Source organism: Euwallacea similis, chromosome 15, assembly GCF_039881205.1.
Source record: "Euwallacea similis isolate ESF13 chromosome 15, ESF131.1, whole genome shotgun sequence".
Classification (NCBI taxonomy): domain Eukaryota; kingdom Metazoa; phylum Arthropoda; class Insecta; order Coleoptera; family Curculionidae; genus Euwallacea; species Euwallacea similis.
The window spans coordinates 1,467,848-1,570,985 of NC_089623.1; the positions used below are offsets into that span (position 1 = coordinate 1,467,848).

Here is a 103,138-nt window from a genome sequence, read left to right on the forward strand (position 1 = left end):
TTCTTAAACAAAAACACATTCAAAACTGAAAATCCAATTTTTAAAACTTTTAGTTTATTGGATGTTCGAAATGTTCTTCATTATTTTCCAAACAATAATAAAGCCTAGTTTAAAACTCTTCCCTAACATTTTCAAATATCGCTTCTGGAATAGCCCTGCTTGCCTCTGTAATTCTTTTTTAAAATCCTCAATTTTGTCAGGCTGGGTTTTGTAAACAGCCGATTTTATATGTCCTCATAAAAAATTATCTAATGACGTTAAGTCTGGTGATCTTGCAGGCCATTCTACCGATCCCCTTCTCCCAATCCATTGGTCGGGAAATCTATCATCCAACAATTTTCGTACTAAGCGAAAATAAGGCGGCGCAGCTCAATCTTGCTGAAAATGTATTGGGTTTTCTTGCAAGGCGTTTTCACCAATTTGATTTTCCAACTGACTTGTTATTAACAGATCCACTACGTTTCAAGTAAGTTTAAATACAGCTCTCCAGTTCAGTTTTCCTTTCATTAACAAAGGTCCTATAACGCATATCCCAGAATACCAGCCAAACATGAATTTCTTCTGTCCACTATGTAGCACCCTATTTAAAAACGTGGAAATGTTCGTCACTCCAATATCGGCAGTTATATTTATTAAGCCTACCATTAAGAAAAAAAGTACACTCATCCCCGAAGCCAATGTTTGTTGAACAAATTTGATTATTATTAAGTTGGGCATAATTTCGCAAAACTCGATTATTCTATCAAAATCGTCGTTATAAAGTTCCTGCAGAATTTGCATTTTGTAGGGATGAAATTTATTTAATTTCAGTGCTTTTCGTATAGTTCCATGTAATATTCCAGTTTGACTTGCGACCGTACGCAATGAATTGCTGGATTCTGCAACGACGTTTTCCAGAATCTATTTGAGCAGCTTCGTTAAAAAGACACCTCATAGCACTTTTTTTTGTTTGCGATTGAACCCGCTTTAGAATTTTTTTTTTAATTAAGTTCGAAACGTCTGTGTGATTCACATTAAAACTAGAATTTCTAGTAATAAAAACTTCCGCTGTTCTTGCGCACCTTCACCGTGAATTAAAAAATTTCAGTTCTTTGCTGGATTGTATTTTTTCCTTTGATGGTCGTCTCCGCACACAATAAGTCAGTAGGTTGGTAAATTAATTTATTACAATAATTACCTAATCATAAGACACGTTTGAATGAAAAAAATCTTAGTTTAACGCTATCAAAACACTAATAAGCAGAATTAATTTAGAATGATCAAAGACGTCTAACTTGTTAACGCAACAGTCAAATGTAACAAATGAGGTACCAAAGTGTAGAGAGTGAAGAGCCCTTTAAAATGGTGTAGCACTTAACCCCCTTTACTATTTAGGATATTTGAGAAGGTGGATCTGCGGAGTAGAGGGTTGAAAGGGGCGCGGTGAATTCTACATAAAAATGATTCCTCTTCGATGACGAAATCGACGTGTTCGGGCGATTTTTCAAAAATCTGTCTCGTTTCGAGATAAGTGGGAAGTTTTCAAATGGACGCCCTGTAAATGTTTTGTCGTATCGATCTTTTCCTTGAGCAATTTACTCATAATGAGAGTAAGCTAAATTAGTTCCATCCAGTCCACTGAGTTTCAAAGTCCCTTTTTTACACATGAAAAGTTTTTTTTTCAAATTGCCTATAATTCATCGTTAAAGTTTCTGCTTTAGCGAGAAATGATGCATTGACTCAGTATCCTAAGTCAAACAAATAGAAACGTGGGACAAACTATATTAGTTACGTAACTATGCTAATAGTCTACACTTAAGTGCCGTAATGCGGTATAAATATTTTGATTGAATATCTGCGCGTTACATCACTTAGGAGTAAGCGAAAACAAACATTGCTAACGACGAAATTCCAGGCATCGGCATCTTGAATCCGTTATGGAATAACTGAATTTGCGCTATTATGGCATAAAAATTAGTTTATTTGCGAGAAGAGGGAAAACACAACGAGATTCCTGGAATTCGAATAAACTATCCAGACTTGGATGTATGTTTGCCGTAACTGGAAAAAATTTGGGGCAATATGATCTATCTGCGTATTTCTCGAAGGATTTCGTAAATTTCTTCGACTGATACAAGCAGGGACCCAGATAGAGCCTCTCTGGATGGGCCAGAACCAAGGACGCCTCAAGGGGGTCGCGGAAAGGGGTGGCGACACCACAAATCGATGGTCGACGTCGCTTTAGTCCGGGCAAGGTCTGCGAAATATATTCCACACTGATATTATCTCTGCTTGAGACAAATCAATAAAACGTGAAAAAAGTTGGCAGCTTCCGTGACGCCATTCTTTTATTAAACGTGTGAGCTCGGACTCAACATAATTGAAACCTTCAAGGGAACAAAGTTCTTGCCCGTTCTAATAATATGGGGGAAAACAAAAACTTTCCGACTACTTCGCGCTGGTGTAGCGTCGACGACGTTTGCCGGGATTTTTGCCTGATCCTGTGGGTCGCCCTATCAGAATGTGCAGATAACCTGGAGAAGTTTCCAGTTTGGACTTTATGACGGCCGATTTACGTAAATGATATTGAGCGCTCGGCCTGATGGGTTCGGACTGTGATCGATACTTTTAGGTTGGGCTTAAGGCTCGTTTCGTTTGGAATAATTTTATGGGATCAATGTCGTACGAACTTATTAGGCTACCGAATAAAATGTAGTCGCATGTAGGAAATTCCACCAGTATTTCGCACATTTCTGCTCAACTAGGACCCTTCGAATTGTTGCGTTTGAGACATCGATTTGCTTTCTACACATAGCTCAAAAGTTTCGCTTCACCTGATTGTCCTGCGTTAAAATCATTTTCCAGAAGAATTTTTTGTTACCTTCACATTCGTGGTTTATCACCAACAATGTCTTTTTGTGTCGATAAACAATTTTTTACATTTTCTTTTCTTAAATTAAAAAATTGAGGTTTATTTCAATGGCATGGGCTAATGCTATTTTAGGGTTCAAAGCAAAGCCATGATTCGTCAATTGATGCCATAAACTGATCGTGCAAGAATAGCGGCTCTAGTGGAAGAAGGGCATTCGCAGAGGTTTATAGCTGAGCAAATAAGCATTTCTCAAAGCCACGTCTCCCGCATATGGAATCGCTATTTAAAAACTAACTCTATATAGGATAAACCCAGAAACGGCCGTAGGCGTGTTACTTACCAAAGACAGAATCACTATTTACACTTAACAATTCGGCAAAATCCTACTATGACAATACCAGAGCTTCGAAGGGAAATTAGACATGCACTTGGAGTTACTATTTCTTATTAGACGCTAAGAAAAAGAATCATTCAATCTGGTTGGGACTAATAAGAGTTTCTCGGCTACAATGTCAACACAGACTTCGTTGATTGCAGTGGGCCGAACAGCCTCTTACGCGAAGGATTTTGTCCTTGATTCTGATGAGACCAGAATTTGTCTAGTAAATGATAACCGTCAAATTTGAGTTTGAAGAGAGCCAACAAGAACTGCTCCATTTATCCACGTTCGCCCCATGCCTCCTTTAGTGAGAAGTACCATATTTTGGGCTGATATAATGTCCGACGGGCGTACGGACTTAGTTCCCGTTCAAGGGACAATGACGGGATATAAATACATTACAAACATTCTGAATCCATGTTTTAGACTATGGCGAGGAGCTGTTGGTGACAAATTTGGTTTCATGAACCAGAACACCGGTCCTCCTCATTCTATAGTAGTAAATGACTACTTTGAAAGTGACGGAATTAACCGTTTAGATAGGCCTGCTTTGTCGCCTGACAAGAACCCTATAGAACATGTTTGGAATATACTTTCCAGAGCTGTGAACTTTCAAAGAAATCCTGCTAGAACCATCCAGGAGCTTGTTATTGCTGAGGCAGAAGAATTGGAGCATATTCCTCAAGATCTTATAACTAACCTTGTTCAATAGGACGTTTTCAAGCTTGCATTCATGCTAGGGGTGAAAATATACATTATTAATTTTTTTTTATTTGAAAATTTTGAATTACAATCTTTGATTTTTAGTCTGTAAGAATTCTTTTTTTTAAATTAAAATTTAATAGTAAAGTGATTATAGTAAAAACTAATTGATTTTTAATAAAAATTCATTAATAAACATTTTATAAATATTTTGCACCACATAATAAAATAGTTAAAAATCAAGGTGATGCAAAACTGTTGAAGCTATGTGTATTTGAACTTAGTGCTTCCTAAGTTGGCAAATTTGGCCCCTGCAAAAAAAGCTGGCCAACTCTGAAGTCTAAGAATGAATCCAAACGTAAAACAAAGTCAATTTGCATCGAGAGCTTTTAGAAGGGCAAGTTCAAAAATTTATCTTGTTAAACCTCAACCTTTATTTGATTCCCGGCATCCACTCTTCCTAATATTAGAAAACCATTCTGGCCACAGAACCAAGACTCTTTGTGAGCACAAAATCGAAAACAAATCAATTTTCTATCATCACACATGTTTTTTCATTGTTTGCGTGCTATTTAATTGAGTTTTATTGAATTTTTTTGTAAAATTTATGGCTATTTTTTTAGTTTTTAAAGATCTTCAATTTGAAGTGTCACATGACCCTGTGTGCTATTTAAATTTCTGGAAAAGGTTATTATAGCGCGCATAAAGGTGAAATTTGGAGGTTGAATTTTATATAAAAATTCATAAAAATATATATAAAAAGTCCTTATTTTTCAAGATTAAGGGAGGATGAAGTTTTCGCTGGATGACGATGTATAACTTGCTATGAAATGAAATCCTTTAGTTACTCATTTTGATAAAGAAAACTGTTGTGTTATGAAAATTAGAAAGTAACTATGTATGTAACCGGTTAGGAAATAAATTGTTTTGTGTAACGAGTGGGATTCTTCTTTCGCAATATGACTCGAATTAAACAACATAGTATTTCCTAACGTACTTTACACCTAATTTTTTCCAATTTTCTTCTCCAAGTATTTTTACGTAAAACGCTGTAAGGTACAATTTATTAATATACTTTCTTAAAGCTATTTTTATCGGTTTCCGCGTAATAAGACCATTCACGAGAGATTTTCAAAATGTTGTGTTTCCTCTACCAAAATAACTCAGGTACACCTAAGTGAAAGAAAGGGAACTTCAACCCAAAACATGTATTATATGTATGTATTTTCGCTATGTTTCAGACGCTGAAACTTTTTCATATAGAACAAATAATATTTTATATTATTTGCGACAAATTAGGTAATATTAATTATTTACCCATAGAGCTCTTAAAATCTGAGTCAACAAAAACATCAATTACTTACCTTAGCAAAGAAAAGCACTAGAAACTCATAAGGCAATAAGTCACCGATTCCAATTCTTGCATTTCGACTGTGGACAGGGATGTTGTGAATCGATTAAGCTACATGGTCATTTATCAAGATATGTCACGCACAGATCAACGTATACAAAACAGGAAAATTAACTGCATAATCTGTTCCGGGATGGACAGCCGCAAAAAGGACCTGTCAGCGGCTAATTACCGACGTCGTATTGTCTTTGACCGTTTTTTCCTGCTTCAGGACGATTTATCACCGCCTACCACTCAACCCCTACGCGGTCAGTTTAAAGAGGAAAAGTCAAATTTACCTTCAGATTTTAAAATAGAGTCTTCCTTACAATAATTTCCATTACAATAATTCTACATGTCTATACTCATCTCGACGCTTTCATTCTGGGTTTCGTTCCCTACCGGCGGCATATCTTGGCCGGATTCCAAGGAAGGCCCGCTTTGCTCCATTGAGACATTACGAGATATTGGTTCGAATTTAGGTAAACCCTCTGGACAATCTGTAAGTACAATGGGATTTATTTTGACAAAATATATAATATTCCAATAGAAACTTACCCGAAAAAGGCACTTTTTCTTCCGCCCATTGCTCCAACACATAACTGAGCATAGTGGTACTAAAAGTATCATCCCTCTTTAAACTTAAAGCTTTATGGAACCATTCCACGGCATCATCATAGTTTTCCATTAAAGAGTGCACATAAGCAATGGCAGAAATCGTGGGGACATGCTGAGACATCAACACCAAAGCCTCGTTGTGAAACTGAAGAGATTCCTTGTACTTTTTTAACTTTCTGCTTACATGACCTAAATTGTTCAACAAAGGAGCCCAAATTGTCGGGATAGAACCCAGTTGAATTCTCTTAATTTTGACCAATGCTTCCCTGAAATAATCTTCGGCTTTTTCATAACTGAAAACATTTAATCTTTAATGTTTGTTAAGTTTCTAATATTATAAAGGCAAATTTACTCTTGACTTTGGAAGGAAATTACTCCTCGTTCATGGAGGATAAATGGGTCTTCTGGAGCAATGCATTGGGCTTGAAGGAAGAATTTTTCAGCTAGCCATATGTTGTGAGTTAAACCGCATTCTAGGCCAATATAGAGATGAGGTAAATGACATCTGGAAATAATAAATGATACTCAATTAGTTTTCACGATTTGGAGACAATGCAATGGTAATTAATTGTCGTTTTATTGTTTCTAAATCGTGAAAAACGTTAGTAATTTTGAACGATACGTGACACAAACCATGGAGTAAATGAGTGAATATCCTTTTTGGATAAAAAAACATTCTTTCTGGCAAGAATCACTTCTAAGCCTATGAATTGATAGATGAGAAACCAAAATAGCTAGAAAAAACCTACTGAACAATGTTTCATTCTGATATTTTATATTTTACATCACTAATTTTATTAGGGTATTTAATGCGCCGTTTTATCCTGATTTCGCAGACATGAAGTTTTACAGTATTATCTCCACCTATTTTCATAGATGTAATTATTATCTGTTTCATATAAGTAATATAAGTTTTGTCATTGCATGCTTCAAATAGGTACATTCAGTACAGACAGTTGCCCTTAGGGCACAGAAAATCTTGAAATCCTAGAAAACGGTTAGATAATACGTACTACGAAACCTCATATATTTGAAAATAATATTTAATACCCTGCTGATAAAATATAGCATGTTTTACTGAACAAGAAGCGGGTTCAAGCAAACTCAGAAAAATACGAACTTTATTAAAAATATATAATTTGCTGTGGTTTTTGAAGGAAAAATTATTTTTAAACCACTTAATTCTCACTTACTTACCCCCTCATCAGTTGAGATGCCTTAAAATAAGCAGCCATTGCCTGATCATGTTCATTTTCACTTGCAAACGAATGTCCATAGGCCAACCATGCAGGACCAAACAATTTGTCTATACAGGTGGCTTTTGCTAAATAACCTCTAGCAGAATCGCTTTTTCCTGCGCACATCAAAAGCTATTTAATTACTCAACTCCTCCTGAAAGCCTCCCTCACCTGTCACATAATAATAACACCCCACTGCAAACCAGGAAATAGCCAAATTCGGGTATAAATCCACCAAAGCATGGGCCATTGAAAACAATTCTATAAAACAAAAAAACAACCATAATATGATTTTATTTCTACACAAATTCTGTCCTTACTGGTGCTTTGCTTTAATTCAACCATACATGATATGTAAATAGGCAAACAGCCTTCATGATATGGATCCTTTTTCAATACCTGTTCAGTTAACTTTAAGCAATTCTGATAGTCACAATTGTAATACAAGACTTCTGCTTGGGAAACCAACAATTCCAAGCTGCATTGCAATTTTGCTACAATTTGTGCATCTATTACTGTGTCCACTTGCATCTTGTTTTGATCATTCTTCCCAACATTGGATGGTATCATAGGAGTGCTGATGGAGGTGGGAAGTTGAATGTAAGGACTTGCAGGTAAGGAATTTACACTTCCAGGAGTATTTTCTACAGGTTGGTTCATTACAGTTACAGGAGGAGGTAAATGAGGGGTTGGAGTGTGGTATTTTTTTAATCTTAGTTCATAAAGGCTCTTCATAACCGCTGCTTCTTCTGGAGGACATTGATCTTGAATGGGTATTGATTGGAGAAGTTCTCTTTCTATAAAAATTTAATAAAAACCTTAAAGGGAATTTTTTAAATAAACTGTTGAACCTTCTTTTGCATCTAACATTTGGTACTTCACTAATCGGTCAAAGGCTTCAAAACAGTAAATATCATACCGCAGGGCTTGTTTATAGCAATCAGAGGCTAAACCTCGGTTATCCATTGCTTCTAATATTTTGCCCTTTAATAGCAAAAATGAAGATATTGCTTGCTAAAATTATGACAAAATCTTATTAGTTGCAACATTGAAACTATTTCTTTAAAGTTGCTTACAGATTTTGGAGTGTCATCAAATAATGTTAATTCGACTTCAGACATGCTAGGGTCGAATGTGCCATTACATAGAAGAGTATTTAATTCACTGTTATTTATTACTTTTAAGGCTTCATTGAGATCGTTTGCTTCATAATAACATTTGGCTGTCAAATAAGTACAGAGGAGGTATGACTAAAACATAGTTCATAATTCATCAGTTTAAAGAAATTTTGACTCAAATAACACAATTTTCCATAAAACAAATTACATTAAGACTAAGGTTAGTATAAAAACTTCCTATTCTCACATTCAGACTCAAACTCCAAGTGTTTAATGTTCATATAACCACTGCACAAATCTCCTGTCTGGTCACTCCACTGTATTAGCACAATAACAACAGTAGTGTATATAAGTGTAAATATCAATCTTTTTGTAATTTTTAATCATTAATACATTAGCCCTCTAGAGGTAAAGCTGTCCCCTGATTTTAAATGTTTCTGTGGAAATCATGATCTTCGAAAAATCATTGAAAAGGTCATAAATTGATTCAATAATAAAATAAAAACGCTGCAAATAAGTGCTTGAAAAAACTATTACCACACTCTCAACATTAACCATTCTTCCTTGAATTCTTGAAAGTGGTTGTATCTTGGAGATTCACAATGCTTTTCATTAGTTAATTTTCTCGTGGTAACTAATCAATCACTCTTTAAACTTACTTTATCTAGGCCTTTGGACTGTAACTGAAATGCAGCCCTTTGGTACTGCTTTTGCAAAAACATGCATTGCGCTAGCCAGAACACATCTTTGGGGTTATTTGTCAAAACTACAGCCTTGTCGGCCCAAAACAGAGCAGCACTATAAACGTGCTAAAAATTATTTGGTAAGAGATATATTGTTTTTAATAATAATTTATCATTTTTGATCCTGCTTACCAAGTTTATATATTGTTGTACCAATTTCCGATACTTCTCTGCTAATACAGATATTTTGTCCAAAGTTTTCATCTCAGGAGATCGGGGATTTTTTTGTTTAACAATAAACTAATTTTAATTTAATGTATAAAAATTAACTAATAATATTAATATTTAATTAATAGTTATTAAAATAGTAACATTTTCAAATATATAAAAAAAGTTAAGTAAACAAATCAAATGTTGATTGTGAACTTTTGACAGAAAACAGATGATGCACCACGTGACATGATTGGACTGACCAATATTAGTGCAGGAAATCATCGAAAACTTTTCGTCATAGTACAATACAATGTTCATTGGCTGATCGTATCCAATCAGATCGTCAGCTTTTTTCAAACATTTTCCCAAGCAGTGAATACACATAGTATACTGCTCCTTCTTTATTAACTTTTTTTTTTAAATGCCATATTTAAAAAGACTACGGACATACGTCCATTCAATACATATAGTAAGTAGTCTGTTACAGGGGATAAGTAGTAGTATCGACAACAACAGCGTCCCCATCCTTCCTTTTTGCAGCCCAAGATCACATGCAACATGCAACATGCAAACTGCTTATTAGGAGCAGTATAGGATGTAAGTATGTGACTGAAATATACAGAAAGTGAGGTTATATTTATGTAAATATCTATTCATGTTTTTCAAACTTTATCGGAGATTTTTTGCTAAATCCTTTTTATCGACGAAATCTTTTACCTTGAATAAAGTCAACCTTTTTGCCCATTTCCATCAGAGTGCAATTTTACATTTTAACATGACAAACAAGGAAAATATACAAAAAATTCCCTACAGCCACACTAACGAAAAGGAGCAAGATGAGGTATTTTATAAAATTATTACAGTAAAGATTATATTTAACTTTGACAGTTCAGAAGAATGTGCAAATCACATTTCTAATTAACATAGAAATCTTATTTTAATATTGGGCTTGTACTTTTCCATAAATCACCTAGATTAGTTTTAACATGAGAACATTGACTACATTTCTTACCTATTCAATTAAAGTTAGGAAAAAGTAAAATTGTTCAAACTTGGCATCGTGAAAAAAACTGAGTTAAAAGGCTTGTAATTGTTTCAATACATTCTTAGAAGTTTTCATCACCTCATATTCTCAGGTTTTTGTTAATGAAACTCAAAGTATGTTTTGTAATGAAGAGTTTGTCCATGTTTCTTTGAGTTATTGCCAATTGCATAACTATTTAAACTATCCAATTAGATATTACATAATCTACCTTGCATATCTGCTATTCCTCTTAGATAACAATACTTGTAAAATTAACTATGCAGACGTATTGGCTTTTTTCTTATTTTAACATAATTTCATAACCTGAATAAACCTGGAAAGCTAATAGTGTCTGGTTCAAACCTGAGAGAAGGTTGTGGACTTTTTCTCTAACTCATCATTGTGCCTTATCGAAATAAGAGTTCACACATAAATAAAAAATTTTGTATTCAGTATCTTTTTTTATTAATATGAAATAAATACCTATGCACTTTTAACAATTGCCCCACAAAACTTTGAATAAAATTAATAAATTTTTAAACATTTCGACTTAACTTTTTCCTGTGCATTAAATGTATAAAATGTGTCTGCAATTATTTTGGTCAATTACCATATGTTTTATGAAAAAATCACAAAGAGGCAAAACAATTGTAAACAAGTAAAAATTTCAAATGTAATGTTTAAAATAAAGGAATTTTCTTAGTTGAAAAGCTCGAATGAAAAAAGATAATAGGTTTTCCTCTTTTTGTGATGCAAGTAGGAGATTAAAAAAATCCTAGAAAATATACCTATATGAGTAAATTTCATTTCCCAAGTTTTGTCACATTCTTTTTTTAAATTTGTAAAGATAATTAAAATCCAGTTTTCAACCTCAATTCTTCGCATACATTAGAAAATGGCCTGCATAGTTATAATATATTTACCCCAGAAGAATTTCATGTAGAGCTAAATTATTAATGTGTTAAAATAAAGCTTGAGTATTGATGGTATTCTTGGTTTAAATTAAAATTAGCTTGATGTTAAAGATTAATAATTTGGCTCTTAATCAAACTTTTGCAATTAGCAACGTTTAAGAGATAGACATATTTTTTATTATCAATTTAAAAACAATCAACGAACGTTCAGGTGTGAAAATTGCATCTTTCAAATTCGTTAATCTCAATTTTTAGCAATTACTAGAGCCCTTCAACTACATGTTACAAGTTCCTGGCAAAAACATTCGAGCTAAACTAGCGAGGGCGTTTAATTTATGGCTTCAAATTCCTGAAGAAAAATTGACCATTATTACAGATATTGTACAAATTTTGCACAATTCTAGTCTTTTGTAAGTCTCCTTTAGTTAAGTTGTTACCATCTCTAACGATACTTTCCAGATTAGACGACATCCAGGATAACTCAATCCTTAGAAGGGGAATACCTGTTGCTCATTCGATTTATGGTATTGCTAGCACAATAAATGCTGCCAACTATGCTTCTTTTATTGCGATCGAGCGAGTTTTGCAACTCGACCATCCAGACGTAAGGCTAAATAGACCATTTTTTGATTGGTACACATATGGTTTTTTATATTTATATAGGCAGTTTCAATCGTTTTGGAACAAGTATTAGAGCTGTATCGCGGTCAGGGGATGGAAATATATTGGAGAGATAACTTTACATGTCCCTCAGAAGAAGAATATAAAAAAATGGTCATAAGAAGTAATTAGTGTTGGATTATTATTTTTTCTTATGATTGAGATTCTTTTTTTAGAGACTGGAGGTTTGTTTATGCTGGCCATAAGACTCATGCAACTGTTTAGTAATAATAAGGGCGACTTTACCAAAATAACCGCAATTTTGGGACTCTATTTTCAAATTAGGGACGACTTTATTAATTTAACTTCTAGAGATGTGAGTCACTCATAGACATTTATATATTCCCTATTAAATTAGTTTTTACAGTATATGCTGCACAAGAGTTATTGTGAAGACTTAACAGAAGGAAAGTTTAGTTTCCCAGTTCTACACGCCATTCACAGCCATCCAGAGGATAACCAAATAATGCGTATCCTTTGTAGTTAAGAGAAAAGAAATATTTTTTTGTGTATTGTTTTATTTGAATTATTTCTCATGTTTCTTTTACATTATTCATTTTATATTATGTTTTAAATTGCAGCGAATTTCTATGAAAATGTCGAAATAATAGTTTGTATGGGCACATTGGTATTTGCTTTAATTCAATGTTTTTTTAAACATTTTCCTTAACTCGAATGTAATAGATATTTTGAGACAACGCACCAAAGATGTTGAGGTTAAAAAATACTGTGTAGCTTTATTGGAGAAATATGGAAGTTTCGACTATACTCGAAAAGTCCTAAAAGACCTAGAAATGGATGCAAAACAAGAAATTGACAAACTGGGCCCTAATCATTTCATGGAAGAATTCATCAGTTCTCTGTCCAAGATAAACTAGGCCTCATATGAATAGATTACGGAATATTTTTTATACAACTTGTCACATATTTTTATATAGCAAAATAAGCAATAAGCGAAGAAAATTATCTTGTCAAATGCTTCGTTGAGTCTTATTTTAACATTTATAACCGTTTTCACACTTTTTTCAATATTCACTGGTCCTGTAATCGTCTAATATTGCTTTATCTTTATTTTTATGTTTCTACTGTATGTTGGTAATTCCGTATGTCTCCCTATTGATATACTTCAGAGCTATGTCTTATTTTGATGTGAATAAAAATCCACCAAAGCATTGTAGTGGGACACCAAATTCCTTGCTATCCAAATTCAATTATTTATCCGATTTAACTGAGTTGTGCTTACAGAAGATGTTTTTTTTTCTCGAAGTAACCAGGTTCCTTAAATATAAGTAATTTTTCTGATTTAGTTTTTTCTATAACGTTTGTCAATGTTTCTTTAAAAATGTTATTTGATATGTCAAAAATAGTCTTTATGGTAATTAAAGGAAAATCTCTGGTGATGTGGTTAACAACACCAATAATATGTATATTTTGAAAGTGTTATTTTATTATTTAATATAATTTTGACTTCTAACAATATACTTTTTTTTCAAGCATACAGCAAAAAATAATTTCCCATATGATGTTTTCCTGCTTAAACATTTAACCTTCTGTCTTTTTGAAGGAATACAGTATATAATTCTGAAAAAGTCCCTGTGAGATAAAATGATGGACAAATATACTTTTGTAGGAACTGCACCCGATAGACATTTCTTCATTTAGCATAGTATACAAATAGCTAAAGGCGTAGTACATAATTGATTACTGCATTTTTTAAATAAAACTTGTTTGTAGGTGCCATATTTAGTGTGTGAATGTACTGTTCACAAAAAGAACTAAGACTAGAGAAAACTCTATACACGTAAAACTTTATATCTAAGATTCTATGCCGGCCGTAAGTGTCTATTTTGAAAATTAAACAACCAATTTTCGAGTAAATAATATATTAAAACCTTAAATTCATCGGAAGACTTGCTAAATTTGTAATATCTGGGGAATTACATAACCAAATGATAATCTTCCCAATTAAAGATATCATGTGATAACTAAACAACCATAACGAGTGAGCATTTTCCAGTTAAAAAGTCGGTATAAACCTATAACTAAATAATTACCTACTTGCTAAAAACTAGTATTGCTTTAACCTACCTACTATCATACAAAATTACTTATATAATAATAAAGCCAGAAATAAATAATAATGGGTAATTTTGTGGTATGTCCCAGCAGGTTGTCTGAATTCATGGAGTTTTATGTGAAATTCTCACGATTAAGAATAATTATAGCACAGTAATAAAAAAATAATATTCTCATATAATTTGAGCTTTACTTATTCTCCTCTTGGAAAGTTTGATCTCACAAGGGGTTTTCGAACCTACCAAAAACATGCAATTCACATTACATCGACATGCAATTGAATGAATTCACATACCATCTGGGCTTGTCATATTTTAAATTATATTTTTGAGAAAAAAATTATAGCACTAATTTTAGAATTTTTACAATCATATTGATTGTATTGAAAAGTTAAAACAAACATGAATCATTCAATTTTCTTTGAATTACATCAATTACTGCTTTATACTGAACCCAGAAAACCAAAAAATCAACTCTTCCCTAAAGCCAAAAAACGTTTGGTTAGCTTTGGTTAAATCATAATTACGTTTGGTCCTCGCTCTTTGAACATTATCTTCTTTTGGTGAATGACAGATGAATTATATTACGAGAAAATCACAGTTTTTCACCACTCAAACTCATCACATTGTAGTAAGAGTGATCCGGAAACCGCTCCAATTCGATATAGTCAGTCTCAGTCATTATCAGATTCTCCAAAAGAGACACACACTCTGAAAATGAAGGCCTCATATTGGGGTCTTTGTCCCAACAATAGTACATGATATTGTAGATTTCCCTTCTACAGTGCTCTGGTTTGTCTAGTCTGTAACCATCTCTAACTTTTCTCATGACTTCAGCTGCTGATAATCCTGGATATGGAGTACTGCCCAAAGTGACCACTTCCCACATTAAGACTCCAAAACTCCATACGTCGGATTTGACTGAGAATATGTTGTCATATAGAGATTCTGGAGCCATCCACCTTATGGGCAGACGACCTATATTTAAATTTAAAGCTTTAACACAGGTTAATTTAGAATATTAACCATTACCTTCACTCTTTCGCTCATAAACATGTGAAGTGATAACATCGCGAGCGAATCCAAAGTCTGCAACTTTGCACACATGTTCATCTGTGATGAGGATGTTGCGGGCTGCCAAATCTCGATGAATTATCTACATATAGAAATGTTAAATATGTATAATATAACACTAGCTAAAAATGTTCAAAAATAATACTTTTGTACGTTAGAAATTGTTGGATGTGCAAAGTATGGATTAGATCAGGAAAAGTGGCCTTTTGTAGATTTCTTCATATGCAGATAGTATTATGCAAAATTACTCTTATTCCTTATCAAATACTCTAATATTTTTCATTAATTTTTAATTAGCTTCAAAATTGCACGAAATGAGTCTAAAAGTTTCAAAAGTGCGCATCAAAACGAAATAATTCCTGCCAGAAATCATCATTCAACAAAATTCTTTTTTTTATTCCAACTAAAAAAATTCAGTTTTTTAAAAACGATATCTCCAAGGCAAATATGGACACAGAACAGGTACATATAAATAACATCAAAACAAATCGATTTCTCATATAAAATGTTTATGGTTGCTGAGATATTGACCTTAAAAAATGTATTAAGAAATCAAAATATTTCTAAGTTTTTGTCTCTGTTTTTCAGGAATGGTTTAATGTGTACCTGTAATCAGAGGGTAAAGCCTACTTTTCAATAATTGTTTACACAATTTTAATAGACTTTAAATTTACAAATTTAAAGTGGCATAGAGAAAAAAACACAATTAATTTAAATGTGGTGATCCCTATTGTAGTATTCTTCCCCTTTTTAAAACCTCACTGATATTCAATGAAAAAATGATTAGTTTCAAAGTGCTCAACTGCTTGGTTAGGTTTGAACTTTTCCAAAACCTTGAATACAATAAGCAAATGTAAGACAAGTTTATAGTTTATAGGGAGGTCCAAATCTTGACCTTTAAAGACAGGATTTACCACTGCAACCTTAAGACTATCCAAATGATTTAATCCAATCTATCTTTTTAATCAAATTTGATCTGTTTCAAATGATCATGCGTTCAAATGAGTCATTCTAAAGTTGACTTATTGCCCTAGACCCATAAGTAAAATCTCATAGGAGTACATGACTTACTTATCATTCGAGGACAGTTAACTCTCGTAGTTTAACAACTGGAAAATACACCTTACTGTATTCAAAATGAATACCATAAATACTCAAAAACAACTAGGTGCTACAAAGAGGTTCGGATTGGATATATTCCTGGTCTGCCTACCGGCCAGGTGATTGACATCTGATGCCCACTTTAACCTGGGATCTGGATACACCCCAATTAACTGGACTGGTTCCAGATACACAAAATCAGTCTGCATCACAGTCAGAAGGGAGAACATTTTCTTAGATATCTTATGAGGGTCATATTAGAAATAACTTCAAAATAAGATCAATCTAGCTTCACATGGGGACATATAATGTGGAATATCACACGAGTCTAATGTTGTAAACTATTCTGGTTCTGGTCTTGGAAGGGTTTGCTTGAAGAGACATGATGACGCCTTAACAAGATCATTAACTTTGCTGATAGTTATTACCTCTCAAGTGTTTTAATTACATTCCAGTTTTAAAAAACTTAATAATAGCAATGTTCTAACTAAAATCAAAACAAATATTGTTGAGGTTATGGTAATAAAACCGACAGGAACAGCTGGGAAAGTTTCCATTTTTACCTAATTATCCTTCTCTCAGTTGTGCAACTTGCGAACTCCAGAGGAAGATAGATATATGATTTGATATATTTGGCTATATCTTGTATTACATGTATTGACATCCTTATCTGGCTTTCGTTTTAACGTTTTCGTACTCTGTCTTACTTACCGTGGTCGACTGACCCACATATCTTCAGAGCTATCTCTGTATTAACTAGAACATCCCCTTTAAGTAGCGCTAAAATACTCGGCAGTGGAATGCCTGGAATGCGGATATAACCGGTTCTTGGAAGCGCCGTTTCTTTTATTAAAGGGGAGCGACTCTTTAAATATTAAAGGGAGTTTAAAAATAGTTTAAAAGTAATTTTTCGGAGAACTAGAAAACATAAATATGTAAAACCTCATATCGTTGGAGTTGGTGTAAAGAGAGTTAACCGATGAGCATATACAGTCTGTTCCAGATAAGGATGAACAGCATGGGAATATCGGAAACGGTAATAGATACAAAATCGCTTAAATTGGGAAAAAGTTGCTCAATTTAAAGCGAATTAAACATCTGTTTTTAGACCAGCTAAATTCCGGGTAGTTACAAAGATATCCAAAAAGAATTTAGCGGTTTTCGTTTTTTGCAAATAACTCTTATACGGTTACAATTAAAGGAATAAAAGTTTTGCTTTAAGACACTTTTTTGAAAACTTCTTAGCAGTGTTACCAATTTTCTTGTTAAATTCTTACTTTTGGAGATACATTTTTAAGCTTATGATTTTCACACAGTCTCAATATCGAATATTTACATTTTTAAAGTCGTCATAAAATTCCCTTTTAGCCAAGTACTCTATTTGATTTTTTTAAAATTATTTAAAAGTATCCTTATCTGGGACAGACTGTATTCGTGTCTCATTGCAAGAACGTAAATTTGGATTTCTATATTAACACTGGAGAGTTGTGGGAAAATTATAATTATCCAGTGAATTTCCCTCAGAAATCTATATAAGAAAAATTTTTTTACTTTTCTCAAAAAGTTAATAACTATCAGAAAAATGACATGAGGCAGAGCACAAAACATATCTCTGAGGAAATATGGAAATTAAATAAAAATATGAAAAATATTTTAAAAAAATTCCTATATAGTATTTGGAAATATATAGGAAAAATCGCCGAGGAAAATGCATGTGCATGTGCAAGAATATTGCATAAATCTGACGTGGCATCCTTTCCTGTTATCCCTTTAAACCCTACCAGAATAGTGTCAGATTTATACGATATTTCATCCCGTTCTATTTTCCCATCCAAAAAAATGAGTCTAATTTCAACTTGATGAATTCGACAACTACAATTGTCTCAAATTGAAACTAAAATCCATGTCACTGATGGTAGATAAAACTCCTCTATTTGACTAAGATTACTAGTTTGCGTTAGTTTACCCATAAAAATTTAGAAAACTAGAGAAAGAGCTTTAAGAATCCTAAGGAGCTAGAAAATAATAAATATTTCTATGTTCATAATTGTTATGGTAATGTTTATAATACTTGCATATTAAATTTAAGCTTGCGTAATATTGGAAACGTAAGTATCCCGATGACCATAATAAACGTCTTAAAGCTTTTAAATAAGACATTTATAAAAGTTCTAATAACAGTTTTTGCAAGCAAGTTTATTTGCATCTGCTTGATAGAGATTAACTAAAGAAATACAGCTATAATGGGGCCATTGTGAACATGTTACACTCTTTAACTGTTCGTTTTTCGTTTCAACAAATAGCTCTATAATCTTCTTTGTAGGTCACACGCTCACTTTCAAGACCACTGAAATAGTTGAATTCTTCACCATCGGAAAGTGGAGAGACCTCATTCCTATTCATTTTTTTAGCTCTTTTCCTTTACCATATATTTGCTATTTGTTGTAATATCTTCTTGTTATATTTACTTATTTATTTATTTTTTGTTTCTTTTCTTTGATACATTGAGGCATTGTGATCACTACTTTTCTCTACTTATCCTCTCAGGTAACGAGAGATGGACCACCGAATTTCCTCCGTTTTGAGTATTTACGCGACTGGATTTTAATTTAGAATATCAAGATAAAAGTTTAGCAGTTCAAACCATTCAGATAAACGTAACTTTATCTAGTTAATTTACGTCTGACTCTCCGTTGAACTTATGGCCACAAAATTTCATATCGCCCGAAAATTTTAAATTGTTATTTACCACTTTAAACCGTGGTAAAACTTGCTAGTTAGAAATAGACAATATCGATATACGAGTAGACACGCACTGGCAAGAGGGTTACTGGTCCGGCTCTCATCCTTGTCCATCCCTCCCTTTACCCCAATAGACCCTGTACTTGATGTTAATTATATCGTTGTAAAGGTTAATTGCATATTCGCTTAATTTAATTTTTAAGTCCGTTGAATAATACAAATATAAACGCACTTCTCAAAAAAAATCACAAGGGTAATGTGGAAAAAATCCCAATTTTCAAAAATGTATTAATAGTTTATGATCCATACTATGCCTTTGAGACGGAGATGGGATATACAATATCATGATGACCATAAGGGTTATTTTACAAAAGTAGTTACTTTTGTGCGAGGGGCTTAAACTGAATTTTTATTCCCGCAGATGAAGCCTGAAAATTCCCGATGTTGCCGGAAATTTAACAAATATTTATTTGAAATCTTTGTCTAGATGAGACCATAAATAATCACTCAAATAACCATATTCCAACTCACCCCATTGGAGGATAGAAAATCCATCCCCTTCGCCACTTGATGACAAAATGACGTCAAGTCCCTTGAAGTCAAAGTCTTGCTTTTCCCATGCATGTTATTATAGTACCTTTCAGCCCTAGAATCCCTCAAATAGCTCTGCAACTTCCCCTGAGAAATATATTCCATAATAAGGAAAATGGGCTCTTTGTCTGTGCAGCAACCCAACAGTTTGACCACATTGGGATGAGGTTCTAGCATCTTCATCACATGTAACTCGGAAATGAGGTCGCTTTTCTCTTTCTCGTTGGCGTTTTCCTTGAGAGTTTTCACAGCTACTATTGTCAGACCAGACTCTTTGCCTTCCAAATCCATTGCTTCGCATTTCCAGACTTGGCCAAAAGCTCCCTCTCCGAGGATGCTGAAGAATTTAAGACGGTGCCTTGGAAACTCCCAGGAATCGTTTTTGTCCTCTGAGGACTGAATTTGGGAGTCGCTAGAGTTCTAGAACGCACTTTTGTTATTAAATTTTCAAAATGAGTGTTTTAGTCACCTCTGGAGGAGCCCCCTCTCTCTGCCAAGGCTCATATCTATTACTATACGCCCTAGGCCCTCTCCATTCGTGCAAGTTTATGCTGCTTTCCTCCCTCAAGGCTGGAGATTTTCTCTGAAAATTATAACAGTAATAATTTAATCTAGCGAAGTATCAGTGAAAACTTACAATATCATCGCTCTTCTCCTTCTTTTTAAAGTAAATTTTCTTCCTGAAAATCACAGCTATAATCGCCACTGTAAGGAACACTGCGCAAATTGATATGATTGAAACTATAGTACTGGCCACTTCCGGAGACTTCACAGGATAATCTAGAGCATCCAGCTCATTCCCATTAGTGACATCCAGCAAATGCTAAAATCAATAATTTTCAATCTCATCCATTATCAACAGTACAGACCTCAAACCTTCTTAGTTGCTACTTCAATCTTCTCATCAACTTGCTTCTTCTTCTCGTCCACGTTTTCTCTTCCAGTCTGATTTTTAACAGGTCTCAAAGCAGTGACCTCAAGACTGTTATTCCGAGGTCTGAAATGAGGTCTTGTGGGCATGGGAGGAGGGTTATTTGCTATGTTGGCAGGGGGATTATTGAAGCTTCCCAAGTTGGACGGCAGATTGTAAGGGGTTTTTGAAGGTGAGTCGGGAGGGCGAGGGTTGAATTTGCCGAATGGATTGAAAGGGCCTCCTGGAAAGGGAGGCCCGGATAGGGGGGGTTTGTAAGGAACGGAGGAGTTGAGGATGTTGACGTAGACTTCGTTTTTGGCTTCCAGTTGACCGTCGCTGAGAGTGACATAGAGGTGCAGGTCGGTGCCACCCTATTATGAATGGAGTATTCTAAGTCAGGATTGATGAAGAGATGTTTAATTGTGGATATTGGGCCTGATATTGTTTATTGATACTTTTATGCACCAACATTAAAGCATTAAGTCAAAATTGTCCTCTTCAGCTCATTTCTCATTCATACTTCTTATTCTTTGTCGCATACACTGATGTCCTCCAGATCCGTTATGATTTTTTTAAATTCAGAAAATCCCTCTAAGCCTACTCAGAAGAAAATGCTCTGAGGTTGAACTTAGAAAATATCTAATGATGATTGTTCTGAGTTCAACCTCATATTATCGTACTTATGCTCATAGGCTTGAGAACACTTTAAGTTTTTCTGTATCTTTCAATTTGCATGTTGGATAGTTTCACATTCTGGACGAAGAGGTCTTTTTGGATAAATACGTAGGAATCTATTTAGTGATATTTCTTATAAATGTCTTTCCTTCTCAAAAACACAATCAGGCCTCGTCAGTATTAACACTTTTAGACGATCAACAGTAAACTATTCCATACCTTTCCCTGTAAAGAATCGTTCAAATAAACAGTCCCCAAATGCGGATCTATTCTAAATGGTAGAGGATCAGGAGGTTTGTCTGATCCAAAGAACTGCATGGCTTGCAGTCCATACGTAAGATTATCATTATCATAATCGCTTCCATGGACTTGTACCACTTTGCTTCCAATGGGCTCGTTATCGGGTATCTGCCAGTTCCGATCCAGATACATTGATGGTGGGGTGTTTTCGGATATTTGGCAGCCACCTAAAACAAGTAATTTACATTTAAAGCAAATATTTCAACGCTCCTTAGACTTGCGAAATATCGGTGCCTTTCGACAGTGCATCTCGACCCAATAATTGAGCACTTTCACTTTACGAAGAATAATTACAGTGGCAAATCTTCAGAGAAGAAAGGTTCTTTCTTGTAACTGAATCATGTAATTGCAACTCAAATCCAAACAAACCGTTTATTTTTATTTGCTTCTTAATGTAATTCTTATGGACGTTGGGAAAAACGCGACTTAAAAAGAATGCGTTAATGTATGTTTGAATGGGTTCAATGATATTCGCAGCAATTATCAAGTTGAAATGAAATCATGATATTCGACCTTCCATATTAATGAAGGTGATAAATCAGTGGGGCATATATTGAATTGGCTTGTTCCTGGTAACACGTTGCTAATAGGATGTGTTAAGAAAAATTTCATTTTTATCAAGTACACTTAGGCATAGCATAGGCGAAATTGTATACTTTAGTAGGCCCAGACAGAGAGAAGGTCGTTTGAAATTTAGGTCAATTCGGTCAAAGCGGATGTGACGCTCCCTTTCACTTGGTTTTAGTTTGGAAGACCGTACAACACTTAATAAGTCCTCTTTGGCTCTCTGACATTTCACTTTTAATTTTATCCACACAAGTCTTTTAATTACTATTTTACGGTAGTGGTTCTTTTCCTTTTATCCTTCTATTCGAGGTTTCGAAAGTGATTAGCAATCGTTGCTTTACGCTGAATTTTGATTGTAATAATATCAATAATTAAGTAATTGCCTTTTATAAGCATTGGTATTGACTGGAACCATTTGCTACTTAGTCATATTCCCAAACAATGAGAACCAAGGTACAGCAAATACTAATCAAGTATGTTTTTTCTTCTTTTCTTGTCCTTCAAGTCCTTCCAACTCCAAAATTTAAGAAAAACGAGAACAGAAACGGAGACAATATCCAAATTCTCCCAGGAGAATCTGGATCAAACATGGCTTGGTAGTGAAGTTCCATAAATACACTGCTCAACATAAATTAGTCTTCAGAAGTCAGTCTCCAGATGAAAAGTCCTTAAAACTTCCACATCTAATTCAGTTTCAATCCAGAGAAATCAGTAATTAGAAAATTGAAATAACTTTGTCTTATTAAGACTTAGAGGTTATTCCGAAAACGCTTTGATTGCAAGACTTTTGAAGGGCAAATTTTTAATACATTGTGTCTGCAATACCTTGAGGAGCATATCCAAGAAGCTCAGATTACCAACAGAGGTTTCAAGTTCATAAACAACCATCTGCAGATAAAAAGTTTTCAACATATATATAGAGGGTGTCTTTAGCCTAGTGCCCATTAGAAGTATTTAGAGAACCGCGAAAGCTAGAAAATTACAATTTTGTATGCAGCCATTGGAGCCCAAGGTCTATTGATTGAAAATATTTTCAAACTGGAGGCACTTTCGGAAGTATCGGTAATTTAAAAAATTATAAATTTAAAACGTATTTTTGGAAATTTGTTTATACTGTAAAAGTTTTTGAGAAGGTGGACAGCTTTTAAAAAATCACTCTGTACAATAATAAAACCGTCCGGATATTTTTGGATTTATGTGTTGTAACTATTTTATTCATTTTTGAAGAAATTCTGCTGCTGTTCAATTTGGAATGAGCTATTACAAGTGGGGGGTTGCTATTTAAGATTACAAAGTTGGGGTGACTGGGGGTTAGAGGGTAGACGTGGGTAAGTAACATAAATTTTCATTTATTATTCAAACAGCTTCGCGGAATTGTTCAAATATTTTTTCACTCCTGAGATATAGCCATTGCAATTTTTAAAATGTCACCCTGTATACAGGGTGTTTCAGGTTTCAATGCACAAACTTTAATCGTGTATTCTACGCTCGAAAATAACCCTAGTCTGTTAGATAAACTATATTCCAGAAACGATTCGTTTAGGAAATACTGGGCGTTAAAGTTTAATTAAAATAACACCAAAAGTCTATTTTTTGCAGAATCCTTTGAGGTATTTCAATTAAATTTTAAGGGGGTTCATAGCTATGAAAGGTGCATAATTTGCCATACGAAATGGTTTTTTAGTCTTACCAGTGCCGCGCGTAACGGCACGTCACTAGCTATTTAAAAAAATGTACGCCACTGCGTTTTGGAAAAATTAAATTTATTTTTTGATTCCCCATCCAAGTCCGAAGAAGAAACTCTTCCCAAAAACGTCCAATTTTCGAGCAAAATGATTGTAACTTTTTGTGTGAATTCCTTTATTTGTGCTCATCCTATAATACTTAAGAACACTATTCAAAATTAAAATTAAATTATTTTCATCTCATTTTGATAGAACGCACCGTTTTGGCTCTAAAAAGTTAAGAGTGCAAGGCTGATTATGGTCAGTTTGACATTAGAATTTTTTTCAACACCCGGTATTTCCTAAACGAATCGCTTCTGGAATACAGTTTATCTAGCAAACTAGGGTTATTCTCGAACGTAGAATACCCAATTAAAGTTTGTGTATTAAAACCTGAAACACCCTGTATCCCCATGGAGTTTATTACCCTGAAACACCCATGGAGTCGGCTGAAGATTGTCTTATATCTTCAGTTACTTACATTAATTCTAATAACAACCTGTAGTAGGCAACAGAACGCGGCATTGAACCTCATACAACGAAACTTTCACATCTTTGGACTTTCAAATTGGACACTTACATCTGTTAAACATGCATATTATGATCACTACTAATTGCCCGGTGTATTTGTAATTAGGCAGTTTAACTTTTTTTCATAATAATTGAACCACCATGGTGATTTTTACCTTTCAGGCAAATTTACCAGAAGCGAGAATCCCTAAATGAATTTCGAAACGTCGCAGCTAATTAGCGAACGATTGGCTCCACTCAAATTTTCCATAACAACGTCGCTTGCTTGATCTACATTAAATCGGCGATCTTCCGACAAGTAATGCAATGGAAATTTCTCCATTACGCTTAATGCAATTCAAACCGCCACACTCCATAAAATTTCATGCCGGATCAAACAAAAGCAAAATACAAAAGTTATTCAACATTCAACAGGACTTGTCTCGGTTCCAAGAACCTTGAGGAAATAATTATGAATAATTTGCTCGAGCCAAAGGTATTTCCAACTGTCGAAATCAAGCCTCTAGATTTATATTATCAAGGCAATCGGCTTTATTATATTTCGCTTTATGCGAATTTAGATACTCTCGGTTCGGTTTTTGATTCATTTTCCAGTGCGTTATTCAATTTTAATGCCGTTTTAGTAGACTTTAATGATTATTGTATGCGTCTCATTAAGCATGTCTATGTGTGTTACTTAACGTGGGCTTGTAATGTCGGGGACTGCAGGAACTTTATAGTTAGATAACATCATCCATCGCTACGTCGGTTTGTTCGTACCTCGCGAAGATTTTAAGATTCATGGTGATTAAGCCGAAATCGAGTTGAGAACTGTTTAATTTTATGCCGTTTCCTTATTAGTTCTTGGCACTAATTAAAGAAATTAATCATTTAAGGCAGGATTTTCTGGTTTCGGTTTGTCTACAAGGAATTAATCTGTAGATTGAACGGCCAATTTTCCGATTTCCTCATCGTTGTCGAACACGTTCTCATGGCTAGATTTTCGCACTTTTCCACCTCGAGTAATTCCAATTAAGTCGACAGGATTTATGGGTGCTAAATAATCGCTTAAGTATCACTCACAAGGGAAGGGATCCAAGTGTGACCCCCCCCCCCCTCCCCCCTCCACTATTTTAATGAAATTTCGCAGAGAAGTAGCGTAGATCTATCTAATAATAGTGATGTATATTTTACATGCCATCTTCAGGGTTTAAAGGGTGAAAACTACCCCTAAAGTTTCGTTGATTTTACGTTTTTCGACGATAACTTTTGATCCAGATGAGTTAGAACAACAAAAAAAAAACAATTCTTTTTTCAATTCGACATAGGCCTGTAAAGGTCCGGATAAAATATCACTTTTATTTATTTTTTTTCGAAAATTTCACTTTTTTTTGTTCCTGTTTTTACACGTATCCAGCTGTCTCGTTCAATTTTTTGCCATTTTATAAAGAAAACATTTCTCAATAGAATAGTATAAAGCAAAGCTCGATACTATATTTTTATAAAAAGTTATAACTACACTGCGTGACATAGAAAAGAGAACACCCCGTAAAAATGGTTTAATTTAAATAATTTTTGGTATGCATGTTTGTTTATATGTATAGCAGAAACGATCAAAATTTCACTCATATTTATCTACGTATTTACGAGTTATTCGGAATTTTAGGTTTTTTTTAAATATAAAAATTGCAATAAAATATCAACAATACAACTGGAAAATAACATTTATTGGAGTGTAGTGTGCTTAGAAACTGCGTAGAGATATGCCTAGAACCAGAATAGAGCGAAATTTTCATCAATTGAGCGAGTTTGAGAGGGGTCGAATGGTGGGTCTACGAGAGGCTGGTCTGTCATTTAGGGAAATCGCCACTAGATTGAACCGTAGTGTAAACACTATAGTGAGATGCTGTCAGGGATGGTTCGAAGAAGGGCAAACAGGCAGAGGAACAGGTACTGAACGACCTCGAAGAACTACAGAACGCCAAGATCGCCGACTCCGAATTATGGCCCTAAGAGATAGGTTCGTCTCGTCGAGGACGCTGGCGGATCAGTGGTTCGCTGAGTATGGAAGGCCCATTGGGATACGAACCATTTATCGCCGCATAAGAAGTTTTGGATTGATTTCCTACCGTCCCTATCTCGTGTTACCCCTCACCTTAAATCATCGTCAAAATCGACTATAGTGGTGCCAAGAACGGATACATTGGACTCTGGAATGGGATAATATCGTGTTTAGTGACGAATCCAGATTCTGTTTCGGTATGCATGATGGTCGGGCAAGAATACGAAGGAGACGAGGTGAAAGATGGGATCCTCAGTTTGCAATACAGAGGCATGTCTATCAGACTGTTGGGGTAATGGTTTGGGGTGCCATTGCATATGGTAGCAGGTCACCTTTAGTTTTCGTCAGAGGCAGTATGACAGCCCAGCGATACATCCAAGAAGTCCTGGAACCTCATCTTGTGCCTTATCTGGAAACTCTTGTTGATCCAGTTTTCCAACAAGACAATGCACGACCACATGTGGCTAGAGTGACTATGGACTTCTTCCAACAAAATGCAGTCAATTTGCTACCTTGGCCACCTCGATCTCCAGACCTCTCGCCGATCGAACATGTATGGGATATTATAGGTAGAAGGTTGCATAATTTACCCCATCCCCCGCAAACCCTAGCGATGCTGTGTCATGCTGTCCAGTTAGCCTGGAATGAGATCTCCCAAGAGGACATCAATCACCTCATTAGATCCATGCCTAGACATGTACAGGAATGTATAAGACACCGCAGAGGACCGACAAATTATTAAATTTTTTTTAGTTTTTAACAATTAAATTTGTTCAACTTTTTAATGAAGTATTTGTTTTGGCGTAAACAACATGCATACCAAAAATTATTTAAATCAAATCATTTTTACGGGGTGTTCTCTTTTCTATGTCACGCAGTGTATTTATATAAAAGTGTGCACACATGTTCGACCGCTTATAACGTCAGAACCGCAGGTCGCAAATGAAAATTTCTAATAATAAAAAAAGGTTTATATGTATATATCGAATCGATATATCGAAGAAAGGCCTGCTGAACTTGAAAATCCTGTAGAATACAGCTTTCACACAATTTCTCCAAAATGTGATTTATGTGACCAAGTTGCCGTATTTAAATGTTCTTGATGTAAAAAAAATGTATGTTTTAAAGATTTTTTCGATGAATATCGTTACTGCAAAACATATAATTCATAAATACCAATGAAATATTCTCTCCTACTTGTATATTATTCATGTATGGAAAAATGCCCTACGCTGATGCATTACGCATAATTCTTGTTAACTACAGAGATAATGTTAATCTAATTTTCAATTGAAAATATATTTTTCAAGGTGCCATTCTTTAATGCTCATTAAATAAAGCCTTTTTTATTATGAGAAATTTTCTTCTGCGACTTGCGATTCTGACGTTATAAGCGGTCGAACATGCGTGCACACTTTTATATAAAAAATTATAACTTTTTATAAAAATATAGTATCGAGCTTTGCTTTGTACTATTCTATTGAGAAATGTTTTTTCTATAAAATGGCAAAAAATTGAACGAGACACCTGGACGCGTGTAAAAACGGCATAAAAAAGAAATTGAAATTTTCGAAAAAAAAAAAACGATAAGTGATATTTTTCCGGACCTTGACAAGTCGATGACGAATTGAAAAAGGAATATTTTACTTATTTTTGCTATTCTAACTCATCTGGATCAACGAAAAATTGGCGAAATTTTGGGGGTAGTTTTCACCCCTTAAACCTTGAAGACGGCACCTTGAACCTTGAAGACGGTAAAATATACATCACCATTCTTAGATAGGTCTAATTCTTTGCAAAATGTCATTAAATTCGAGAGGGGGGGAGACACTTCGGTCTTTTCCCTTGTTAGGCTTTTCTCTGATTACCTCTTGAGAAGAAAAAAAAACTATGTCCCAAATTTTCTAACTCATGTGACACCATTATCTTGGTAACGAAATCTTAGAAATTTGATACTATTAAACAAAAAGATTCTGGTTTTTCAGGATATCGTTGGAAGGTCTCTGCACCATCATTAGCATGTAATATTATGTGTGCTGACCTTCGAGCAACATTTCTTCCTTATACATCTGAAACTCGAACTTTACTGCACATGAAAGAAGAGAACATCAAAGTTAAGATTATCGGCGTTCATCTGAGTGTGAATACAAGAAATAAGATCTATAGGACATCAGAAAAAGATATCATTTTGAAAGTCTGTAAATACAGAGTTCAATGCTCTACCTCAACGAAATTTTGAAGAGTGATGCGTTTACTGTTGTGTAAAACATACTCAAATTTGCAGTTGAACTGATAATTATACAGTGGCGTACTTGGAATTGAATTATTTTAAGAGAACATTGATAAAATCTTACAAATATGAACAATTTTGAAAATGTACCACTTGCGCCAATGAATTTTGAACTAACCTATTTAACATACAGTGCGTATTAACAGTAAAATGTGTGGTTGGATTGGTAATAAAACAGTGCCGTAGTGGAGCTTTGAGAAAGAACATGTCATTGAAGAAAAAACATGTAGAACTAAAATGTTACAAAAATAATGTTAAATTTTGATTGATCGAAATAGATGGATTGCACCAATGAGTTTTGGATAGTGGAGTTTAGATCAATTATTGAGTAGATAAGGTAACTACTACATGGTATTTTTTTAAATATGTAACTACTGAAGCAGTCAATCGGCATCAATAAGTTTTAGATTCACTCATCTATTAAGTATTGCATAGAAAGAAAAAATTCAGCTAGATTGATGAAGAAACAGTGGAATGGAAGCGCTTTGACCATTTGAAATCAGAAGGAATAATATTTATAAGATCTAGAAGAAAGAACGCTTATCTTTTTAAAATCTTACATGGAAAATTTTGAAAATTTGAAAAGAACAATTAAGACGTTCGTGTACGTTGAAACTTGTAAAGAGACAGTGGCGTTGTGAAGCCGCTTGTAAAGGTGGAACCAAGAAGCAAAAACTTGAAAACCACGATTATACAAAGAGACGTTCTGCACCAATGAATCTAAGACCCAATATAATTCTTTAAAAATTATGAATTAACAATATAATTTGTTGCTTAATGACTGAACAATGCAACCTGCAAACTCCATTTTCTAAAATCCCAATAGGTACCTGCCCTGAGTTGCAGTAAGGTAAGTTCTTAAGGCCAACTAAAGGTGACGTAATAGACTGGAGGAAAATTAGGATTTCCTCCTATAAAATGATCCTCAAAACTGGAGCATTACTTTTTTGTAAGACCGAGTGTTTATGAACGAATTCACTGAAATTAGTTGATACCACGAAATAGAAATCGTTGTAAGAACCCGCTTCTGAGTAGTTACTTATCGTAGATCAGAAATGCCTACAACATTCGTCCTAATGAATAATAATGTGAAATTATCATTTTGCAAACCTAACATGTACGTGCGAAGGCTAATAAACCTCAAAACGAAAAAATGTTCTTAAGAGAACGAAGACACTTTCATTCCTTTTCCTGTTATAAGCATTCATTAACTCAAATGCGCCCACCTTTCCCCATTAGGTACCCAAAAGAAAGTAGCCCAATCCATAGTATCCAGTGCATGATGGTTCACGCAATTAATCCACTAATTGGCACCTAAACAACGCGTCGAAATTAAGGATTTCTCCCCGAGGTCGGTTCATATTTTTCCCCACTGTCGGTGTCTCTCAAACACGGAAAGCACTTCGCGCACTGGAGGTTGCTATGGAACGGAAGCCATGATGTGCGAGGAAATATCTCACTTAATTGTGATGTATAATTGGCGATCCGTGGCCATACTCGCGGTCATGAAGGCGAAGAACAGTACTAAAGTCCACGCACCGTCGACGCCGTCGTTGAACAGGTTTTAGAAAGCTAAATGTAAACACATGATTTCAGTTAGTGGTGCAACTAACCACGAAGAACTAACAGTACTTCTTTGGGAGCGGGAGATTCGAAGATCTGATCAGATTGGTCGTCCATTGAGAAAAACCATTATTGAGCTTCAAAGCTCCCATTCTAAAATCGGCTTAAATGGAGTAAATCAAAATTAACAGAACAGATCAAATAAACAGATTAAGAAATAAGTTCCATTCCTCGATTATTAAAAGCATCGTAACTTATGTTTTAAGAATTATAGACCTCTCTAACTTTCTTGAAATGAAGAGATAAGTCCAAATTAGCTGTCTAAAATATCTACAGATTATTTTCTGCATGGGAATATAATATAGTCAAAATTGCAAAACACTTAGTAGAAAGTACCTGATAATAAAATTTGAAAGAGAATCTGCTCTTTGGGAAGGCCTAATACTCAAAGTATTGTCTATATCTCCTTGTTAGAGGACTACTTAGGGCTATCATAGACAGAATAGTCTTAAATTTATGCTGCTTAAAAAGTAAACTCAAGTTATAGCTACATTTATAATTAAGGTACCTTAAAGCTGTACGTAAAATAAGCATTTATGAGAAATACCCGTATACATGACAGTTCAAACAGCCTATACACTGTTCAGCTCGTCGCTTTATTATTCATCTTTAATTGCTGTACTCTCTTAACTTGGACTTAATCGCAACACCCCCGTTATGAATCTACAGTTTTTTCTTCGAAAGAATAACTGGTTCGGATTATAACTCAACAAGTGATAAAACTCGTGGTGTACCGATAGCTGAAGAATGGTATAACAGAAGGGAAAATCTTTTTTAAATATTGAGGTCTCTAAAAATCGTTAATTACTCTTCAAAATCTTCAGTAGATACAGCTTTGATGCAATGCATTGTTCTCTTGTGGCATTCTCATTATTCGAACCAATAATCACCATTTCAATGTCATCTTCGGCCTTTCTTCTTTAATTGCCAAATTAGCATACAAATTGTAAATAATAATGAATTCAGAAGAAAGGATCTCTATAAGGAAATGAAACTCTTTGTAACAATAAAATGTTTATTTATTTACATATTTTTCTTTACTATAAAAGACACGAATGAAACTCAAAGCTGTATAACGAAATATAAGATTAAACAATCATTACTCTCAAGTAGGAATGAACATAAATACGACGAATACTATACTGAACTGACATTTTTTGCGAAGCATATCAGTCGCTAAGAAGATCATCATCAAGATTGATGTCCTGAAAAATAAAAATGATATAATGTTCTCAGTATTAAACTCAAAGAACTAACCGTGGTATCGATATTATCGTCCAAATTCACTCCATCTAAGTCCAAATCTTCATCGTCGATATCATCGTCATCGCTCAAAAGAAGAGCTGACGGCCTATATTAAAAATCTCTTCAAGAGTCAAAACTTTACCAAGAAGATAATTTTTCCATGAATTATGGTTGGAAACGAGCTCAAAACTTGATAAATAGTGAGTTTAAGTGTGCGTTAGTTAATTAACGTAAAACTGCAATAGACGTTTTATATTCTGTCTATTTTTGAATGGTTCCAAGTACATTGAACTTTCATTGACTATATTCATTGTACTCATTGTTTTTTTATATTTCCTATAGAGGTTAATGTTCTTAAAGGTTACTTTTATTCTAATCAGATGCATTAAAATTTAGTTCTTAGAACCCCAAGTGTATTACCTACCTACTCTGAGTTTGAAGTTCACTGGGAGCAATGGAAGCTTTAAATGTACTGCTCGAAGCAGTTAGACCCGAATCAGAGCTTTGACATTCTGCTATAATATTCCTTTCATGATTTGGAGTCGCAGTGGTAGCTTGAGCTGCTGGAATCAACGTGTTTCGCCTTTCAAATACCTTCTGAGCTGCCACAGCTTCAGCTAGGCCTGAACAATTAATAATCACTTTGACTTAAATTATCAAAGATCGTAAAAAAGTAAAATGAATAGGGATGTTCCCAGTTGTGGAGAGTGCGTTTAAAAAAAATTGAATTTATAACAAAAAGACACCAGTTATATACCTAATAAATATAGGTAGTGACATTTTATCACATGTTAACTAGATTTGACAAATTGACAACGGTGCAATATTTTAATGCAATTTAAGCAAAATTTCAGTTTTAGTCGCATCTTCGGAAGATTAACTAGAAACTTCCAGAAACTGACACTTTTAATAATAATGTTAAACCTTTATTAATGAGTAACTCTAACCTGGGAATAAGTTTTCATACTGTTTCGGATCCGCCAAACTTTGTGCTGCTTTTTCGTTGGTTTGTGCCAATTTTTCTTTCCACAAATCCACAACTTCTGAGATTTTGTCTGGTAAATACGACCTAAATATACGAAATATATATTATTTCAAAAGATTTTTATGAAGTGGAAAAATTCCGTTTTTATCCAAAATTTTGTCTTTCTGAACATGTAGTATAATAAACTAAAACCCGGATGTCTGAAAAACTTTTAAAGCAACCTACTCCTTTCCTCGTTTTTTTTTTAATTCTTTTTAAGAATAAAAAATTATATTAAACTATTTGATAAAACAAAACACAAATTTAAAAAATTCACTTACCGGGCGAAAAAGGCTGCTTCAGGCAAACGACCATTTTCTATTAAAATGTTCAAACATTTCTCCAAATCGCCGACTAACAAATAAGATAAAAATGATAAGTTGAATTTTTCTTCTTGTTGTGTAGTTTCCGCTAAATACTGTACTAAATTTTGGTCTCCGGAACTGGTGGCTAACAGGAGCAAATCTCCATAATTTTGGGCTTTTTGCATACACTCCTTGGCTACAAAAAATATTGGAGAATTTTTAAAATGTGATAAAATTTCTATCAATGTCTACGAATCAAAGATTTTACAAAGGTGTCACAAATACCTAGCATTTCATTCTTGAAATTCTCCGCCTAATATAACTCATGCATTGAAAATTCTATATGAAGACCGATATGCATTCCAAGTCCAGGGATTATTTGCGGTTGCTTGAAAGGATTAATTTTTTTTGCTATGAATCTAAAAACATATGTAAATGTCTTACAAAACTTCAAAGTATTTGGTTTATTTTATGTTATGGACTTCAAAGAGATTCTGTCGCATATTTTAAAGAATTTCATAGGGCATTTATGGATTTTTTGTAATTTTAAAAACACTTTTCACATTTTTCGTTCACTTTTTATCTTTGTGTTAAACTAATGCAACTGAAGCCAAATAACTGATTATAACGAAAACAGATTTCTTAACATTATCTCCACATCTAACAGACGAAGTGTCTGTATAATAGAGAAAGAAATGTCTGCAAATCCAATAAATCAGATACAAACTATTCCTCACCTAACTGCAGATTATTCGTGCTGGCGGCTAACTCTCCCAGCTGACTCCATTTCTGTGGGCTATTCGCCTCGATCGCCAAAGCTCTAGCAGTGTTCAAGTCCTCCAAAGCTATGGCCAGCTCGAATTTGTGTTCTGGATCGCTGGAAACGGCCAAAGCTTGCTGCTTGAAGCCCTGCTTCTCCAGGAAATGGGCCACTCTAGTCCGGTGCTCTTTAGGAATAGACGGCAACACTCGATCAGCTGTCGCAAAGTCTTTGCGCATAACAGCAGTTTGGTATTCAAGAACCTAATGATTCAATGACAAATGATTTTTTCTGTTGAATCTGGATAAATGCACATTTTTGCAGGAATAGCAATAGATTTTATGTAGATTTTTAACAGAGGAAACTCTTTTGTTAATACTTACCGAAAGCAACAACAGATAACTGACAACCCCCAATTCTTTATCTGCCAGGTATAAGCGATCATCTTTGGGAACGTAGCCCAAGACATAGAGCGGTCGGTCCAAGTGAGCAATGGTTACCAGTTCACCCCCCACGAAGTAGTTTATTCGATTTACAGCGTTCGTGTAGATGAAACAGTCGCCTACCCACAATCCCGTACGGACGCTTTCGTTTATCTAAATCAAAATTTTATATTACAGTGCCTATATAATGTTCAATAAATATTTATTTATTTTTTGTTTGTTCCTTTATTAATTTGGTTTTCATCACAACTTCATGGAAAATCTTTATTTCACAACTAAATAATGGACTCGAAGATTTGTTAAAAATTACATAAAAATCCAAATTTGGACTATTTTGACAAGAACTTTAGCACAACTTTTGTTTCACATTTGGCCATCATTTGCATCAGCTGAGAAAAACTAACCTTTGCAGCCTAAGAAATTAAACTCCAAAACTAGGACATTATGGCAACAAATTTTAAACAAGTAATCTGTTAAATAGGACGTAGATGATGCCTTATAAAGGGAGTATGAATTAGTATGTGAATAAGACAGGGTACTCCACCCAAATAGGATTGTTCCATATTTCTTTTAACATTACACTTAGGATAAAATGGGTAAGTACGAAGGTGGATCAAATATAAGCAAGATTTTTCGTTCTGAGCGTTTCACAGTCAAGGGACGGCGGGGTGGCTTCAGGTAACTTTACAGAGGAATGTCAAGAGAAGGGAGATCCGTTTTCCGAACTTCGCCAATCGCTTCAGTAGTCTGTTGTGCAATGTCGGAGAAAGAAGTACCGTCGTCCGCAGCGCAGCGCATAATAATTAAATTTCTTACTTGGAAAGACATCAAGCCTGCCGAAATCTTGCGTAGATTGACAGCATAGTTCGGTAATGAAACATTGTTAAGACCTCGTGCGTTTGCCTGGCATACAGAGATCAACAAAGGCCGTGGAAAAGTTGAGAAAAAGACTCACAATCGTCATCCTCGGACGAGCATCATGGAGGACTGTTTTTTGATCGGTATGACGTTTTACACATAAACTTTTTGCACGATCGTCGCACTATCAATGTAGCATACTACTGTAACCATCTGAGTAAGGTTAGACTTTGTTATCGTGAGAAAAGACGTGCAATGCCAATGAGAAAAGTCATTGTGCTTCAGGAAAATGCTCAACCCCATACTGCAATGCTCATTCGCAACAAATTGGAGAAATTGGGATGGGAAACTCTTGAACACCCTACATACAACCCTGACCATTCATCCTGCGATTTTGACCTCTTCGGACCACTCAAAGAGGCGTTGAGAGGCCACCGATTTGACGATGATACAGCAGTAGAAGTGTACGCGCGTAATTGGCTGTTGACACGACCCTCTTCTTTCTACGATAAAGGCATCACAAAAAGTCCAATACGGTGGGAAAAATGCATTAATAAAGGGGGGGCTTATGTAGAAAAATGATACATACAGCTTTCTTTGTTACTATGAATAAAAAACTTTGTATAAGCAACGTCTCGTTTATATTTAATCCACCCTCGTACTTAGCAGGTTGAAAACAATGAAAGTTTATATCTTCCAATCAGTTTTTCTAATCTGTTTATATCCTTGTCACTGTAGAGTGTTTCTTTATGCGGAATATTTATTTTAAAAAAATGAATTCTCACCTCTCCCAAAACATCAAAGGCGGACTCGACACCGTCCTCGGCAACTTCATTATTTTCTCGCGCTTTCTGAACTTGGTCCACATCAAAAGAAAGAATATAGTAGCTGTCTTCAGTAGCTAGACATACCAAACTGCCACTAAGGAAAAAACAATTAAGCTAAACACAACTGAAATGTTTTAGGAACAAAAGAGAAAAGATATAAAAAATACACAAAAAAACTTTTAAAAAGGTGATTAAAGTAAATAAACCATTTTAAAACTAGATTTTTTTTACCTGTCAGCCCAATAAACAGCCTTGGGTTGAATCTCGATTCTTCTCACCAACTCCAATGAATCCCAGTCATAGAAACTGAGCCCGGCCACCGACTTTACGCCTAAGAGATAACCACCGAAAATCCCGTCTGTCGATGATTCGGGCTTAAACTGTTTCTTTTCTTTGAAGTTTTTGAATATTCTTATTGTAGAGGCTAAAGAAATACACAATAATGTTTTTTTTATTCCAAAGAAAAATGAAATGATATGAAGTGAAGATGAAATGAAATGAAATTCGAAAATCATAAAAGCCAAAAGAGCCAAAAGAGCAAGAGCAGAAGAGAAGAGAAATTATACCTGACTCTCTTATTGCATATTCACTGGAATCTTGAGCCCAAACAAACTCCTGTGCACTTCCAAAGGCCTTGTTTCTCAGAGCCATGGCAGTGTAAATGATATATTCTCCATCTCCACATACAACTACAAACCTTCCATTTGGGTTGTGTTGGATAGATTGGGGATATATTTCGCACGCGCCCATATCTTTAACTGCTACAGGAAGTTTCTCTCCATCTCTAATTTCTGCACCTATAGAAGAAAATTACCACCAAGTGCTCACATTCAAAAAAATATATATTTTTTAACTTAAAGAATTAATTTACCCTCAGATAGGGCCTTAAGATTGGCCTGTTGAAGTTCGCAGTGACGAGCCCATATAATTTTTCCTCCATTAACGTCCATGCTGACTGCAGGCTCTTCCCTACCCACTTTTACCATAATGCTCCCTGAAAACGTAGGTTTTTATTCAAACAAGAAAATCAGAAAAATATATGTGTTAAAGTACACTTTACATGTTAAAATATTAATCTGAACAAAAAATATTAGATCCACTTTTGCATAAGCATATGCTGAAACTTGAGTTAGATCACAGTTAAAAAAATAACCACATTAATGGGCATTACCTTCATCATATCCTACTGCCACATTATTTGAACCTTTAAGGCAATTTATGGCCCACACTCTCTCAAATCCATAATTGAGACTGCTCTCCAGACGATGAGTATTTGCATGCCAAACTCTAACGGTTCCATCTTCACTTCCTGTATGAATAAAAATGTAAATTATATTAAAAACATTTATTTGCCATTATGAAAAAATTCTATGTAAATATGCAGGCTGTAAGATCCATTATTATTTTAAATACAGTATTAGAAACATGAATATTAAGGGTAGAGCTCATATGGCATAATTATAAAATTATGCACATTTTTTGACTGACCTGTTAACACAACTGGTAGTTCTGGATGGAAACACACAGCTGTAACATTATCCCCATGTCCCTCCAGTGTTTGCACACAAGTCTTATTCTGGTAATCCCATATTTTTACAAGTCTATCATCAGCTCCAGAAATCAGATATGGTTTATCACCACCATGGTAATAATCAACACAGTTGACACCTTTTTCATGCCCTTCCAACGTAAAATTGGCAGTTGGAGAGCCTAAATTTTCCAGATTCATTAACAATGCATTTTTAAGATTAATATTTATTACCTAATTGCCATACTTTCAATGTTCTATCTAAAGAAGCACTGGCAAATGTATTATTGTCCTTGGGGTTAATTGCAATTTGCATTATGTAGTGAGAGTGTCCTTCAAACACTTGTTGGCATACCCAGGCTTTGTCCCAGTTCCATAATTTGATGAACATATCATCTGGGAATTAAAAAATATGTAAATAATTCTTTAGTAATGGTTCTAATTTGAATTCTTAACATTTACATTTGAATGCTGTGTTTTTTTAATGATTTCTTTAAACAATTGAAATGAAAATTACTAATTATTTTTGGTAAGTTTCATATACTCAAACTACTGAAATACTTTTATTTTGAATTAACTTGATAAATAATGCTTACTAAATAACATCTTTTACTTACCACTGCTGGTTAAAACAAATGGTTGAGTAGGATGTATAACAATGCATCTCAAATAATCTGAATGAGCCTCAAATTTGTGCACCCTCTCTAACGTATTATAATTGAAAACTCTCAACTGCATATCATCAGAACCAGTTACAATCCAATTCTTTCTCGGAACAAATTTGGCAGCTCTAACAGGAAGATCACAGACTTCAAAAGTTTTAAGCAACTGCTGGTTTTCGAGGTTGAAAACATTTACTATCCCACTGTATAATGAGCAAAGCATCCAGGGCTCTGTGGGGTGCAAATCTACACATTTCACTCTGTCAGAGCGAGCGGTTAGCTTGCGCTTTATATCTAATCTGAGAGGCTGCAATAAAAGCAATTATAAGGGCCTTGTTGATTATGATTAAAGGGAAAAACTTACCATTTTTGGTTAATGAATGGGCCTTAGTTATAGTCAATATACCACTTTTCAAATGCTTTTTTCCTTCTGTAAAATCTTGTACACGAACTTATAAACACATCAGCAGAACATATGTCAAAAGTGACATTTGAGTCTTCTCAGTTTTTCTAACCTCACTTTTGAAGAATACCGCTATTGAAGTGAATTTCCACAACCTACCCTGCTCTACTTACTCTTTCGCAATTACCCACATTTGAACTAATTAAGTCTAAAGCTGAATAAAAAATCGTTCACTTCCAAAATATATGTGTAAGATAAATTGCTGAATGTAATAGCAGTCCTATTTTCTACGGTACGTCCAGATGTAATGGTAATACGTGGTTGACGTCATAGGAATGGAGTAATTAGAACAGTGCCCGGAATTTTTAATTCAAAGCACCTATTTATCTTCGCAAATAAGTGAGGTTTGGAAATGTAAAGTTGTTGACAATAACAACATAATTTTAAATTAATAATAATTAAATGTAACTTAAAAGAAGTACTCAAATTACAGAAGTACGAAGTAGGAACTTGCTAGATCACATTCGTTTTCAGAGCTATAGTAGGTAAGTACAAATAGGCACTTATATGCAATGACAAATTATAATAAATATTTAAATTTAATACACAATAGGACTCGCAAATATACAGAATGTTTCATCAATAAGTTAAAAAACATTTGAAGAAATAAATTTTGTTCATATATATACACGTAAAGTGCCCATTTTACAAGCCCTACTATTGGAATTTTGATTATCTTATGAGATATAAGATGGGTTAAATTAGAGCAAACTTTCGCAATTTAAAGTTTAATAAGAATACGTTTTCAAATCTGCGGTATTACTAAAAGTATCCTCAATATTCTCGTTTTGTTTTTCCTTCTAAATCAGAAATGATACGCTATAAAAAGAATTTAACAAAAATATTTTTAAACATCTTTTCAGAATACTTTTTGATGGTGTTTTCCATTTTTTTCCATTGTACCAAGTTTCCAGGGTGTGAAGTGCAACTTTAGTGTATATCTTATAGCCCCCATATTCAGTTGTTGGATATTTAGGTCACTCTTTTATTTCCAATTTCACTGATAAGAAACATGTCACAGTAAATGTTTTCAAATTGGTGAAAACAGTTTTTGTTTTTTCGGTAAAAGTGTTATAGATTTACAAGCAAAAACATGAAGTAACAAACTTTTAGTTTTTTATGTTTTATATATCCATACATACATACATGTATGCATATTATATATTGGAACCATTGCCCATTTGAAAACACATTGTTATTAAAATTTCAATTGCAAAACTACTTTAATTTAACTGGGGTTATATCTCTTTTGATAACTGAGATTCCACTGTATATTTAATTATGAATTGATTCCTTTTTTTATATTATATTTTTGCATAAATGCTAAAAAATTCAACCATAAATTATATCTGTCAAAAACCTTGTAATGCATGTTTTGTTTCTGAAATGCAGGATGTTGAATTTTAAATTTTTTAGGTCTAATAGTATTTTGAATATTTAGTTCTAAATTAGACATAAATATTACTTAGTATTCAGCTTTAGTCTGTATTCTTGTTCCAAATTGCTCCACCTCATCAATCAGAGCTGCTTGAAAAATTATTCATTTACGTCTCATCAAAGTAGGAAGCAACAGAGTTTATCAAATTTCATCACACTTTAAGTCTTCTACACATCTCTTTTTGTTGTATTGATTCAGTTAAATCAATAATAATTATTATCTGTAAAAGTAATAATATTTGATAGCAATTTAACAAAAAAGTTTGTTTTAGTTCTTTCTAAAATGTTTTAAAATAAATTTAACCAATGGTGTATTAACAAAGATGGAGAAAATTCACTGTCCTGAATACACTGGGGCCTCAGAACCCCTAGATTTTACCACTTATTTCAAGGAATATCAGTCATCAATTCAGCTTTGCCTCAATTCCTCAGATGACACTTTCGCTCAAAGATCCATAATCATGAATCAAGAGTTTGATCTTCAACTTAATGTAGATGATATCAAATCCTTGGAAAACTTATGCACGTAAGCTGGTATAGACTAAGTGAAAGGAGCTTAGCAATCCTAATATCAACTAATTTTAGAGTGAATAAACTTACAGTTCCTGATGAAAACTTGAGTTTACCTTTAACAGAAATTCCAGAAGTCCTTGCTATTAAAGAGGCTCACCCAATTACTGCTGCAGCTCAAAGCCTTGAGACAGTAGAATCATTACAGTACTTTCATGACTATATGCTCGGTAATATAATACCGCTCATACCTTCGTGCACTGGAAAAGCATATAATAAGGCAGGTTTAGAAACAAAAAATGTTTCACACAGCGGTCTTAATTTTGTTGGGAATGGGGGTATCCAAAGTAGATCTTATATACATATGTATGTACCTAACGCCCTAATGGAGATATGTGTAAAATTGAAATTATTCTCCCCCCATAATCTAAACATAATTTGAACCACCCTGTACATCATTTGGGTATAGTAATTTCGTCTTCCAGGAAAATGGTTTTGAGCCAGATATTGAACCGGGATCTGCCTTTACATATTCTGTTACCGTCTATAGACCTATTAACACTTTATTAAATGTACGTTGGACGAATCAAAGAGTTAGGGCTCAATATGATATTCAAGTTTTAAATACAACAACTTTAGTTGAATTGGCAAATAGAATTAAGTGTGTGTCAGATGTGTTTGTGACCAGAGAGGTTGAGAGTGTTGAAGAGGTTGTCGGCGTGGGCGATAATCCAAAGGTATTTATTATTGTGATTTGATTAGTTTGGAAGATAATTTCGTTTTAAGGTATGTTGTGTAGAGGCATCTTTTTTTTTAAGGAAAACTACCCTTCCAGATGTATTTTCATTGAGAATGTGTTTTATAATGATATGTCACATCCAAATGCCATAGATTATTCAGAAGTGGTTAGAAAGTGGGCAGCTGAAAAGGATATTAATGGTTTTAAAAACAAATCAATGGAAGGGGTGAGAATTTCATTTTAGCATAAAAATATAATAAAAAATAGGATTTTGTTTTGTGATAGGTTCAGATAGGATCTCTGAAATTTCGTCTAGGATATGGTTATGTCTATATTCATCAAGGTAACTGCGAGCATCTCATCAGTTTCTCAGATGCCAAACTTCTCCAATCATCAGATCTTCGAGTATCTAAATTGTAAGTTCTCAACCTACATTAAGTAAGTCTTTCTCAATTATCTGTTCCTTATTCTAGATATCCGCAAGTCAACTCAATTAAACGCCTTACATTTTTTCATTGTTACATCTGTCATATAAATCACGCCTCGTGGTTGGTGGTAGGGAGTGATAGATTGCCAATGAGACGCACATTTTTTTGCGAGAAATGCTGTAAATCCTACATGTTTATTGACGGCAAGAAGATTGGCAGGTTTCAACTGTATCCATACCATATTTATGACAATGATTCAGATCATGAAGAAGGATCATAGGCAATTGTTGTGTTTTAGTAATTGGTGCAAATGATATGGGACCGTGACTTATAAATAATTTTTGCGCAATATGAAAGAATTATCAATACAAATAATAACGAATAAAAGACGATATTTCTATTATTAGTCAATTGCTTTTTTCAGTAAGAACCCTTCACGCCTAAAAATAGTTACAAAACATACGTCAACATGCATAGCACACTTATTTCTATGTCGACACATACGAGTGCTAGCCACATAGAAAAATTTAATCTACTACTTGTTCAAAAACTGTTATTTTAAAGTTCAGGACAGGCCACAACTCTATTAACAATTTTCAAGTAAATTAAATGCATTTGATGTCAACCTTTTTTTTACCAGACGGGAAAGTTATTTTAATAGTTGTCATTTATAATTAACACTCCTTAGAAATAGTCCTTGAATTGCCCTCAATCAGTTTATATAGGTTACCTGTTTTGTAGTCTCCTCCATTGGAATCTCAGTTGTCTTAAGAAATACAAGATTTATTAAATTAGAGCAAAATCGCGTAGTTCAAAGCATAATAAGATTACGTTTCTAAATTGTCAATATTGATAATATTTTTCTTACTATACGCGAAACACTAAAATGTTGCTTTTTATCAAACTTGGTATTACTAATAACCTGCTCTAATAAGAGACAGTACTTCTTGTAGATATTTATAAATCGTTTGCATAGTATATAAATTTCGCTAAATAAAACCTTAAAGCTAGAGAAAGACAATACTATGTAGGAATATGTGATGTGTTCTAACACTTTTCTATAATTGAGCAATGTTGCAACTTAGATAAGTGGTTATATCTCTCCTCATGCAAAACGACTGTTTTTGGGACTTATTAGATCTAAAAGCTATGTATACCTTGCTTAGCATCAATTGAATCCATTTGGATTTGGGATAGGCTTATTAATAGAAAGGAAAGTTGGTTTGACAATTATTTAATTGTACTGAACGCCCTTATTTGAGGTATAAAACTTGATTCAAGAAGGTACAGTTAGTTATAATTAATTTAATCATCTGTACTTTCTTATTAAGTTATATATTAGTTAATATGGTAATACCGTATTAACTAATAATAAAATTAGTCGCGCTTATCTCTTTCCTCCAACCCTTGGAGCGGCCTTCTGAACAACCTTCGCGACTTTTTGCTTAGGGGCTGGCTTTGCTTTTCCAGCTGCAGGCTTCTTTGCAGCAATAGGTTTAGTAGATTTTTTTGCTTCTTTTGCAGCCCTAAAATACATTTGACTTAGATAACCTATAGAAAAACTACAATGAAAGCAAATTGAACTTTTGCTTCAAATGTAGTGATTTTTAATAGTTTACTACCTTATGAGCAAAACATAGCAACGGTAAGAAATCACCTTAATGTCTGCAGCATTAACACTACCAAATGATTATTATCAATCCACCATTTAATAGTATCTACTGCAAATCCAAAATACATTTAAACTAAAATTATTGATTCACATAACATATCATTAACATACTGTCAGGAAATTTAATGAAAATGAAAAGCACTTATTTTATACACAAATACTGAAGAAAACATCATTATATTACTGTTACCATTTTAAAATTTTTAAATGTACTTTTAACAAAATTCTTCATATCTTTATGAAAAGAAATCTTTTTTCAACTTTAATTGCATCTGGAAAGAGTTAGATGCAATATTGTAATTACAATAATGTCAAAACTCTCTTTAAAAATTTTTAAATTTACAAAAAATTTGTAAATCTAACCAATTACACACAAACTGATCTCCAGTCAAATCACTCGACTGAATTAGCATGCTTACATAGCACTATGGCACTGTGTAATTTAGATTGAAATCCTTACATTAACAATGCATTATATGAATCTGTAGTTTCAGTTTTAAGTTTGACAGTTTATAAGGAATTAAGAAACATAAAAACACAATGTATAAACTGCCCCACAATGAATTTAACCTCACTTAATTTTTTTACATTACCATAATCAGAAAATATAATCTGGGCTTTAAATGGTACTCCCCTTACAACTATAACATACCTAATTGCTTGCTCTCGTTGAGCTTCCCTAACCTCAGGCCTCTGATTCCTCTTGGCCAAAATATCATTTAAAGATGCCCCAACAATGGCACGCTGGAACTTTTGCGTCCTGCGGGTGCGCTTTTTGGCGGCTTCCTCTTCTTGACCTTTTTTGTGTTTACGCCTGTAAAGCACGGTCCACGTCACCTTACGAGGATTCCTCTTCATTAAATGGGCCCTCTCGCATTTTGAGTTCAAGAAGGTGAAGTTCTAAAAACAAATTAAGAGGTTATGTTTGACACAGTTTTTTGGTGGGTTGTTTAGAGGGAATTATTAGAATGAAGCTAAGTGCTGGGTGCATTAAAAGGGATATTTACTTTTCCGTCCACTTTGACCATGGTTTTTCCATGGCCGGGGTGTATTTTGTATCCACTGTAGGCACAGAGTCCGATCCTAAAAATTAAAACTATTATTGTAGAACTGAAGCGACAAGTGCTATTTTACTAGAAATATGTTTAAAATTGGTGTAAAATTTAAGATGATTTAACTTAAATAGGATTTTTCAAACTTACTTCATTTTGGCCAAAAATCTGAAAATGAAAGGAAAACAAACTTGCGCCTGCGCAAAATCTATTCAAGACTGTCAGTGTCTATGTCAAAGTTATCACTTTTGCAACTGCAGTTATGGCGGCGATGGTAACAAGGCCACTAATTCAACATGTCATCCATTATAATCCTAAACGATTGTAGAACGATTAGGAATCGCTGCAAGTGCGTAATCCTACATTCGCATTATTAAAGAAAAACGCACCCGACGACTACAAAAAATTTTTCGAAGAAGTAGAAGAAAAGAGCAGATTCTTCTGCACCGAGTTAAAAGAGCGCTTAGCAGTGGTCACCAGCTCCCCAAAAATTCTCAAAAACTGTCAGAAAAGGGCTAAAGCTGTGGCATGACGAGGTGAAAAATGCAACAGCATTAAAGGAAAAAATGTTCAAAAGCTGGCAAAATTGCATTTAAAACGGCAATTACGATCAACAATTTGAAATGCTGGTCAACGCTTTCTCAGAGTCAAATCCAGATTTGAAAGCAAAATAACTGCTACATTTACAATCGGTAGCACTTGGAAGCTAAGAATATGTACAATTTGGGAAATGTTGGAAATTTGAAATAGTGTAGAGTGTTTGGCGCCTCTGCAAGCTATTGTTAGTGAATGTAGTGCAATGAGAAGGATAATGAATGGGGAAAAATGAATAAAACGAAGAACTGATTGCTTATGTACATATATAACAACTATCATATACTTTTCCTTCAATCCTGCATTCCTAATTACCCAATTTGAAATTGAAATAAGTGGCTTTCTTATTTCTCCTGATTCCTATTGGTTAGTAAGTACTTACCGATTTAAACAATGTACAGGGTGTCCCAACTAAAATTTGCACCTCATGAAATCTCTGATTTCGTCCAAAAGTGGGAAAAATGCTAAAATATGTCAATTTTAACTTGAGGAAGGACCAAATTTGATCTTGGTTTTGAAGTAATTTCTGCACCCCTCTAGTGCCCAGTCACCTCTTCAAAAGCTTTAAATGGGAACAGGGACCGAGTGACATATTTTAAAGCTGCTTCCATTCTCTATGCAAAAGCTTTTTTTTCAAGATGGAGCGATTGGTTTTTTAGAACACTGCCTAGATGACTGAAAGGAAACAAAAAGTGGTTATTAAAAAACAATTTAATTTAATGAATGTATTGATCAAAATTTCCATCATCAACTTCCATGCATAACACAGGCGATTGGAAAATTTTTAACGTTTTGTAACATTTTTTGGCGTGATTAAACGGCACTCTACGACGATTCGTTTTCGAAGCATTTGTAGAGATGCAGGTGGTGTACCATCAACTTTAGACTTTAAGTGACCCCAGAAAAATAAATCTAGAAAAGCTAAAATTTCAATTATTACTGCAAAGAAGGTCATATTTCTTAGTCCGTTCCTACCAAAATAATTGTTTATAATTCGAATGAAAGTGTACTGTATTAACAATGTTGAAAATTTCAATGAGCCTACAACAATTTCGTGATTCTAAAAAACCAATTGCTCAAATTTGAAAAAAACACCTTGCCATTTCAAGCTTTCGAAGGAGTGGCTAGAGAGATGCAGACGTTACTTTGAAACCAAGATCGAATTTGGTCCCCCCTCAAGTTAAAATTGACATATTTTAGCATTTTTCCCATATTTGGATGAAATCGGAGATTTCATGGGATGCAAATTTTAGTTGGGATACCTTGTATAGATATCACCAGTTCGTCATTTGGAAACATAGGGATTGTGCAAATGGGAGAAGAACCGCATAAGGTTTAATACGTCCATGACAAAGACCAACGAAGTGGGTTGCGAGGCTAGGGGCTGACGTGGGCGGAGTCAGTTCAGTGTTACCAGATCTCTCACCGTTTCAGAATTTTTAATAATATAAATTCTGGTAACGGATTAGTTGCTTTTTTTGTGTTTATTTACATTGGAGCTTTTGGCTCCGATATTTAAAAAAAATCCCATCACCGCGAAGGCAGCGAAATCTATACTAATCCAAACATTAAAGTGGAGCCGCCGGCCCGACTGATCCGCCCATTTCGTTGATCTTCGTCAGAGGGATATTAAACATTATACGGTCCTTGTCCCACTTGCACAATTAGTATGTTTTCATTTGAATTGGTGATACCTGTATAAATAGATGTATAGGAGCATAACGCACTACAATCAGTAAATTTAATACAGTCACACCATGCTCAATTACCACGTGTGAGCCCATAAATGTCAATTTCATAAGTATCTATTTGTATACCAATAAATTAATTTTATACATTGTTATTAACACAAATGTTATTTATTGCACACACAAATAAAGCTGTTCAAGGTTGCCTGGCCTAGGCAACAACATATAATGTAAGTACATAATTCATATAATAAAATCTTATCTTGTAAGCAAGATAAATTACTGTATATTTAGATACTTTATTGGTATTAACCCATCAGTAATTGTTTTCCATTGAGTTTTGAATGGGTATTTTTGGACATTTCTTTAACTAAAATTTTTGTTTCTTTTGAAGGGTGTATAGGTGTAAGTACCTACACAATAGACCCGTATCATAAATATAAAAAAATGTTTATAACTACTTCTAATAAATTCGAAAATGCATTTTATTTATGTTCGTACCTCTAAGTGGTTTTAGTTTTCTATGTATCCAAATAATAATCTGAGCGTTCTTTTCTTCATTTGCATAAGCGACTGAGATTATTAAGCCCGTAATTGGTCAAGCCTTATAAATAGAAGTCTTATTAATCTGAACAAAATACGAAAGAGCGCTCGGTATCATTTTTCCTCTCAGTTTTTAGCATACCTGTTTATGTTCAATTGAACATATTTCCTTTTTATTTGAAACATGTATTAAGTGTCCATGTACAAATAAAGTTGCTCTTTCAGAATGTCTCCAAAAAAGGAACCCGCAATTGTGATCATTGGAGCTGGTGCTGCAGGAATAGCTGCATATGCCAAACTCATATCTCATGGGTTCAGCAATGTTGTCGTTTTAGAAGCAGAAAATCGAATAGGAGGACGTATCCATTCAATTCCATTTGAAGGCACTACTGTGGAGCTTGGAGCTCAATGGGTTAGTACAAAATTTATACCTAGGTGCGCTATAAAATGAAATTATATATAGATACATGGTGAAGAAGGAAACGCTGTTTACGACATGGTGAAAGATTTAGGACTTGTGGATCATCCAAAAAGCTCCACATATCACGACCTCACATATTTTTCCTCAGTGGGAGAAAAACTGAACAAAAACTTTACTGATCAGCTACATGAAATCGCGTGCAATGTAGCTGAAGATGTAGAGGCGGCTGCAAAAAGTAGGACCACTTTAAAACAATACTTCTATGATCAGTAAGTGACAAAAAATCTCAGTTTGCAGATTTTATTAGTTATTTTAATGTTTCAGATATGATGCTATTGTTGACCAGAAATATGGCGTTAATAATAAAGAAATTGTTCGTATAGCCAAAATGATCAAAGAATGGTATTGCAAGTTCTACTTATGTATGGACCCTGCTGATTCTTTAGATACAGTGGCTGTAGACAGTCTATTCATGTATGAAGAAGTTGATGGAGACCACTTAATTCACTGGAAAACCAATGGGTATTCAACAATTTTTGATGTTATGATGGTAGTTATCTCCTTCTACGTTTTCAAACGGTTTACTTTAAGTTATACTTTTAGGATAAAGCCAATGTGTCTAAAAAGGATTTTATGGAACATAACTTAAAGCTGAATAAAGTTGTAAATAAAGTGAAATGGATTGGCAAAAACGTGGAAGTACATTCCTCAGATGGTTCGATATTTTTGGCCGACCACGTTATATTAACAGTATCGATAGGGGTTCTTAAACAAAACCATGTAAAATGGTTTGAGCCTAGTTTACCTATCTATAAAATTAACTGTATCGACAACATACCTTTGGGGTGTTGTCAAAAAATTATTCTAAAATTTCCCATAAAATGGTGGCCAAGCGAGATAAAAGATTTTAGCTTTGTTTGGACTGAAGAAGACCGGAAATTACTGCCCGAAGAATTTCCTGTAGGACCTATACACAATGGAAGGTTATAGTTCATAAAAGGTATTATATTTATTGTAGTAAAGTAGTTAATATATCATTAGGTCTTGGCTGGAAGACATATTCGGGTTTTACACAGTGGATAGTGATCCTAACATTTTGCTTGGATGGTTGGTAGGGCCAATGAACAGAGAAGTGGAATTATTAGAGGATGACGTGGTTTTAAATGCTTCCATGTTTCTACTTAAAAAATTCGTTGGCAGTCACTATAAAATAGTACAACCAACTAATATATTAAGGTTCTTATTATTAGCATTAACTTTTCAATCGTATAATTTAATATCTTCCAATACAGATCAAAATGGGGTACCAACCCTAACTTCCTAGGCACTTATTCATATGTTGGCGTGGAAACACAAAAAAAAGGAGTTACCAGAGAGGATTTAGCCAAACCTCTGGTTTTTAATGAGAAAGAGATTATCCTCTTTGCTGGGGAAGCCACTATTGACAAGTTCTTCTCAACGGTTCATGGAGCTGTGGAAAGCGGGTACAGGGAAGCGGAAAGACTGATAAAGATTTATCAGTAAGTATCAAGATGAATGCATTAAGTAGACTAATATTTTATAGAGTTGTTTTATTGCTAACAAATCTCTATGAGATTTTATACATATTGTGCCTTTAATAATATATTATTGTTTCTTGACCTGAACCTTATTTCAAATTTCCTATGCAGCTTTGTTGCAAACCTTTCTGACGTTCTTACAGCTACACGTACTTTTACGCCCCATCAAAAACACCCAAAAGTTGACATCCTATCTAGTTCTCTATCAATGTTTCAAGAAAACTTCGATATATGTCCTTCAATAGAGCTATATTTTTTGTAAATTCGCGGAGTTTTTAAAAGTCCTTTCAGATTTACGAATATCTCTAAAATTCTTCCTTAAGACTATTTCATTCTATTTATTTTTCTTTTTCCAAAAATTGTTTTAAAAAGGTCTAGAATGTGTCAAAATTTGAAGATATTTAGTCACTCCCAAAATTTTGTATGAACTCTGCAATCATCAAAATTTTAAGAAATTTTGAAAAATAATTTGCAACTCATTTAAAATAATTCAGAAATCCCACAATGTCTTAGAGTCAGGTAATAAGGACCTCAATTCTTGAAAATTTCCCTTATAGACATCCAAAATTCTCTAAAGAAACTCCAACTATATCGTATCACTCTTCATAGAAAGTCAGACATACATATAGGAACAAAAATGTTAAATTGACTGACTTGACCTGACACTAAAATTTTATTAAGCGAGCTTTAAAAATGCCTCCCAGCTTTCAAAATTGCACTGCACCAAACATTTTATTTCTCAAAAACATACTTACTATAAAGGAAATCAGGACCTTCAATCATAAACCTTTAGACATCATGTAGATTGATCAAAATATCTCATTAGACGTTAAAATATCTCTAAGAAATCCCAAAACAGTCTTAAAGTCCTTTAGAAGTATATAATAAAAAAGCACTCTACTATTGTACTTTCAAATCAATTCCAAAAATCTACACATTTTAACCATTTTTTCAGACACACCCAACATTATCAGTTTGTCATTGTGGGAGCTGGTATGGCAGGTCTTGGAGCTGCTACCAGGCTTTCAGAAAGTGGATTAAACAATTTCTTAATATTTGAGTCTCAAGACCAACCAGGAGGTAGAATTCGAACAATTTACGTTGATGGTAAGCCTTTGGATTTGGGTGCTCAATGGATGCATGGCAAAGATAATCCTCTATACAAACTTGCAGTTGAAAATAACCTATTGGAAGGTTTGTAGTGGTAAATAAAATGATTCCAAATAATATTTATAATGATTCTATAGAAAAACAATCTGAAGAAGGCATTGGTAAATATGTGCGAAGCAATGGTGATGAGATAGATCCATTTACAGTGGAATTAGTCTCGTTTACAATAGGTAAAATTTTGGAAGATTGCGCGAAATTGGCCAAATCTGAAGAACCAGCTTCATGTCTGAGAGAATATCTGGAAAAGCATTTTTCCCAATACCTCCAAGAACAAGTTCTGGATGATCGAGAAAAAGAAATATTCAGGGAGCTCTATGATTGGCATGTGAGATTTCAGGTCATTGACAACTCCTGTACTGATCTATCTAGGCTCAGCTCAAAAAGATGGGGAGATTATGTATGTTTGGACGATGAAGCTCACTCGAATTTCAAATTCGGATATGAATCTTTGATTAAAGTCATCATGGAGAGTCTTCCTATAAATGATTCTATTAGATACAACTGTGAAGTTGTAGATGTTGGTTTCACTGAAGATAAAAAAGTTGAAGTAAAGCTTAAAGATGGAGGTTCTGTGGTGTGTGAGCATTTAATCTTAACTCCCTCTTTAGGAGTTTTGAAGGAATCAAAGTGGCTTTCCAACGTTTTACCTTTGAAATTGATCGATAATATTGCAAATATGGGGTTTGCGGCTATTAGTAAAATTTTTCTGTTTTACGATTACAAATGGTGGGGTGACAGCAAGGGTAAGATTTAAGAGAATATAACCGATGAAGGTATAATTATTACCTACTCACTTTAAGGTTTCCAATTACTATGGGGTAAAGATTATGTGTTTGAAGAACAGAATTCATGGCTAAAGCAAATCACTGGTTTCGATGAAGTCTTCCACCACGATAACACTTTAATGACCTGGGTGGGAGGTGATTCGGTTCAACAAGTAGAAACACTACACACTGATGTCATTGCCAAGCAATGCACTCAATTTCTGCAGAAATTCTTGCTAAATTATACAGTGCCAATGCCCAATAAAGTTATCAGGTACCTATTATCCTTCTTATAGTATTGTTTATTTTTTAAAATATTTTATTTTCAGAACTCAATGGCTCTCCAATCAATTTGTTAAAGGAAGCTACTGCCATATCACTCCAGAATGTGATTCTCCAGATTCAGGAATACGAGTTTTAATGGAGCCTGTTATCGTAGGAGGAGTGCCAAGGATTGTTTTGGCAGGAGAAGCAGTTCATTCCACTCATTATTCGACAACACATGGTGCTTTTGAATCTGGTTTTGAACAGGCCCAAATTTTGTGTAATTATATTAATCATGGGGCCCGATAAAGTAATCAAAAAAATTATTAGTGTGGTAATTTCTTTTATTAAAGAGATGTAACAAAGTAGAAAGTGAAGAAAAACCTCGATTAAAATAAGTAAATTAAAGAGAATAGTTTCAAATTCCGGATACTCTGGTGAATAGAAATTTACGACATAAAGAATTTCTTAATTTCTAAAAGTATTTCTTTTCATTCTATATTTAGTCTGATATTTCCATTTCCTTTCATAGCCTCTATGAAGTTGTGATAAAAATATAGCGATCTTGCATTAATTGAAGACTTTTTGTAATTTCCCATCCTATTTCTTGAGTCCTGTACAAATTCATAATAACACCTAATGTGAACAAGAAGTGGTCTCGTAAGTTAAACGAATGCATCGAATATTTATACCTTAAATCCTGAGCTCTATGGGTTTAAAAGCTAGTGAAATCTGCTTAAAATTTCGGTATATACAGACCTGAAAGTTTCTCGAACATATTAATCAAATTACTGAAGCTTTAAGAAAGAATTTTCTTAATGCCTTTTCAATTCACAGAGGTATAAGGAATTACGAAATTTATAACATGTCTTGAACCTCGAAAGGTTCAAATATAGGATGTCTATGTAGATACTAAAAGTTTAGAGAAAATCTTCTAGCTTCACCTGCATTCCTTTCTGGGATTTAGAAGTTAAAAGTGCTATATTTCAAACGTAGATATTTCGAAAAATTGAAATTTAGAGATCTATAGAAGTATGAAAATATACAAAGGGTTCTATTTGAAATAAAAAAGTTGAAATTTAATGCACATTTTTGAGCCACCAGGTATATTTAAAATTACGTCTAGCCTTATACCTCTATCACCATCTTATAACTTTTGTATTTAAACCGTTCTTCTAGCTCTACGGGATTTTGAAATAATTGCTGGCGCATAAATTCTGGGACACCCAGAATATGTGTTGGGTTTTGATTTTGCACGACGAGACGCGGCGGAGGGACGATTTCTAATTCTTAGAACAAATTTCTGTAATTCTCAGTAAACGAATCGATCATGAATGAATCCAGCCGATCATTATAAAAATTTATCACATAATTTGGTACTAGAGAGATAGTTAGAAAACCTTAGCTCAGCAGTAATCTATTTTCATTCATGAGTATTAAACACTATCTGCCCATTGATACCTCAGCCATGACTGCCACGAGGCAATACAACAGAAAAACATACCAAGATAACAATTGGCAAAAAATATTACAATCTTCTAGAAAACTAGACATTAAATTGCACAGTTCTGTCTCAACCGGATGAGGTGTTAAAGTTATATGACCCCAACGTAAACACTCGATAATTTTTCGCTGAGTTATGGGATTGCGAAAGCGAACTAACCATAATGTGTTCAGAAATTGTTATAGAATAGGAGAAGTATTTACAAAACGTTTTAGGCTTTATAGAAAGGCCGACATTATAATTTATGTCCGCATTGAGAAGGTTCTTTGAAATGTGAGCCAAAGGGTGATGAATCAACTCCTAATGCTTCTTCTCTTGCACCGATGAATTTCTAGACTCCCCACGTCTTTTTTTATTGTATTTCATGCAACTTTTAATAACTCAAAATCTCGGAATGTTGGTAGTTAACCGAATAATTTTCGTTCGCTCAATGGGTCTCCCGAATTGATGGGTAAACATAACCCTTTGGCCTCCCGCCGGTATTTGTTCACCATTAAAATTTCAGGCATATTAACCCTTTAACTGGCAACGGCGTATTTGTTGTTCGTTCCGGTAATCCACCGAGATTACAGTCTGCTTTTCCGGCCTTAATTACCACGCGGAGGTGTAATTATGTAGTTTTGTTGGTTTTTCCATTTGGGTGATAGACAATTCGTCCAATTTGCATGTGAAAATAAGCCGGAAGTGCAGAAAGTAATCCCAAAATTGTTCGTAAAAAATGACTTTACAGCAGAGTTTTCAGGGCTTAAAGAGAACTCATCACCACATTAATCCTTAGTTGAATAGAAGATTCACTTTTTGCAAGTGCTGGTTTAAGTTGGGACTTAAAATTCCGAACTAAAATATTAACTCGACAGCACCTTCAGTTCGTTGTAAATATTAAATCGGTTGACCTGTTTGGTTGGATGGCCAACCGAACTCCGCTGGTTTATATCTGCGAGGATCTGTTGGTCGCACTCTCCAAAGAGTAACAATTTCCTATAACGCTCGAGTCTAAATTTGCGACAAATAAGTATTTCCTGCTTCAACCCCCTAAACATTTTTTAATTACTCCCCGACAGTAAACAGTCCCCTTAACTCCGTCATAAATCCGCGAATGCGCCCCGAATAAATAATAATAATCACTGTCATTCTGCGGAAGATTAGCCAATAAACCAACAGTGGGATGTCATTCAAGCTATGTCATTTAGTCGGGTCTAATAGCGGTATTGTCCTAGATGCAGCATGCCATTGAAATAAGAGGGAGCAGGGGTTGAAGCGCTCCCCCCAGCTATGCTGTTAAACAATCGGCTGCAAACGAGCGGTTTGGAGAAGGGTATTAGTTAATTGCTCAAATTTTCCATGTAATGACTCTATGATGGTATAGTTCAGTTTTCCATAGACGATCGGAAAAAGTCGACTTATGCATAGGGTTGAAAAGATAGGGTCAATTTGGCTACTGAGGAAGGTGACTCCGGATTTGGAGAGTAGAACTGATGATGAGGAGTCGAGAAATCAACCCACCATGTGTGTCACAAGAATTATTGATATTACTACTGGACGTTATTGCAACACCTTGACATTATGGCGGACTGAAATTTGGATAAATTCACTATTGTTTAATGCTCATTAATTTCATTCAGTTTAAAGTTATAATTCATTGCGGTGTCGTAAACAACAAACATTTTTCCCATCAATATTCGATTTTTATCTTTATCGAAATAAAATGTAACCGGTCAGACTGCAGCGGTGTTTATTAAAAGAAAAGCTTTTCTCATAAATCCTCTAAGCTGACTTTTCGGAGTTTTTCCTGCGGCCGGGGCGCACATCTGAAACCCCATAAATCTGCTTAAGCAGCGATAAAGTTGATATTGCCAGAGCATTGTGACGTAGCGGGACATATTTCAGGGCGTATGTTTATAAAATTCCGGTTCTGGTACTGTGTATAAGTTTAAATTCTCGTTGGGAAGTTTTTATTTCAACACTAGGAAGATAAAGGGGAGATGCAGATTTATCTAAGACTGAAGCTTTCTCGATGAAAATGAGGGATTTTAACATTTAGGCTAAGATTTCTTATGTATATTTTCGCTAACTGCTCAGAACCTTTTGAAATGTGCGAAAATTTTTAAAAATATTTTGCTGATCAGAACGAGGTGAAGTAGATTCTTCAATCAAGAAGTATCTTTCAAAATATAAGAAATTCCGACAATCTTTTTAATACAACTCGAAACTAGTCAAAATTGTTTAAAATATACCAAAATTAATTAGATGTTTCTTTACTAAAAACAATCTCGGAATAACATTTAAAATGTTCAAAGTCCAAATCTTCAAGTAATCCGGACAGAACAAAACATAAAAAATTTGAAATACCGACCGATTCACATCCGAAAAAAGTTATTGATCTTTAAATTTTTCATTTTGAAAAATTCGCAATACCTTAGGAAATGGATGTACTCCATTGCATGTCTTTCATAAACTATGAAAGCAAGCAGTTTTCGATAAAATCTGTCAATTTTATGGCGATGTTAAGCTTTAGAGTCGTACCAAAACTTGACTCGCTAAAAATGAGAATAAACTTTTGACCATTCATCTCCTTTATATTCAAAGCTTCATAGGTTGGAAAAAGCTTTGAGAACGGAAGTGCGCCACTGTTTTTCACAAATTGCGAAAGTTCATAAAATCATCTAAAAAATATGTGAATTTTATGATTGTAATACTAGTAACTGTGTCGTAACCAGGAAGGTTTGAAAACTGGACAAAATTGAGCTATTCATGTTTTCAATAATCTGATTTAGGGAACACGTAATTACTGCGAGATTTCAGATAATAATTACGACACTATTTTATCGATAATTAAAGCTCATTTTGAATAAAATTTGTAAGTTTTATGTCGATTTTAAAAGTACCAGAGCCGTACCTAGAAAGGTTCGAAAAATAAACAGAAAATCGCTATTATTTTGAAAAATCCGTAAAAGATTGTCATTTACTGTACTAATGAGACCATGAGTTATCCTATTATCTAAAATAGACTGTAATAATTTATAAAGTTTTTTAAATCAGTTAATTTATGGCAGTATTGTAAAATCATTCGTAACTATGATTTTTGGAACATTTGTAAAAGCTCTTAGAATCTAGGTACGCCACTGTATTTCAGAGATTATAGCAGTTCATAATTTTCTATAAAAATTGTAAATTGAATGCAAATCTCAGGGTTGTATTGAAGAAAGTTTAAAAGGAATAGTTATAAAAAATGTTATAAAAAATGACTAGTGTTTCATTGATTTAAAAAAAATTAGCAACAACGATAAGACTTCAGTTTCATAGACTATGTAAATTCATGGAGTTTTTTGTAAAACTTATCAATTTTTAGACATGATATTGAAAATATCAAGGCCGTATTCATGAGGATTTAAAAACAAAAACAAAAAATTACGAAATACTGTGGATTATTTATCTTCATTAATTTTGAAATACTATTATAATTCGAAGAATTTTGTAAAAAAATCCGCCAAGTTTATGTGGATATTACAACTATCAGAGTCATACTCACGACCTTGACATAAAAAACCAAAACAAGTTTTCTTTTAATCCCTCATTTAATAAAAACTCACTGTATTTCATATTAATGTAGATCCTAAGAGGACTTGAAAAGGAAATAACAACTGAGAAAAAACGTTGCTTTTCCTCAATCGAATTTTGGAAAATTGGTAAAAGCTCTAAGGACCCTGTGTTTTTTAGATGCTGAAAGTTATAGAGTTGTCTATCAAATTTGTCAATTTTAAGGTGATAGTGCAAATATTAGCCTCAAACTGAGGAAGATTTGCAATGAAGACATCATTTCAGTTTTCGCCTCTGTTAGGAATATCGGCAACAAATTACAAAAAACAATATCTATTCATTTTTACCATTTTTGAAAAGTTCGTAAAAGCTCTAAGAAATCATGTAGTCTCTAAGCTCATAGAGCTTTTTTATACAGGTCTTGTCAAATTAAGAGCAAAATGTATTAGTTTAATAAAAAAACTGTAATAAAAATATTAGTGGGGGACCCGGGGGGTTAAAGGGCGCATTAAAAAAAGTCTAGGAAAAATGCGATATGAATGAAATGTTTGTACTAGTTAAACTAAATTTTATGAAAAGTCCGTCAATTTTAGGCGCCAATGTAAATATCAGAATCGCACTCAAGAGGGCCTGAAGATAAAATTAAGAATTAGGGAAAATTGTCTTTGATATGTCAATAGGTGTACGCTACTGTATTTCATAAACTATGAAAGCTCATAGAGTTTTTTTCCAAATCTGTAAATGTCATGGTGACTACCAATATCAGGGTCTTACCAAAAGGTCTTGAAAAGTCTAGAAAATCAGAGAAAAGTTAAATTCACTTCTTTCACTTTGCAAAATTGCCAACAGCTCTGTGAGTCCAGGTACTCCCCTGATTTTATAGAATTTTGGATAAAATTTCTCTGTGTTTCGGCAAATTCCAAATTTCAGGTCTTGCCTAGGAAAAATTGAAAAGAATACCAAAATCAGGAAAATTTCTGAGATTTTATGTCTCTTATATTAGAAAATTCGTCAAAGTTCAGGTTTGGAAACCGACATACGCTACTGAATTTCCTAGTTTCGATAAACTTATATAGTCTTTTACGAAATCTGTCAATCTTCGGTAAATATCATGGTCGTGCTCAGAAAAACTCGAAAAGAATATAAAAAAGTAAGGGAAAAATTTGACTATTGATTTTGGAAATTTTTTTAAAATTTTTGGAAAAAGAGCTTATTGTGCCCCAATGTTTCATTGACCCTAACGGCTTATAGAATTCTTTATAAAACTTCTAAATTTTAAGGTAATATTGCAAGTACTTCGTTGGTTTTGTTTCCAAAGGTAACCTAAATTAGACTACCAAAAAATGTAAATTCCAGATTTCTGTGTATCTGAGATTTTATGGAAATAGCATTGTCATGAAACAGCTAAAGATCAGCTAACACTCTGTATCAATTGTTGCTCATGGAGTGAAAATCTCTACTTAAAATCCACTGGTATGTATCTGGAAATAGGAGATCTGAACTTTTCATTAGAGTAAAAATTTTCTTTCTCTTTTGAAGTAGGAGATTTTGGAGGGAAAAATGCTATTAGAGAATAAAATTTTGTTGAAAATTTTAGATAAAAGATGTTTATCTTTGAGGTTAAGTCCTACAAACATTTTTTGTCCAAATTTTTCACTTAAATTTTACTTTCCGATTTTTTTCCTTTTAGGTTAAGTTCTACAAAAACACCTCTGTTTGTTTTATTTAGACATAAGAGCTAAATTTTGTAGAAAATCCGGAAAAGGTTAAAAAATCTGTGCTCTAATTTGGAGGAATGCAATTTCGGTTTTTTGAGAGGCAACTGTAGATAATTCTAGAATGTGCCTTTTCAAAAAAAATAAATACGATTGTTGTTCTTAATGATCGCTAAAACTGTTTTATTTACACGCATTTTTACATATAACATATTTTAAATATATTATATTTAAACGTAACACATAGGATGCGATAACGATCCCGTTCATATAAAAATATATCAAGATGAATTTAAAAACTAATAATACATTTCAAAACAAATCCTATATGGTAAGGGAAAGATATGCTTTTTCCTAACTTTTTAATGATATTTTTGGTTCGTATAATAGCAAACAATCGCCACCAAAAATGATTTTTTAAAAAACCTTAATAACAAACTTAAGTATAAAAATATAAAAATAACATAAAAACAAAAACGCACCGTTAATAATACTTTTTTGTCACCAACTTTGATGTGTCCAAATCACTTATTGTTCAGTGGGTACGCCATTCTTGAAAGGGCATTCAAGGGTCGTAAGCACTATAGTCTCCGACCCGGGAAGTGATGTCAAACGTAGAATTCTGCCGAATTCTGATTCTCGCAATTCAAATTCTGCGGCATTTGATTCCGCAGCTGAAGCTTGAGCCGGTCTAGCTCCTGCAATGCCTTAGCCAGTTCTGATCTGGTCTTATGAAGCTCATTCTGGAGACTCCGGTTGGTGATCTCCAGGTCTTGTCGTTGCTGTACCCTCTTGAAGCGACAATTCTGAGCATAACCTCTGTTTTTTAAGGTTCTTCTTTTCTGTTTGAGCCTGATGATTTCCTCTCTAGGGTATCCATGCAGTTTTTTGTTCAACTCTCTTACTGACAGGGACATGAGTAGTTTGTCGCTGATTCCTAAGTCGTCTGAGCAGGTAGAATAACCACTAGTGTTGCAACCATCGCTGGTAAAATACCCACTGTCGTTCTTGGGCAAGCCCACCATAGGTGAAAGGCTGGCGACAGAGCTCACTGATTGGGGCCTCCTGTGGCGGACCACATAAGGGGAGTTTGGGTCATCTAACACCATTCCAGAGGGAATATATCCTCGCCTCTCCCAATCAGGATCTCCTCCCATGCAGTGCAGAGGCCTCAGGTCCAGAGGCTGTGGGTCTGAGCGTATGATCTGAGGCAGCCACATCATTTGCTGCTGATCCTCCTCTAGACCTGGAGGGTGGTACGCCCCCGGAGATTGACTAGGAGATGTGTGTGGAGGTGTGTCCGGATTCACCATGTTGACCATGATCTGTGGCGGGTACATATTTTCTGGAGTATTCCTGTGGTCTTCCCAACTCTGAGGCCTGGCACAAATCCTGCTGGAAGAGTCCTCGTCGTGGTGCAACCACGAAATAGATTCGATGTACTGACGCTTTTCTTCTCGTTTAACTGTAATGTCTTCCAGGTGATCCAGAACGAAATCCTGGACGTATTTATCAGCTAACATGTGCTGCTGGTCCTCCTCCATGCTACCCACATTCAAAACCGTTTATGCACTTTTATGGAGTGGACACTGGAAACACTTAATCGTATATCGGCAAACACTGGCTTCGCGACGATGCTTTCGCGACGGCGGTATACAATCTTTTGCTGGCATCGTTGGCGGCTACTCCGGGATAGTCCCGGAATCAGGGGGCGGTCTTTTGGAGGCACCGCCCCTGGTTAGCAGTGCGAAAGAGACTTCTAGACATTGAGGACACGTGCGAGAAAGAGAGTGTCAGGAATTTGTTTATACCTCCACAGCCAGTGGAGAGCGGGTAATACTGGGGTGTTTTGGAATTTTATAGTGTGCTGGAAATGTCCGGGCATTGTCGTAAGATACTAGCATATGGGTCAGTAAAAGTTAAAATGGGTTAAAAGTTTTATGGTGATATGGATGGGTTTCTGTTATTAGAGGGGAGATATCAGAATAGGGGGGCCTTTTTATCGGCAGTTTCGGTTCAAAGTAGGGCCAACTTGTTATAGAATATTCGCCCAATTTTCAGTTTTTATAGAAGACTGTTCGTTAGCGCATTCAGCGCCAAACGTAATATCGATCGAGAGATCGCCTAAAAAAGTGATTTTTTTCACTTTCCAACCCAGGTTAGAACAGACCAGACACGGTTCGTAGCACTTAAGCAGACACAGTTCGCAGCGCTTAAGCAGACACCTTAAGCTGAGCAGACACGTGTTTGCGCGACGGAAGAAGACAAGTATGACCTTTCCGTAGCAATTTCATAACGTTAGCTAGAGGGTCTTCTATGGCTTTGTGATGTGAATAAGTGATAAAAAGTTAATTACGGGACAGTAGCTTTACAATTTTTTGATCAGGTACAAGCGCTTATTTGACTCAAAGCAGACACCACAACTAGTTTCACGCTTAAAATTCTCTGCGACCTGATACCACAAAATATTAGCAGACACCGGTGTCTGTTGCGACTTTATGAAGCTGACCCGAAGTAGATGCCCGCCAATTTTTTTGTTTCGGTTTATGCATGCAATAGTGTTTTTTGAAAGAAAATTATAATCTATTTAAAATTCTATTACAAATTGTCTCTAATACCAATAGAGGAATAGAGTGATTTTTGCAACTTTCCATCGACCTAAACTAGATTTTTGCCACAGAGTTTCGGCAAAATTTAACATTTTGTCTGAACTGATTTCACTTCTGATGGGATCTGAAAAATGGGGGAATCAAACCCAGACGGCAAGTAAAAGCACCTAAAGTAAATTCTTTTATGGATAAAAATAATGAAGAACTATTCCAAGTTGTAAGGGATAGAAAAACTGGTTTCCACGCCCGTGATTTCTCAATAATCATCAGCATACAATTTTCAATTGCCTTCTCCAAGAAAAGCGGTATTTTCTTGAACATACATATGTATTTGTTCAATTATTCTTCCAAACTTTAATTTTCATTGCTTACATGTAAGAAATACAACATTGGTTTTTTGGCATAAAGTTTCTCATATTTTGCCTACGGAAAATTTTCTGAATTAATTTAAAAAAACTAGTGAGCCACGTCCCTGATCTCTCAATACTCGACTAGAAAATCAGGGGCGTACAACTCTCATTTTCTGACGACAAACTAAAAAACTCTATTTCTATCTGTTAAGCCCCATAAGGGTAAATTAACAGTTTTTGGGGATAAAAAAACTTCTTAATCTCTGGAAAAAAAATCAAAGGAGTAGAACTATGGTTTACAGATACCATTTCCAAGAGAAAGTCTTCATCTCCTTTGACAACGAATTGTTCATCTGCTGGGTTCGAAATCATGGATATTACGGTCCTTTGAAGTTGAAATTTCTCATTTTTCCTCACAAATATTTTTCCAACTCTTTCTGGAAAACTAGTCATCTACGTTTACGATTTTTCAATACTCAGCGCGTTGCTAATATTGTGTGTTCAATATTTTGAACTTTAAAAAAATTGCGTTTTGTTCGTACATTGTATTCTAAATTTTGATTACATATTTAAAAAATATTGCTTGGTAAAAAATATGATTATTGTTAGAAACTGAAAATTATTCCAGAGAAATTAAGAAGGAAATCAAGCTCTAAGGGCCCTGTATTATCTATGAAAAAGTAATGTATTTGTTCTTGAATTCTTGGTTTGTGATTATTTTAACTTTATTTATTAGTTAAACTTTTATGTTCAAAATTTCCTAAAGAAATAGACCAGGAGCCTTAAGAGGCTCGAATTAATCTAGGAGAAGAGGAGTGTCTTGTACGAACGCTTTATTCCAAATTTTGAATACATGAAAAAACACCAAAATAATTTGCAGGATTTTTTACTGACTGTTTAAGAAACACCCTGTATGTTATTAAGTTATTCTACATAATTGCATAGGAAGTTGATATGTATCCAGTATTAAACATGAAGTTTTGGCCCATATTTCAGAGACCTACAAGGCATTTTTCTTTTACTTTGCCTCTGCCAATCTCGTGAAGTTATTTCGTAATATTAATGTTACTACATCTTCGTTTTCCATTGTTTATTTTAGATACTTACAAATTATTTACATAGTAATAGGGTATTTTGTTGAACTAATTTTTAAACTGTTTTATGGAAGAACATGAACATCAGAGCACTATTAGTAAGATTAGTCAGTTTGGGTAAACACAACAGAAAAAAAGAAGGTACGGTGAGGTCACATTATTAGGAGGTGTAGAAGTCGTCAATTTGCCAGTTGCAGTGGTAATAATATTTTTTACGAATTTCCTAATTAAGTATACGAAGTCGTGTTGAAACTGCCAGGATTGTTCCAGAAGTGACGAGAATTAATAGAAACGACAGTGCTTTTTCATCGATTCGTCTAGAGTTCTACCAATAAGGAAACATCTAGAGAATTAAAAAAAATGAGCTAAATTCAAAGACGTTTTGTAATTTCATAAGTACATGAAGAGGTCTAAGAATTGTTCCAGAATTCACGGGAATGAAAAGAGATTTCAAAGTTTTCTTCATCAAGCAATTCAACATCAACAGTTTTTAATTTAAGGAAAAATGTTCGTAATTTTCAAAAATTTAAGTTTCGCTAACTTCAGGACTTTCCCAGCACTTTTCGAAAGATTTTCAATTCGGGATAAACCAAGCAGAATTGCAACTACTTTTGAAGAAGAATAAATCGGAGCAAGGAGTATATGAAATTTATTCAAATTTCAGAAAATTGCGAGGTTTATCCGTTAACACTTTCAGAAATGATAAACATTTTTGAAAAATTTCGAAAATGCGAAGTTGCTTTAATTTCTCATTCAGTTTTTTCTAATTTCTGAGACGAGAAAAAGTGACTAAAATTGAGTCAAAATTATGCAAAATTGTATAATATCCTGGGGAAGGAACAAGATTTATGATCACTCTGTTTTACATTTTCATGCATTTATGTGCAGATTTGATCAAAACTAAAGCGAGTTTCTAACCTTTGACAACATGAAAAATCAAAGTACGCATCTTAAAAGCTTGAAATTGTTAAGGAATATACAGAGTGCTTCACTTAAAATAGAGCAGAACTTTTGAAATTTCAGTCATCTTCAATATAAAAAAGGGCATGTTTTCTCAATACTAAAAACTCGAATATTTCAGAATCCCTGATTTCGGATTGCTTAAAAATCCAAGTTCTTCTAGCATTCCAGATATGTGTCAAATACCAAATCCCTATCGATTGGCCGATTTAAAAACAATCAGGCCCGAAGAGTGTATAAGGGGAGAGAACAGCACTTTTACTATCGATTGATCATCGCATTCCTGGCGGCGAAACCTCACATTCTTAAGCGTCAGCAAAGTCGTGTTTTTGCTGTCTGTGCAATGTCCTGGATGCTGCTGATGCCTCCACTTTCCCAAATATCCGATGAATGAATGAACTCATCCACTATTTTTACTATAGCACATGGTATAGTAAATATTCCTCAGGATTAAGTCAAAACTTCCCATGTTGGAGAGGATCGAAAATTCAAATATCACACGTGTAATTATAGCGATATTGGAACTGCCATGTGTTGATCTGAATTGCAAATATGTCAGCAAGGTCAGAAAATAATTCTGACCTGTATCAGAGAATATGTGAATGATTGTGGCCAAAAAATAGGTTGTATTGTAAACTTTCCACGGTTTTGATTAAAATGAAGAAGTATAGGAGATAATTACAAGATATTAATACATAATTGCATTTCGATAATAGCTCATTATCTGTACCAACATTTCTTAATTGTGCTTTTAAATTTGCAACATTCCTTCGCTAATCTTTTGAGAGCTTTTTTGCTGATTTTAGACTCAATGTTCAGAGGTGTTCCGTATTTTGTTTTTCCTCTCAGCCTTGCAGTGTTGCTCACATCGTTAGTGACTCAATACGTGTCACGTGATCCGGGACAAATATTTTTTAAGTCAACAAACTATTTGCAGAACCATGAATCAAAAAATTACCCATAATTTAAAGGAATAATAAACATTTAGGTATCGATTTCCGAGTCGATTGCGGCGTTTCCTAAGTCATTCTTTGTTTTCTTTATCAGCCTCTGGAATTTTATATTTTTGCCCGAAGGGATCGTTTAACTAGAGACTGTTTTGTTATGGCTGTTTCTAAGTATTGAACAGTGATTAAATACATTTTCTTTTTGCCAATTTTTGTCATTCCATTTCCATTTTATTACCATTACATAACCATTCCATTATCATTCCATAACCATTCCATTACCATTCCATTACCATTCCATTACCATTCCATTACCATTCCATTACCATTCCATTACCATTCCATTACCATTCCATTACCATTCCATTACCATTCCATTACCATTCCATTACCATTCCATTACCATTCCATTACCATTCCATTACCATTCCATTACCATTCCATTACCATTCCATTACCATTCCATTACCATTCCATTACCATTCCATTACCATTCCATTACCATTCCATAACCATTCCATTACCATTCCGTCTAAAATTGTATAAAAAAGAGTACAAAGTTGCTATAAATTTTTTTGTACAATTATTATTCATCCTAGCGCCGTTTATCCCAACTATGCAAGGAAAATTTAGATTTTCAATTTAAAAACTTCTGCTGAGATGATTGAACTTGAACTAATCCAAGAAAATTAAAGGTAAGAAACATTTTTCTTACTTCTAAACTGATACAAAAATACCAATTCTTATCCAAAAATAAAAAATTCTGTACCTGCCTCATATCAAGAACAGGAGATTCCGAGCCTTAAAATCCTATAAAAAAAACAGGACCGTAGTAGGTCTATAAGGTTGGTTTTTAATTTATGAAACTTTTAAATACAAAGTTTATATTTCTCCTCTAGAATTCATTCGATAATATTGGCCTAAAATCTCTAAAATTTATCTATTTGAATTACAAAGTAGCATATAAGGCAGTGGCGTAGATAACTTTCAAAGTCAGTTATCAATTTAGATTGTGATTCGCATTAGTACACTTCTGTTTATTTACGAATCAAATAATTTTAAGTATCACTGGCATCATTTTAGAATTATAAAATCAAATAGAACACAGTGGAGCAAATAATTTTCAAAGGACAGTTATTCATTTTGCAAAATTATAATTCCACCATTGCTATTTCATCTTTTAAGCTTCGCTTCAGCGCTCTTCTGTTCATTTGCGAATTAAGTCTCCAAATTCAAGGAATATTGAGGAAATTTTAGTTATAAAATTCCATACAAGACAATGGCGTAGATAATTTTCTAATGCAATTATTAATTTTCCAAATTTGCAATTAGAAAACTCTTATTTTTGCTGTAAAACTCATCTTTTCAGATTCACCCCAGTACGCCTCTGTTTAAGTGCAAATAATCTCATACAAGACAGTGGCGTAGATAATACTTAATTATAGACATTCGCTTTCTCAAATTGCAAATCGGAAAGTTATTCTCTTTTCCATAGAATTCATATCTTGAGATTTGCTTTAGTAGATTTGGCGAAGCGCCAATCGTAAATGAAGCCCTCTGTATAAAAGATTATTGATTGAAGATATTTTAGATTAAAATATTCCATAAAAGACAGTGGCGTAAATAATCTTCAATACAATTGCCGATTTTTTTAATTTGAATTAAATAATTATCATTTTTCCTGTAGAAGTCATCTCTTGATATTGGCTACGGTATGCCTATGTTTATTAGCGGATGGAAACCTCAATTTCAAAGATTATTGAGGACATTGTAGGTTATAAGGTTTCACACATTTTTGGAACCTCTGAGTGAGTTTTAAGGAAAAAATAGTCCTAAATCTATTTGAATGTTAAAACTTATTCAGCTAAAAAACAACTCTGTAAAGATCCATTGGTGTAGATACACTGTAGAACTGTCCCACCTGAAGGGAAAATTATTTTAATATTTGTTTTCATCTCTTTGGTTTTTTCTTATTCTTGATATTATTTTTTTCTGTGCCCTTAACTTATGCATTTTGCATGTTTTAATGGAAACATTGAAAATATTTTACTTATGAATACAGAATCTCATTATGGTTTTGACCCAAATTCTTCTTAAACCCATAACTTCTGAGTCTATAAAGCAAGTTTAAATTCAATTCCGAACTTGCCATTAGGTTCCATTGGCCCGAAGACCAAAAAAAACATTCAAATTTCGAATAAAAAATATTACCAGAGAAATCTCAAACTTGCACAGAGGTTTAAGACATATATTGACCTCCCTCGGGGCTCTCATTAATCAAAACCATTCCGCCGAACTTTCAATAGGTACCTCCACCTTATCTTTATGAGGCTAAATAAGGGTCTTTCGAAACGTACAAGTGTCCGACGTGATGATAAAAAAATCGTTATTTGGAACCCATCGAGGTCCATCGCTAATGAGTGACGTCATCGCGAGCGGGCGTCGTCAGCGTCGCGGCGGCGGCCAATTGCGCCGCGTCAGCGATTTTCATTGGAACAGGGGGAGCGGCTTTCCGACGTTGCGGACGCACGTTTACCTGGATATCTGGAAAGGTGCAAATGTGGAAAAGCTGGAGGGAATCAAAGTCACCTTCAAAAAATTTCAGCAATCCTGAAAATCGGTGAGTGAGTGAAGTGATGAGGTCAGGAATGGATGAAGAAGGTGCTTAAGTGGCACTCAGAAGATTTCATAATGTCCAATATGTAAATAGATTGAGGGGTGGCTAATACTAAAATGTGCCAATTTTTTTATGTATTCATATTTTCTTAGTTCTTGGCCACCTGGGTGACTTATAGCACTTTGCCAAGTTCTCAACAGATTTGCTTAGAGATAGGAAACTCCTCCATCCAGATGGAACAATGTGGAGATATATAATTCAGGGACGATGACTCGTTTGTTTGTCTGGTTCCAAATTTTCTCCATTTTTTCTTGCAAGAAATTTTCAGGATGATACTCTCTTCTAAGACCACCCACTGTATTTATCCATTTATTTCTTTATTAGGTCAAACCCTCTGATTATTTTCTTGAATCAACAGATATCAGAAACCAACGACGGATGAAGAAGACTTTGGTATGGCACAGAAGATTCGGATTACTCATTATGCGTCGGTTCTTGACATTTTTACTTCAAATCCTTTCTTTGCCTTTTCATTCCTGAGAGCTCAGAGGACGGTTGAGCAGCCGAAGATATGGGCGGAACTTCGTCATATCTTTCTGGAAAAATCTCACATAAAGTGATGATTTTAGTGTAAGACAACCTGAAGCCTTGACGAAGGTAAAATTGTTACATCCAGCTTGTTCAAAAATATTCAAAAATCTTCACATTTGACTAAAGTTGAAACTCGATGCTCAAATAAGTCCGAACTTCAGGTGATTCAAAAGTATAAAACGTACAAGAATTATTGAAAGAACCTTTTAGACAGATCATGCATCATGGACTACTAAAGTAAAAATATTAGGGACAATTGTTCTTCATGAACTCTTTAAAATCGATTTAGCACTTTTCCCATTCACATAAAACTTGACTCTGATTATCAGGTTATAAATGAGCATTAATATCCTCGTAATGCACGTTGTAAAATCTGAAAAGATAACAACCCTATTCGTAATGCTATGCACCATCATTGACATTCATTGAATAATACTTATGAACTCATAAAGAGCATGAAATCACCGGACACCCATAAGTGTCCAGTTACTTAAAGACATTCTTAGGATATGATTACTTGAAACAGATTTATGGCAAATTTGATTGTCTGCTCTCATTATTGATTATGTTGATAAAGAGTGACCGACGGGAACCTGATCGTTTGATGGCCCCCGAAATCACCGGATTTAAGCGCATGTGACTTTTTTTGTGGGGGTATCTGAAAGCACGTGTTTGCTCTCATCAACCCCGTACATTGCCAGAACTAAAGGAGGCCATCAGGGAAGAAGTCGCTCAAATCAACGCTGAAATGATGGCTCGAGTAATGGCCGATTTCGTTCGCGAAGATTGGAAATCTGTATTCAGGAGGAGGGACACCACTTACCCGACATAATTTTTCACACGTGATCAAATGGCGTGTAATAGTGAACCATTTTATTCATTATAATTAAATTTTTTGTAAAAAATAACTGTGCACGGCTCATTTCCAGGTTCCCTTCATAAAATTCTTGTATTGTAACGATAAGTTGTAGCTTTCTGTGGAATCCTCCAAAAAGCTAGTCAATGACCTTTCGGGTCGTAAATCATGAATAAAAACATAAATAGGCAGATTTTTGATATCCGACACCTCATGAAGGCAATAATTATATACGTATCGATTTATTAGGAGTGTGTTATGCAATAGCCTTACTGCATCAAAGGTTTTTCACCTTTACTCCTACTGACAAATGGCCATGTTTTGGTTAGTAAAAGTAAACTGTTTAATTTTATTCTAGGAACAATAATAAGCCTGACCAATGGAATGGCCAGTTTAGTAGGTGACGGCTTTGCTTTAGGTAAACTGGAACTATTTACGCAAACATCTCGCAGTTTTTGTATGGGTAATCGGGTTAAAAATAGCTAATTTTTTATGTGTTTCGAAATGGGGAATTAGTGTAAGCTATGGGTGAGGAAAAGTCGTGGAAACCGCCGCTTGGGAAATACAAAAATTTCCAATCAAATCTCTGCCGAAGAGCTATCTTGCAGACTTATCAGAGTTGTCCCAGTTGAGATTTGAAACGATTCACATGAGCCATAATATAGTAGCGTCTTTATGCACCGACTCTCAGGTTCACCATAAGTTTACAATGGCAGTACCTGATACATACGCATTTAAACGAATAAAAACGTGCCTTTTGATAAACTCGCTAATAATGTAACAAGTAGTGGATTGCAACAAAGTGCTGAGCTATTTCCTTTTTGCGTTTTAGGTTACCAACAGCGGCCATTTTGGAGGCACCAGCATTGCTGATCTAGCGTTTCATTGGGTCGCCCCTTGCAGTCCTCCGGGCATTTTTCTCAAACCCACTTTATGAGAACTTATCAGGCTTTTAGATTAGAAGTCACATGAATGGCAACATTGTCTCTCTTGGTGTGAATTGAGACGCAATTGTAGTACCATTTGCTTTAATTGTTATGGGCGTTTAAATGGGGAATAAGAAGGTTTATTAGTCTGGCTAATAATCCCTGATATGGGCTACCAAGTCGAAGTTCTTCTCAACTCCTTCTTCACTCTTTTCTTAGCTTATTTCACGAAGAATATGAAGTGCTTGGTACCTGGAAAAATGATTCTGAGGCATCGGTAATTTTTCTAAATTGTCTTTTGCGGAAATCGTTATGGGATGTGCAGGAGATCGAAAAATATAGAAAGATTTGTGGGCAAAATATAAAACATTAACGTGCAATTCGAAAAAATTAAAGTGGATAACCGAAGTCTGGATTCCTTAGAAATTCATTTTCCCCAGGGGCCCTTGCAAATCAGATGTAATGGATCTTGGAACAGCAAACTCAGAAACAACTTACGAAGTAACTTATTTCACTTTTAAATAATGCACTTCGATCAGGTTTACAAAAATGAAGAACTGGGTTAACACTTTCTCCGCTACCAGCCTAAAGCCCCCATCCCCCAGGAGCCGAATCATTTTTTGGGGGAATAAGCTTCCATTTTAGTAGAGAAGTGATGGTTTGTGTTTTATTATAAAAATCATGTGTATATGTCATTTTTGACGTGTGTCATGGATCCGTAACATGCGCATTGGGCACCAGATTTTATCACACATGCCGACTGACACGGATCCGTGACACGAAGTATTGTTGTTTTAAGTAGAGAAGTTTATAAATAAAAACCAGAAAAAACTTTTAAAAATTAATTTAAAAAACTACTAAAAAGACAAAAAAGCTAGAACGATAACGAAAATATTTTTAATTAAAAAAATATTACACATGATAACCATCAAAGCAGTTTTTTACGCAAAGGCCTGGGTTTCAGAACGTTTTCCCCAATGGTACAAGTGCATTTTTCGAATTTTCATTTGTGAACAAACTCTGCAATGTTTTAATCACCTTTTTTTATTTACAGTTGTAATTTTTGTCATAGAGTCAGCTATAAGGTTTTCGACCCCCGTAGTCTCGCTTACTTCTATTTGCAATATTTTTTCCATTATAATACAGAGATCCTGTAATCATACAACAAAATATTCGTCCCCGAAAAATTTTTTAGGTATTCGAATGTATTAATTAGGTGCTAATCTGTATCTGCACCCATTCGAGCAGTGCGTAAGTCATATTGGAAAATACACTGCAAATCTACATATGGCACGGATCCGTGTCATGCGCGCTGAGTATAAAACACATGCGTCACGGGTGCGTGACATGTGCACTCAACAGGTTAGTGAAATACACGTCAACTCTACAATTCCATCAAGAGAGAGTTTACAAGCATTGCGAAGTTCTTAAGTACTAAGACTAAGGGCTTAGGCGTAAGATGGGTAAGAGGCAATTATCGAATAATTTATTGTCTATCTTTTTAAAGTGCGAGATTTACTTGAATAGCGAGATTGATTTTCTTTTTTGAATTTTGGTATGGATTGGTATGTTGAAGTTATGCCGATTTAGGGAAACGGGGTTAATTCCATTGTTTACAAAGAAAAAAGGCGAAGGTTTTATTATACAGGGCCACATGCTTTTGAGAATAGTGGATACTGAGATTTGGCCATGCCGAGGATATTGCGAAAAAATGGTAACGTACATAGGCGTGGCATAAGGGTACATTACACAGAACTTAAGATCATTGGAAGTCTGAAGCGGGGGCAATCTGAAGAAAGAGGTCTTATGCTTTCTGAAAGGATCTTCACACATTGATACTCCAAAATCTTCTTCATCCTCTTTTTCCCTTTTAACTCGCCCAAAATGAAAATGTTGAAAACCATCTAGAATTTTGCTAGAAATTATTAATTATTTTTTCATTTCAATCCAAAGCAATTTAAGATTATAAAATACTCGACCTTGCAGGCTTTCATTTTTGTCTGCAACAAAATATTAGGAAACCATTTCCCTTAAAACTTTTTTGAAAGGATCAAATAATTCGCAGCTTTATGCCTGGTCATCAAAGTTTTTAGTTTTTATGTATGTCCATAATCGAAGTGCAAATTTCGTAAATTTCCGAATTCAGTTTGGAGGTGCACGTTTCAAAATGCTATTGGCGTTTTTTCAAAATTTTTACGCATACATAAGTAGAAACTGTCTGTTTACATCTTAGTTTCCAAGGCGGAAACAATGAGTTTCCCAACAGCGGGCGTTGCTATATTTATAGCCTGTCGCTCACAGCAACGGACCGTAAAGTAATAATATTGTGTGTTTTTAACCGCCTTTAATTAAATAACTAATTATAATATTTATTCTACCTGCATGTTTATTAGAAAATTAAATAAATATCATTTGTGCATAAAACATTGTGTGTATCGAGGTTTGAAAGAAGGATTGCGCCCGTGACCGAAAAAGGGCCCTTTGCTTCGCCTCGAACTTCAGACTTTGACCGCCACGCAATTTTCAGTTTCAGACCTCAATTTTCAGATTCCAGTAGACGCTCAGTATGTCCTTGATTTTTATTTGATCGAAGTAAGAGCCCCGTAAATTAAACAGGAAATCTAGAAGTTACGTTTACCGAAAAATTCATCGGTGGTCCTTCAAAACTTTTGTATCAAAAACGCTGAAAAATAAATCGATTTCATGCCTCTGTTACCAAATCGCACAAGGCGATTTCAATATTTAGCACACATGTAGTATAGAAAATGCGATTGGAAGATACTCTGGTCAGAAACGACTTAGGCAATTATTATTAGCTGATAATTAAATTGAGTACACCTCTGGTTTTTAATTCGTTGAATTTCAAATTTCGGGAATTATAAAGTACAACTAGAGAGAACTTTACTCAAAAAACCATTGACACCCTATGAAAACTTTGCAAGGATAATTTTGTAATTGCCGATGTTTCAGCCCTAATTATGAGCTTTGTTGATTCTCGGTACTAAGTACGTCCCTGGTTGTTGCTTGGTTAAAAGGCATATTTGGTAAATTATAGTAGATGATTAAAGGTTCTATTTTGCCAAAAATCCATTGACGTTGCATAAAAACTTTGCCACGATGAATTTTTCAAAATAAACCGCATTTCAATTCAGTTGTTAGGTTCCATTAGACGCTCAGTACATATCACGTACGCCCTAGTTTGTATTTATTTGATCAAAGCAATATGTTCGTAAATTAAAAAGGTCACTTAAAAGTTATGCTTGTCTCTGATTCTACTAGACTGAAGTACGAATTTCGTCAATAATTACACAGGGCGAATTTTTTGAAGCGTTATAAGGAAATATATATCTCAAAAATGATATATTTTTTTGGGAACAATTGATACAGTGGAGTGATTTATGTATTGCTACAAAAAATTAACACATTAATTAGATTAGTGTAATAACAACACATTGAATGATTAGAAAACAAATGATCAAAACATTTATAATTTAGAGATTTTTATTTTTTATTTTTCAATATATGTTCAAAATATCTTTCTTTTATCTATAAACGTATTGCAATTGGTTTTTTGAATACATTAAAAATGATTAATTATTTGATTAAAAATACCAGATTACCTATTACTGCCTTTTATTTTTAATTATTGTAAAAATTAATCGAACATCCATAATAGTATGTAATTACAAAATTCGGGGGGTGAATCTATAGGTGATTTCAAGAAAAAAATTTATATGAACATGGGTCTGTTTGTACTTTCTATCTGAAATACAGGGTGATTAATTTTTTGAAAAAATTTTCCCTATTACTTCTTTACGGCATTATACAGGGTGTTTCCTAAGTACGGTACATAACTTTGGGAGCGTATTCTACTTTAACTGTAGATTATGTACCGTACTTAGGAAACACCCTGTATATTTTTGGGAAAATTGGGGAGCGTAAAATAGGTGTAAAGACACCTTTGTTAAGGAGAAACCAATATTATCAATTTCACTAGTGGCAAACCCATTGATGTGATCCTGAACATTTTAAGCGAAAAATATGAATCTTCAAAAAAGGACCGAGGCGTGGATTCTTGCACGTGAAGGGCACTTTAGCACTTTTTTTAATTGTTCTTTTATAAGTAACGTAATGCACCTAATTTAGTCTTGCAGTTTTAATATTAGTTAGGAAATAATGGTTTTTTTTTTCATGTAAACGGTTAACATTATGAAAAATCTTCAAAAAATTTTTTTTAAATAGAAATATGGCGCATTCAGAAAATTATTTTTATTTAAAAAACAGTGGCGTATCATATTTTTTCTTTTAAAATGTTCGGGATTACATCAATGGAGATGCCACTGGTGAAATAAAAAACATTGTTTTTCCCTTAAAAGATGTGTCTCTACGTCTATTTCATGCTTCCTAATTTTCAGAAAAGTATTTAATGCCGAAACAGACTTGTAGGAAAAAACTAAAATTTTTTTTTCACCCTGTATTTCAGAAAGGAAGCTGAAACGAACTTATATTTATAATAATTTTTTCTCTTAAAATCATCCACAGACTTACCCCCCGAATTTTTTATATACTCTTATGAAACACCCTGTATATGTCGATTTTTGCAGCAATGCATAAATGACCCTACCTCATCAATTTTTATGAAAAAAAAATTATCGTTCACCACCGATTTCCCCTTTTTGGAAGCTATGCGTTATAAATTTTTTAATTAAGAAGGCAAAATACGTTCCCTTTATAGCATATTGATATTCTAAAATTTTATTTCAAATACTCAAACGGCTCTCGAGGTATCCCTTTGTAGCAATTAAAAAAATTCATGCTGTATTGGACGGTTAAAGGATACTTAGCTCAAAGATCCATTGGCGTCTCTTTGGAACATTTGCTAGCCATGAAGTTCCCCCTTTTTTTATTTGGGGATGTAAATCCCTTGGTCGCCAATTTGATCCTTCACGACAATCACACTTCAACTTTGCAAGGGAGTTCTCAAACACAAACTTCTCCATACAGAGACTCTTTTTTTACAAATTACTAAAATCGACGAAAGCAATCGGTGCCAATACTAGGGTAGAGTACTAAACATCCGAAGAACAGGGAAGTTTTATTTTATGACTCTATGCCGGCAGCTCTATCTCCCTACGATATCTTTTTTATCGAGGCGATACACGGCCTGCAGAGGGAGTTCCCGGCCATCTAATTAGGATATTCGTTTGATTAAGGCCCATTTCGTCCAGTATTGCCTTAGTACGAGGACTGATGTACAGCAAACAAAAAAAAAATTGACTAATGAATATTTGTTTGCATATCTGAGACAAAGTTTGCTGGAGGGCATAATAATATCATAAGTGAATATTCGCTTTTAAATTACAAAAATCAGTTCAGGGGGGTAGGAAAATTGGAGCTAAATACCAATATTTTGTTGTTGATCTGACTTAAAGTTTAGTTGAAAGCTACTGTGCTATGAATTAACACATAGATTCATAGTGCTATAAGTGAATTTATTGTGTGTAAGTTTTGCAGTTTAAATTGAATTATTAGTCTTCGACATGACAAGATCTAAGCCTCCACACTAGGGCTGCTCTATATTCCGCCCCAGAGTGCCTGTCTCATCGCCCCGGACTATTTATTGACTGCTAGTGGACATCGGCCATAAAATATATCGGATCCGGAGGCGATAGCTGGTGGAATCGCCCCGGCACATAACGACGCACGCCAGATACAAACAGCTTCTTCTTATCTTGTTTCAGATTCACTATAATGTCCCACCAAAGGGGAGCAGTATTGTCTTGTCGCAAAAAGAAACTTTACGTTCGAACAATTTTAGAAAACGTAACTAACTGGTGAACAGGAATCTTTTTGGCACGACATGACTCAAATTGGACTCTTGCAGATACTGAATCGATTAAATTATAATATACCTCTACAGGGTGAGTCACGCAGTTTGTTCATTAGAAACTTTTTGACTTCCCACTACATTAGCCCAATGAAATTTCGTTTCAGGTCACAATCGATCATTTTGAATCCCAGTAAAATATTTTCAAAATGGAGGCATTTCCGGTTAGACCGGAACTAGCTGTCAACTTCGTTATTTTAAAAGGGACTTACTATTTTTTTTGTCATTTTTGGATTTTTAAATTTTAAGGTCAACTTATGTGAAGTGTCTTATATCTAAAGTTTACCGTTTCCGCATTACATCGGAAAATTTGAAAATTCTGACAGCTGCAAAGCCCCACGGAAATTGGCATTGTGCGCTAACTGCTGCAAATTTTGAGATAGGATTGTTCCTATGGTTTTTGAAAAATTCAAATTTCTGAAGGATTCTTTTCTAAAATTCCGGGAAAATTGTTGAAATTTGGCTTTCAAATTCAGCCGTTAAATTACAACTTCCCAAATAGGCAAAATATGGTACATAGGTTGTGTCATTTTGAGAAAACTGTTTGATGGTCTTGAAAGGTAAGACAGTATTGTTTAGTAATATTATTAATTTTAATAAAATTTGTTTAAAAACGTTGTTTGAAAGCATCAAGACCCCGAAAGCTATTTAAATGTGTCTTTAAAAGTCTTTCTGACGAATACTTTTCACAGAAAAATGGCAAATGATGATTGATTATTTTTTGATCAGATCCGTATTAGAAAATAAAGTTGATTATGGTATTGAAAACTCCGATCTTCAAAAAATGATTTTTATGGTGAATCCTCAAAAATGGTTTAACGAAACGATCTCCATTTTTATGTCTCTTAGTACTATAAGACTGAAAAAATCAATTTTTCTCATTTATTCCATCCCATGTAATGATTTTTTTTTAATATTGAAAAAACAAAATATTCTTTTCAGAGTCACAGCTTTACTTCTATTTGTCTGACTTTGTGCATCGAGTGGTGTCTAAACCCTCGATGTTTACAATTGAATCTGGGACACCCTGTATACCTTGTCAAATATTTTCTCAATTCACAGTAAACCCAACTCGACAAACCCTTTATCTCCCCACGGGAATTTCACTTTCAAATTCGCGAATTTAACATGCTCTTGGTGTGTCCTAGGCCTTATTTGTGACGATATTACCGCCCTCTTCACCCCTGCGGGCCCCCACGGTGCTTATTTGCGATGCGGGTGCCTCTAACGACTAACGACATTGTTATAGTGTCACGAAAAATACTGGGAAATCGAGGTCGTTACTTTATATTGTTACGGGCCTCCAGATTTCTTTCCAATAAAGCGTTTCTGCGGCCAAATAAAACCACTTTTGAAGCCGTTCCGGCGATAGTTTAAATATTTTCTTTTTGGGATTAGAAAATCGGAAAAGGAGAAACGTGCCATTATTAACCGCAATGAAATACCAACTTTTTGAGTGGCTAATTGGCAAAGGGACAATAAATCATAGTGAAAATTAAATGTTTTTTTCTGTGATTTTTGATTCCTCGAGGTTCTCTTCGATCCTTTTTTTCTGTCATAATAAGGAAAAATGCCCTCCACATGTTTCTAGGAGTGTTCAAACAGTGCATTTCCGCGAACTGAATTGACGTTTTCCTCAAAAATATAAGTAATAATTAATCACATGACGTTATATCTGGCTATCCTACTGGCCAAATGGAAGAATTCTCAGTTATGTGCTACAAGTTGCCCTATAAAAATATTCCTCGATTGCCAGAGGTTAAGGGTTAGAACCTTGGCCTTGGAGGTTAAGACTTTGGAGAAGGTTGCAAATACGCTCTTGAGGGGAACAAGAAAAATTAATGTAAATTTACATTGCATAGTCTTTCAGGCGAAATGGAATGGTATTGGTCGAAAATGAAATAATAATTAATCACATGAACTTACATTATTTCGTCCTACTGACCCAATGAAAGAATTCCCATTTTCATGCATGAAGAATTTTCGTGTGAGTGCAAATAAATTGGGAATTGTTTCATTAATGTCCCATATTATCCTTCATAATTCCTTGATAAATAAGTACACCTCATATTAAAAGCTTGGTAACAATGTTACGGATTTACCTCTTTTCGCTTCCCCTGAATTCCTTCCAAGTCATTTGTCGCCAGGTTAAAGACATTAAGCTGGCAAGTAACGAGATTAGAAGTGTATGGAGCCCCGGTAAAGATATGATTAATAGCACTGCACGCCCTGTATAAGCCACCGTTGGGGATTGTTAATTAATATCGCATCATTTCAATAAGTGAGTTGACGATAACGCCGTTAATGGGTTTCACCCTCAATATACCACCGATATACTGCGAAGTTTTGCTCGACTTTAACCATTTTTCATGTTTAATCTTTCTGTATTCACTGGTGCAGTCTGGATATTCAAAACTAAGAGCAAAACCTAAATATTCCTCCAACGACCGGCCGCACTGGCACGTTGCAGTGTGGACAAATGGAAAAAACTTGGCTTGCTCCATAAACAGCGTCCCCAGGGCACTAATTCAAAATTATCTTATGCGTGTTCACAACCACTGCCGTGAAAAGTGTATTTTTTTATCGGACACGAATCTAACGAGGGTCGTCTGCGCCCGTCCGGCCGTCCATCCTCACCCCCGATCCGATCTTTGATACGTCACGTGCGGTTGTGCCAGGCACCCATTGAATTTCTGATCTTTTAACGAGAAGAGTTGTTGACAATCTATCCAAAAATAACTAGAGCTTTATTGTTTAAAACTAGATATCGAAAATTGCTAATGATTTCAAGAAAATCGAACCTTTCTCCCGAGACCTTCACCATTTTAGCTTAGCATAATTAGGTTACTTCCAGCTTCTTAACGTGGGTTTCTTTATCCAGAGACTTTAAATTTTCTGGAAATTGTCTGCCCAAAAGTCCAGATTTCTCATGTAAATTTTAGTATGTTAGTAGACCTCTAAGAGCAATATATCCGACTCCTGGCCAGTTTGCCAAGAGGAAGATGCCGATAATCTAAACGTTGAAATAACAATCAAGAATTTATGAATTCGTGGTTTCCATGAAAATGGTCTTTCAGGTTCTGCTGCCGAAATATTAATCTAGTGGCCGGAAGGCTCGGTGTTTCCAACTCCCGATAACCCTCCTGATAGCTTGCCTGCAAGATAATTTCCCTGGAAATGGAAAAGTTGACCAATGCCCTGCTCTGATTTCGTCGTTTCTATGGAAATTATTTTTTGCTGGCAAAGTTACCAGCCGTTTGAATGGTTGGGTTCTAGGGTCAATGGACCAAATTCCTGGTTTACCGAGAGGATAATATCCATGGAAAATTTGAGATAAAGATAAAGAATTGCTCAGTTTCCATTAAGTCTCTCCATGTCTTATATCTAATACCTTGATTAACCACAAAATTATATTTAATTTCGGATTTAACTAACTTTCATTATTCTCGCAGCCCTAAGACAACAAAGGCAGTCGACAGAAACCATTAATACTGCTCAGATTTATTACAGTGAATGTTGCGACCTAACCTGAACTAACCTTTCTGGTTCACACTAGGTGTAACATTCCTAAGACAACCGGTCCGGCCTTCTGGCAACTGGATGGTGTGGGATTTATCTTGGACACTTCCCCCCCTTCGGGCCTTCTTGTAACTCAATGGATTGTAGGCACGAGTCGCCTCATGCCCTTATATCCGTTAAAACCCCCCCGGGTTTCCTTTTGCTTCCACCAGGCACCGTTGTAAATCATTACTTTCGATGGGGGAACACCTTAACTAACCTGAACTAATCTAAACTGAAAACTGCTGTTTCTAATGTAATTAAGCCTCTTTATCCGATGCGTTTACACTGATTTAACATTCTGCCTTTATGCTTAAGTGCCTTATTCAACAACATTGATGGCAATGATTAGCATTAAAAGCTGCTATTACGGACCTGAACTGAAAACTGATATTCCCAATGGAATTTAAACTCCGATTGTATGAACAGATTATGCTCGACTAAAGCTTTAGTTTAATTAAAAGCTGCCATAAGAGATCTAATGTTTAAACCTCTCAATTTTATACAGTGTGTTCACAAAATATGGAATTAATTAATTAATTATCACGTTATATATATTTTTAAAACTTTTCTTTTTGTGTAATGCGCAAAAAAGACGTTTCTTTTTTGTTTTTTCCACATAGAAGTGAAATATATAACGTAAACCAGAAATAAAAAATCACGTCTCTGTTCATTTTTACATATCACAGGTGAGCGCAGGGCACTTAGGGCACTTAGGATTCAAAATTCATAATAGAGGAGCCACATGGAAAAAGTCTTTAATTTCAATCTTTTGAATTAAATTTGTATTAGAACGACGAATTTGTCAAAATATTTCAACTTGCAGTTCTATTATCAAAGTTCTATTATTGTTTTCTTATTAACCAAACATGTATCGTAAACACCACTTTACGCATGCTGTAGTGTACATAAAACATCGAGTATAATGCATATTATAAATAGTTATAGTAAAGCAGATTACGCCCGCATCACGAGGTTTGTATATACAGGGTGTTCCAAAATGATTGTGCCAAACTTAAGGAGGTTATTGGAGACATTACGGTGAACACTTTTTGCATAGAAACCTCTAGTCAAAAATGAGCCGTTTTGGTTTTGACGTTTGAACTGTGATAATGATCCAATATACATTTGAAAAGTATGCCGACATACATCCGATTTATGGCGAAGCAAGGTGCAACGCTAGAGAAGCTGAGCGCTTTTAAGCTTAGCGTTTTCTAGATCCTTCTTATGGGTATACCGGACACAATGTGATTCTAACATAACGGTACACCTGCATATTTTGTCCGTACTGTGCAACATCATTTAAATCAACATTTTTAGGGGCGATTGATCAAAAGAGGCGCACTTATCAAATGGCCAGCGCGAAGTCCCGATTTAAGCCCATTGGATTTTTTCTTTGGGGTTACACGAAGTCGTTGGTGTATGAAACTCTTAGAGCCATTAAGAGGAACTGTTGGCAAGAGTAATAACCGCCTCTTTTTCGTGCAGCAAGATCCGCACATCTTACAACGGGTGCGCGATTCAATGACTCAATTAATAAATTTAAGTAACCAGGTTAGAGGTCATCAGTTAGGGCCTTTATTATAATTTTTTTGCGTTTCTGTAATGAAAATGAATTAAATATCGAAGTTTTTTTAGTGTCAACATTACGTTTTTCAACAAAAATAACTCTAGAGCCAAAACGGCTCATTTTTGATTAGGGCATAAACTGTTTACCGCAATGTCTCCTTTTTGGAACACTCTGCATAGATCTATTTGTAATTTGATACATAATGTTTGTATTTCATGCTTCATGTACAAACAGTATAGCTGAGCCCCTATGCATAGCGAAGAACTTAATATACAGACCAACACATGATTTGACTATAACGTTCCCGATTTCATTTTGAAATAGCTGGAAATGAAACATTTTGAAAGTAAATAAAATAAAGCGTATATTAATAGAAATAAAATAAAATAAATTGCGGAAAGAGTCAGACTTCGAATTCCTTGCTCCGCACCGAAATAAAAGGTAAACTGAATAGAGTTTATTAAACAGTCATTTGTAGTCAGAAACTTAGTCAATAGCTATTAACCGTTCAGCTATTAGCCGACATTCAAGAGGTAGTTAGTGGTTTTCCCAGCGATCAGAGAGCTGAGTCAGCTAAATTTGGGGAGTGTGTCGCCCTGTCAAATGTATACGCATTAATCAAGGGATGGGACGGTTTAGCTCTTAATTTACTTCAAAAGTTTTAAGAGAAAAAATTCTAACCTGAATCGCTTTCAGGAAAGGAACTTTCAACTTTATCGAAGCTTCGGTCGTCGCCCTCCTTAAATATGTGTCAAGTTTCCCAAGATGGGGGTGAAAATTAGGTTCGTTAAATGGAAGAGGGGGCGACCTGCACCAGCATATCTTCATTTGTCACGGGAAACACTTGAGATAAACAGCGAAAAGGGCACGGATTACCTTTCAACGTTTATATAGCGGTAAGTGATATTTAGGGGACGGAGGAGACCTAACTGGTTACTATTTAATTGCAGTAATGGATATTTTTCACCGAGAATCCGATGGAGAAAGGTCTCTGATAACCCCATAAATAATTCGCCAATAACACGCAATCTCCTCCTTGATCTTAAAGCAATACAAATTTGTCTCATTCGTTTGCCTTTAAAAATTCGTCCCCTGCAAAGCAATTGAAATTCTAATAAATTTAGGGCTTTTGCGGGAGAAATGAGCAGGGGGTGAAATTAAATCTCTATTTTCATTTCTACAGGATTATCGGTCTCATGGTCCTCGTTGTGCGTAGGTTTCAGTGGTTGTTATTGATTTTAACATGTGCACCTTCTTCGCTCATTTTACGTCGTTCAACAAAGACATCTTTGTTGAAGTATGCACGAATATATGCATAGCGGATAAAACTACACGACCGTAGACGTTGGATCTGATAAAGCGCTATGTCCCAGGCATAAATCAGCGACCGACTGAGCGTGAAGCCACAATTATAGCTACCCAAATTTATTAGCAATAACTTGGATGGAACGCGGCCCCATGTAATTAAAATAAAGACCGTAGGGTCGGAAATGGCGTTTAATTTTCTGCTATCAGGTTATGCGTTTGAATTATTTATGGTCAGCTTAGTTTGGTAGAAGGTAGGACTAAGATCACTCCTGGAACGGTTGGCAGAAGATCCATAAGGGAGTCCTAGGCGAAGCGAAGATTTTTTTAATAAACTTCAACGGGTCAGCATTCAATGATATTCTCTTATTTTCCTTTGAGTTACTTTCGTATTCAAGAATTTTCATTTAGGGTACTTAGATATCCGAAATCGGCCCTTGTAGATACGGTGGCGGACATAATTATGGAAAGATATTTTCTTTAGAAATATTTTTTTGCTCCCTAATTGAACAACTGCCAGTAAATTATACAACTTTTAGCAACTTAATAATTACTATGAAATAATAAGCAACCGTTACTTTTCAGAAAGAATGTAAAAAATCCTGGACAAAAGTATGGAAAGAAAATTTTCAAAGACTATTTTACCGCTCTTTCCCGAAAAGTCTAATATTTTGTGGAATATCCCTTTGCTTTAAGGACTGCTGTACATCTTCTGGGCATTGAATCCACAAGGTTCTGACTTCTACAAGAATACTCTTCCTCTCATCTTGCAGTACCTCCTATAAATCTCGCACATTATGAATGATTCTTAATAGAATTTTGTGTTTTGAGTAGTTTTACAGATGTTCTGTTGGGTTTAAATCTGGTGATTGGGGGGGCCATTCCAAAATATCAATGCTTTTTTACAAGCCATTTTTTTCTTAGTCAAGAAGAGTGTTTAGGGTTGTTGTCTTGTTGAAGCCTCCATATTAGAGGCATTTGTTGTTCAGCAAATGACAATATCGTATTTTCCAAAATGTCTCTGCACATAAACTGATCTATTTGTCCATCTACGTATTTTAAATAGAGGTTCCGTTCCATATCGAGAAAAGCCATTTTTATACTTCACTGTAAATTTTTAATATTTTATATCATATCTCTGGCCCACTGCTTTTCGAACATATGATTTTTCACCCGATCTAAAAATTTTTCCTCACTCCATAAAACGGTACTCCATTTTTGGGTTTTCCAGTGAAAGTGCCTATTTGCAAATTAAATTCTGTTCTTGCGATTTTATTTTAAAGTGAGGGTTTCTTTACTGCAACTTCTCCAAAAAAACATCTTCACAAAGGCGTCGTCTTACAGGGCGGTCAGTTACAATAACATTTAAATTTTCACAAATTTCTTCGTTTATCTGTCAAGGTAATTTGTGTGGATCTCTTACCGATATTTTTTTAGTACACTTTTGTACATAAGGGCTAATTTTTCTAGGGCGACTGAATTTTGAAATATTTGCTACAATGCCTAGGATTCGATATTTCTTTAAATTTTTTTAAATTGCACCTTCTGACATTCTTAAAGACTGCGATTATATACTGTCCAAACCCTTGTCTATGTAACTCTACGATTTTGTTCAGCAAGTCTTCTGAGAAATAATTGTTTTTACTGATTTCTAGCAATGTGTTACTGCAAGCGACACTACAGTAGAGGTAAAGTAATGGCCACAACAGCAAAAGTTTGAAATAATTAACTTCCTTTCCGTACTTTCGACCGAGCCCTAAACGAAAAAATGCTGATAAGAAAGGAATGTATATGGTCGAAAATGTAAACAGTTAAAAATGTTTTGTATCCATTTTGATCGTTATAATAAATAACACAAACGTTCCTTTTTTATTGACCTTACTTAAATAAAATGCAAAACGAAAATCTTTCCATACTTACCTCCGCCACTGTATATCCGGGTTAGTCTCCTAATTATTCTCGTGTTTTCCTTTGAAACCAACTTCATCAGGTCGTTTTATATTGGCAATTTTCCTCATATCATTTTGAGTGATTTAGAAATGTAAAAATTCAGGTCTCTTCGGTTTGCTCAATACTTTCCACCACCTCCCCTTCAAATCCTTCTGGGTTTACAGAAATTCAAAACGGTTCCTTTGAGGGGGTTTCTGAAATTTTAAAATGGATAAATCGCTCGTCTTTTTTGCAGTTTTTTTCCAAATTACTCAAATTTCCTCCCGAGGTGTCTCCACTTTGTCGTAGTGGAAGAGTTTGTACGTCTCCTGTGATCCCAAAAACCATGTCGGTGGTACCTTAGTTGCTGGTGGGTCTAACTTTGCCGGAAGGGCCGAGGGAGAAGAGACGGACTAAGAAAGACACAATTGAAGGTAGATTACTCAAATTGCGCCTATTTCGGCTCCGAGCTTATTAAATCGCCAGAAAATCATCAGAAAGTCATTGGGTTAGTTATAACTTGAGTCTAAGTACCCCGAACTGAAGTATTTATAGATTTAAGAAAGTTTTCGCTAGCGATGTTTCATATGTATAGATCTTATACTAAATTGTAGATATTACTATGGCTTGTACTCTCGATGTACCATTGGGTGCCCCTTAATTTACTAGTGTGGCTGTTGACAACTTTTGACTTCCTGAGAGCAACTCTTGACTGCATTTTCATATATTTCATCATCGTTAGTTCTTCATAAATATGCCATCGGACTCCCTAAACGAAGTCCAGCGGAAACGGAGCTAAACGATTTATAGTTTTATATATCGAGGTCGGTTGGCTTCCCCATCCCATAATTGATTTAAGTAAATACCCGATTTTCCTGCTCCTTTTATGGAACTGGGATATTTTATTTATGACGACTTTTTATTGCTGCAGTCCGGCTAAAATAATCGTATGAACGTGAATTTAAATTAAATAAATGGATGGTGCATTTAGGGTGGTAGACCGCTCTAACTTTCATCCCCATCCCTCCAGAGCACTTTCCACACAAATCCTGGAAAAAGCGGGAATGGAACCGGTTCTTAGGAAAATTTATTCGTCTTATCAATTCCCCATGAATCAAGATCGAATAAGATATTATAAAAACATATTTGCCGCTCCACAAACTTTATAGTTGGCTCCCCCACAGCTCCATAAACCCTCGCGTTCTGTCAATGGATTTCCTTATATCTTCCGGTTAACTCATCCTGAATCGGGGTGAAGGAATATCCCTTTTAATAGAATTACTGCACAGAGATCCTCGTTTAAGTCAAATGTGTATTTCGATCAAGGAAGTATGAAAAATAATGCGGTTTTGCCTGTAATTGAGCACAAAACCAAGTATTGCAGCTCTTAAAATTGGAATCTCACAGAGACAGTGTTTATTGATCGAAGAGCTTCAGGGTCAAGAATTTGAAAAATTAAATAATACCAGTAAATTTCGAACTAAAACAAATATGCTCTAAACTTAAGAACATAACAAAATTAGAAATAAATTAACATTTTTTTTGTATCGTTTGCAATTGACAAAAATTCACACGCACTTAAAAAATTTATACATTTTCCAAACAAACCTGAAGTTCTTAATTCTTAAAAAATTGATCTTAAAATAATTTTCATTAACCTGTCGTTGATATGACTCTTTTAACGCCCTTGTACAGTGGATAACTCTAAGAATAAACCCCGAAATTTTGAGTTGAACAGAGGCACTTTAGAAACATCTTTTAATTTTTTGAATTTTAAATTGTCACTTAAAACGTAAAATACCATTTCTTTGCCATTTTTTCGTTAAAACTTCTGAATCTAAATTCTGAAAGGGTGAATCGAACCGAGGCACTCTATAGGGTGTTCTTGAATATCTTATACATACGGAAGGGGTAATTCTTTAGATTATTTCTTGACTAAAAGTCCATATAAACATAGGTCCGAAAACGCGTCGTTACTTATCTGTAGTGTTCAAATTAAAAAGATGAAAAGTGAATACCGTTAATAAGTTGCAAAATCGAATATTAGGTGCATTTGTGACCATAAGAAATATCCCAAGGGTATTCGAAAGGGTACGGGCATTAATAAGAAGAAGGGCGGACTCATGTTTAAGGGTCAGTTTCAACAGATGCTATAACGTAATTTCCTTGTTAACATTATTATTACTATTTAGGTTATTATTCAGTGTGATCCCTGCTTTAATTCTTAACAGGTAGTTCCAAATAAACTTTTAACATTCTTAAAAATAGAGAATTACCTATAATAAATAACTGCTTACCCATAATGAATTTCAATTCCATCTGGCAAATTACAGAAAATCGTATTTTATTTCTCCTCTCGACAACCGACATAAGCACGAAAAAACTGCAAGAAACTAAAAAGTTTCTAAACAAAATAAAAAAGTCATTTTTATATTTTAGAATTCGCGAGCGGCACACCGCGAAAATGTTCAGAAGGACAAAAAGGGGGATGACCCTTGAAAAAATATCCCTCTGTAGATTATCACAATCATTTGACATGCCCAATGATGTAAATTCTACAACATTCAAAATTTTAGCTAAATATCTCAAAAACTGCAGGAGTTCTAAAAATTTTCCGAAATTTGAACACCCTGTAGATAGGTAACCACGCGTTTGCGGACCTATGTTTATATGAACTTTTAGCCATGAAATAAGTTAAAGCATTACCCCTTACGTGTGTACATGATATTAGGAACACCCCGTATAGCGAGCTACCATAACGCCTCGGTTATCAGCATTTATGGTCCTGCATTTGCTTCATTTGAAGGTCATTTTAATTGAGTTCTTTTTTGAAAAATAAAAGAATGACAACTGTGTTTGGCTTACTGATCGCTGAGCTGTTGAACACTATTTTTCATTGAAGCTTCAGGATAAAGGCAATTATTTGGCTCCCGGATCTTATTACTGCAAAACGGGCGGCCAAAACAAAACCCTTCTCCATATGAAAGAGACATCACTTAAAGCAACCATCCCTTTGGTATAAATCAGGCCCTTTGCAGTTTAAAATTGATAAAATCCATTTATAAGTGCCGGTTGGCTTCACTTATAAAGTATTAGCAATCGCTTTACGTGATATAGACTCCCCTGTGGCAGTCTATCATAGCTGCAGGATACGAAAGGCAGGAAGGGTCTTTTGCCGGAATGTGTAGGGATATTGAGCAATTCTCAAAGGAACATACCCTTTAAGGTTCTTAGAAATTTTTCGTGTTTATCAAGAATTGTTTCTTGAGATTAAATATTCGGTTTTTTACCCCGATGCGACACTTCGACATCCAATATCTCTTTTTCGAAACTTTGATCGAGCGTTTCGGGGTGAGTTTAGGGGCGATTTCCGGGAATCACCCCTAAAGAAGTCACAAGTCAGGCGACAAAACGTGGCTCTCGACCCGCCCAGTCGTCACGGGTCCAAATTAAGAATATGATTCCGGATTATGTCACGAAAAGTACCCGGCATTTCCCGCCCCTTTCTCTAATTGCGGCCCGTTTGTGATTTTAATTTCGTTATGTCGACGTTATCAAACGAAGCCGGTCGTTCGGCTCTCAGATCATCTTTTAGAACGTGAAAATCTTATTTTGGAAGCCATTTTTATAGGTTTTAAACTCCACATAAATCTCCGGAAAATTCAATAGTCCAAGGCAAATAACTCGTAAAAGTTAAGGGTATCTAGTCCAGCCCTTCAGTTATCAGTAATGATCGACCCTCCATGGGATATTAATATGCATAAATTGACATTGCGATCCGCGATCCTGATTTCGTTTATGCAAAAATCTACTCTTGAATCTTAATTTGTTGACACTTGTTCTCGTAAGCTCTGTGATCCATATTTACTCATGCTAATTCAATTCGTTGGTCCGACCTGGTTGATATCTGGGGCAGTTTTTGCACAGCTAAAAATGGTAGAACACTAACGATACTGTATCAAAAGGATAAAATGGTGGTATTCCAGAGGTCCTGGAATACTTAGATCTTCAAATTATTAAGTTTCAGATCCGATTGTGGAGAGCAGAGGAGAACGATTTATGAGCCCACGAGGGTTTCCAAGAAAGAAAAAAAACCTGTCATTCTCTCAATGTGTAATCTGGAAAGGATTTCCTGGGAAATTACACAAGGGTTCTGAAGGAAAATACTAACTAGATTCATCAATCTGTAAAAATGTTGCACCTGGCCACTGCTCTCTATAAATCTGAATAAGATAAAAATGCAAAATATACTACTCCATTTCCATGATAAACTACTCAAGCTTCTAGAGTCGCAAATGTATAGCAATCTTTCTTCAAATCTGGGTCGCTTTGAGTTTCTTAAAGAACACGAATTGGATCTCTAAATTTGCAGAGGTTTGTATGTGTGAAGGTTTTTTTTTAATCTGACCAGAAGCCAGAAACTTCTTTTGGAAAATTGTATTTACTCGGTAAACTCCAGAAGTTTCTTGAGACGCAAATCACTAGAAAGTTTGGAAACAAAAAGTTTTCCAGAATACAGTCTGATATGTTAGAAACAAAACTACATCTATTTTCTCTGTTAGCTTGAAATTTAGAGAATTTTCTCTTTGGAAATCGTTACATTGACCTGAATTGCAACCAGAAATTTTTTTGATAAACTGAATTTCCTGGATAAACTCCTCCAAAGTTCTGAAGACGCAGACAATATTACTTCACTTTAGAATGAACAAGAACTTGAACTGAAAATTGTGAGGACTTTCTACCTGGAGATTATTCTTCATGAACGTAATTTGGAGCCAAAAACTTTCTTTGGATAATTGCGTTTCTTGGATAAACTCCTTAAGCTTGTGAAGATATTGTTCTTATAAATCTAACTTTAAAAATTGCAAATTGAAAGATTCTCTTAGCAGCTTTCGCGACACAATAATTTTAATTTTTTTATCTTTAATCAACTTAAACTGACTTATACCAAAGCATAAAAAACACTAATACTTTCTTACCTATAAATGCCTCAGATAAACGGTAAATCCCCCCTTTAATTAAGATATCATGACTATACATATACTACGGCCACCTCGGTCTCCCGATCTTAATCCACTGGATTTTTTTCTTTGGAGTCATCTCAAAAGTGTAGTGCATCAAAAGCCTATAAACAATAAATATGAATTGTTAAATTATATTCTTACGGCTGCTGACTCCATTAGAAACTATCACTATATGTTATTTGGTGTACAGAGGAGATGTTTAGAAAACTTCAGAAAATGTGTTGTAGCCCAAGGTGTTCATATTGAACAGTCTTGATAACTTTAGCTGTAATGCATATTATTTTTATAATAAACTATTATCTTATTTCATTTCAAATTGTTGGCACGTATGGTACATATTGATAATAAAATCTGATTTTTAATGCAATTGAAGTGTTTCCAGAATAACTTCCAGGTCATAATAAAGACAAAGTTGCTTTAGTTTTATAACTAGAGATCTCTCTGACTTCTAGAAATGCAAACTCTTGAAAACCTTTTCCTAAATATTTGAGAAATTAAAGATTGTCTAGAACCATTTCCAAGCCGCAATACTTACAAAATTACTCTAATTTTGAGATTCGCTAGAATCATTTTTTTTAATTTTTAAGGATTTTCTGTTTAGAAACTGCTCGTAATGACAGTACTGGATAAGAATTGATACTAAAAACTTGATTTGGTAATTGTTACTATGCTAAAGATTGTTAATGAGTTTCTGCAAAAATGTGAAATAATTTAGGACTTATAAATACCTATGAAGAAACTAAGAAAAATCTACATCTATTCATGAAAAAAATTCTTAAGACTATCTTTATATTTTTTTCTACGTGAATAACCCAATTTGCTATTGAACATTTCTAATGTGACCTGGAGGCATCATCCATTATAAAAAAATCCACTGAGCTGAAGAATATTTTTACCATAATGACCGAAAACCGATTAATTAAATTTTTGTAGAGATTCTAAACAGAGTTTCTTCAAATTTGAATTAGCAGTATTCCAGAATATCAAGACACCAGATTCTTCTCCAGATATTCAAAAATCTCCTCACCTTTGTAGAATGAATTCAGAATTAATTTAGACAAAAATAGTTTCTGCTCTCTTTTCCCCAAAAATTGCAATGATTGAAGGAGAGAGATAGATAGGAGTTTTCAAGACCCGCTATCAATTTTTTTCTCTTTTTTATTATTAATTTTACGAAAAAAGTTATTCTTCATAAAAAGTTCTGCATGGTCTTAAAATTAAAATGGCATAATCAGACATCACATTTTTGGAATCGTATATCAATTTTCTTAAAAATATGCATTTTACTCAAAAAAATTTGATTGTTGTTAATTTCAAGAATGCACGTTTATTTCTTATTTGAAAATATAATAACTTTTCGTCTCTTAATATGTTTTCATAACAATTGCGCAATTTAAACAAGTAATTAATGCATAACAATAATTTATTTTGCTAATAGAAAAAGACAAAAAATTAATAATTTGTGTAACTATGTAGGATTCTTTTAGTTTTATTTCATTCTACTAGTGCATCTCTTTCAAAATATTTAATCGTTCTTTGAGAGTGAAGTTTGACATGTGTTAGAATAGTTAATCGTTATAAAAACGTTAGCAAATTTGATATATTCGTCGACGTGCCTTTTGGCCTGCTAGATTTCCTGACTTAATCCATATGGATTATTTCTTATGGTGTTACTTAAACCAGAAAGTCCATTAGTCCAGGTTGTTTTAAGATGTTAATCATTTGGAGAGGATCCTTTTGAAAGGATGTTAGGAAATTACTCCAAATGTGATAATGAACGTATTAAGGAAACTTATCAAAAGAGCGATTAAATGTTTTGAAAGAGAGGGTGGATATATCGGGGCATTAATGGAATGATTGAAAGTAAATAATCTTACGTCGTTACACAAATTATTAACTACTTGAACCTTGACTTTGGGCTCCGAAAATTTGAAGTTCGATTATTTCATTTTAGGTTTAAGATTATGCAAAATTTTTTTATAAAAAATAATTTTTTTGTAAAATTAATAATGAGAAAGTTTTCCATATGATTCCAACCTAAGTAGACACACTGTATATTTTTATTCGTTTTCCGTATCGCACAAAACAACCTCGGATATCCCGATATGCAAAAACTATTCACTCAACTTAATAGGGACGTTGTTACCCCTTTTGAAGATCATATCCCGCTATTTATGGGGTTTGCCAATGCCTGTGGCTAGCTTGGGGTGATTCGATAATACTCATTTCATGTACTTGATAGTCATTTAGAGGGTTAAACTCTGTTTATTTTTGGGCATTCATTTCGATAACGGAGTCACCTCGTTATATACGATTTGAATTTTGTACGGCACAAAAGACTGTATGGTCATCAAATGGGGTTGTCCAAGTGAAAGTGTCTCTTTGTGCACGCCCTTAAAGTGTAGCTTTGATCATTTTGAGGAAATAAATTTACACTTATGAAGAAACAGATCCTTATTCTAATCTAAACAGAGAATATCATCAACATTCCCGATATTCGATGCGATCTCGAAACGAATTCGATATAAACCGTTAAAGGGCAATCCAATCAAAGCAGTCTCGTTTTACAGACTGGAATGGGTTTTGTTCGTTAGGCTCGTATAGGGGGTGAATGTTGGAAAATAGGCGAGATTTCGCTTCTATCGCAATAATGCTAAAATTATTCCAAATAAAATTTTAGACTGCAACAATTCTGGTCGCAAACAAAGAACTAGATAACAAAAGAAAGTTTTTAATCTTCGGCCGGGGCATCTCTAATAAATCTCGAAGAGTAACTCGTAGTTTCTTAATCCGGAAAGGAGAAACTATTAATCCTGCTGAGGGTTAATTTATTATCTATTTCCCCAATTAGAAAATGTTGTCTTCAGGATCAGTTAATCAAAAAAATCATTCCATTTGTTACTCCTCTTAAGGGAGGTTAAAGAGGGAGACTCTGCATTTTTCTCATCTCTGAAGTATCGCAGGTTGGAAAAACTAATTTTCGTGGAGACATTAATTGGTTTTTCTGAAAATGGTGCACATAAACCAACCTGCAACGGTGAAAATTCTAATTCCTTCCAACATTCCAAGTACTTCTGGCAGTCAACACTTAGCTTGGTTTATGCCTGGGGCAGAAAGTAGTTTCACCCTCTCCGAATTACTTCTTTTCTTATCATTCTTCATCACACTCATTAGCTTAATTAACGAGTTTAATAAAGGGGTCAGTTCGTGGCATAATGTTAGAAGAGATGATGTTCGTTCAAGAAGATGCTCCTTTGATAGACGAACCGCACACTACATTACTACATAATGAGGTCGGGCCAGAATAAAATTTATGCTCTTTGATTCTATAAAGATAATATCAGACCCTTTCAGGAAATACGAACTGACCGCCAATAATATCTACATATGAACACATGTCAGGGATATAAATAAAGCCAATTCTGGACGCAAGTGGTGCTATCTCAGCGCTTTCCCAGGCAGGCACGTAGCTGTCTAGGTAAGACAAAAAGGGATTCCTCTCTCACCCTGTCAGAATATATTATTGTTCCATTTAGTTGCGACCTGCGGATTCTTTATAGAGGAGCTAAGCATCGAATTGGCGAGCTTCTGAATAAAAATTATTTTAAATGTTAAGGGAGTGACAAAAGTGTCCTCAGATCTCACACTCACTTTATATTCTAGTGCCCTATATCAAGGAGAAAAAATTCAATCACCCCAACCACCAGGATCGTTATTGTATTAGACACAGTTTATCGCACTCGTCTTCTCCCCCATGCCGCGACGTGGTTAAGTGGAATGCACCTTGTGCTTTGTTCAAACTTGGCCTTGCCCTTAGGGATAAACCCTGGTACAAAAGATCAAACGTCGTCTTGCATTGTACTTTGTTGCAGATAGTGTCATCGATTTTCACTCATGGACTCAGAGATACATATAAATATCCAAATTCTGATATTCTCGCCGAAATGGTGACGGCACATGTAACATTTTTTAAAAACTTTGCTTAGAATTTTGGCAGCAACAATAGTGATTTGATGGCTAGATCTAACTTGTAATTTATGTTTTTATGATCTTGAACATACGCCCGTTCAAAATTTATTGGTCAGAAGTGAAAGAAATAAAATTCATATCCATTGTTCGCCACGCAACACGTTTAACAGAATTTTTTACACCTCACTATCGTAACCCAATAAAATTTAGTTTCAGACGAGAATTGACCATTTTGAATCCAACTAACATATTTTTAAAATGACGGCGCTTCCGGTTATACCGGAAGTAGCTGTTAACTTTGTTATTTTAAATGGAACCTACTAATTTTTTTTTCATTTTCGAATTTTTCCTTAAATTTTAAGGCCAGCTTATGTAAAGTGTCTTATATCTAAAATTTACCGTTTCCGTGTTATATCGGAAAGTTTGAAAATTTCGACGGCTGCAAGATCCCACGGAAATTGGTATTGTGCGCTAGCCGCTGCGAATTTTGAGATCGATGTTCTGCAGGTCAAAAAGGAACTCATAAGCTACGTTTTGACGTGTTTCACTTTGGCAAAAAGTCTTCCATAACCCGTGAAACGTGCCTCCGAAGTTGCATCTCAATAACTTGCTTATTTCAAATGAGAAACCTTGTACCTTAAAGCATTTTTGAGTCTAAAACTTATTTCTATATCAAATATTATTAAGGTTTCTTGGACCGACTCTGGAGAGGGGAAGATCTCTTTGAGCCCTAAAAAAATTCCAAAATTCTCAGCGCTTGGTGCACAATACTGATTTCTATGGAATTTTGTAGCTGCCAAAATTTTCAAAATTTTCAATATAACTCGGAAATTTTAGACATAAGGCACTTTACATAGACTAGCTTTAAAACTTAACGAGAAATCTGAAAATTACAAAAAAATTAGGGGCTTCTATTTAAAATAACAAATTTGGTAGCTACTTCCGGGGTAACCGGAAGTGCGGCCATTTTGAAAATATTTTAGTTGGGTTCAAAATGGTCGATTCTAGTCTGAATCCAAATTTCATTGGGCTACGATAGTGAAAAGTCAAAATTGTCTAATGAACAAATAGCGCGATTAACCCTATATTTTTTTAAAAGAGACTTCTTGGTTCATAATTTTGTAATCTAATGCAAGTGACTCTTTTCGTTTCTGAGATTTCTATTTTGAAAGTACCCAAAAATAAATGCGTATCAACATGGTATCCCTGTTTCGTTTATATCGGGGCGTATCTTTAAAACACGATATATTGTCACATGATTATCTCAAATATCATGTTATGAGTAAAACAAATCATTTCCTTAATATTTCTTCTAGATTTTATTCAATCTTATGCAAATTAAGTCATTGCAGCAAACAGAACGATTTTAAAAAGTTAAAAATAAATAATAACAATACAACTAAATGGACTGAATGAATCTAAATTAAATGGTCAATATAATTGCTCCCCTTTTGAATGCATGCCCGAGCCCTTTTTATTCTAGAGATACGAATATTTTGAAAAATTTGTGGTTTCAAGTTAACTTGTTCTGCACTTTCTATGATTCTTTCTCGTAAATGCTCAGTTATAATAGTATCTGAACCATATAAATGAAATCTTCATAAATCCCCAAAAACAAAAATCTAGTGGATTAAGGTCGGGAGAACGAGCTGGCCATTGAATAGAAGAAACACCGAAGTTATTAACAAAATTCATTTTTTTAACAACTTCAACACCTTGTATAGTGAGTCTAAAGCGCCAAAGAAAAAAGTCGCATAAGGAAAGTCTAATTATTTTCGCTCAAGGAATCTGTGGTTAGAGGGTGGCCTATTAATTTGCAACACTCTGTATTAATACACATGCGATAAAATTAAAAGTACTCTAATTATCAATTCGACGATTAACAGACAAAGAATTGCTATTTGAACCACACCACACTAAGACGCATTTCAAATAGGTCGGAAGGTTACTTTCCTTCAGGACAGTTATCATGACCATTAGGCCATCTCGAAAGGTAAGTTCATTATCGGACACGGGTTCGTGTCACCCATGTCCAATTAGCCGGGATTGCGGAAAGAATAGAGAATTGGCTGTTGGGGTCGCTAAAACGTCCGTCGTTAAATAAAACCGGACACCCCTGTGCATGCGGTCGTGGCGTGCATGACTAGAAGACTCTATTAGCCAATGGAAAGAATAAATATTAGGTTATCTCATATGGGACGAAATTTCTTAGAAAATAACGGAAAGAGACGAGATTTGATTGCTTCATATTTGGTATTATGAGATAAAATAAATTTTGAGGTTCTAAATAAGTATGGAGTTGATTTCAAATTTTCAGTTTGGACACGATTTTTGGAGTCCAGACTCCTTGTTTTTTATTCTCTATTTATTGAGAATAATGATGCAAAACATCAGCGACGTCGACTAATTTCATTAGTTCTTGAATTCTATAAAAAGATGCTTTTTGGAAATATACTTTTATATTTTCTGGTATCTAGGACATCAAAGTTTTATTGGTATTTTACGGTAAAACTTCCTCCAGCAGCAAAAAAAAAAGCGATATCTGAAAGGCAGTGCAGCAATCGGAACCAAATCAGACGGCCATAAATTAGCCAAACTAGTGTTCTGTCCATCCCAGCGAGCCCTTGGCAGGGCAATAAATGTCCGAAAGGCAAATTCCGGACACCGTTTGCGCGAAACGGCGTCTCGACGGCCCTTTTACGATTATGCGGAAATAGTAAAAAAAACCAGATGACGTCGGGCCAGGCCTCCTTTATGGGCCGAACACGCATCTAATTACGGCATACGGGCTGATTATTGCCCTGAGGACGTCGTTTTTTATCCTACCCCTCAACTATATCTTTCTAGGTTTCCAGGATAGACTGGACACTAAAACGATTTATCTGAGTCACATAATAGGGAAAAGTAATCCAGAAATCCTAGAAATATTCTTTGAAAGCAGTAACACATACATAGACAAATATAAATGCAAGTAAATATACAGGGTATTCTTAAATATCATGTACATATGGAAGAGAGTAATTCTTCAGCTTATTTCATGACTAAAAGTTCACATAAACATAGGTCCGCAAACGCGTGGTTACCTATCTACAGGGTGTTCAAATTTCAGAACCTTTTCGGTTTTTTCTTCACAGCTCCTGCAGTTTTTGAGATATTTAGTTAAACTCTGGAATATAGTTTACACTGCAGGACTTACATCATTGGCATGTTCAATGGTTTTGATAATCTACAATGTGATATTTTTTCAAGGATCATGTCCCCTTTTCTCCCCCTGAAATATTTTGCAGTGCGCCGCTGATAGATTCTAAAATAAAAAATTACTTTTTTATTTTCTTCGGAAACTTTTTGCCTCTTGTTGTTTTTCTATAATTCGCCAGATCAAATCAAAATTTATTATGGGTAAGCAATTATTTATTATACAGGGTGGCCGATTGAAAACGAAATAGACGAGTTTGTGCCAAGGAATTTTTTTTATAAACGCCGGGATACCTTAATTTTATTTTTAAGGAAAACAACGTTTGCGATAAAACTCAGATCCAGATTGTTTCACCCTTTTGCGCTGTGTTCACAACCCCTATAATGTTAATAGGAATGATAGGGCAAATGATACCTCATATGAAAATCCTTACTTCCTTGAATTCGGTGCCATGTATTTTTTAAAGTTTTATCATGTCGTTTGAAAATTATTCAAACTTAAAGTTGCAAAACTACATTTTACTAATTTTGATAAGCATTAGTTCCGATTTTTTTTGTAAAACGATAAAAATAATAACAAATAGTCAAACGTTGGAAACAAAATTAAACTTTATCAGTTAGTTTTAAATTCAATAAAATTGACCTGTTTCGGCGTTTATAAAAAAAAATCCGGGGCATAAAAAACTCGTCTGTTTCGTTTTTAATGGCTCACCCGGAATGTAGGCAATTTTTAAGAGATTTGAATGTTTATTTGGAACCAACTGTTAAAAATAAAAGGCAGGATGACCCTAAATAATAATAATAATCATTTTAACATAGAAACTATGTTACAGCAACTGTTGAAACTGACCCTCTCCAACCCTTACGTATGCGTCCGCTCTTTTTCTCATTGATGCCTGTACTATTTCAAATACCCCAGGAGTATTTCTTACTGTTTCAAATGCATCTAATATTGGATTTCGCAACTTATCAACGATAATCACTAATGTTGGGACAGTAAAGACTTTTGATGCCCCCTTAGAAAAAAATCTAGGCTATATAAATCAGGCGACTTAGGAGGCCATGATTAAGGACCGCCCCGTCCTGTCCACTTGTTCTCATACACTTTATTTAAATACTCCCCCGCCAAAATAAAAAGATGACACTTTGTGTTTATTTCATTTAATTTCTCAACAAAAGAAGTAATTGTTCGAGTAATAAAGGTAATTTTTGTTATAAAACTTTCCGGCTTGAGTTACCAATTAAGCCACCAGGTAAAAAAAAAGATAAACAAGATGATCCTCAATTATTCCACCCCATATGTATGTGTATATGTATATGTTTTATTTGAATGCTACTACATTGGACAAAATTATAGCTGATTAATGAAAGTTCTCCACTTTTGGCCGATACTGTATATGCGGAATATATTGAATATGCGACTTGCCTCTATTAATTACACAGAAGATGTTACTGTTGCTCTAATTTGTCTTACTAATCGATCCACGAGAATGCTGATGATTTAATTTTTTTTAAAATTCTTTTCGAAAACATATAAACGCGATATTAAAAGCATTTTTTGTGTTATAAAAGTAAGGCGTTTAATTTTGTTGCTACATCCTCAGTTTCGCTGTGACCCATCTTAAACTCTATAATAGAAGTAGGGTCGTCCCGGATAGAGGCAATTTGAAAGTTTCAAAATTCTAACTTCAAAAAGGAACTTCAGCAATTGCTTGGCATGATAAATGTTGTAGCTTGTCTTATCCCAAACAGAGCAAACGTTTTGGGAGCGCTAAATTATTTGTTAAAGGATGAGGTCTCATTTGAAGAGGTATTTTAAGAAGTTGAAAGATTTATTGTGCTTTTCACTTTGTTTGGCATTTTTGATCTCTCTAAGCAAGTGATTCTTAGCGTGGATGCCTGGTCGTTTGGACTGGGTGCAGCACTTCAGGGAGGTGACAGAGAGCCAGTGGCCCATGACTGGCGTCCCTCTGTTCAGGTTAGTTCAGGTTAGGCCCTGATGCACAAATTGAACGTGAGTCTTTTAAGTTTGGTCTGAACGTATGAAAGATACTGTTTCTTGCAGTTAAGGATTGTTGTTGAAGGGGGTCGGAATCACTGCTCCACCTTCCCTCCAGGGATCGTTAAGTTAAAGACCTCTGTGGTGGTCCACTCAAATTGTGTAACTAGTAGGATCTTGTTCGAAATGAATAGTCTTATTTTTATTGTTTTTTCTACAAGTAAAATATTTAAAGATATGCATTTACAAATACAAATAAATAAAAACCAAAATAATCATCTATTGTCATCATCAACCCAGCCTCAAGATTTGGAAGAATTGAAGGGCAGAATTACTGATTCTTGTAAGGAAATTCAAGAACAAGTTTTTGTGAATGTTAGAGTGGAGTTTCAAAAGAGACTTTGTTACTATTTAGAAAATAATTGAACGGTGTAGGCATAATTTTTCGAAAATTTCTCAATGAAAAAAAGGTACATTTGGAAAGATAATTGAAAGACCTTTCAAACGAGGTATAACTCAACCCCTCTTCACGTTTAAGATTTCAGTGGTTGTTTCTAGCTAGAGGGTGCATGCATTTAATGGAAATCCGACTTAAAGAATGTCCCCCTTGAAAATGAAATCGACTTGTTTTTGCACATTTACATATTTTCTACAATCACCGAAGTATCGAGGGTGGTTCGCTTCCAAATTGACGCACTGTAGATTCAATAGTGATTTTAGTTCAGCAGAGTTATCATTTTCTATAAAAATTAGAACCACGTTGTTCATTTTACTCAGTCACATATAAGAAGAAGTTTAGTAAGAAGTCGTTTAAACGGCACAATCTGAAATGAGGAGAGATTAAATTAAACTGAATCTCCAATCGCCAGAAACGTCCGGGAATATTATGAAACCCCTGAAGGATATGATTCCGGCAAAATAATCCCCTCAATCCCACTGAGCAACTTCTCCCATAATTGCATGTTTATGGTCCCGACCGTTCAGTAGACGTTTGTATCTCCTTTTCTGGATTTGCCGTAATCAATAGCCGATACGGGATCTATCGGGACTGCTGCACAATAAGAAACAAACCCGGTCCGAGTGGAGTCAATAAAACAAATCGTGTCTGAGATGGCCAGCATCCAGTTGCCTCACTTTAACTGGATGGTTTCCAGAGGCGTACAAGTTTTTCCTCCAAATTAGAAAAAATTCTAAAGCAGATTCTCGACCGAGTATTTATTTACTCAGGGCACATTTACGCCTACAGGGGATGAAGTCAAAGGGCAGAAATGTCACCGAGGATGCCAGACATTATCCCGATGATTGGATTGTGTTTAGAGGGCAATCCGGTGGACGAGCGTCTAGGGAATGCCCGTGACGACATTAATGACTCCCGGCGACAAATCGGCCGCTTAACCCGACTCTCGAGGGACCCCAGAGGGAAAAAGGGACATATTTTAACACCGGAAATAAATGAGAAGTCGTGGAACAGTCAAAGGCATTTGTAGTTGGTTAATGACAGTTATTCAAAACAAAGAAAACAGTTTGACAGGTAGTTACCAGTCACTAGAAGCCCTTGTTGCCGCTTCATTTGAAAGGTCTGTCACAACTCCCAAAGTGGAAAGCGAATTGAGACATTCGGCCGAAACGAAAGTTGTTTTTTGCTAAATGCTCACGTGCCCTCTCTAATTTCATCAAAAAATCACAGAAGCTTGTATCATCTCTGTAACAACTTATTTTTATTAAGATTCCGCTCGTTTTTGGAAAGCTCGCGAAGCCTTCAGTGGAAATTGAGTTTTTCCAGTCCGCTTTGGCAAGACAAATTCAGAAGATAATTCAGCTAAACGTAAAAAAAAATCAAGAAAACTGCATCCAAGCCTAAAGGGAATTGCCACAGTTTGGCAACATGGATCATACTTTAACAGGTAATTTCCAGTCACTGGAAGCCATGATTCGTTCCAAACAAACGACTGATGTTTTATTGCCCTTTTGCCGTTGAGTCCTTAGCTTTTTCAGCCCTCTTAACTAAACAAGATTGTGTCTCTTGAGCGTTACTTCTTCAAGAAGAATCTGAAATTTTGTAGTTAACCGGAAAAGTTTCCTTTTGCATTGGAGGTTTTTTTTTTAAATTTGCTGTGTTGCGCGAAATTATCTTAGTTTAAGCTGAATATTCAAAGGATTGATTTGTAGCTTTTTTCATCATAACACGGTTTGAGATGTTTTGGAATTTGTGAGAGACTTGAAATGATCTTACAAGGGGACCATCAGACCAGTGACAAAGGGATTTTTGTGTAATTAATATGTATTGCAGTTAACCCTTCACTATTAACAGGTGCAAGGATTTTACCAGATAATTTTTAAATAACGAGAAAAACGTGTATTTTCAAATAACTTACGTACCCCACACGTTTACGATTTTCGCAGAATTACCGTGGTGAGGCGAATTAAGCGATAACGTGGTTGCTTTGGATATTGCAGATCCGCGGTTCAAATCCGCTCACATTCATGTTTTTTTTTTCAATTTAATAATTACTACATGCTCGTGTTTTTAGTGGTTTTTGATACTATAGCACCTACTTGCTTTTATCACAATTACCATCCAAATGTATGTGTAGAAGACGCAAATATGGATATCGACTGATGTATTACTTTAGTATATTATTAATTGTAAAAATTTTGTAAACTATTTTTTTATAATATATAATTTTATTATTGTTTAAGTGCAATAGTGTCAAAAACCATAAAAAACACGAGCATGTAATCATTATTAAATTGAAAAAAAAAAGTATGAATGTGCGCGGATTTGAACCACGGATCTCCAAAGTCCAAAACAATCACGTTGTTGTTTAATTCATTGAACCACAGTAATTTTATAAGAAACATAAAAGTGTCAGGTACATAAGTTGCCTAAAAAACTTTATGTATATTCTTGTTATCTACGAGTCATTCGATAAAATTCTCACATATGTTAATATTAAGAGGTTAACTGTACAATATATGTATATAAATTACACAAAAATCCCTTTGTCACAGGTTTTATGGTCCCCTTGTTATTAATTCAGCCTTATGAGGAGTTCCTATTTGGCCCTTATACGATTATTTTACATTGCTTATTGCACTTGAGAACAACAATTATTAGTATTCGTAAATTACTGTTTTAAAATATTCACAAATTCCTCCTAAATGGTACAAATTTAAATAAATGTATAGATTTTATCTTACAACTGCGACGTACTTTAAATCACTATTTACCTGGGCTGTTGACCCTTTTGTGCAAGAAAAACAACATTGATAAAAAAAAACGTGAAATTTAATTTGGCGGCAGTTGTCCCTTAAGAAAAAGATTAAAAGGGTCCGAACATCCCTTTTCCCAGTTTGTGTCCTTTCAGATTTATTTCAGGGCCATATTTAATTCCTAGACTGACCCTTATTTTTCAGATCTTATAGGCATCTACGAAAAGTTTTCCGAAGGAAATATTTTTTTATTGGAAGTTTATTGTTATGGCATTTTATTTTTTCGAAGCGGAAACCACTAGCACAGGTAACCACATTTCACGTTAAATTAATGGTTATTTGCGTTATCAATATTTCGATTTTAAATATCAAATATTAATATAATAAAATATGTGAAACTTTACTATTACTCATTTGTCATTTATAAATGAAATAATTGAGTTTTACAGCATTTTCAACGTTTTTACTATTTTAATTTTTCTGTTACGAACGTTATTAACAAGTTTAACAATGTATTCATACGGGTGTTAGCATAATGAACATTACACCTCCCTCAGCATTATCGAAGAAAATGACTGTGATACATTTACACAGAATAATGTTTATTATCAAAGGTAAGTGAATGTATAGTTTATAGAATTGTAATTTGAAAATTTGGAAAGTAAACTTTATCAGTTATCTTCCCATCAGAAATGACAAATTTCATAGCGAAAAATTTGAAAAATTCAAAAACTGTAACATATTAAGGTAAAAACACGCAGTGTGTTCATTTGAAAATTTACGCCTAAATATCGTAAAAATGAGAACACATATGAAAGTATTGAGTGAGGTGGTCTTTCAGATTACGAGGGGAAATATTTTTAACATTATCTGCGTAAACCTAATTGTTACTCCCATTTGAAAATTTCATATGTTGTAAATAAACAAACTATTTCTTGAAAGTATTCGTTCGATGTTAACTATTTAAGTTTTTTTGAGGATAAGACCTAAATTTGTTCGGCCAAAACTATGGAAACTAAAAGCAAAATGGATTGTATTTTACTTTGACTTGAATAGGTCTGTTGGTGGTGAATATCCTCAAGTGGTATGGGCAATAAAAATATCTTTCATCGGGCTTAAAAGTAAAATAATAGAGCTACACAAGGCAGAAGTTACGCAAATTACTATAAGTCGAAATTTTAATTCTTTAAGAGGGACTGTTCCAAAAATAATTTGAAAGTACAATTAAAGAGGCACAACTGCAGTTGCTTTAAAGTCAGAAAGACCTGCATTGTTGAGTAAAGGAGCAGAAAAAAATGATGAAACGAATTTCATTGGCCAAGAAAATTCTACTGAAATCGCCAAAGAAATGAGCGGTATAGACATTTTGGCATCATCACGAACTGTCAGACGACGTCCAAATGCTCAGGGACTATTTGGAAGAGTTGCAGTAAAAAAACCTTTAATTTCAAAAAAGAATCAAAAGGCGCGACTTCAATTTGTGTGTGAACATCTATCCGGGTCACCGACCAAATGGAATACTGTCCTTTTTAGTCATGGAAGTAAGTTCTAACTATTTGGACGTAATGGCAAAAAATATGTCAGAAGACCAAAAGGTAAAAGATATGATCATAAGTATCAATTACCTATTGTGAAACACGGAGGAGGTAGCGGGATGGTGTGGGACTACTTTTCTAGATCTGGTACTGGACCATTAATTAAAATTAAAGGTATTATGAATCGTTTCATCTATCGAAACGTATTTGAAAAATATTATAATATATTGCCTTATGCTGAACAAGAAATGTCGTTACGATGGGTTTTTCAGCAAGATAATGACCGTAAACACAAATCGCATTTAGTTAAAAATTGATTAAATGAAAATAATGCCCCTTTAATGGATTGGCCATCCCAATCACCAGATCTAAATCCCATAAAGAATCTCTAGGAGCATTTAGACCGACAATTTCATTACAACAAGATTACCAGTGTTAATAAACTATTCAAGTTATTAAATAAGGAATGGAAAAAGATTTCTACGCAATATTGTGTTTCTCTGGTGGATTCTATGTTACGATAATGTGCAGCAGTCATTAAGGCAAAGAGTTATGCAACGAGGTACTGATTGTTTGACGCAAATTACTAAAAAAAGAGTGTAACCATTTTAGTTTCCATACTTTTGGCCTGCAGTTTTTCATTAAAGTGTAATAAAGTCAATGTAAATTGTTTTTTATTTCCATTTCGGTTTGTAATTAGCTTTATTTGATATTATCTTTTGTATTAAATACTTATTACTTTCTTTCAATGGTACAAAACTGTAGAATTTTAAAATAAATAATGTTTTCATACTTTTGGCCACCACTCTATATTATCTCGTTATTATTCTTGTGTAGTAAAGGAACCAATAAATTAAAACAAAATTAATTACAATACCCGTAAATTTCATTAATAAGACGGGTTTAAGACATAAGGTTTCAGTTTGTCACACATTTCACGCATGAGATTATGGTACTGAAGCAATCGAAAAACGTTCGTCTTAAATGCGATTAAGACGGATTAAGAGCATATTGGCGAATCTGTTGACCTTTAAGGTTATGCCCCCAATTTTTTGGTCTAAAAGAAGTTATATAAAAATATCACGCAAGAGGCATACATTGATAATGACATAGATGTGTTAGTTGAAAAGCGCGTGATATACGGGTCTCATTTAATTTTCGAGTAACATAAGAATGAACCAAAACACGTTTCCATTTTTAAATTTTCTTTAAATCCTTGAAACTGACCCTTTTTACCTTGGACACCTTCTATATT

At 34.6% G+C, this 103,138-nt stretch overlaps 8 protein-coding genes across 13 annotated transcripts; 3 read left to right on the forward strand and 5 right to left on the reverse strand.

Moving 5' to 3' along the window:
- Window positions 1–5,616: 5,616 nt before the first annotated feature.
- On the reverse strand, window positions 5,617–9,372 carry Cdc16 (cell division cycle protein 16). 2 transcript variants are annotated; one of them, XM_066397401.1, is made up of 10 exons: window positions 9,172–9,372; window positions 8,956–9,105; window positions 8,255–8,428; window positions 8,030–8,192; window positions 7,499–7,975; window positions 7,350–7,439; window positions 7,138–7,294; window positions 6,293–6,445; window positions 5,881–6,233; window positions 5,617–5,822 (listed from the first exon to the last, which is right to left on the reverse strand). In XM_066397401.1, exons 1-10 carry the CDS (start codon window positions 9,241–9,243, stop codon window positions 5,674–5,676), a joined length of 1,938 nt encoding a protein of 645 aa, XP_066253498.1. In that variant the 5' UTR covers window positions 9,244–9,372; the 3' UTR covers window positions 5,617–5,673. The 2 variants fall into 2 exon arrangements, with proteins under 2 accessions (XP_066253498.1, XP_066253499.1); XM_066397402.1 differs by lacking the exon at window positions 8,255–8,428.
- Window positions 9,373–9,861: 489 nt separating this feature from the next.
- qm (quemao) lies at window positions 9,862–13,194 on the forward strand. The gene is made up of 7 exons (XM_066397568.1): window positions 9,862–10,033; window positions 11,386–11,540; window positions 11,590–11,734; window positions 11,794–11,914; window positions 11,967–12,106; window positions 12,158–12,260; window positions 12,475–13,194. Exons 1-7 carry the CDS (start codon window positions 9,968–9,970, stop codon window positions 12,666–12,668), a joined length of 924 nt encoding a protein of 307 aa, XP_066253665.1. The 5' UTR covers window positions 9,862–9,967; the 3' UTR covers window positions 12,669–13,194.
- A 462-nt stretch (window positions 13,195–13,656) lies between these two features.
- Window positions 13,657–29,986, reverse strand: Cad96Ca (tyrosine kinase receptor Cad96Ca). Its single transcript, XM_066397389.1, has 8 exons — window positions 29,641–29,986; window positions 21,181–21,428; window positions 20,250–20,657; window positions 20,011–20,196; window positions 19,843–19,956; window positions 19,314–19,793; window positions 14,898–15,021; window positions 13,657–14,843 (listed from the first exon to the last, which is right to left on the reverse strand). The coding sequence occupies exons 1-8, from the start codon at window positions 29,693–29,695 to the stop codon at window positions 14,461–14,463; spliced, it is 1,998 nt and encodes a 665-aa protein (XP_066253486.1). The 5' UTR covers window positions 29,696–29,986; the 3' UTR covers window positions 13,657–14,460.
- Window positions 29,987–31,034: 1,048 nt separating this feature from the next.
- beta'COP (coatomer subunit beta') lies at window positions 31,035–38,172 on the reverse strand. Its single transcript, XM_066397387.1, has 16 exons — window positions 38,054–38,172; window positions 37,645–37,996; window positions 37,262–37,423; window positions 36,988–37,209; window positions 36,671–36,808; window positions 36,371–36,493; window positions 36,066–36,296; window positions 35,731–35,923; window positions 35,458–35,593; window positions 33,755–33,967; window positions 33,349–33,634; window positions 32,588–32,807; window positions 32,230–32,351; window positions 31,689–31,905; window positions 31,295–31,367; window positions 31,035–31,242 (listed from the first exon to the last, which is right to left on the reverse strand). The coding sequence occupies exons 1-14, from the start codon at window positions 38,054–38,056 to the stop codon at window positions 31,703–31,705; spliced, it is 2,604 nt and encodes an 867-aa protein (XP_066253484.1). The 5' UTR covers window positions 38,057–38,172; the 3' UTR covers window positions 31,035–31,242; window positions 31,295–31,367; window positions 31,689–31,702.
- A 344-nt stretch (window positions 38,173–38,516) lies between these two features.
- Window positions 38,517–41,606, forward strand: Pbp49 (proximal sequence element A Pbp49). 2 transcript variants are annotated; one of them, XM_066397421.1, is made up of 7 exons: window positions 38,517–38,637; window positions 39,862–40,115; window positions 40,175–40,379; window positions 40,585–40,836; window positions 40,918–41,064; window positions 41,124–41,254; window positions 41,312–41,606. In XM_066397421.1, the coding sequence occupies exons 2-7, from the start codon at window positions 39,913–39,915 to the stop codon at window positions 41,544–41,546; spliced, it is 1,173 nt and encodes a 390-aa protein (XP_066253518.1). In that variant the 5' UTR covers window positions 38,517–38,637; window positions 39,862–39,912; the 3' UTR covers window positions 41,547–41,606. The 2 variants fall into 2 exon arrangements, with proteins under 2 accessions (XP_066253518.1, XP_066253519.1); XM_066397422.1 differs by lacking the exon at window positions 38,517–38,637 and having other exon boundaries at window positions 39,857–40,115.
- An 878-nt stretch (window positions 41,607–42,484) lies between these two features.
- Window positions 42,485–44,269, reverse strand: RpL24 (ribosomal protein L24). The gene is made up of 4 exons (XM_066397423.1): window positions 44,141–44,269; window positions 43,946–44,021; window positions 43,591–43,838; window positions 42,485–42,792 (listed from the first exon to the last, which is right to left on the reverse strand). The coding sequence occupies exons 1-4, from the start codon at window positions 44,143–44,145 to the stop codon at window positions 42,654–42,656; spliced, it is 468 nt and encodes a 155-aa protein (XP_066253520.1). The 5' UTR covers window positions 44,146–44,269; the 3' UTR covers window positions 42,485–42,653.
- Window positions 44,270–46,286: 2,017 nt separating this feature from the next.
- LOC136413706 (spermine oxidase-like) lies at window positions 46,287–51,356 on the forward strand. Of its 4 annotated transcripts, none has more exons than XM_066397392.1 (11): window positions 46,287–46,358; window positions 47,041–47,227; window positions 47,279–47,505; window positions 47,561–47,786; window positions 47,840–48,219; window positions 48,278–48,472; window positions 48,529–48,756; window positions 49,751–49,989; window positions 50,043–50,708; window positions 50,766–51,003; window positions 51,059–51,356. In XM_066397392.1, the coding sequence occupies exons 1-11, from the start codon at window positions 46,342–46,344 to the stop codon at window positions 51,300–51,302; spliced, it is 2,847 nt and encodes a 948-aa protein (XP_066253489.1). In that variant the 5' UTR covers window positions 46,287–46,341; the 3' UTR covers window positions 51,303–51,356. The 4 variants fall into 4 exon arrangements, with proteins under 4 accessions (XP_066253489.1, XP_066253493.1, XP_066253491.1 ...); XM_066397394.1 differs by lacking the exon at window positions 46,287–46,358 and adding an exon at window positions 46,404–46,502; XM_066397395.1 differs by lacking the exon at window positions 46,287–46,358 and adding an exon at window positions 46,605–46,677.
- Window positions 51,357–57,902: 6,546 nt separating this feature from the next.
- On the reverse strand, window positions 57,903–59,429 carry LOC136413848 (transcription factor MafB-like). Its single transcript, XM_066397583.1, has one exon. The coding sequence runs from the start codon at window positions 59,291–59,293 to the stop codon at window positions 58,358–58,360; it is 936 nt and encodes a 311-aa protein (XP_066253680.1). The 5' UTR covers window positions 59,294–59,429; the 3' UTR covers window positions 57,903–58,357.
- Between the last annotated feature and the right edge of the window lie 43,709 nt (window positions 59,430–103,138).

Coding starts and splice junctions, on each gene's coding strand:
- qm (XM_066397568.1), top strand. CDS start 9,968: ATGACAAACAAGGAAAATATACAAAAAATTCCCTACAGCCACACTAAC. Junction 11,541..11,589: donor TTGCACAATTCTAGTCTTTT/GTAAGTCTCCTT, acceptor GATACTTTCCAG/ATTAGACGACATCCAGGATA. Junction 11,915..11,966: donor TAAAAAAATGGTCATAAGAA/GTAATTAGTGTT, acceptor TTCTTTTTTTAG/AGACTGGAGGTTTGTTTATG.
- LOC136413706 (XM_066397392.1), top strand. Junction 48,473..48,528: donor CAACCAACTAATATATTAAG/GTTCTTATTATT, acceptor CTTCCAATACAG/ATCAAAATGGGGTACCAACC. Junction 50,709..50,765: donor ATGGTGGGGTGACAGCAAGG/GTAAGATTTAAG, acceptor ACTCACTTTAAG/GTTTCCAATTACTATGGGGT.
- RpL24 (XM_066397423.1), bottom strand. Junction 43,839..43,945: donor TGGTCAAAGTGGACGGAAAA/GTAAATATCCCT, acceptor ATTTGTTTTTAG/AACTTCACCTTCTTGAACTC. Junction 42,793..43,590: donor CAACGAGAGCAAGCAATTAG/GTATGTTATAGT, acceptor AATGTATTTTAG/GGCTGCAAAAGAAGCAAAAA.
- Cad96Ca (XM_066397389.1), bottom strand. CDS start 29,695: ATGCACTGGATACTATGGATTGGGCTACTTTCTTTTGGGTACCTAATG. Junction 20,197..20,249: donor TTGAAGTAGCAACTAAGAAG/GTTTGAGGTCTG, acceptor TATTGATTTTAG/CATTTGCTGGATGTCACTAA. Junction 14,844..14,897: donor TTATGAGCGAAAGAGTGAAG/GTAATGGTTAAT, acceptor ATTTAAATATAG/GTCGTCTGCCCATAAGGTGG.
- Cdc16 (XM_066397401.1), bottom strand. CDS start 9,243: ATGAAAACTTTGGACAAAATATCTGTATTAGCAGAGAAGTATCGGAAA. Junction 6,234..6,292: donor ATTTCCTTCCAAAGTCAAGA/GTAAATTTGCCT, acceptor AAATGTTTTCAG/TTATGAAAAAGCCGAAGATT. Junction 5,823..5,880: donor AGAAAAAGTGCCTTTTTCGG/GTAAGTTTCTAT, acceptor TTGTACTTACAG/ATTGTCCAGAGGGTTTACCT.
- LOC136413848 (XM_066397583.1), bottom strand. CDS start 59,293: ATGGAGGAGGACCAGCAGCACATGTTAGCTGATAAATACGTCCAGGAT.
- Pbp49 (XM_066397421.1), top strand. CDS start 39,913: ATGGAGAAAATTCACTGTCCTGAATACACTGGGGCCTCAGAACCCCTA. Junction 40,116..40,174: donor TCCTTGGAAAACTTATGCAC/GTAAGCTGGTAT, acceptor AACTAATTTTAG/AGTGAATAAACTTACAGTTC. Junction 41,255..41,311: donor GATCTTCGAGTATCTAAATT/GTAAGTTCTCAA, acceptor TCCTTATTCTAG/ATATCCGCAAGTCAACTCAA.
- beta'COP (XM_066397387.1), bottom strand. Junction 36,494..36,670: donor GGCAGTAGGATATGATGAAG/GTAATGCCCATT, acceptor CTACGTTTTCAG/GGAGCATTATGGTAAAAGTG. Junction 32,808..33,348: donor CACGAATAATCTGCAGTTAG/GTGAGGAATAGT, acceptor TATTTTTTGTAG/CCAAGGAGTGTATGCAAAAA.